Genomic DNA, 121,896 nt, shown 5'->3' on the forward strand with positions numbered 1-121,896 from the left:
ATCAACTTTTTGTTCTCGTCACTTGTTTTCAAAGCAATAAAGGAGATTATCATTGCAATTTTGCACTTAAATGAAACATACCAGCCAGGTGCATTTAAAGGAAGAATAACCATACATAACAAAAATATTATCCTTTAATTTCATTTATATTAATTAGTTGACACAATTTTCCCATGTACATGAAATATGTATTTAATGTTTATGAGCTTACTTTCGTTTTTTAAAAGAGAAATAACCGCAATCTTTCTCTGTATGACTTTTCCAAAATGTTTTTAGTCAACGTTTTTAAGTAAAATACACTCCACTGTTCACTGGGTTGTTCGCTAGATAACTAATTTACAACACATGAATAACATTGTTAAAAATATTTATCATAAGGTATTTACGTTATTCTACTAATTTTCGTTATTAGATGAAGAAATTTGTGAAGAGGACCTCACTGCATTTTAGTCCAACCAGGAAAATTTATAACATCCAAGATGTTCATTACGAGGAACAATCGACTGCTCAGACTCGTAACGAATTTAACTACTACGGATCGGCATTCGGGAAAAGAACGAGTGAAAACGGAACTCAGAAATCTAAGGAGCATTGTTTTTATAAAGGTGTTTGGCCATTAAAGGCATTATTGTATTTATATGGCTTTCTTTACACAAAAAAATTAAACGTTTATGGAGCATTTATGATTTTTTGTTATGCTTTTCGAGTGGCTTTTAAAATCGGCAATACTATAAACTACGCCATAAAATTTACATCTAATCTTGTAATTGCGAAACACTTATGGGATATTGCAGCAACATTTTGCATTCTTTGCTCGGTTTTGTACTGTTTTCGTAAACGAAACCGTATTCGAAAATTACTTCTGGATATTACAGTTCGGTATGCAGAGATTCCATCGAAAGAACTTCGCAGAATTAGACGATTAGCAAACGCATTCTCTGTGTTTGCGGTTCTCTTCGGTTGCTTATTAGATGCACTTCACGCCTTATTTCTTAACCCGTCAGGACTGAAGATACACATAAAAAGTTTTGTTTTCGGTATACAAATTGGAAATGGATCGATATCAGAAGAAACAGCATATAAAATATCGGTATTCGAGAACTCCATTTTTATCTGGTACCAGTTCATACCCTTTTTGATAGGAGCACTCAACATGTACTTCGTGTGCAGAATAGTACAAGCCATCTTCAAGCAATGGGTAGTTGGAATGATACAACAACAACAACGTCAGTCAGAATGTGATGAAAACTTACATTTCCAAGAGTGGGTTCAAGATTATTGTCGCTTATGCGATATTGTGACCGATATCGATAATGTGTACTCACCCTTACTATTTTGGTGGATTCTGTATGTTAGTCTAAATGCTATTTTCGATATGTACGAAATCCATAGTATCATCGGAACAGAAATATTTCCATATATTTTCCTGCGTATTATTTTATATCTTTTATCTTTTCTCTTTATAACTGTGTCAGCATCTAATGTGACTCTAAAGGCTCAAGAAGGGTTACCTGTAATATATCAATACATGTCAAAGACTGACTTGAATCCATGTGAGAAAGAATGCTGCCAATTTCTGATTTCACTCTTACAAAACGATCCACCATGTCTTACCGGATTGAAGACATTCACTTTGAGTCGTGGTTTTATCCTATCTGTGATTGGTGGACTGTGCACCTGTCTTCTGTTTTTGATACAGTTACCATCCCCTAAATAGAAAGAAATGCTAGATGCTCAATACTAATATTGAATTTCAGGCATCTTATTCATTCAGTTTATCATGAAACAGTTGTTGTTGTTGTTGTTGTTGTTGTTGTTCAAGCCATCTTCAAACAATATGTAGTTAGTTGGTTAGTTAGTTAATGACCCAAAATGCAACATCTTCAGCCCGAATCTAATGAAAACGTTCATTTCCAAGCAGGTTGAAGATTATTGTCGCTTATGCGATACTGCAGCTCATTTTTGTTGCTTATGAAATTCTTTTTGTTTTGGCTTGTTTCCATGTATAAAGAAATCGCTAGTTCAATTGTACTCTAACTGCAGTAATCTCGAAAATTAATAAACTACCCATGTGTTGTCATTTTCACTAGTTGTTACTATGTGTTCAAGGGGGAAATTGATTGAAGTAGGTAATGGCGTTATTAAAATCCTTCATTACAGAGATACTTGGTTGGTATTAGGATTTTAGCTTTTGTTCTCTCATCCCGGAATACCTCCCATTTTATATCACAGAGAGAGAAGAAAAAAAAATTCAGTAACTTGCAGTTATCGGCTAGTGGTAATGCGAGTGAGCCTACGTCATATATGCAAATTAGGGTATGGTGAGGATGAAATCATTAGCTGCATTTTACACAACTGTCTTTATATTTCTGCTCCGGAAGAAGAAACTAATTTCCTTCTTATAACAATAGTCTGAATCGTAATAAATACTGTGCTGAAATAGCACAGTGATCCTGAGTAGCAAAAGTGCTAAGATTAATTAATGTGTTATCTGCACTTTGCATGGTGGTTTTTTTACACGATCAGTTGTGGGTGATGAACTTCCAGAAACATTACCGCTTAATTGTTATATGCATAGCTTTGTACATGTGACTTGTGACCACTGATCTGCCTTTGTAATGTTCATTGCATTGTGTTTTATACTTCTGTGTTATTTTTTGAATATTCACTTCAATTTTAAGATAATTTTAGGAGCATTACTAGTTAGGTTCTTCACGTTATTGTTACGTAATGGGTGTTCTTAAATTATGCTTATACTGCCACTCAATGGCTCTTTGCAAAGACTAGCAAAAGTGTTACCACATTGTCAATATAAATGGATATTAATTCTCTAATACATGTAAAACCAATATATTTGTTATGCAAGCGTAAAAATAAAATGCAACCAAAATAGCACCAGGCTTTACTGTGCAGTATATCTTTTATAGAGTTAAATGTTGTGTGCAGAACAATAGCCTTTTCTTTCTGTCAGAAAACATTGGTTGTGTGTATGGTGTGAGTACAATAGTTGTCTGCATGGTGAACTTATTGTGAATTCAATGCTCATTTCCATTTTTTTTCTTGTATACAAGAAACAAAAAAAAAGTTGGTAGAGTTTCCTTTAGAAATCTTCATTTATCCAAATTGTGATTCCTATAATGTAATTTCACTGGCTACTTTATTCTAATATCTGAAGTCTGTCTTTAATTCGATAGCAAGTTTTTCATTATTTTGAAATTTAAAGTGATTTTGACATTTAATCCAGAGTTGTGCAGACAAATTGCTTCTTTATTAGTATTGTGAGTCCCTTGAGCTTATAGTAGTGAGTAGGATATTTTTTATTATATTTTAGTAGTGAAAATGAATGGAAGTTAAAAATAGATATAGTACATAGGTTACTCTTGCTTTAGCAGATGGAGTTTTCCAGCTATGGTTCATGCATAAAAATCTATAATGCAAAATAGGTCTTGTGTACACAGTTGCCAATTAAATACTATAGAAAGGAACAGTCGTTTTTATACATACATATTTGCAATAAAATGATTTTTTCTTATAAAAAACGTATACCTTTAATAATCCCTGTGGAAACTGTCCTGAAATTTACATTGCAGTTGTGATCGAAGTGCTGTTTTAATAAAAGAATCCTGTTCAGTAGCTGTAGGGTTCTCAAAAAAGCATGCAGTTTTTCCGATGCAACATCACTTGCATATGCCATGCGATTCATGATTCATATACACACAAGCGCTCCAGCGCACACGCACGCACGCACGCACACATACGCGCGCACACACACACACACACACACACACACACACACACACACACACACACACACACACACACACACACACACACACACACACACACACACACGGTGCGTGCGTTAATTCATAATAATAAGATACAGTATACTTAGACGAGATTCGAAGTGCCTTGTTCAAACCCAGCCAGAACAAATTTCATATCAATGCATCCATGATAATAAGTACATGATAATTTGCTTCTGATCTGTAATATGTAACATGAAGAGTGCTTTAGTCTATTAAAAAAAAGAACGAAAGAAAAAATAGATCAATATAAATGGATATTAATCCTCTAATACATGTAAAACCAACATATTTGTTACGCAAACGTAAAAATAAAATGCAACCGAAATAGCATCTGGCTTTATCTTTACTGTGCAGTATCTCTTTTATAGGGCTGAATGTTATGTGAATAGTACACAACATTATTATTGTTTTTGACTTCACTTCGTTATGTTTCTCTAATTATGAAGTCTAATTAAAATATAAATCAAATTAAAAGCATCTTATGAAACAGTGGTTTTGTACAAAAATATAAAAGAAGGTGTTGTAAACACAGAGATATGAATGAATATTTACTTTGAATTGTAAATATATAGAAGTCATAAATATTAATGTTGCTACTAATATTGCTTATATTGCACTTTTAAAATTATAGTTTTGATATATGCTCCAAATATTCAACAAAATATGATGTATTTTAAACAAAAAAGTAACAATATTATGTTAGATATGTGTAAATTCTTTCTGTTATATTAAAATATTTGTTTTAAACAATGAAGATTATTATAATTCGTATTGTTGTTGTTATATACAGCTCGATTTTGCTCAAATATAATTCAACAGCAGCTAATGCTCGTTACTACTACCACTTTACCTCGAGCCTTATAATATTTTAAGTGCAATTGGAAAACTTAAGCTAAATTGCCAATCTGGATAGCAATACAATAACGGATTCTCAGCTGCGATCAACGCGGAATTTATATACATCACTAAACCAAATTTATGGATGGTGAATTGCCACAATGTCACTATGAAACGCATTTTATTAAACGCTCGTTCTTACTGGTAGAAGTAAGAATAAGCCAACTACAAGAGATATAAGGGCATCAAACGGGAGGATGGCATGTATTATGTTCATTGAAAAATATGTAAATGGTACTCCCCAAAGGTTTGAAAACAACATATGAAAGAAAAATTGTTAACCGTTTGGAATGCAGCTTCGTACTGTATGTAATAAAACACTAGACAATGGAAATCTAGAAAAGATGAGGAAAGTGAAAAGATAATTCATTTCCTGCTTATTCTCTGGTACAAGACTTACCTACACGAAACAAATCAACAAAAAATCCAGTAACAGGAAGGGTAATTTCAGCCACTGATGGATGGTGATGAACAAAATACGCAGTCTCTCCCAGTCAAGTCAGCGTATCTTGCCATGATATAGACTATTACCACAAACTGATCTCAGTTGAGTATTGTTGCCACGCAAACATATATGCATATCTTTCATAATGGGAGTAAATATCAACGAGGGCTCTATATAGTGGTTGTCTTCTGCCTGTTGTGTAGGAAGTTGATATCTAGTAAGAAGAGAGCAAGCAAAAAAACTGAATCTTGTGAAACACCACCATTAGTTGCAAAGTCCAAGGATAAAGGTACATCTGTCATCGTATCTAATGACAACAAATAGGTAATCCATTTGAATGAGTCAAAAGATATACTGTATATCGGGAGCTTACATAATACGCCTATTTGGAAAATCCAATCAAATATTTTAGAAGTATCGAGAGCGACTACATCGTATTCCCCATCAATTTCTTGGCATTTGTCCAAAGACTGGTGACATAAGCAAGAAGATGCCTTGTTCATCCATTGTGGCAGACAAATAGTTGTTATAGTTCATTAGTTGAGACCAAGAAAATTCATTCGAAACGTTTTACTCCTCTTTACAGAAATATACAAAAAATGAAGAAAATAACTGAAGAAGACACAACAAACAAATGTTTAGAGTGATTCAGTTTCTGATATTATTGGAAAAAATAATATCAGAAAATTTGAAAAACAATCAAGGCAGAAACTAAAATGCACACACGAACTTCCTAATACATACATTATTCAAATATAGAAGAAACTAAATAATAGAATAATAGCATAATATTACATAATAAATTAAATTACCATCCCCAAAATTTTCAGCGGATAGGTAATATGAAACACATTTTATTAATACTCACTAATTGTTTATCCGAAAATGTTGATGCGCCACAATCTTCATGGAAAGATTTTTGATGTATTAGATGGAAACGGATATTTGTATTAGATGTTAGGATTTTGGAGTAGAGGAGTAACAGAATATAGTATATATTCTGTTATTCCTCATTCAGAGCCATAATATCAGAGTAGCTTACAAATTGTCAGTAAGCTTATTTAGATCTCCGAAAGATAGTACTTCATTCAACGAACATCTGATGCCTATAAAATTCCATTTTTGTGCTCTGTTTTGCACAGGTCAAATAAAGTAGAAGTTTAGAAATCCGAAAAGAAAAAAAAAAGAAAATCTCAGTGACGTAGCAAACAGACGGGCAGAAAAAACTGGGGCTGCCATCATTCATCTACCATAAATCCAACCACCAGTCATAAACGCAAATAACTATAATTACAATAAATAATTTTCTTTTTTTATTTTCTAATTTGAAGTTAGTCTCGACAATAAACCGTTGATTCCATAGAATTAATACAAATTCCTTGGTGTTACAGAGTAAAATTATATTTCTCTAAATGCTTCTTTCATGCATTTTATTGCTCATTTCACGGCACCTTCCTCTACCTGCGGGGGGGGGGGGGGGTGTTGAAAAGTAATGAAGAAAAGGAAAAAAAACTGAGAGTATTCAAAACTTATACGAATGTAGAAATGTAGAAGTTTCTTAAACTGACATTTTTTGGAAAACAGCACCAGAAAGGTGGTTCCGAGCACTTGATTTATTGTGATTAATTACGGTGATACATTCATTGTAGAGAAGACTCTACAGTGAATGACTGAGCGACCAAACTCTTCGTAGTTTTACTGACTTGAAGGAAGAAATAATTATTTCACCAGAACAGTATTGAGTAAATATCTCTATTTATAAGAGGAATATAAAAGCTCTCATAAAACTAGTTCCATAAAGAGAAAATGCATGAACAAAACTTTTATAAAAGTTTTGTTTATAGGACATTTGGATGAATTTTTGAGACAGGTACCACCAGTAAATAGAATTTCTCATTTCGAAATAGTGTCATGAATTTTAAAGAAGTTTCGGTGTCATCTGAAAAAGTGGGAATAGTATTTTAAAATCAAGTTTGGGAATTAAGGTCACCCTGTAGAGAGTTAGCATATGTATATACAGATACATATCTTGGAATAATGTTTTGCACAGGAATGTACCTAAGTTTATACAGACTGAAGAGTCTCTGAATGTGCTGAGTCTCTGAATAGCCAAAACTAGAGATGTAAGCAGCGTTCTCCCCCCCCCCACCTAAAAAAAGAAATCACATTCGTCTTTCGATCACTTCCATCCTTTCATCAAAGCGGAAAGGATAGGAAGTGATCTCTCTTTTTCATTATATTGTACTTGTTCTATGGGTTCTCCATTCACAATACAGTTGATAATTTCTTTATATTTTCATTGTCTTTTCTTGTTATTGCTGATTTTCGTACCAAATTTATTACAACAGTTATTCAGTTTAGTCCGGGAATCTTGCAGATTTGTAGCGGATTTATTTACAAGTATAACATCATTCGCAAGCAAAGAGGTGACATTAACATCTCAAATTAATTTTGATATCAGATTTAATACCAATTTCCTTCATTATGTGATCCATATAGATCATGAATAACAGAGGAGATAATGTACATCCTTGTCTGACACCAGATTTAACATTAAACCATCTTCCTCTACTTCCTTCAGTTCTAACTGCTGAGTTACAACTCAAATAAAGGCTAAGTGTTGCTTGATATAATGCCTCATTGACACCATACAACTGTAGTTTATTGAATAATATTTTCTTGGCGCTTTGTCATATGCTTTTTCCAGATTTACAAAATTTAAATACATATCTTTGTTATATTCCCATGATTTCTCAATAATTTGTCGTAAAAGTGAAAATTGATCCTGACAGCCTCAATTTGGCATGAATTCAGCTTGTTCTTCACCAAGCTTTTCTTCCACAATCCTTGTGTAATTCTCACATCCACTTTTATTTCTCTTTTTATATATGGGTACTATGAGAGCTCTATCCCAATCATGTGGAATTTGTCTCTTTGTCCAGGCCTTCTGAACTATGCAGTGCATGGATGTGTATTCTGATTGCATGCCTGTTGAGTGCTGTTTACCACTGTTCTGTCACTAATTGTTTCATTTAGAAATTTTTCGAAGTAATTACTCCATACATCAAGGATATCTTTTTCACCAGTTTTCATGTCACCTTTATCATCTCTAACTCCTTTTACAGCACTATTTCCTCCATTTTTGAGCTTTTTTCACAAGCTCCAGAATATCTTGCCACCTTCTTGATATTTATTTTCTATGTTCTTACCAAAGTATTCCATTACTTTTGTTTAGTTAGTTTCACACAGTGTTTAGCTTTCTCACATTTGTCTCTGTATTCTCTAAGAGCATAAGCTGACTTATTTTCCAGGAACATTTGATATGCTTTCTGCTTTTCTTCACTGCCTGTTTAACTTCCTGTGTCCACCATGGAGGTCTGAGTTTTCTATCTTTGCAGACAGCGTCACCACATGCCTCTCTGGCTGAATCAATCAATGTTTTCTTCAGGGCTTGCCACTGAATCTCCACGGTTCGGTTCCTGTTCTCAAACTCTTTCATTTTTTCTTCAATTATGTTTGTGTATTTTAGTCTACAGTTCACATCTGAGAGCTGCTCAACTTTTTGTCGCTTTGAAACTTTCTTACATGTTCTTCTTTTCAATATGAAATTCAATTTTATCCTGCTCAAAACTAAATGGTGATCAATTCCAATTTCACATCCTACTGTACACTCTGGTGTCCTGCACCAGGGAGAAAACATCACTATCAACAATAACATAGTCAATGAGACTTTTTTTTTATTCCTTGCCTCTTCTCTCCATGTAAATTTATGCACATTTTTATGTTGGAACATGGTGTTAATAATAACCAGTCCATGGCCTGAGCAGATAATGGCAAATCCAACAGGTATTTGCCATTATTATTAGCTTTACTCTTTTCTCCAAATTTCCCCAAAATATTTTTGTATGTCTGACAATCATTTCTTACTCTGCTATTTCGATCCCTAACAAGGACCAACTTTTTATTTTTCATTGTGTCAGTTACTTTCTCTAAAGCCTCAAAAAATTCATCTACTTCTACCTTAGTGGAACCTTCTGTGGGACCATTGGCACAAATAAGTCTCATTGTCCAGTTCGCCATTCTGATATTTGGCAACATCACTCTATATTAAATTGCCTGCCATTCAAGAAGATTAGCCTATATTTGGTGTTGAATACTATGGCTACTCCTTCGTTTTCTTGTTGTCATTGCCTGAATATAACAGGCAATGTTATTTGTTGCAAGTAAAACTTCATTAAACTAACTAACTACATATCTTTCCAAGTTAAATTACATATAGCTTCATTTTCGAAAATAAAAGTACAAAATATTTCATTTTGTTACAAATAAACTATATTAAGTACTAAATAGTACGTATTAACTATTAGGCCACATTTGGTTGCAAGTTAAACAATATTTATTTATTATATTAAGCTACATTTTGTTGCAAATTCAACCTAAACTACATTTGTTACAGATTAAAAGATTATTGCATTCCTAATGAAACTGGTTCATAATCATGAACCACAATGTAACCGCTGGATAGAAAAGCTTAGTTTATTTGTAATGTAATTACCGTATTGCCTTGTGAAAATTAGGGAAATGAAGCAAGTGTTATAATTAAGACCAAAATACATGAATACATTATTAGATGACATGAAATTATGGAACTAATTAAAAATAATAAAGAAAAGATAAAGAAAAAGACCTGAATAAATGTTGAAATTTAAAAAGAAATAACACGTTATTGTAACCATGCCCAGGATACTTACAGGCTGAATGATAAATGTGAAGAGACTGAAGACGTAGAGGCAATGACTAGAGCGATGCATAATGCATTACTATAAAATAATTTACAGGAAATAAGAGGAAGAAACAACTGAAACTGGCAAAAAATTAAAAACATGACTACTGTATTCAGACAGTAGATATCTTAGGTGGAAGAATATATTAAAGGCCTGTATAGTGAGAATAGCAAAGACGGAAACAAATGATGAGAATGCAATTAATGTGCCTTCAATTTTAAGCAAAGTGAGCAAATCACTAAAGAGGAAGTAGCAACTTCTGACCAATATCTCATCTCGGATCCAAATGCCAGTATTGGTATTTTGGATACTCTCATAAACTAACAACAATAACTGTATATATTTATAAATACAGAACAATATTAATAAAGATAATAAAATAATCAACTGATTAGTGATTATTCATATGATAAAGGAATAACTATGTAATCTAAATGCCAATTGAACATTGTCATATTCTTCTTCTTATTGTGCTATCTTCTATCGAAGGTCAGCGACCATCTTGGCGAACAAACTGCGCTCTTGTGTTAATCTGAGCAGTTGTGCACTGCTCTTTCCTGTCCACGTCTTGATGTTGTCAAACCATGATATTCTTTTTCTTCCTCTAGTTCCTTTGCCATCAATTCTTCCTACCAAAATAGTTTGTAGAAGTTGGTATTATTGTCATATTAGCCAAACAGTATAAGTAGTATACTGTCGCTTTGATATAAATAGTATATGAAGATGGAGTTTTTGAATGGAAGCCAATTATCATACATTTGACTCTTCTCTTGTACAACCTGGAAACACCTTTGGGAGATCGACAGCTTAGATGGGGGAGAAGGATTTAGGATGAAACCACTAATAAGAAGTATTTAAGTATTTCGGTGATACGTTCAGCGCATATGTTTGGGTTGAATGGTCACAAAGAATAACCCAACCAAGGAAATGGGGCATATATAAGTTGTGAAGATCATTCCACTTAGCTTTCTTATAATGTCATACAACACGTGAATGTGAATGGTTGTATAAAAGCTGTTCCAAGGGGAAAAGATCTGCACTAGAATGCCTGATGAATTTCCAAGAGAACAAAACACCATTCATAAGTTGATATCGACAAGCAAGCTAGAGAATAAAATGATGCAAGAATTTATGTTATAAAAATCCTAAACCACAGGCCACTAAAAACAGAATGTCTATTCTGATTATCTGACGCAAATGTTAGAGAAATAGTAGAAAATGAATATGTTCTGCTATTTAAGGTTGTGTAGCGAGAAAGTACTCGTTTCCTATTCTACAGAAAACAAAAAGAGGAGAAGGGATACTTACATACCTAAAATCAAATTATAGAAGACGGAAGATACAGTTCTATTTTCAGAAACTTAACATCTACTTTTAAAAACAGAACAGTAATAAGACCCAAGTCCCACACTGCTCGTATTATACAGCCTGCCAAACTCAAGCACAGCAGCATTCCTTTACAAAACGGCTCAACGAACTCACTTTAAATAATAAAATCGAGCTATTATGATTGACGACATAAAGTTCAATGCATCTGTCTCATTTTCCCTGTCATCAATGAATACTTAGATCTCCTATCAGCAAAAATATTGTTAATTTCATAGGAGGAAATTAAAGAACCTTGCCGATCATTAATTCACAGCTTTAAGCATGAAACTCACGAAGGAAGCAAAATCCCAAGTTAGGCTAGGCCAAGAAGACTAGAATTATGTTAGTACTATTATAATAGTATTAAATCAATTCAGAACACAAAACACAAATTTGGATAATTGAAATTATGGCAGAATCAATTAAGGGTATGAGTTTATTGCATTATGTCGATCTCGGTATGTTTTTCTGTCCAGTTTGATAGTTTGTGAAATGAAAATTTTTACCATCTGGGTACATGGTTACTTTCGGTTGAAACGCCCTTATAAAATTTGTTCGTTTCTTCGACGAGATTCGAATCTTTTAGGTTTTCCCAAGCAAAGAGCATCGTTAATAACGAATGAGCTAGCTACGAATTCTCTACCATGAAGAATATAACATTGTCGACAACAAATTCCATCCAGCAACTTAACTAGACAACGATTAAGCTAAGGCAAAGCATAGTTCATAACCTGAATCAACAACAAAAGCGTACCGTGGAAATTTCCTCTGAAAACCTAAATCTTAATGAAGAATATAATTGAATGAGAAAAGTAGAGAATCAAAAAAGCTTCCACTAACGACTATTATAATATTACTTATTCAATGTAAACTTTGTGAACAACATTGCAAAATTAAATAAAATAAAATAGCAAATCCAACATTATTTCAAAGCCGAATACAGAAACTATAAAAGTTTCCTGCCTAATATAGTTAGAAATTATAAAAGTTTCGACGAAGTTTGACCGGAGAGCTTACTGGAACACAGTCGCCTCCATACTACGAATAGCCCCAGTCAAACGATAGGAAGCACGGTCGCTAGTAAGAGTCCGTATATTCGCTTCCTATTGTTTGTTTGTTAACGTTTCACTAGCCTGACAGCTGTTTCAAACTCATTGGTTTTCGTCAGAGACTAGGCAGAAACCTAAGAGAGCAAAAACTCTCATTACTAAGGAACTCGAAGCGTGGGAGAGATGTATTTTCCGTAAGCGAACTCTCGGTCGGTGCGTAACCTATTCACTAAAGTATTTACTAAAATAAAGAGCCAAAAGGCTTCACTTTGTCGATGCAAAACTATATTCGGCACGAAACTTTTATAATTTCTGTATTCGGCTTTGAAATAATGTTGGATTTAATATCCGCTAAATTTATATAATTTTTTCATCAAAAGTGAAGCCTTTTGGCTCTTTATTTTAGTAAATAAAGTAGCAATATCTTCCACCAATTTACAATGAATATGTATAGAGTGAATGGAAATCAATCCATTTTTGACGTTATCAGATGCATTGAAATAATGAACAAATTCAGTTCCTAAAAAGTCTTCAATACGCTTATAAATATTTGAAACGGTAATTATCATTTATTTTTTATTAAAAAGGGCTTTTATACATCCCAATAACAAAAGTGGAAATAAGATCATAACCAGCTACTGTCCTATTTCAGTCTAAATGTACCAAAAAAATAACGGATAGAATCGTCCCCCGGAAACCATGCTCAATAGACCGCACATCTCACAACAGCCGATGAAATTCATCTTCTTCCTAAAGACATTCACAAATATCTATGCCCATTTGAATCCTTGCTGTTCCACCCAGCTAATCATGTTGGTAATGAACGCATAATTAAATGAAAAATATTCCCAAGATGGTCTTCTTCTTTGGTACATCAATCCGGAGATTGGTAAATATAGCAGCACATCACAACATCCTGTCTTGTGACCTTATTTTTATCTCTTCATAACTAGCGCCAGTTAGCATCATTGTGTTGTTTATATATGAAATTCTTGGTCTGCCTCATGGCCTCTTTCCTTCTACAGTCCCCTCCATTATTTCTGTAATCAGTCCCCCATGCCTCAAAAGGTCATTGACGTGTTTCATTAATGACCTCTCTTCATGAACTATATTTTGAACTTCATTACTTTTCCTTCCTGTCCCACTAATTTTCATCATCTTTCTCCAGCACCAAAGTTCAAATGCCTCCAACATTTTCACAGATATTGTGAAATATTTCATATTTCACATTATATCATATAATGATATAATGCAATGCTCCATAAATTTGCTCCCAAGATGGTATAGTTTCCATTTAGTTATGTGTTCATTGCCAACATGATTAGCTGGATACCTAACCTATCCATATATGTTTGATAAAAAAAAAAAACAAAAAAAAACGTCTTTTTACAGATGAGTTACTGAAAGAAACTTTTGTTGAAAAGATGCTTTTTTTTTTCATCCCAAAAAATAGACAAACCGTCGCAGAAGAACAAATGCAATTTTTAGAACATTATACCAGAATATTCTGATCACAAAGCGATCAGAATAGTCTTGTACAAACTGGATAGCAAAACGTCCTCTGATGCTGGATGATGATGATGATGATGATGTTTCCCCGATTGATCTGAAACTTTTGTGTCCTGGTATCGATCCTACATCACGGAAATTAGAGCATTTCTTAACATATTAGCAATTCTTCCTAAACTAACAGAGAAAATTATTACCATTCGCTTTCTTTGTTACCCAGAAACTTCTAAGCTAATAAACGATCACTTGTATTGATTCAGGGATTGTCGATCAATCATGATTTCTTGCTTATGTTAACTACTTTTTCAAATGCCATGGAACAATTACGGTTAAGAGAATCTCAGGTGGTTGTTCTTGATGTCTCTTGTTTCATCAGGTTTTCTTAAAAAATCTGTTAGGTAATCTACCGTCATACGATCTGTTTTCTAATGTCTTCGACAAAATTGCCAGTTTGCTATTTGGATAACTTTAAACAAGATTGTGGATGGATCTTTATCCTCATTCTTTGCAACTAACACTAAGGTACCTACAAGATTCTGTTGTTGTTTTTCAGCTACTCTCTTCCTTCTAGATGTCAGTGACGTTCTCCACTTTACTACGAATCTAATCCACACTTTTACTGATGATAGTTTCGTTACATTCCAATTTCTCATTGACAACACTTGCGCTACATAAATGACCAAAATATCAGAAAATCACCTCTGCAACCATCTTATACTGTACAGATTTTCCTCCACTCTGCTACGGTAATAAGTCTACAGCTATCCTTAAAACCATCAGCTTAGAATTTCTGCAAATCAGAAAAAAGCCAGCATCCATAAATATCAAGCATTTCTCCAATATCGTATCATTCATTTAAAAACTGACAATATCTGTTTCTACAATGTATTTTTGAAAACAACAATCAACCTCAAATCCATTACTTTTTTTACACCAAGCGCCTTCTCTCCTCAAATTAGTAAAATATTACAGGGCCACCTGAATCCCCTTCTTCAGTTTATGCTCAGTTTTGCAGAGTAAAGAATGTGATCCGCCTATTTCAGCCTAATTTGTCAGCTCTCCTCTCTTTCTCTCTCTCTCTCACACACACACACACACACACACACACACACACACACACACACACACACACACAGGCATCTCTGTTTAGTCCTCCCCATTTCCTGTAAAATCCGAAATTTATTTCATAAAGAGAATTTACAGGAAATGGCGAGAACTATTTCTCACTTTTTCAGCTTCCTGCTGTTGGATAACATCCACCACTAGCCTTCACATAATATATTCAGAACGTTTCGACAAATGTGTCTTCCACCCATTGTTACATAATAAGTGAATGTATAAATGAATAAAGAACACGTGTCCAGAGTAGAAAAAGTAGAATCGCTGTTTAATTAAACTAAACTAATCAACATATATAGTCATATACAGTATTTCGTTTGAGTATCACAACATGTGTATAAAACTAAATGAAGATTGAGAAATGTAAATCGTCAAGCAGCATGATATATCAATAATTATGTATTTAATGCAACCGCGCGCGCGCGCGCGCGTGTGTGTGTGTGTGTGTGTGTGTGTGTGTGTGTGTGTGTGTGTGTGTGTGTGTGTGTGTGTGTGTGTGTGTGTGTGTGTGTGTGTGTGTGTGTGTGTGTGTGTGTGTGTGTGTGTGTGTGTGTGTGTGTGTGTGTGTGCTACATTTAAAGTATAACACCTCTTATGAACCTAAGGGGAGAAACAGTTACTATTTACACACCTGGAAATTATAACTTCCCATATTGTGGGAATAAAAACTCCATCAATGCGATGAACATTTGGACGGTGTGTGTGTGCCTTTATATGGGGTTTCGTGTTTTTTTTTTTATTCTATTCAAAGATGCTTCGATGAAGCTTTATAGATTCATCTCAAAGATCCCAGGGCTAATGTCAGTTTCCAATGCTGGAACTGACATTAACCATGGAATCTTTGACGGCTGAGGCCTTATTAGAGGAATAGAGTGTTGGTGCCCATAGATTTGGTTCATGGCGAACCGCCTGTTTGACCAAGTTAGGATAAGTTACAAGATCACGAGACCTAATAAGCTCAGAGCTACGAAAGATGGCAAATTTGAAGATGAAAGCAGCAAATTTCTGTTAATTATTTAGTTAATTAAATATTCTTATCACTGTAATCACGTTTCTTCTTATAGTTTTGAACACCCGTAGGTTTATGTGTATGATAGAAATTCATTGACATATGATTTGTTTCATTAAAATCAATTACATTAATTAAACTGTTTATGTGCTGAGCTAAAATGAATTCAGCACAGATTTGTTATACCAGTTATAATAGAGAAACTAGAAAACGGTCGATTACATAAATATATCGCTAGAAAAAATAATTTATAGAATAAATAATTCATAGAAAACGGAAGAAAAACGGGAAAAAAAATTTCTTTTACATTACAACATCGCAGCTGCATTTTTTAAAAGTTCGTGCTTTGCTGAGAGCGTCACTGTTCTGTTTGCCGTTTTGATAAAAGTACATGCCGGTTTGTGCACGGCAGATTTAAAGCCATTCTTTTTTACAGTTAAAAGTAGCTTATGGTGCGAAAAAAGGTTGTTGACCCTACAGCAATAAATCTGCTGGGTATATACGAACGATTAGTTTTATCCTGCTTGTGGACGTATATACTCAATCACAGACATCGTATCAGTAATTATAGCGAAGTCCTGAAATAAAACTGAAACATCCCTAACATTTTAATTTTATGAGGTCTGCATGGTCAGCGAACACGCAAAAATGAGACTTTATAATCAGATAGATACTATAAAGGTAGGAGCTGAAGATATCCCCCTCTATACATTCCTTTAATATGACACCCTATTGAATCCCTGCATTATATGTTAAAAACAGCCTGTAAAATTCAGCTTTGTCATACAAGCAGATTTACTGATAAGAAATATATGGAAATTTCACGCCGTTTCCATGCCCACGTTCCCAACACCCTCAAACAAACGAAAATAAACGGTTTTTTTTTTTTGTGTGTGTGTGTGTGTGTGTGTGTGTGTGTGTGTGTGTGTGTGTGTGTGTGTGTGTGTGTGTGTGTGTGTGTGTGTGTGTGTGTGTGTGTGTGTGTGTGTGTGTGTGTGTGTGTGATCTCTTGAATATTTAGATTAGTGAATATTATATGAAGAAAGAATAAAGATAAGTGTTTTCATCTATGTACTGAGCATTAAATTTCTTATAGTGCATATTTACTATTGAATGCTGTGCTCACAAGAACGGGGTTTGAATGAGACTCGTATATCATGCATGAGATGCGTTATTTGATTAGAATAAAAAAAATCTAATAAAGTGGGATGAGATGGGATGGGAATACGTGAGATGCAATAGATGAATTTGTACTACAAAACTGGGTATACGCATAACATGTTCTTATTGCATAAGCTACTTTTGACAGTGTTTTAATCACCCGTGATTGGGATTGCATTTGCACCATATAATCATATGATGTTGTTTCTGCTGGTACAGACTCTGACTTTGAGTTATAATGCCTGGACGGATGCATTCGATGTATACGCGACATTTGATAATAGCATTTCTTATGGACCATTTCTTATGGAACTTTTACGGACCATTCTTCTCGAATAGTCCTTAAAAAATTCCGACCTCAACCAACAGAACACCATAGGGACAAACTAAAATGTTGATGTCGGTCAAAGAAGTGCATCCAACAACGCTACATAGAATGGGGTCATGTTGATTAGAATGATTCACAGTAGCAGACTCACATTATCACGAACTGGTCGAAAGGATAAATAACGAATTCTATAAGAAAGTTCACAGACAATCGAGGCGTATGCGATTTACTTTTCTATAACACCCAGTGCTGTCCATTTGCTTATTTAAACATTGGTTATGCTGAAATGGTTATACTTAAAGGTCAGTTATAATAATTAACGGGATCAGTATACCAGAACGTTATTATGTAATACAGTTTTCTATATCTGCAACTGTTTCACATCAAGACAGTAAATAACGCTAAATCTGATTATGAATATCACGTAGAGGAAACTTTGATCAGAAATTCCAAGAAGTTTTTTTTTAATATCAGAATTTTTAGAATATTTATGATAGGCTGCTTCGAAGGGTCATTTTTCTAGTTTCGTGGTTTCAAATGACTCGCGTATAAGGCATTTTTTCTCTAAATTTTTATGGTCTAAACTTCTACGGTTTTCATTCAGAGTATTTCTTTTCTTGCTTTGGTAGTTCTGCACCGTCATATGTGAAATATTTTGTTCCTGCCTGCATATTTATACCTCATTCTGTATTCTAGACTCGTGTGTCCATTCTTCGCTTGAGTTCGTGTTAGAAGAATTGCATGTGTGACAGTTATTTTTGAATATGTACTTCGTGCAGCTTGAAACACAGCTGCACGAAATATAATTCAGTTGAAGGCACTACTTGAAAAATAATAACTTTCTTTAATGATCACTTTCATTCTCTTTATTCAAGAAGTGGAAGATGATCTGTTTTAAGTTGTCATTAATTCACGTGATATTTTTGCAGCATATTTCCCGTTTCGCTGTGTATAATACTAATTTTTTGTACTAGATTTGGAAGATAGCCCCCCTCTCTAAAATGCAAAGAAATTGCACAAATACGTAGCACGTTAATTTCAGTCAGCTATAGTACGAGTACTTTGATAAAAATTTCTCTTGAGATTTGAAGTTAGATTTGTTTCTATTTCGTTTCTACAACTTCAAATTGACTGTCAAGCAATACCATTTATCGAACTACTGTAGCATTTTGACGTACCTACATTTTAAGTCTGAAATATCTAATAATTTCAGGAAGGGCTGAGAACCATTACTTGTATTCTTCGACCGAGCAGTTCCCCCAAACTTTCTAACAAAAGGTGACTCCATTCATTATTAATGTATATATCCCTAACAGAGTGATGACTAGCGCAATCAGAGCATATGTGTAATACAATCCTGTGTTATGGATGAACCACGTAAACAAAAACTGATTATAATGCACAAGCTGGGAAACAATTTACTCGAGATGATTACTATGAAAAGCATGTTACTCTCTTCCATTTTAGGGAGGGACTAACGACTATAAGGTTATACCATGTTTTCTGGAAGCGCTGTTAATTTAAGTATTACACAGAAATAGTGTATTGACAGCATATTCATTGTTTTTATGCTGTCAATGCTCTACACAACTTCTGTAACAAATACTTTGTATTAATATCAGAGAGTATAACGCCTATCGGAACTCTCAAATGAATATCATACTTGAAGAGAAAATATATAATAAATTTTAAAAATAATCAAAGTTAAGAAACTCATAATGTTTTCCTCCTGAAGGTACATATCAGTAAATGATGTCGTTGATGATGATGATGAGGAGGAGGAGGATTCCTCACTGAACAAGCCAAATTTATATAGTAATGATAATCTAACGCTAGACTCACTGAAAAATAACAAATTATTATTATTTTTTTTTATCTGAGAAGCAAATTAATGAGTTGAATTAATAGCGAATGATCTAGCTTTCGTAGCTCTGTTGTTTACAAAGGATAAAAAAGTCGAGGTTTCATATTAAAAATCTACAAATTTCATCCGAGACCAGTTTAAAAATAGCTAAGGTAAACCTGATATTCTTGAAGGGTTTTCCAATTGAGATATCAATCCCACAATAAGAAAAAAAAATTTAACTCCTCAACTTATCATATTCATCCCATATACAGTGTACCTTATGCTTATAGATATCCAAAATAAGAGATAAAGTGAATGGTATGCATTGGCTCTTTAGTATATATTTAATGTTAATATGTACGACCAACTTATGATGTGTTCATATTAAGAGTAGTTTATATTTTAACCATAACTTCCACATGTCAATATCCGGTATTTTGTCAAATCCCCACTCATGTGACATACGCAAGCAGAGTCTACTGTTGATTTCCATGGAAACATCTGAGTATTGACTAGTCAAACGATCAAAGAATGGAAATATGGTATTCCACTATGTAGAAAAGCGAGCAAGAACGAGTCATAAAAATGACGAATAAAATTAGAAAATATTGTAAATAAAATAAACAAACAAAAAATTGAAGTGATTAGTAGGACATATGATCATTAGAACCTTCTCTTTAAATCTAAATTTAAATATAATTAGCTTTTTTTGGTGTAGTTTTACTAGATAGTTAATAGTTAGACTTATTAAAAACGAAAGAACACGAGAAAAAGCCATTTGCAGAAATCGTTCTGCGAATAGGTTTAGTGACTGCTAAGAAATGGAAATGATTTCTGCAAATAGTTTTTGAGATGAGATAATTTAAAATACTTCCCATCAACGTGGAACGTGAATTATTAACAAGTTACATCTGACTATATACTACGTTCGCATTTATTCTAAACCATAACTTGAAATATTACTTGAATCAGATGTTGGAAATGTCTGCATCAATTAATCTTTCCTACATTTTTTTTCTTCCTTTGGCGATATCGTCCTTTATCTTCGTTCGAAGTTCAGAGTAAGCAGAATGATAGTTAATTACTTTAGAAACCGTTGTCATGCATGTTACCGATCACGCGAGTGATAGCGTCATCACGAACAATATCTGACGCACGTCAGTATTCCTTCAATGGTTACAATTGTCCCCCCCCCAACATAGAAATGAAACCGTTTCCTAAAAAAATTTTAACGATGTTTCAGATTGGTAAGCTGATTTTTAAAAAAGATGAGTTACTTATATTTACTCGAATAAATAAACATATAAACTACTAATCGAATAACATTTTTCCATCACAGATGTTTCGAGTAGGTGAAAACCTTAACTCTTAATTAGATTTCTGTGTCTATAAACCGAAATAAGCCCAGAGCAAATATATCCCAGTCAAATTATTATTATTGTTATTATTATTATTTTGAATCCCAAGCACAAAATGTTAGGAACTTGTCTTCCTGATCTAATGAATAGTAGACATGATTTTTTTATCAAACCAATTTGAGGATTCCAATAAGCAGGACGGTGATCTCACATCAGCCAATGGAAATCATAAGTATATAAAAATATATGGATTTTATAGAATTTTCATTCCCAGAAATTAAGTGTGGGGTTGGTTGTTTTGATGTGCTTGTCTGTCTGAGATCTACTATTAGTAATACATAATCATATCGTCTCATATGATATAACAAAGGCGTAATAACGTGGATGTGTTGATCTCTTCACACCTATAACTGAAAATCACTGCACTTTTATTGTTAATTTTTGCCTTATTGATTTCGTTACAAATTAAGATTAATACTGATCTAATCATAAAACTAACTGTTAACAAAAATTTAGTTCCAAGTCAAAATTTGTCAAGATAGTTTAAAATCATAAGTTTTGATTTTTAGATAGAGGTATACACCCTTGTTAAGTGAAGGCCCACTTTTTATAAACTGCTGTACGTAAACTGCTTTTGTAATATATGAAAAACAGTAATGTTGCTGTGAATTTATATGCAAAGCTGGGTGATATTTTCTAAAAATTTCTAAATAAATAATCCTAATTACATACAATTTGTATTTAAATTGAGCCATGTAAATAAACTAAAATTATATCCTGAGATTTTTATTTAATAAGATCAAAGCACCTTATGGTAACTTGTTTTGGTAAAATACTTATAAGCTCTGTATTACTTAACCTTGATATTTCTAGCCTGGCTCCCACTGATGAGACCTCAATAAAGGTCGAAACCGGTCTGGGTAGTGGCCCCTTGCCTTTAATGCATAGCATCATACATCTCCTCAAGGAGATGGGCTTTGCATTAAGAGTAAATATTAGGAATAGTGATCAGAGCTTATTCCAACTTTACCACGAGTTGCCTAGACTTGCACTACTTTGCGGGTCACCTAGACTTGTATTACGTGCAGGCGCAAACTTGACTTATTTGTCTGTTTGCTTACTTGGGAAATGGAGTAAAAACCAGGTTTAAAATAGCTTGGCATTTTTAACATATTATACCCAAGGTAAAAAACTTTCTACACACACACACACACACACACACACACACACACACACACACACACACACACACACACACACACACACACACACACGCGCGCACGCACATATATATATATATATGATATACTATGATATATATATATATATATATATAAATATATATCATAGCCTAGTTAGAAGGTCTTGGGCGTGGACAGAAGATTTTTGGCGTGGACAGAAGGTTTTTCCCATCAGTTCATCTGGGGTTTTTCATCCCGCAAGCAGGCAATCCGGCCCCTTGAACACACACACAGGCTATAGTCATAGGATAAAGTACGGCAAGGAGGGCAACAGGAAACCACCTTTGCTCATAATCATTTCCCTAGTACGGTAGCATATAGCTACCCCCCCGCATCAGCCGTATGGCTGAGGGAATAGAATACAATATATATATCGCTCTTTATGAGACCACCACCACCCTGCTTCTTGGAGGCCTGAAATAGATTGAAAAACTTCCATGGTTGGTATTTAGAGTAGGGTTTCTAGACTATATAAAAAATAAATAAATATAAAAATATATAAAATTAATAAAAACAGAAAAATTCTTAACTCACCCACGGTACAAATGTACAGTAAGTTAACAAGAACACCTTTCGTGAGTGAGAGCCACATACTTAGAGATGGGACTGATACCAAGTAAAATATTATTTATAACATTAAAGAAAGATTCAACTAAATGTATGTATCGTAAAACTTATTTTTGATGGTCATATTTTTTCTCCTTTTATGCTAAGGATGTTTCATATTTCAGTTCAGCTTTTTCTTCCTTTTAAACAAAAAGAAGTTAATATCGCTGTAGCTTTCTTTATTGATTCATTAGAATAATTAAAAGACATAAGCTTAAACTCGGAATTCATTCATTAAAAATTAATCAGAATTCCTGAAATTATTTAAAACTGATTTCCTTTTTTTAAAAAAAGTTATTAAACGAATTGATACTTGAAAGGTGAATGCGAGGATAACCAACAGAATATTATATTATATTATATTATATTCTTTTCGTTAGAATATTATATTATATTATATAATATTCAGTGGATTATTTAATTAGTATATTATATAGAATATTATAGAAAATTATAGAAAATATAATGTTTAACTATTACGCATTTTTTAGAAAAGAGTAATTAAAATAATATGAAATATCTAATAATTAATTGTTGTATTACTAAGAGTTACTTTTAATAAAAACAGCGTTTTAAGTGATACAAATTCTCTCTCTCTCTCTCTCTCTCTCTCTCTGTTGATGTTTTTATACGCCTTTTACACAGGAAGCTTTCTGACAATCATATTCGTGTCCAAAGCCAAGGCGACTTTCACATAGCATGCATGCGTAAACACGAAATCTAATTAATAAATACAACTCATTGCGTACCAAGCAGCATTAACTAATTGCTTAAATATTAATGTCGTTATTATTATCATGGAATTCATCTACACCATCAGTCGCACCATACATAAATTAAAGCACCGATCAATACTTCAGAAGTAATATTCTTCACTTAAAATTAACATCGGTTATTGTACCACTCCTATCGACTGAGAACATAATCAATAAGCACAGTATGTGTAACACAGTAGAGGTTCCCTATAAAGCAACAGGACATCACCAATCACTTTTCTTTTTTCTTTTTTTTCCTTTTTTTTTCGTGTCTGAGCTGCTCTTTTCATTCGTAGCCTTTCCAAGATGGAAGTCACAAGAGCAGTACCGCAAATACCAGATGGTCTAGCCGAAATGATGTATGACCTTTGTCGTAGTGTTATTTTAGTTCAGCCCGACGATATCGTGAAATTTGCGGCAGATTACTTCGAGAAGAAATACGAACAGAGAGAAACAGGAATGGAACAAGGTAAGAAAAGAAAAATTATTTAATGTGTTGTAATATTAAGAAAATTAATGTGATCAAAACTCGCCTTCATTTAAACTCGCTACCTGTTTAGTTAAGTGATTTATACTTTAACAATACGGTAAAAGTTATTTGAAAAGCAGCCTGAATGAATATCTAATGTACTGAAGTCTATATAGCCATTTGATGCCTTGTAAACCTGGCACGAACGTCATGTTAATATCATAGTGCGCCACTTTGGTTTGTTACGTCACGATATGCATACAAAGGTTGTAGTGACAGTCTTATCAGCATTGTGCCTGACATGTATTTGAGGGAAAAAAGCTGATAAACTAGCACGGATTTTCAGCACAGTATGGCTTTTCTGATTTTCAGTGGATTATTGAATTAGTATATTTGGAACATGAGTTTCTTTACCAAAGTGCACAGCCTATAAACGAATCAAAAGCAAGCATAATAGTTAATCTATATACAGATGTAATGCACAAAGTTGGCAGATGTTTCATAGTGCAAAATTACGATATTTGTTATGTGAAATTTGATATTATGTATTAAAACTGATAAAGGAAACCATTAAATATAGAGTTCGTTATATATAAAATCGTGAAGCATATGTATAGCGTATTGAAAGAGAGAGGAAGAAGAGAGTAGACTGTGGCTACTTTCTCAAAATTTCAAATAAATGTCACTGAAGAAGTGCAGAATCACGGAGTTTAAAAGAAAGCGTCGATTAAATAATAAAAAAAAACAGAATTAGCATTTTTTAATATGAAAAATAAAGCTAATGTACATGTGCTTTTTATATTTTAGATAGAGTATCTGTATTATCAAGAACGCCTTTTAAATGGCAAAAGCTAGGCCCCACAAATTTGGTATATAGCTTCCTTTTATCAAATGTTACAGTAACATAGAATTTTGGGGCTCTCCCTGAGATCTGAGTCCCATATTCTAGTTTCATATTACAGTAATAGTATTCATAAAGACACTGGCGTAGCAAGGTTTTATTTTATTTTTTCTTATCATTCCCGCACACACGAAAAACCTCGAAGCCTATAGCAAAACAAGGCCATGGGGGGGGGGATCTTACTTTTTATATTATTAATTATATAGTTATTAACTATGTTATGTTATTAGTTATATTATTAGCTTTTATTGGCTTTTTATGGTATTATGAATTCAATATTGAGTTTTTTATTTATATTTAGAAGATACAGCTACATTGCACTTTTAAATATATCTCTATATTATATACCAATATTATGTATAACGTTAATGTCATAAATATTATATATAACAATAAACCTTAGATAAAAATCAGAGATATTTAAAACTAACACGCAAATGATAAACATCAGTGATATACTCCTAATTAAATCCACTCTAATATTTTATGATTATTTTACACATGTTAATAAATAATGGAACAAATTTGGTATGAAAATCAGCGATAAAAAAAAAAAATCTATGAAAATTGGCAGAAACATTAAGAACATGAACTTCATTTTCAATCGAGTTCCTAGAGAACAAAGCCTCTGTAACAGTCTAAAACAGGGGTCGGGAACCGGCGGTTCTTGGCTGAACAAAGTGCGGCTCTTTTATATTGAATTAAAACATACATAATTAATACAAACAACTAAATATTGTTTTTGATACGGCCTGTTCGTGGCGCTAGATGCCATGCACGTGACGTGTGTTACGTATGAAATTTTATGACGTGCACAACTGACAACTACGTTACGTTTGAAATACCGCTAAATGTTAACCCTGCCTAAGGTAACTAGCGCCACGGCGAAAATTTGAACTAATTGATCAGCTGTCCTGTCAAGCACCACGGTTTTTAGATACATACGGATTTTAACTGTCAAAATAAATATTCTGTTAGTTAACTTATTTATTGTGATACGAAACTGGTGTTTAATTTAGTGTCAGGTAATGTTATGCAAAAATTAATTTTTATTATGTTATTATGCTAAATTTGTGTCTTTACTTGCAGGTAAATTTGTGATAATAACTTTTCTAATATGAGTTCAAGAAAAAGAAAAATAATCAAACAAAACAGAGGATTCAATAAAATGTGGATAGAGAAATTTGCATTTATAGAAGTAAATGGAAATCCGCAATGTTTAATTTGCCATCTACGACTTCAAAATAACAAATCAAGTAATGTCGAACGACATTTTCGAGGAGAACAGTTAGACTTCAGTAAAAAAATATCCTGAGGGTGATAATAGAAAAAAAGCTATTGAAGAATTGCTAAAGAAAACATTGCTTCGACAAAGAAATTTGTCAACTTGGACGAAATCTTCGTCGAATACTACTGAAGCAAGTTTTTGTTATCCCTTGAAATAGCAAAAGCGGGAAAACCTTTTACCGATGGTGAATTTCTAAAAAATTGCATGGATAATGTCTCTGAAATTCTATTTAAGGATGTGAAAAATAAAGACGAGATACGTAAAAAAATTAAAAATTTACCTCTTTCGGCTAGAACTGTCAAGGAACGGATTGTAACAATTTCTGTAGAAGTTCAAGTATGCAAATTATGGATATTAATGCTGCCCATTTTATATCTGTTACGGTTGATGAATCAAATGATATTTCCGATATGGCACAATGCTGCTTGATGGTTAAATATATCACATCTTCCGGTATTCGAGAAGAAATTCTTGATCTGCTAACACGTAGGACACACTACAGGTCAAGATATTTCAGAAAACCTTCTAACAAGTTTACAGAATAAAAATATAAATGGTAATAATATAGTATGTATTGCGACCGATGGCGCGCCTTCTATGATTGCGAAAAATAAGGGGCTTGTTAAATTATTCTCCACTCATATTCCACATGGAGTTATTTCATTTCATTGTATTTTGTATCAAGAAGCTTTAGTTGAAAATTCTTTGGTATTATTACCACAACTAAAAAGAGTGATGGATTTGTTGTGCCAATGATCAATTTCATCCGATTAAAGGCTTTGAATCACAGACCTTTTGACATATTTTTAGAGGAACTAGGTAGTCAACATAAAGATTTAGTGGCATTTACATCTGTTCGATGGTTATCAAGAGGAAAACATTAAAACGTTTTTTTCAGTGCTTAAAAGAAGTAATAGTTTTCTTAACCACTAAAAATTATAACGTAAATTATGTGGAACTTCTCAGCAATCCCAAATGGATACAAAATTTTTGTTTTTTTGTTTGATATGACAGAAGATTTTAATAAGCTAAATTTGAAGTTGCAAGGGAAGGAAAACACAGCCTTACAATTACTAGAGGAAGTCCTTACCTTTGAACAGAAACTAAGAGTGTTTTTCGAATATGTTACTTAAAAAAAATTATATTTTGAAAATCTAAAAATTATAGATTGAATTTAAATCAAGAAAAAGTTGATTGCAAAATATTCGCTGAAGTGATTACTGTAATTTTAGATTCATTTACAAGCAGATTTCAGGATTTTAGAAAACATCAGGAGATGATGAAATTTATATTACATCCATTAAATTGCAATTTAAAATTAATAGATATTGAAGCTTTTCCCGGAATATCAATTGCAGAACTACAAATGGAGCTTCTAGAAAATCAGAATAAAAGCATCTGGGAACAAAAACTTCAGGAAATGGTAGCACAAATTGAAGAAAATTAGGAAATTATGGAAGAAACATCACTGGAAATTATACTTAAATGTTGGAATTCTTTCTCAACTAATTATTCAAATGCTAGGCGACTTACTTTTGGAGTTTTGACTCTTTTCGGTTCAACGTACAATTGCGAACAATTTTTCCCTTCAATGAATTACATTAAAAATAAGTATAGGAAAAAATTGACTGATGAAAGTTTGAAAGCCAAATTACTATTAAATTGCACGACATGCAATCCAGATTTAAGTAAATTGGCTGAGAAGATGCAAAATCAAAAGTTTCATTAGTGAATTTTAAATTAAAACAATCAAATATCTACATAAAATATATAATGTCCGAACAAAAATATATTTTTGTTCGGACTAATTCGTTCGGCAATACAAATTCTGACTTTTTTGCAATATTATACTTGCTTAAACATGTTGTGTGATTAAAAACTTAATGAAACTTAATGTTGTTTTATTTATTGAACATATAAAAATTTAAATTCAAATATAAAAGTGGCATTTGATATCTGGAAGTACTCAATTAAAAACAAATTTATCTAAGTTTGAACTAACTGCAACTTTGCGTCACGAGGAAAAATCGAATTGAAGTTGCGGCTCCCAAAATTTTTTAGTTTTTTTTTTGGTGGAATGGCTCTTTGGTTCAAAAAGGTTCCCGACCCCTGGTATAGAACGATGTTATTTGACTGGAAACATGTGCGTTAGAATCCCCTGTGGGACTCGAAGAAATTTTAGAACATATCGGTCTCATACAGAGAGAGTGAAGGTTTTTTACTCTGGTAACTCCGGTTTTCATCCCACAAAACAAACGAAAGCCAGTACAATTAGAACCAGTTTATATATTTATTTATTTTTTTATTCCCTCCACACACACACACACACATTAACGAGACGTTACAAAGTTGTACAAACATATAGCAAATCATTGTCGTATGGAACAGAGGCAGGAGTTAACAGAAAAGTAATCTGCGAATATAGTCTTCAGGTAATGCTTCATTGGAAGGCTGTTTCAGAGAACAGAAGCAGCAGAGGGAATGAATCCTGAATGAGATTAGCAAGTGCGGTTTTCTAACAATTCAAATGTTAAACATCTGTTTGGTGTTATTGTAGGTTTTGCACACGCATGAAGGGAATGGTGGATGTAACATCCGCTGAACAGGAGCCATGGAAATATTTGTAGAAACGACAATGCGGAAACTGATCCTCTGGTCGTCTGAGACTGTGAGAGCTCATCAGTTAGCCGATCTGCTCTATGCTCTCTTCTGAACAGCATTAAGACTATTTAGAGGGATGTTTGGTGCACCAATCCCAGACGTGACAACAGTATTCCAAAGCTGGTGGATTTGAGATTTGTTCAGAGTTAGTACCTATACAGGAAAACTAACGTCATGAGCTTAAAGATGCAGTGTCTGGAGTACTGATTGCAGATCTTGAAGGTAGAGACTATTGAGCACTGCAAGGTGTACCCTATGAGTAGAAGAAATGGAATCTGCTATCGTATTCAAAACTATAAATAAGGTTCGCTTTATAATTCTGAAGTTTTTTTTTATTATTCATTTTCACATAACGATTTCAATTGCTTCTTTTTGATGTATTTTATGAAATATTTAATGTAGTAATTATGCAAATTGTGAAAAGTAATTTTTTTCTATTATTATTTTTGTATTAGGAGAAATTTTATTTATTTATTCCATCCAGTCTACTTCTGCGTGTTAGGCCTTATACTTACAATTATGTAATTTGGCTTTCGATAAATCTAATTTTGGTAGCGACAGGATGGTTTAGGTTGATTTTAAACAATGCGACGGTCTGTTTACAAGGAGAAACTCTAGTTTCAAGAATTAAAATTCAATCTTGATATACCTGTCGGAGACAGGCTAATTCTTTTAATACAGTAGAGAATCCAAAGAGAGTGTAAATATATCAAGAGTGTGGAATGTACACTGTGAGGAAATTATTTTTATAGAGGGTCAGAGGGCGAGTGGCACCCATGAAAATGGAGAATGAATACAGTCCAAAAAGAGGTGAAAGTCAAGAAAGAGAAACTCATCTAGCTCTTATCCATGCATTCATTCTCCACTTCCATGAATGCCCTCTCGTCCTCTGTCTCCCTCCATAATAAAAAAACTCTACCGACTTCCTAATGACCCTCTCAGAAGTTTATATAACTTCTAGTTATATAAATAACTACGAGTTATATATATAACTCGTACTTATTATTTGAATAGTTTGTTCTGTTTTGCTAAAGAAAAATCCTGCCGCCTGAGCTCAACCTTATTGTGATTGTATTTATGCTTCTTACAAATATGCCATCAATAGCATCAGCACAATTAATTGCATTAATTTATTATGACCAGGGACGTAGTGAGGAAGTTTGGCGCCTATGGCCAGGAAAGAAAATTGCGCCGTCGATCTAAAAAAAAAAAAAAACTGAGATATTTGTATACTTTATTTCAATATAATAACACCTTTTTACAATAATTTTATTTTCCTAGCTTTTATTTGAGCAAAATTATCAATTACATTGTCGAAATTTGCTTCGCAAAATATTTCAGATTCTATTGATAAAATACTTAAATTGGTCAGACTTTCCTGACTCATTTTCGATCTTAAATAATTTTTAATTTACTAAAACTCCATTCTCCTGAAGCAATTGTTACTGGTAAAGTAAGTATTAAACGTAATAATATTACTATGTTAGGGTAAGATTCACATAATTCGTAATTTACAATGCCCTGCAAAATTTCAAAGTGATACATATTTTCCAAATCAGTAAATAAAACTTGTGCTTGAATTTTAAAACACTCTAACTCATTTATTAAGCATAAAGCATCTAATTCATCATATTTAACGCAACAATCTTTGGCAACTTTTGTCAAGTCTTCTAAAGTTAATGATTCATTAACTTTGGAAGATTTTATTAATGAAACTTAACCTTTTTCCCGTTATGAAAGAAAAGAGCGACGATATTGTATGAATGCTCTTAAAGCGGTCGGTAAGTTGCAAAATAATTATGTCGACAACTTCAAAAAATACCCGATTTAGTTCTTGTTCAGCGGTAATAATTCGAATTACTTCATTCTCACGACAACAATTTTAACTTCTTTTTCCGTTTTTCAGTCATTTTATGTTCTATATGTAGCTCTTGACACTTTTGCTGGCATTCCATCGCTTGAAAAACATTCTTTCTGAAATCTTTAAAATAATTTATTAATTCGTTCAAAAGAACGGTTGTTCGACAAATATTTGGTCTCTTATTTGCAATTGTAATTTACTGTATTTATCTGTATCAATATTTTTTCCCACATAAACAGCATAAAAAAAATTTATAAGACTTAAGATGAAACAAAAGTCCTTTTGCACCACTAATACTATCTGCACCAAAAAATGGATCGTATGATATATCAGTAATAATATTTAATACCTCTTTAAATTGTGTTTTTAATGCGGATACACAATTTAATTTAGAACACTATCTTGTGTCACTATGACCTTTTAAAGTTATTTTTAATGTAGATGTTATTTTTTCCCATTTTCGAGTTGAAAAAACAAAAAAATTAAATACTTTTGGAATTATTCCAAAAAAAATTTATCATTTCTATTGCAGTTTGAACTCCAACAAGATTAAGCGAATGTGCAGCACAGGGTACAAATATAGCTGGATTATTAACTTTCATTACGAAAGTCTGCATACCATTGTATTTGCCTGACATATTTGCTGCATTATCATAACTTTGCCCCCGTAAATCTTTAACATCAAGTCCGTCATCATTTAATTTGTTTAAAATTTCATTAGCAAGTTTCTCTACGGTCTTTTCTATCAAAGAAATAAAATCTAAAAAATTTTCTTCAATAATAACAGTTTTGTTGGTAATTTTCATATAACGTATTATCTGGCAAATTTGTTCTTTATGTGCAACATCTGGTGTACTGTCTACTATTATACTGTAATACTTCGCAGTTATAACATCCCTTATAATATTATTTCTTAATTCGGTAGCTAGTAAAATTAAAAATTCATTTTGAATTTGAGGACTTATTTTTTGATACTTGATACTTGTTTTTTGGTTCTTTCACTTAGAGCAAGTTTTAAAGTAGAATCGTAATTACTGATAAGTTGCATTAGATTGAGAAAAAATTTTCGAATTTTCAACGCAGTTATCATCATTCACTATACTTCCTCTTAAAGACAAATTGTTAGTTGCGTAAAATATTAAACATTTAAAAATAATTCTAAGGATATGTCGCCATTTTTCTATTTCTTCAGATAATTGTTTTTCTAAATTGTTGTCAAGGCTGCCGGATTTACTTTTCAATTTTTTTTCAAAACTTTTCCAGGTCGTATAACTATTGATGTGATCTGTTGATGATTCATGATTTGGAATTCGTGGATTTAATTGTTTCCATTTTGAAAATCCTAATTCTGGTTTACTAAATAAAGATGATGAATTTTTAGAAAATAGTAAACATGGAAAGCAATATAAACTATTTTTAGCTTTGCAATAAAATAGCCACTATCTATATTGTTTCTCACCATATGGTACTTTTCTGTACATCCATTCATTATGAAATGAACGACCGTCTTCTGAAGTTGGATAAATGTTACAATTTTTATGTTCAGGGCCATGAAGTACAAGTAGCTTTCTAAAATTAGCAGAATTTACATTCCAATGCGTAGGATCATTGAAATCCAAATTGTCTTCGACAAATTCTGTACATGTTAGAACACTGGTTTGTGTGTTACTATAATTTGAATCTTTTTTGCTTGAAAGACAAGCAGATGTACTTTCGACTGTACTAACGCTGATATCATCCTCTTCTAGAATATCTTGCAATTTTTCTGTTTCCTCTTTGAACAAAACACTAACAGATGCATCTTCATTTGTTCTAACTTCGGCACGTTCATCGCCTGGACTGGCTTGCAACATTTCTGCTTCTTGATTTGAATTTTTAAACCATTGATTAAGTGCATTTGATTGTCTCCTTAGCTCTAATTGTTTCCTGTCTCGTTTCTTTCTTGAAATCCAAACCTAACTTTTTTTTTTCCTATGGAACATTTCGATATGGGTTGCCTAAAACTTTTAGGCTAAAAGATAGTTAAAATTAGAATGTACGTAATGCCATAAAATTTATTTAAAAAAATAAAAATTTTATTTTATCGTAATTTTAAAATGATATACATAGTTATTAAAATTATTAAGAGTTTATAATGGATATTAGAATTTAAACTCTAAAAATTATTTTCAATTTACAAAAGTTGAATTTTTTAAAACAAATTTTTGCTATGCATTTATTTTATTTTAAACCTTTTATTTTAAATTACCGCGTACACACCAATTTTATCACATGCAAATTCATCACATGCATTGATTTTTTAAAATAAAATAAATTAAATTAAAATAAAAAATAAAGATTTTTTTATTTTAAATTAATTTAAAATAAAAAATATCAATGAATATGATGAATTTTGTGTCTGTTGATATCGTGTTGTTACTGTATTTTTATACCAAGTCGGTATAAATTATAGTTTTATGATTTATTTATAATTTATTTAATTTATTATTTGGTATAATTAACAGTTATACAATACAACTAATAAAACTATAATGACATATATTATTATATTAAAAAATAACTTACCTGTATGTAAAAATTCACCAACAAAAAAAGTCACAAACAAAATAGTAATATTATTTTTAAAACAACTCTTCACTGTTTCGCGATTGAGTAACAAGCAGTAACAACTGAAGGGTTATCGCGACATTATATAATAGCAGCCAATTAAAAAACTATTGATATTTATCGACAATAAACAATAGGGTCATTTCCAAACATTTTTATTTTATATGTAAATAATGAAATGAGGATTTTTCAAAAGAAAACACTCGGTGCTTGTTCCACTAAATTTATTTATTGTCTGATATATTTCGGCTGTCAGGCCATTGTCAAAGACTGTACAAGAATGGTGTATTCGCAATTCGCATCTATTTAAACTAATTCTCAGGTAAACACAGATGTTGGGAAAGTAGCGGATTAGGAATTACCAGTTACGGTAACTGGTAGCTCCAGGAATGGATAGAATTATGACAGAATATCTAAAGGCTTTATATGATAAGACTATAAGATCACTGACTGACGTAAAATTGCTGGTAACTGAGTTACCAGCAATTTTACGAAGGGTGGGTCAAAGAGATCAAATTGTTCGTTGAGGACTGTTTTTGACGGAAATTTGCTGTTGAATTGTATTTTGTATTTCAAAGGCTTTTAAGAAATTCAATTTTACTGGATTATTTTCCACGTGCAGTATTTTTATTTTTTTATTTTTATTATAATTTTTATTTTAATGGAAACAATTTTAATCGATTAAAAATGTATATTTTTCAACTTAACATAAAAATTACTGTAAAAAAAGTAATGAAGCATTATTTTGAATTTATCACGTGACGAGAAACGCAGCGTGACTATCAGAGTAGCGCGGAGAAGCGGGGCATCGTTACTTGAAATAAAATTCTTCACAAGATACACGGAAAGGTGGGAGGTGTTTTACAAAGAGATAATTAATTACTGCCGTATTTTTGCAAATTATCAAAAATATAAAAATATGTCAAAAATATTGTTTATGCCTCGATCATTTTCAATTTTTTAAAAAATGTTTTTTAATAATATATTTCGCAGTTAAAAAATCTCAATTTTTGCGCCTATGTAAAATTAGCGCCTATGGTCGTGGTCACATTGGCCATAGCCTCACTGCACCTCTGATTGTGACTACAGCAATAAAAAAAAAAAATTCGTGTTATTTGACCATCGCTAAGCTCTTTGAGGTGCAAAGTAAAAATATTATTTTAATTATGCTTGCATGCTGAAGTGATAGTTTTGAATAATACTGTATATTTTGCTTGTTTAAATGTGTCTTCAGGAAATAATAAAAGTGAAGAAAGTATTTGAAACAGATTGCAAATAGCATTGACTTACTCTTCCATATTAATTAATGATGTATTTAAATATGAAATAAATTTTGTGCATAAATAGATATTTTTTCCCATGTCATAAATATTTCGTTCTTGTTATTTTAGCACCCATAAAATTTCAAGTCGGCTTTCGTGGCTTCAAGGAAAGGGAGAAATATAAACCGATAAAAGAAGAAACGACCATTTCCTGACTCCTGTATTTTACAAATAGTATTGCAGTGTATGCGAGAAAATATTTCCAGATTCTTAGTGAAGAAGTGTAATGAGAAAGAATCGATTTCTATCATCAAAAATAACGTAATAAATACTAAAGAAACCCGCGATGAGTGATCTCTTGTTCAAGCCAATGTTTCACAAAATTAATATGCTCTTATTAATAGATCTGAATCAGATTAGTTTCTTTTGTATAATCACAGTAATATGTGCTGTAATATTAGTCAGTATATTTCGAATTGTAACTCAGAAATAATAAATGAATTAGTTATGTTTTCCAAAAATCCTTTCACAGTTCATTATCTGAAACCAGAAGTGCCTAGTTTCGGATAAACCGTGAAAGTCAAATCAGCAGAATTGAGCGCTCACGACAAATACTCTGGCTTAATAACTCCGCAAATACTAATAACAAGGAGTCCCAAATTCATTTCTTTTTAGGCGATTTAAAACAGGATTCTGTAGATATAATCTAAATCTAAGCCAATAACTAAAGGAATCGTTTGTAGCCCAACTAAAGCAATAATTTTCAATGAATCAATTTCAGCCCTAAAAGAAAACTTATACTCTAAACCAGCGTTTCCCAATTGGTGGGTCACGACCCGACACCGGGTTACGAAAGCTAAATGCCGGGTCGAATAAAACCTAGGTGTTTCGTTTTTGGGTTTTCTTTTTTTCACGAAACTCTAAAATACAAGTAAATGGCGTTTAATCGAGACTAATGAATAAATAATTTAATTAATAGAGACGGAAAATGCGCTTCGTCCGTGTCCGCGTTGCCATTTCACAGCCTCTTTGTTCGCGGTAAAGTAGCTAAACTAATGGCGAGGCTGCACGGCGACAACTGCGCCTCCAGCCAAATCGTTTGGCGGTCTGTCTTTTGTTTTACTCTTCCGCCACGTACTCACTCTGCTTGTTCAGTTTGAGTTAAGCATCGAGAGAGAGCGTATTTTTTTGTATTTACTGATTATGTGTACCTTGCCCGGTGGGTTCGGCTGAACAACCGTAATTATTATAATTGTTTCTAAATAATTGATTTCATTCTTTCTTCATCTCGCTTTCCATTACCCATTGAACGATGGATAAATGGGTAATAAAACAACAAACAAACAAACAATGTGCTGGTTACAAACTCTTCGATTAGCACCAATGAACAATCGAGTGACGTGCAGCCGGCCTCGAGTTCTGAGAACAGCACTAACAAATGGCCGCACGATGTGTTGTCTACTACTCTTACAAAAAAGAAGAAGATGTACTGGACCCGACAGTATTCTCAGGATTACACACAATTCGGTTTCATCAAGGGTGCTGATGACAAACCATTATGCGTTATTTGTTGTGCAGCATTTTCAAACGAGTCCATGAGACCTTCAAAGTTGAAGCGACATTTTGAATTGAAACATCTGAACTACAGTAATAAGCCAATAGATTTCTTTACAAATAAAAAGAGAGAACTAATTTATGAAATATCAAAATGAATTGCTGAAACTAGTTATCCTCACACATTTGCCGAGAAATTAATGGTTCCAGCAATGAAAATGTTAGCATCTCGAATATGTGATAAAAAACAGGAAAGCCAAGTAAATATGCTGACGCTATCCAATAACACAGTGAAGCGTAGAATCATGGAGATGCCAAATAATATCGAAGAAACTGTCGTAGGTCACTTAAAAGAGTGCAAGTACAGACATATCGGACAATGCCAATTTAATGTGTTTTGTGAGATACGATTATGACAATACAACTCACACAGAATTTCTTTTTTGTAAACCTCTGACAATAAGAACAATAGCTGAAGAAATTTTTAATTTCATTGCAAATTACATCATTGAAACCAACTTCTACAAACTATTTTGATAGGAAGAAATGGTGGCAAAGGAACTAAAGGAAGAAAAAGAATATCATGGTTTGACAACATCAAGATGTGGACAGGAAAGAGCAGTGCACAACTGCTCAGATTAGCACAAGAGCGCAGTTTGTTCGCCAAGATGGTCGCTGACCTTCGATAGAAGATAGCACAATAAGAAGAAGAAGACATCATTGAAATGGAAAAGGGCATTGAATGGAAGAAATGTGTGGGACTGAGTATCTTGGAGCCCGCGCAATGTCAGGCGCACGTACTGGACTTTTTCCGAAGAACAAAGCCGTAGCACCAGACTCTGTATGGGTGCATTGTAGCATTCACAGAGATGCATTGGCCGTCAAAAGAATGACATTGCTTTTAAATGCAACTATGCAAGAGTGTGTACAATTTATAAACTTTATAAAATCTGGTCCATTGAATTCAAGAATATTCTCCGCGTTATGCAAAGAAATGTGGGAGTGAACATGAACATCTTCTTTTACACTGCGAGATGCGATGGCTGTCAAGAGGGAATATTTAAAGAAAACTTATTGAAATGAAGGATGAAGTTTTAATGTTCTTAGACCAACATCCTCTAACGGCTAGGGATGCAATATTTGAATTCAAAGACAGACCGTTTTCATGATGTCAATTGGTTAATCAAGGTTGCCCACCTTTGTGACGTTATTGCTTTTTTGAATAATTTAAATCTGACATTACAAGGTAGCAATGGAACTGTATTTAAAGTGCAACAGAAGGTGGAAGCTGCAACAAAAAAAAAACTCAATTTGTGGTTCCGTCGTGTGGAAGCAGGGAATTACAAATCTTTTATAAAGCTAACAGAATTACAAAAACAGTATAATATGAGTTCCATGCCGGATGAGATTTCAGCTGTTATCAAGGAACATGTGCTAGGACTGCATGCAAGTCTGAAGGAATATTTTCCCCAATCAACAGCAACAAAGCATAGATAAGGAACCCTTTTACAGTGAACGCAGAATCTTAGACAGAATTGCCGGATTCAGATATTGAATCTATAATTGAACTGTCGTGTGATACGGCACTCAAAGACATCTTCAACACAATACCACTGATGGATTTTTGGCTGTCTTGCCGTCAGGAGTACCTAGTTTTAGCAGAAAAACGATAAAATTTCTAATGCCTTTTGTCACAACCTATAAGTGTGAAACAGGCTTTTCAACACTGGTTTTTCTAAAAAATAAATGTAGAAACCGATTGGAAGTCGAACCGGATTTAAGAATAAAGTTATAATCTTTTCCTCCAAACCTGAAGTTTCTAGTTAACAAACAACAGCATCACACTTCTCATTAATAAATTACTTGGCTTTAGTTTAATTTCTTTATATTTTTGTAAGATTAAATGCTTCTTTATAATAATAATAATAAATGAAAACTTTATGAACTCTATAAAATCTGTTTTATTTTATCTATTGGCCATACAAATTTTAGTGGGTCACGATGATGAAGTATGAAAATAACCGGGCCACGGAAAAAAAAGTTTGGAAAACCTTGCTCTAAACGAATCAGTTGTATCACAATTAATTTAATTATATCAAAGAATCATTTGTAGTTCTATAACTTAGGCCAGGGGTCGCCAAAGTTATTTTCCCGTCGACCCCTTCAAGCGTTTCTTGACTTTTTATCGACCCCCTCTATTTTACTATTACGTAATTATAATAGGACAAGCAAAAAAAAGACGCTTATGTGAGTTTTTAGATTGTTTATTTTATAGTTACAGTGTTTATTGTATGTATAATATAGTACATATTATTATATTACTATTACTACTACTATTACTATCACTAGTAATATCACTGGTATTACTAGTGATATTAATAAACTACTGGTATTAATATCACTGGTATTACTACCAGCGCTGCTCAACTCTTCAACATACAGAAGTTTAGTTCGTGAATGAATAACGATTGAATTTTAATATGTATGTTGATGAATTTTAGAACATTAACGCTCACTTGTATGTCGATGCGCAAAAATGAGACTGGGATCGAATACTTGTAAGTATCAGTAAATAAGAACCACGCACGTGTTGCAATCCCGCTCCCACTGCGCCGGCCGGCAGGAACCGGACATCCGTTTATTGCTAAATACGTCATTTTGGCCTACTTGTAACTATTTTCATGTAACTTACTCCATCTTACAGGTCCTATTCATGGACCTGTAAGATGGAGGTACTGATCCCATTATTCACTCTTAATTGCGTTGTCATTACCTCCATGTCTTTTGTCATGGAGGTAATCCAAGTTAACCGAATTAAATATTACCCATACAATGATGTCTTATATTTTTCTGTCGACCCCTGAGCCCGAATCGACGCCTAACAATGTCATATCGACCCCTTTGGCGACCACTGGCAGTAATCTAAATGAGTCATGTCTATCAAAGTCTTTAAGATATACCAGCTGTTCTAATGATTTTTGTCACCAGTTTCCCAGTTCTGTTTGTCAGTCATTTCTAAATTTAAACAACAGTTATATCATAGTACGATTTTAATATGAAATTTTATATATTTTAAACAAATATATGATAACATCCTCTACACGATGCTAAACTGATCTAGGATTTAACAAACAATGTAATCCCAAATCAATTAAGTTAAACGATTTAAAGAAAATAGCGAAAGTTAGAGGAGCTCTATTCCTAAGTGTTCAAATCAAGAGAGACGTTTTTCATAGGATGGAACTTTTCTGTTAACTATTCTGATGGATGTTTCCCTGAAACAGTCATGCAGAATATACAAGGTAGCACAGGAGAACTAATCTGAAAAATTAAACTGAACTGTGCTATTGAATTGGATGCTACTATTCATTATATGGCTTGTGTTGGTTACATTAATGTTAATTTAAGATTAGACTTTATCTATGATGAGAAAAGAATATATATATATTTGTCTCCATATACTGTATGTCTGTATGTAGAGAACAACAATGACACACAGTTATCTCCTTCTTGACTCTTGACGAATAATTAGTTATCATCTCTTTCTCCTTGATGCACAACTTTGAGATGGTAAACTCATTTAAATACCTTCACTTGTTTCTAGGAATTTAATAAAACTCGGTCGGATCTTAAAGAGAGACAAACTATGGCAAATCGGTTTTAAGTGATTTCCAGCAGCTAAAATCCACAAAGTGTCAACAGAATGTAAACTAAAAGTTTATAAAATCATTTGAAGGCATTTCTTACATATGATTCTGAGATGTAATCTACTGCCTAAAGCAAAAATAAAAACAAGAAAGAAAGAAAAAGAAAGAAAGAGTGAAAATATTAGGAGAGGGAAAAGTATCACACAACGTATTACAAAAATCTTTCAAGCTAGAAATCCTAATGAAAGATAACGAATTACAATGACCCCCAGATATTAAAACGTTATAAGCGACTGCACATATTGAAAGAATGGAAAAGAATAAAATTATAAATAGGCTTTATTGGTTGAGAATAAGTGAGAAGACAGGAAGATCTGAAAAAAAAGTAATTAGACGATGTTGGGAATAACTTTTAACAGATAAGTGTTTGAGACTAGATACAAAAATGTTCACAGATTCAACTGGATAAGGAGATTAGAAAAATGGCCAAACATCATGGCCTTCTGAAATAATATCTGCCCGCTTTCCGGCACTATAAGAGTTTCAGCGGCATGGAGAGGACAAAAGAGGAGAAGACGAAGAAAATAGACAGACAGACAGAGAGAGAGAGAGAGAGAGAGAGAGAGAGAGAGAGAGAGAGAGAGAGAGAGAGAGAGAGATACATATAAGGGTCTAATAACTTCCATCTTCCTACAGTAATAGTCATAATGCATTTTTGTTGAAAAACAATGAAGATATAGTTGAATGAAACATATAATGCGAAGCCGTAGTTTTCAAAAGTGGTGAAAATTATAACTAATTCTAGAAATATTAATTTACTGAACTTTTTTCTAAACTGAGAAGCATCGCTTCATTCACTTTGAATTGACGTAAAAGCATTTATGCGAATCGGCATTAAGGTGGGAAATTTCATCAATTTTCCGTATAAATTACAGGTAAATAGTATCAAACGATCGATCTGATCCCCAATCTATTGCTCTGAAGTATAAATAATTTAGATTTCTAAAGATGGTTTATATATCCAATGCATTTTATCTCATGATAAGAGGATCTTAGTCTCCTATCTGATTTGTTGCATTTTAAAAGGTTGTAACCTTTCTAATTGTTTTATGTTCATCTGATATTCTTAATAGCTATTCTTGCTAAAGCATAACAAAAAACGGTAGGTCAAGCAATTGATAACACTGTAAAACACTGAAATTTCTCTTTAGTCAAAAGTAGCTGATTTTAAAAGAATTATATGTACTAAGTATAAAATTGATACTTAGCCTCCGTAGCTCAGTCGGTATAGATGAGCCCTTTGGTCGGAAAAACCTGGGTTCGATTTCTCTGCATGGACGTCAGGAACGTTATCTGGTCTCTTTCAACTAAAGGTGAGTTAGTCGGTCTCATACGGGGGTAGAGGGCTTTTTCACCGGCAAACTTGGGTTTTTCGTCCTTCAGACAGACAAACAGGCCCGTGAACATACACATACGGATCTACAGTCAAACAACATACTTAAAATCCCTCATTGGGAGGACTCAGCCAGTCCTAAGGGACCGGTGAGAAAAATTGGAGGAATCCCACACGACAACAACATAAAATTGATATCTGCAATGTTCGAACATTTACAAAAATGAATTTTGCATGGCAGAGGTCAATAGCATTGAGTTACTTCTAGCCAATAAGTCAACATTCACTGAGGAACGTGGATGGAGAAGAATTATTTAATCACATCATGTGACACATGAATATGCTGCCGTCTGTCCTATAAGTCAACATTGCTTTATGTACTGTGATCACTCTGCCATGAAGAACGAGAACAGGCACATATAGTTAACATTTGATTATGTTTTCTCTTAACTTGTCATGTGCATTTAAAGTAAACTTTGGGTAGTTAATTTGATCTTGCTGCTCATTTGTATTTTGTACAAAAATCTCGTGAACTGCATCATTTGATAGGCGTCTGTCATTGTAGTTTCCATTTCATTTTGATATCTCATATAGACAGTGCAGACTCGTCTTTTATGTATATGGTGAAGTCATAGCAAAATCTACTAAATAATTCAGATATTATAATTTTGTGAAAAGGTAAGAACTATCATGTCTGAAGTAGAAGCAAGAAGTAAAGTAAAAGTAGTTATATTTTATTTCTTTTGCTTTTAAAAATTTTCTTTTCAAAAGTTACTTAGAAAAACTCGTCGAAGGACAGGCGCTTACCGGAAGTGTTAAATTATTGCACGATTAAGCTTTTTTCTTTTTTTTCATCATTTCAGTGAAAACTGAACTGAATAATGCAAAGTAAACCACAGCTGAAACGGTATAAGATAAACGTATGTCGATCTCCCCCCTTCCACCGAGAAGATTTGAGCTGTGCACAGCCGTTTGCGTGCATTTTCTGTTGTCTTCCGTCACCCAATTTTACTCCATGTTGCCTATTGCCGATCATGTTAATTGCTTTAATTAAAATGACGTCAATTAACATAAAATATAAATACTAACAGAAAAATAAAAAAAAATAAGTAAGACAATAATGACAAAATAAGCTTTGAAAGGTATCACTGTTACTTAAGTTTCATTACACGAAATTCGTTACATATTTTAGCTACTGGTATGGCACGGACTTCAAGTTAATTAAACGTCATTTTGAAAGACTCTGTAGACCTGAAAGTAATGCTGGAAAAAGCATCTGGCCACAATACATGAGCCTTAATTATAACTGATTTCATGTCCTACAACTTTAAGAGATAATTTTTTTAGAATTTTTGTTTAGGAAAGTGAAATTCAGAGGCCGACTATTGCCCAATAAGTGTCCCAGGGACTAATCGTTCTCGAAGACACATTGAGACACAGTTTATTGTAACAAACGTTTTCATTAAATAATTAATAATTTACGGGACGTTTTTCTGAACACTTAAAAAAGGTAATTATTAAAAATCGTCGTAGGGTTATACAAATCAGTAAAATATTTTAGTATATATATATATATGTTTTTCAGAAAAAACCTATGTGCTCCAAAAAACACAGAAGCCAATGTTTCCAGCATGGCTGGCCGAGTGGTTAGCATATCTGCTCTCCCGCTGTGGGCATGGATGTTTGTGATAGTCTTTAGGTGGTAAATGTAAACTTCATCGCTCGGTGTAAGACCACCATCCTGCTTATTGGAGGCCTGAAGTGGCTAGAAAAAGTTCTATGTTTGGTCTTTAGAAATAGCGTTTCCGGACTATGTAAAAATACCTAAAAAATATATAAAATCAATGAAATGGGTTAAAAAAAATCCTTAATCTCCCTCTGTTCTCTCTATTTTGAGAAATTCAAAACCCGCAATTCCGTGAGAAAAAATCTTTGCCTCCCTCTTTTAAGCCGGCAGATTCAGTGCAGTTCGAAAAGCTCTTCTAAAGGTTCCTCTCATTCTAGACCGAATTCAAACAAAATTACAGGACATAACATTCATTCTAAAATTCAAGCCTGGTTATCAAACTTTTCCAAGTAATTCCTAAAGGATTGAAAATATTCTATTTAAGCTGAAAAGTGATTGTATATCTAACATTGTACCACTCTTGAATGAACTTGGAGAGGACATGTATGGTATATCTGCAGAATACAGTGGTGCTTTGGCAGGATAGTCATGTGGATATGTAACATGCAGCAGATGTCTCTACCAAATCTATGAAGTGCTTTTATTTCAAATTTGCCCATATTACCTCCAAGCTGTGCAGATTATTCTATCCACATTCATCTAACTGAGCCAGAAGTATCTTGTAATATTCAGGTGGAAGGGGAAAATAATTACTTCAATTCTTCAGAAGTATCAACTGCTGTCCCACAATGCACTGTAGTTCAGAACCATGCATAACCAAGTTTATGGCCCTAAAAGTGTGTGACATTGTCCTAAAGCATCCTGAAAAATCTCAAAAATTTCTTCAGCTTCCATTCTCCATTAATTTCACATTCCTAAAATTCTTTCTCTGCTAAACTGTAATATAACCCCTAAATTCAATATTTTCACAAATGAGAGAAACTATTCCAGGAAAATTCTGCAAAAGCTGAAGATCCATTGTTATCATGCATTTAGGAATTGAGTCTCTTATTGTCTGCATGGGCAGGCCTGGCCCAAGGTATTTTTGCGCTCCAAGCTCGGAGTCTTTGGGGTCCCTTTTAAAGGTTACAGAGATTTAATATTAAATTTACATACATTTTTACAGGGTGTTGTTCATGCTTTTACTGATGAAAAACCTTACATTTTGATTATTCTGAATTTTCATGTATTTAATAATCTAAAGATTTGATATAAAAATTAATATACATAATAATAAGATTAAAATGTTACTAATAATTAAAATAACAAAAATTGAATATGGTTATGTTGAATTCAATGTAAGAGTCACATATATATATTTACAAGAATTTCTGTTTTCGGGATTTTGCAGATGCAAAGCGCCATACTCTGACGCTTTTTTATTAGGAGATTTAAATTTTGGCTGACCTTCACCTTTTGATTCCCTACGAATTCTTTTAACAGTCGACCCCGATGCGCCCGCAATTGCACTTGCACGTTTTATGACTTGAGAAAGGGGAACAAGGCGACGATTCTTTTTCGCAGAATGTCAGCACATTATTCAATATTCTTTTGCAAGAGCTACTGAAATTACAGTCCACAAGTTCTGTTGTTAAACAACAACAGAACTTGTTGACTGTACTGGTTCCATCATACAAATTAATAATAAAAAAAAATGCAAAAAAAAATAGCATACAATATATCCAGAATGTCAATTAAAAGGAATGAAGAACTGCACTACCTAAGACAGTCAATGATTATTAAACAAAGACGATCAACAAGAAACACCACCTGCAGTTCTTTTACTTGAGCATGATTATTTTTATAATCTTGTTCAAGAGTATAATTTTTAAGAATGCATCAGGCTATCTGACATCAAAAATGTTACAAAGTGGCTACATTGTTTCGTGAGTACAACGTCAAAGTGGCTTTTTGACCGTTGCATGAAATCTCCAGATTCTTGTATCCACCGAAACTTCTTATATAACCCCTATCAAAAAAGCAAGCATTTATGAGATTCGTTGCTCTTGTGGTATTTGCTATCTAGGCCAGAGAGGAAGGTGAGGGGAGGAGAAGGAGATCTGCATCTCTGAACAGCTAAAAGAAGTTAAAAAAATAAGAAAGCATAAATCAGGCTTGGCATCCCATTCAACTACCCCCGGAATTGAAGTAGTTTGGCAACAACAAAAATGTCTTGATCATAATTGTTTTACAAGAAAGTTCAAGGAAGCCTCGCAAATCTTAAGGATCCTACACAATGCAACAAAATTCAAAGCTTAATCTTACACCATGTTTGGTCTACTTTCATTAAAAATCTAACTGCCACAGACCAAGGATACGATACCCGCGATGCACAGGATGTGACAGCAACAACTGATAGTGTTCCAACACGGATACAGTAATGAATTTAACATTTTTTATTCTGGTTACTTATTTGTATGTATCAATTGTGACGTTTTGATAATTTATTTAAAACATTAATTAAAACTATTAATGTGTGTAATTAATTGTTTCCAGTCTTTTGTGTATATTTATTTATTCGTATGGCATGAATATCAAAACATGCAGTACAATACACTTTAATAACATATAAAATTAAAAGTCAAAAGTCATTTTAAAAACCAATAAAATAAAAGGTTACATCCAAATTGGTCAGATAGTTCATAGCTTCGGGTGTAGCACTTAAAAAGTCCAATTTATCTCCTGAATATGCTCTGAGATAACACTGAGTCGCAATATGGTTCACGGTTTGTCTCTGAGCTCCACAATCACAATGTGGGGATGGTCGTTTACCCCATTTAAAAAGCATGTCCGCACATACACCATGACCAGTTCGTATTCTATTAAGCTGAGTCCAGGTTTTTCGTGGGAGGTGTGAGCAAGTATCAAAACTTTCTTGTAATTCATTGAGAGAAAATTTTGTGATGTCATCTGTATGGCTCTCCCACTGTTCTTGCCACTTTTGCTTCAAGTCAAAGTTAGAATGCAGTAGTAGTTGGGCTAATTGTAGTGGTGGATGTCTTGATCTCAATCGTCGTACACTTAAGTCTGGGAGATCTCAATGTATTGGTAGGGCTGTGTTCTCCAAGATTTTCTTATACTCATGTAAGAGAGCCTTAGTCCTGCGCAGATTCGGTTGAACAATGTTACTAAGAGCTGGAAGCCAGTGTGTGGGCGTTGATTTAATTGTGTCAGAAATCAGTCTCATTGTATTATTTAGTTGGCCATCAACAAGTTTAACATGTGTGCTATTTAGCCACACTGGTGAGCAATATTCGGCAACAGAGAACACTAGACCAAGAGCAGTAATCCGCAGATTATCGGCTGTTTCTCCCCATGTCGTGCCTATTAGTTTTTGTATTATGTTGTTACGGGTTCTTAACTTAGCAGAAACGTTTGTTAGGTGTTGCTTGTAAGAGAGCGTGCGGTGCAGGGTAATGCCCAAGTACTTTGGAAACTTATTTTATATATATAATTTTTTGCTTATTCACCTGACCACAAGTCTGACGACTTACGAAACTTGTGTGATTATAAGTGTTTATTTTTATTAAACTTTTTTTACCTTAAAATATGGTATCAACGCCAGAAACTTTCCACAAGGAAATAGCTATTCGCTGATACTGCTGGACTTTACAAAAGCATTGGACAGGATTCCATCTAGAACACTGTTGCATAAATTGGAACGAATTAGAATGGATATGAATCTGGTGACATGAATCTGAGTGTGACTGGTGGACATATATCATAGAGTGGTTTATGGAGGACTTGAGTTTAAGAGAAAGGAGGTGATTACCAGTGTACCACAGGGCTCAGTGATTAGTCCTCTGTTGTTTAATTTGTATATCAGTGATACAGGAAATGATTTTAAAAAAAATCAGCCACTGCCTTTTATTCCCGTATAGGGAGTAGGCGAGGCCTTTTAAGCCTTATCTAGCTTTTGTATTGTGGAGACTGAACGGGAAGTTCAATCTCCACTGTTAACCAATCAGAAATAGCTGGCCCAAGAATATCACTAATTATACATGGCGTCCAGTGAAGCGAGGCGACTCACAAGTGCCGCCATCTCGTGGTCTCTAATCCTAACACAATGTTTACTGTCTGCAAATAGTGTGCTTCTACGGTTGAGTTCTGTTCTTGGACCACTGCTGTTCAATTTGTTCATTAACGATATAGGGAAGGATCTAAGAGGAACAGTTCATTTGTTCGCTGATGATGCAATGTTGGGTAGGGCAATAGTGAATGCAGAAGATGTCATAATCTTGCATGATGATTTGGATAGATTGAAGGCCTCGGCTAAGGAGAGTGGATGTCAATTTAATGTGACAAAATGTAAGGTTATGCATTTTGGGACATTAAGAGAAAGGAGGTGATTACCAGTGTACCACAGGGCTCAGTGATTAGTCCTCTGTTGTTTAATTTGTATATCAGTGATACAGGAAATGATTTAAAAAAAAATCAGCCACTTCCTTTTATTCCCGTATAGGGAGTAGGCGAGGCCTTTTAAGCCTTATCTAGCTTTTGTATTATGGAGACTGAACAGGAAGTTCAATCTCCACTGTTAACCAATCAGAAATAGCTGGCCCAAGAATATCGCAGCAGTATACCACATTGGTGGAACTGTACTCCAGGAGATTGATGAGGCCAGGGACTTGGGAGTGTTGGGTAGATAAGGAGATGAAGTTCAGGGGAAATGTTGCAAAAGTGAATAAATCAGCTCATCAAATCACTTGGTTGTTGAAAAATACTTTGACTAGCAGAGACAAGCAAGTTATTGTTCCTCTGCACTGAGCCTTGATAAGACCTCATCTCGACTACTGTACCCAGATTTGGTCACCTAGGTTTTTTTCTTGATGGGGAGGAGGTGGATAGGATCCAGAGGCGAGTGACCAAGACGATAGCAGGTCTATGGAAGGAACCTTATGAGAACAGGTTGAAGATTTGTGGGTTGCAGAAATTGGTTGATAGGCAGAAGAGGGGAGATATGATTGAGACATTCAAATTGCTGAAGGGTTACTATCGGATTAATTCAGAGGATATATTTGAGATCAGGACTGGTGGTGGGAGAACTAGGGAACATCTATGGAACCTGGGCAAGAGTGTGGTTAGCAAGGGTGTTAGAGCTGGGTTCTTTACTTTTAGAGTGGTAAATGAGTGGAATAAGCTGCCAGAGTCTGTTGTGGATGCTATGACAGTGAATGAGTTCAAGGCAAGGTATGATAGATACTGTGAGAATGGGGAATAGTTGTGTGGACGTGATGTTCAGGGTTTCCCTCGATGAGTCTAAGTACTCCCAGGAGTCGCCCATAATAATAATAATAATAATAATAATAATAATAATAATAATAATAATAATAATAATAATAATAATAATAATAAAAACCCGAGTTTCCGGGAGAAATAACCTGCTTTCTTTTGCTAGAGTTCGATTAACTCAGGAACCAGTCGAAAAAAAAAAGGTTTGGTAAATGTTTCTCTAGTCGGTGACAAGAATCGAACTTTGGATGCTCTCTCTCTCTCTCTCTCTTCGTGAGATTTAGCACCTGGAAGGGAAATGCCACTCCACTGAGCTACAATGATTTCATGGGAAATATTCATTTATTAGAGGATGCGAATCATAATCACAGCGGAAAGAGGGACAGCAAATGAAGAACATGTAAAGATCCTGAGGATAACTTAAATATGTCTGGAAGCATGGAAAAATGTAACATATTGCCGGTTTCATGTAGCCAAGTGTAAGATGATTCATTTTGGTTAGCGACATCTTAAGTTGTGTACTGTGTAGTCATCAGCGGTGTAGGATGCATCATTCTTGTGTTATGCATCTTTCTTGTCTTCATGTGGGGGAAATTACAGGGCTGGTAAGCAAACAAACTCAGCAGACTGCTTGGAGAAATGCCATGAAGGCCATGAAGTAGTTTGTTTGAGACCAACCCTTGCATGACAAATTGCAACGGTTGGATGCTAAGGGGACTAATAATAATAATAATAATAATAATAATAATAATAATAATAATAATAATAATAATAACCGTGGTACATTGATCTATGTCTGTGTGCTTTTTAATGTTGTCAGTATTCTTATTGCAAGTACTAAGAGCTGTATTTCGAGATTTCTTGTGTCTTGCGACGCCTTTTGTCAGTTTTTATTTCTTGTAAAATATGCTTTGAAAGTCATGCTGTGTATTAGAATTTCATTCTGAGAATAGATAGGAGGAGGCATGAAAGTCTTATTGAAAATAGAAAAAGAATAGAATGAGAGAGTTAAAATAGCGAGTTATTTGCCATGGTATGACAAAGCGGAATTGAGAAGTAGCTCCAGGATAGCAAACGAGCCTATTATCAGATTATCAGGAGGAATGATGAGAAGCTTGTAGATTTCTGAACTGAGTTTGATGGACGACGGGACTTTCACAAGGCTGGTGGTTTACATTTGAAATGATTTTGAGTTGTTGTTCAATGGAATGAGATGGGATGTACCAAATCTGAAACTACAACTTTTTAGGCGGTTAGCTTATGAGGGAGTTCATAGGAACCAGTGAGGCAACTGAATGCAAGAAAATGCAAAAGTGCCTGATTTAGTACCGATAGTAATTTGGTACCTAGCGGGGGGCCTAGCAGACCATTACACTTTATGTACACTAAAGCCAGAACATGAAAGTTAGCAGAATATAATGTCACCGATATAGTATTTTCAAGCAGGATATGGAGAGAAGAAATGGAATGGTGTTGTTGATGACATCTGATGCACTACAACTAACGAGAGCAGGAGATCAATTGCATAGCACTGAAAATAAAGCATTTCAGGCCATCCAGTTTGAGATAGAGGCAAGTAGGACAAAATATACAGTTGTGTACTACTATAGATTAGGGAACCTGAAAAATGCTGTAGATAGTATGCAGGCAAATACGTTTAGTGAGTGAGAGCACTAATTATTATGGTGGACATGGGAGGAAGAAGGATATGGAAAGTCAGAGGATTTGCATGTAACCAGGAAGACAGCATTGCCAACTAGTGAGAGTGATCATGTGGTCTTAATATCTGAGGTGTGTAAATATATATATAATTTTCGGTTAAAAAAAAAATCAGCTAACGCCATTTTATTCCCGTATACGGGGAGCAGGCTAGGCCATTTATCCCTATCTAACTTTTGGAGACTGAGTGGGCAGTTCAATCTCCACTGGTACCAATCAGAGATAGATGGCCCAAGGCTATCACTAATTAAGCAGTACACAGTGAAGAGAGACGGCTCAAATGTGCCGCCATCTCGTGGTCCCTAACCCTAACACAATATATTTAATGTCTGCAATAATGTGAGTTCTACGGTCGATTTTCTTGAGTTTACGGGACAAAAAACCCGAGTTTCCGGGAGGGAGAACCCACTTGCCAGTGCCAGAGATCGACTAATTCGGGAACCAGTCGAAAAAAGGCTTAGAAAAATATCCTCTAGTCGGCGACTAGCCTCGAAACTAAGTCTTCCATCGTGCGGCCAAGTGCCGTGGATGTGTCGTTTGCCGTGGTGTGCAAACGACACATCCACTGATCTACACAGGCTCTATGAGGGGAATATATATACAAAATTACAGGGCTGGTAAATAGGCAAACTCAAGAGACTGCTTGGAGCAATGCCGGCATGAGAAATTACAAGAGTTGGATATTAATGGGGTATCGTAAAGAAAGGTCAGTTTGATTAAAGTAATAGTAGATTACATACCTAGAGTCAGGAAGATACATCAAGTACATGTTAAATGGATGATCAAATCAAATAATTAGTTAACGCCATTTATTCCTACACAGGGAGTAAGCGAGGCCGTTTTAGCCCTATCTAAATTTTGGAGACTGAGTGGGCAGTTCAATTTCCACTGGTAGCCAATCAGAGATAGCTGGCCCAAGGCTATCACTATTGCACATGGCATTCGGTACAGGGAGGCAGCTGGCAAGTGTTGCCATATCGTGTTCCCTAACCCTAACACTATTCATATGTTTATTGCTGAAAATAGTGTGGGTATTACGGTCGATTTTCTTGAGTTTATAGAACGAAAAACCCGAGTAACCAAGAGAAAACACTCTCTTGTCCATGCCAGAGACGACTCACTCGCTGGTCAAAAAGGGTTAGCAAAAGTTCCTCTGGTCGGCGTCTAGTATTGAGATGGGTGATTATCACCATTAAGCAAGAGCTACAATAAAGAATAACTTATGGATGCAATTCAAAGAGAAACGTGACCAGCAGGCACATGACAGTACAAAGGAGACATCGGAAAGGCGATCAATATGGTAATAAAATAAATAATAAGCTAATGCCTTTTATTCCCTTATAGGGAGCAGGGTTTGGAGACTGAGTGGGGAGTTCTATCTCTGATTAGCTACTGGCGGTAACTAATTATAGGCAACCACCGAAGAAGAGACCGGCAAACAAGTACTTGCATCTCTTCGTACCTAACCCTAACAAGATATATTACTGTTTGAAATAATGTGGGTTCAACGGTTGATTTTCTTGAATTTACGGGATGAATATCCCGAGTTTCCAGGATTATAAAAAACCTGATTGCCCGAGCCAGATAACTCTGGAACCGAACGAAGAAAGGCTTAGAAAAGTTCTCCAGTCAACGACTAGACTCGAACAATAAGTCTTTCTTCATGCATCCTAGCGAAGAAGATGCAAGCGCTACCTCCACTGCGATACACAGACCAATATGATAAGAAGGCAAAATTAGAGTATGAGAGGAAATTATCAGTGCAGGCAACAGGAAATTAGAAGTTCTTTCTCTTCGTTTATAGCAGAATAATTTAATGAATATCGATGGTTGGAAGGTAAATGAATCAGAAGAAATAGCGGAATTACTAAGCGAACACTCTGAGAGTATATAAGCCAACTGGATATGTTGTGATAAGAAGAGAGGCAAGGGCTTATATGGAAATCAAGGTAAACGAACTGAAGGTGCAAAAGGTATTACAGAAATCTGATGTAACTACAATTAGATCGTACACCAGCTTGAGTTTAACATAAAGGTACCAGGGAACAGTCAGTATCTTGATCGCATTGTTAAATTTAGTTTCTTCTCTGAGTTGATCCCAAGGGAGTGGATGGAGAGGAAATTAGTTCCTTTACTTCAAGGATACTGCACAACAGAGGTAGCAAATTACCTACCTGAGATCAGCATCTCAGGAGTCTTGGACCACAACTTAAACTGCCCTCTTCTGACAGAAACTGAAAGCAGTTTTCAGCGTTTTCCTTTCACGGTATTAGGCCTTACTTCTCTCTTTTGGTCTCAAATACCAGCTTTTTAAAGATTTTTCCTCTATTTCTAATGTAATTTTATACATAAAGTACAGATTGCATTAATTTTTACATTTCTTACTCTCAGTTGAATTGACCAATGCTTCTTATTCAATGAAAAGTAATTATTCATATATTTATTTACCTAAATCAATTATCATCATTATTAGTAGTAGTATACGGGGAAATTCAAAGTTCTTAGACTGATCGAGGGATCAGCTCCAAACAATATGCCAAGCATTATCGAACTTTTGCACAATATCTATCATACTTTGATTTGAACTTATTCACCATCAAGTCACTCATAGCAGACCCTGGCAACCTATTGCAATCATTCACTACTCTCCAAACAAAAAGTATAGTCCTCACACCCTTGTCAACTACTCTTGCTCAGTTGTCAAAGATCCCCTAGATCTCCCACCTTTAGTGGAGGTCATTAAGCATATTTCCCCTATATGAAACCGTGTATTCTTTCCTTATAGTGACCCATTCCTATCTACACATTCTTGTATTCGCTCTTAACCAACGTCTGCAACCTCTTGACAATGACGCGTGATCAAGTATCAGTAGCTTACCTTTTATACAGTGACAGTAGAGTTGGATAAAGACAATGGATTTACAATGATACTGCTGGGATTTACGAAGCTTTTGACATTATATTTCACGGATTCTGTTAATTTGTACACGACAATATAGGATGTTATCTAAGTAGAACTATTTAGTTGTTTACCAATGATTGAACTATTTAGTTGTTTACCAATTCTTATTGCCCATTGAAAACAATGGGCAATAAGAATAATGTTAAATTTTTGCAGGATGATTTAATTAGATTGGCAGTATGGACAAAGATGAATGGATATAAGTTTAATGTGGCAAATAATAATAAATTTAGTTTAATCCTTTATCCAAGTGTGAGCAAACAAAGTTTGCACCTGAAAGTATCTTCAGGACTGGGGTAAGGTGGTACAACACCAGGGCACTCCTTGCAAAGTGGAGCAAGCTACCAACACTCCTATCTCGGTATCTCCCATAATGCAAAACACATCTCCTTGCGGATATGTCTAATGTTATGCATAAAGGGAAGGGCCACAACCCAGACTAATTTCGACCTTTATTGAGGTCTCTTCAGTGGGAGCCAGGCACAAGTGGAGATACGAGGCAGAAGCAATAGCAGGTAATCTCTACCTATAGGAGTTGCCAAATGGTGTGCCACCCTTTTTTAATAAATTACTCTGGATTTAGAGAAAGATGCTGAAAGTTTATTTTTCACTTGGTTAGAGTATATTAAATTTAGTTTAATCCTTTATCCTCTAAATCCTCTAATTCTCTAAATCCAGAGTAATTTATTAAAAAAAGGTGGCACACCATTTGGCAACTCCTATAGGTAGAGATTACCTGCTAATGCTTCTGCCTGGTATCTCCACTTGGGCCTGGCTCCCACTGAAGAGACCTCAATAAAGGTCGAAATTAGTCTGGGTTGTGGCCCTTCCCTTAATGCATAACATTAGACATATCCGCAAGGAGATGTGTTTTGCATTATGGGAGATACTGAGATAGGAGTATTGGTAGCTTGCTCCACCTTTGCAAGGAGTGTCCTGGTGTTGTACCTTACCACAGTCCTGAATATACTTTCAGGTGCAAACTTTGTTTGCTCACACTTGGATAAAGGATTAAACTAAATTTATTATACTCTAACCAAGTGAAAAATAAACTTAATGTGGCAAAGTCCAGTGTTATGCATTTTGGGGCGAGAAGATTACCAGCTGTGTAAGACATTGATGGAACAGTGCATCCGAAAATTGATGAAGCCATGGATTTGGGGGATGTTAGTAAATAGGGAGTTAAATTTTAGGGTGTATGTTTCAAAAGTGCCTATAGCAGCTCATCGGATTGCTGGTTACGAAGAACACTCCCTCACAAGAAGAGATAAGCAAGTTATATCTCTTTATAGTGTAAGAGTCCATCTTGATTACTGCAAACAGATCTGGTCACCTGGGTTTCTTGGAGATGAGGACGATTTGGAGAGGTTCCAGAAGTCAATATGGTATCAGGTCTCGGGAGTGCACCTTATGAAAATGGTTGAAGATTTGTGGGTTGCTGAAATTGATTGACAGGCGGGAAAGGGAATGATATGATTGAGACGTTAATTAGTGAAGTGTTTTTAAGAAATTAATACAGAAGAAAAATTTCCGATCTGGTCTGTATGTGGGAGAACTTGAAGGATCTTTGACAATTGAGCAAGAGTTGTTAGTAAGCAAGTGTTAGCAATAGTGTGAGGCCTATATTTTTTGTTTGCAGAGTGGTGATTGATTGCAATAGGTTGCCAGAGTGTGCTATGAGTGCCTTGAGTGTGAATAAGTTCAAATCAAAGTATGATAGATATTGTGCAGAAAGTTTGATAACGCTTGGGATTTGATAATGCTCATATTGTTTGGGACTGATCCCTCGATCAGTCTAAGAACTTTTTGAAGTTCCCCCATATACTACTACTACTACCAGTGGTGCACTCAGTATTTAATCTTGGAGGGGGCCCGAGCACTCAAGATATAATCTTGGTGGAGGAGGGGAGTTGAGTAGACGATTTATGAATACATACTACGCATTGCATACCACCTATGACTCAGCATCTGCAGTGATCGCCAATACATGACAAATAGTATAAAAATAGAAGACACAACATGAATTTAAAAAAAAATCAATTTTAATTAGGAAAAGATTTTTTAAAAATTTTCTAGTGTTTATTTCCTTTTACTTTTTTTTACGCATCCAGGGAGGGGAGGAAGGGCTCCTTTCCCCCTCCCTGGGTGCGTCACTGACTACTGCTACTATTAATAATAGATTTAGGTAAATAAATATATGAATAATTACTTTTAATTAAATAAGAAGCCTTGGTCAATTCAACTTATGGCAAGAAATGTCAAAATTAATGGAATGTATACTTTATGTATAGAATTACGTTGGAAATAGAGGAAGTAAATCTTTAAAGAGATGGTATTTGAGACCGGAAGAAACAATTAAGGACTAATAACGTGAAGGGAAGACACTGAAAACTACTTTCAATTTCTGTCGGAAGAGGGCAGTTTATGCTTTTGAGTACAAACATGGAAGACACGGAAAGCACTACTACTTCTGTGGATGACAAGACTGATGACTTTGGTGATTGTCCAACAAGAGATGCTTTAGCTGAAGGTTTAAGTGGTTTGCTTAGACCTGCAGTCGAACAATTAGATGAAAGAGTGAAATCGACAAGGTAAGTAGTCATATGAACAAAAATGAAAAACTATCAGTTGTTTGTGGATATAATCAACTTTGCATTTAGTCTGCTATGATTTGTAGAAGGAATGCTTTAACTTGCAAATGTGAGGCTTGGATATGGAGATTGAAATTTTAATTTGTTGTATTAATCACAGTGAATAAGTGGTAAATAATGTGCAGGCCAAAATGTAAATATTTTAGCTAGTATTATTTTATATATAAAAATAGAAGGGGGCGTCTATAAAGTCCATGCGCAATTTGAATTTTTAATGATTTCAAAATGCAACAGAGGGAAAGTATATTCAGGATTTAGCATATCATATATATGTTAATGTAGAAATGTTAATTTTCAATATATTCGCCAGAATTCACAGTAAAATCACAATGTTCTTTTTTTTTCTGTTATTATTATTATATAGGGTGCTTCCATGGAGTCAAAAGACTCATCGTGGGATACACAACATTGACATACTAACCGTTATTCACACAGTAGTTGTCATACTTCAACTTCCCCTTAAACTCATTCACAAATGAAGCATTCCAACCACCTCTGGCAACGCATTCCACCCATTTACAACCCTCCAAGCAAAAAATCTAGTCCTAACACCCATGTTAACCACACTCTTACACAATCTCCAGGGATGATTCCTCTTTCTCTCCCTTCCTGCACTGGTCTTAAAAAGGTTATCAGTATCAATCCTATAAAACCCTTTTAATAACTTATATGCCTCTATCATATCTCCTTTCCTATGTCTATCAACTAGTTTTTGAAGCCCACAGACCTTCAATCTATCCTTGTAGGAGACATCCCACATACCTGCAACAATTTTCGTAAGTTGTAAACCAAAACGTATAAATAAAGAAAAGACACAATTTCCATACTTTAAAAATTGTATTCTTTTGTGTGTTCACTGGCCATGAAATCCTATAGAAGGTATGCAAAGTATAAATTTCCTGTTTAGCATTCGTGGAAGAACTGGAGCATGAAAATAAGTGTTTAAAAACATAGAACTAAACACATTTTCTAATTGCATATTACTTCTAAATTCCTACCCATATCCCCTTGAAAAAGAATATGGAATTAATTGTATGTTTACTAGTTACAGTTACTCCTAAATGCCTATCCTTATGCCCTTGTTAAAAATACAGACCTAATTGAACACTTTCTAGTTGCATTTACATCTAAATTCCTCTCCTTATGCCCTTGTAAAAATGTACAGAAATAATTGCACATTTTGTACTTGTGTTTACCTCCAAATGCCTATCCTTATCTCCCTTGTGAAAAAAAATGGAACTAATTGGACAATTTTTTATTGCATTAACCTCTCCACTTTTTCCATGAAGCTGATTTCAACCTCTGCACTGAACAATTCCCAGAGTCATGCTTGTAATCATTTACCAGTTTTATTTACAAAGTATAGCATGATTTCAAAGTGGCTTGAACACATTCTGTAGTCATTTGAATTGCATCGTTTATCACACTTTTTATCCTGCCACAGAGATCTTTTAGTGATCAAAGCTCTTTAAATGGCAGCTTTAATGTGTCCTCACAGGTAAAACATCTAATAGGGACAAGTCTACACGTGTGTAGAGCAAAGCATCCAGCATATTTATGGACTGAACTGTTAGATTCCCTTTAAACCATTTATATAGTTGCACAGCATAGACAATGTGTTTACCTCATGGTCTAAACACATTCATACACATCCAACATTGAAGAATGAATAAAAAAAAGCTTTTCATTTCATGGACAAGCCCTACCACTGTCACATGGCACTAAGTGTTTTTATCTACAGGAAGCTACTAAAACGAATAAATATCTAAAAACTTTCACCAATGGCATCATTAAAATTCTAACACATACACAGGAGCAGGATAATTTTCTCAAATGACTTTTAATAAAAAGCAAAAATAAAACATTAGAAATAGCCTTTATAATGTTGGCTACAACTCTCAAAACATTACTACCATAATAAACATCATCATCAAATTCCTGCCATGTACCCTCAAGGGATATAGAGGATATGATAGTACTACATGAAAAAAATTACATCATTATTAATTTCCTATCTACAATCTTCCTCCAAATCAGTCTGTTACTTGTCAAGACTCCAACATTATCAGATCTTATATTCCTATCGTCTAAGGCACTTTGTACCGTATCAATCCACCTATATCTTCGTCTTCCTCTGGGTCGTTTTGCTGCCAACCTGGCAGCGAACACTTGTTTTGCTAATCTTTCCTCGCGAATTCTATTTATGTAACCATACCACCTAAGATTAGCTCTGCTAACGCATTCCTGAATGCTGACAATGTCAAGTTCTTTCCTAATATCCTCGTTTTTAATATGATATTGCCATTGATGCCATCTGTTCACACCTATAATCTTTCTCAGGACTCTCATATCTGTGGTCTCTAGTCTTTGGTCAAGTGTTTTAATTCTGACCCAGCTCTCAGATCCATAAATTAAAACTGGTTTGAACACTGTCTTGTATACAGCAAATTTAGTGTTCCGACTAATTTCTCTCTTATTCCATATGAATTTATTCAATTGACTTCCCACTATACCAGCTTTGCTGATTCTGTTGTCTATTTCTATATTTAATTTACCATCTACAGTAAAAATCGTACCTAAGTAGCTGAAATGTTTTACTTGTTCCACAGGTTCTCCATTCACAACACAGTTGACATTTTCAATGATTCTGCCTATTTTCATTGTCTTTGTCTTTTTATTGCTGACCTTCATACCATATCTATTACAACAGCTATTCAATTTAGTCAGAGAATCTTGCAGACTTGTAGCGGATTTATTTAGAAGTATAACATCATCCGCATAAAGCAAAGAGCTGACATTAACATCTCCAATTTTGATATCATGTTTAATACCACTTTCGTTCATAATGTGATCCATATAGATAATGAATAACAGAGGGGATAATGTACATCCATGTCTCACACCAGATTTAACATTAAACCATCTTCCTGTACTTCCTTCAATTCTAACTGCTGACTTACAACTCAAATAAAGACAAAGTATTGCTTGATATAATGCTCCATTGACACCATATAACTGTAGCTTATTGAATAGCTTCTCTATTGGCACCTTGTCATATGCCTTTTCCAGATCGACAAAACTTAAATACTGATCTTTGTTATATTCCCATGCTTTCTCAACTATTTGTCTTAACGTGAAGATCTGATCCTGACAGCCTCTATTTGGCCTGAATCCAGCTTGTTCTTCATCAAGCTTTACTTCCACAATTCTTCTGAACTGTTTCTCAAGTATACTTGCATAGATCTTGCCAGGAACACTCAGTAGGGAAATACCTCTGTAATTGTCACGTTCAGTTTTATTTCCCTTTTTATATATGGGTACTATGAGAGCTGTACTCCAATCATCGGGAATTTGTCCCTCTCTCCAGGCTTTCTGAACTATGCAGTGCAGCCACTGTAAGACTCTTATACCACCATACTTCAGCATTTCTGGTCGAATATCATCTACTCATGCTGCCTTTCCACATTTCAAGCCTTTGATGGCTTTTTCTACTTCAAGTATGGATATGTATTCCTGACTGCATGCCTGGTCAGTGTTTTTTACCACTGTGCTGTCATCACTGCTTGTTTCATTTAGCAGTTTTTCAAAGTAATTACTCCATACTTCAAGGATATCTTTTTCTCCTGTTTTCATGTCACCTTTATCATCTCTAATTCCTTTTACAGCACTCTTTCCTCCATTCCTAAGCTTCTTCAACAACCTCCAGAATATTTTGTCACCTTCTTGATATTTATTTTCTATATTCTTGCCAAAGTCCTAACATGACTTTTGTTTAGCTAGTTTTACACAGTGCTTAGCATTCTTGCATTTGTCTCTATATTCTCTAAGAGCACTAGCTGACTTATTTGACAGGAACTTTTGATATGCTTTCTTCTTTTCCTTCACTGCCTCTTTAACTTCCTGTGTCCACCAGGAAGTTCTGATTTTTTTATCCTTACAGACAACCTCACCACATGCCTCTCTGGCAGAATCAATTAATGTTTTCTTCAGAGTTTGCCACTGAACCTCCAAGGTTTGATTCCTGTTCTCAAACTCTTTCATTTTTTCTTCAATAATCTTTGCGTATTTTAGCCTACAGTTCACATCTGAGAGCTGCTCAACTTTTATTCGCTTTAAAACTTTCTTACATGTTATTCTTTTCAATATGAAATTCAATTTTATCCTGCTCAAGACTAAATAGTGATCACTTCCAATTTCAAATCCTCTGTACACTCTGGTGTCCTGCACCAGGGAGAAAACGTCACTATCAACAATAACATAGTCAATGAGACCTTTCTTATTCCTTGCGTCTTCTCTCCATTTAAATTTGTGCACATTTTTATGTTGGAACATGGTGTTAGTAATAACCAGTCCATGTCCTGAGCAGAAATCCAACAGATATTTGCCATTATTATTAGCTTTGCTCTTTTCTCCAAATTTTCCCAAAATATTTTTGTATGTCTCACAATCATTTCCTACTCTGCTATTTAGATCCTCAACATGGACCAACTTTTCCTTTTTCATCGTGTCAGTTGCTTTTTCTAAAGCCTAAAAAAATTTCTCCAACTCTATCTTAGTAGAACCTTCTGTGGGACCATAGGCACAAATAAGTCTCATTGTCCAGTTCCTCATTCTCATATTTGCCCTCATTACTCTACTTGAGACTGACTGCCATTCAAGAAGATTAGCCACGTATTTTGTGTTGAATACTATGGCTACTTCTTCTTTTGCTCGATTGTCATTGCCTGAATATAACATTTTGTATTTATTGCTCAGAAAAACCTCACCAGTTTTGGTCTTTTTTGTTTCAGTCATCCCTATTATGTCAATCTGGTACTTATCTAATTCCTCAGCTAGCTCCATTTCTTTGCCATTCAGGCTTCTTATGTTGATAGTACCGATCTTTAACTCTGGTAATGTTGAGTTGGGGTTTGTTTTCAGATTTGTTCCAGTAGCTGACTTTTCGCTGTTCGCCCTGGTTCCCTGGCGAAAAGAACGGGGGGCCTTGTTTAATCGGGCGATGCCCTAGCAGGCATGAAATTTTGTCATGTTGTACCATCATTTTTTATTTTGGTTTAAGCAATAAGAATACAATTTGGTCGGCTAAATCCCAAATTGCCAGCCCATCTTCGTTCTTTCAGTATCCAAATAGATGCCCAACAGGGTGCACCACGAGAAGGTGAGGATTGGACATTAGGTCAGAACCCCTGGTTGGTTCTCTGCATTCCTTTAAAGGCTATGTGGAGGTCTCCTCTCAGTTATACAGCTTTGACCCTTAAACACCCCATAATAAATATGTAAATCATCAATATTGCCATAAGACTTAACTTCACTAAATCATTTTCATCCTTTATGCATAGGAAACTTTCAAAATAATTTTACAAATTCGTAAGAAATAAGAAATATATACTTATAGGTCAATTTTAAAATAGCCCAATTCATTTAATTTTCACAAGGCATTTAGTGTTTTATTTTATCCAAGAATAAACATTATTTCACTTATTTATTTTGTTGTTGGTGGTGGTCTGTGTTAGTCAATATAAACATATATTTTAGCCATTGTGAAAGATCAGCAAAAATAAACAACAAGCAGAGGAATGCATTACAAAACAATATAGAAAAAATCTTGTTGCTTACCACATCCTGATACATGATGTTAAATGAAGTAAACAATCCTTGTAGATAAACTTATAAATTGGTAATACATAACTGTCAAGATTTTAGGGAAAGACAACGTATACTAGAATATTAATTAAAAACTAATTAATACTTCCTATATTTCAGTAATGTTTATTACCATCTTGAGGGATCACAAAATAACGATATGTGCACTAACACTAGGCAAATATGACTGAAGAAAACAACTGAAATGTTTAGGACTCTAGGACTGACTTCAGTTGTTTTCTTCAGTCATGTTTGCCTAGTGTTAGCGTATGCGTGCACATATGATTATTTTGTGATCCCTGAAGATGGTAATGTAACATTACCAAAATATAGGAAGTATTAATTAGTTTTTAATTAATATTCTAGTATGCGTTGTCTTTCCCTAAAATCTAACGGTTATGTATTACCAATGTATATTGATAACACATAACAATAATATATTTATTGCAAGTGATGTCATTGAATACTATATAATATTTATATTGTTACTTAATTCCAGCTTAGTGTTACATAAATGTTAATTAATATGCATTCACTAAAATTAACATTTCATAATTAGAATATAGTAATCATTCTTCTGTTCATTTTAATAAGGTACCTTTTTCTAATTTCAGGAAGAGGAAGATGAAAAAATGAAAAACGTGTCATTAACACTGTTTTGTTAATGGGTTTCAAATGAATCAGATTTTTGTCCACTGATAAAAATTGAATCTTTCTTAAGAAAGTTTAATAAGGATCCTTAAAACGTCTTGCATCCAGATAGCAGGACATTTTCTCTTAGTCAGCAGAATGACATCTAAGTTCAAATCCTATCCTGCATAGGATTCAAATATTCAGAACAATCATCTGAACATGAGTTAGCTGGTTTCATATGGAGGTGGCTTGAGTTTTTCCCTCATAATAGAATTATGAGGGAAAATCTAATGAATGTATTTCCTTCATAATAGAATTGGTAGACATGATGCATTTAGATTATGGCTTTAGATTGGTACCGTACGGTTATCTTTATATCAGTTTTAACGACACCATTTTAAATTAAACAGTAAGAGTATATACTGTATGTTGAACTTGTTGACATAAGCTTGTGCCTTCTGCCATATGTGCTGTGAAGTAATTAAAGGACGTGTCAGATGGAGCTTCTCATCCCACTCCACACTGTTGATCAAGATTTCATTATAAAACATGGCAGGAAGGGTAATGAATGCTATGAAATTTGTTTTTCATTGTTTCTTCACATTTTAATCAAAATCTAAAGAAATCATTTTATACTGAACAGTTTTGTCGTGAATTCATGCCTCCAGAATACCTGTATTGTTGAAATCATCTCAGTTCTTGACACACTGTATTGATCATTCTGAGTTCTCTCCTCCTTTTCAACTTAAGGTGAATTAGCTGGTTCAGGGTTTTTCTTTGTGCAAAACAGGAAAAGTGGCTTGAAGGACACTGGCAATTTACAGATATAATACACTGACCTCATAGCCCGAGTTGCTTTATCCAAAATTGCAAAACATTTCTCTCTCTACCTTTTCTTTTTAAGGATCTATGATGTCATTACATGCATTTCACTTTTTTTCTTCCCATGCTGAAACAAATTTATAAATCTAATGAATGTATTCCCAGTGATTATGAAAACTTGCTTACAAAACTGTTTTAGCCATTTTCAACATGTTTAGTACAAATTATCAAGGTTAGCATATTATATTGATCAAATTTCATCTATTCTTTTCCAGATAAATATTATTTGTAATTCCAAGGTCTTATATAACCATATTTAGCCTTTCTCTAAATGCCAAAAGCATAACAAAGTGATAACGCTACAGTGACAGGGTCAATTGCACATGCAGTCCCAGAAATGTGAAGCCATAATACTGGATTAATTGCAGACATGATCCTCAAAAGAGCCAGTATAATTGCCTATTATTGGTTTAAGGTTTCACTACTAAATAACATTGTTTCAAGTTCACTAATATGTGATATTGGTAACTTACAATTTAAAGACTAAGTGCATACTAGCAAAGCAAGAAAGTGGTATTAATTAGTTATTCCTAGTAGGACAATAACCTCATGTTAGAAAACAAAAATGCAGATTTCATTTGAATGCCTAGGACGTTCATTAACACGTTCACTGCCACGCTCCTCGTGCATAGTTTGTTCCCACGTGCCAAGCGCTTTCGTATCTTGAAGGTCACTACGAGTAATCTCGTAGCTGGCTTATCAGACAGAATTTTGTTTCATACTCCAACTATGAGTAATCTCGTATCACCCACATCTTCAAGGTGACCACAAGTAATCTCGTAGCTGCTTATCAGACAGAATTTTGTTTCATACGCCGACTACGAGCTCGTATCACCCCACCTATATATTATGTGCGCTGATGACTGTGTTTATTGCGTCTGGTCTCTAAAAACTTTCAGTTTTGCCATGACCAGTAAAAGAAAACTTACTGATAAAGAATTAGAAGCTTACGCTAATATGAGTGATGATGAATTTAATGAATTCATCATCGCAAATGGAAGGATGAGGTAAGTTCTTTCCATTTCAAATATGCACAAATTTGAAATGGTTGAAGCGAAAAATCGGAATGGTAAAATTCAATTAAAACCAAATATCGTTAAGGACTATAATTTGGATATGTCAGGCATCGATCTTTCTGATCAAATGCTTTCTTACTATTCTGCCTTACGAAAAACAGTTAGATGGGCAAAGAAATTGGCAATATGCATTTTTGATATATACATTCAAAATGCGCATAAATTTTATAATATAATTACTGGAAATGCAGTGACTGCGTTAAAATTTAGAGATCAATTTATCTCAGATTTTGTTGGAATGGATGAGCTTACAGCATCACAGAATATCAGCAGGATTCAGGATCTTCATTATTTGAAAATTTTGCCACCTACAGAAAAAAAGAATCGCCTGACAAAGCCATGCCGAGTATGTACATGAAACAAACAATGCCGCGAAACACGTTATTATTGTCCTGTTTGCCAGGAAAAACCACCATGGTGTGTGGAAAATTGTTTTAAAGTGTATCATTCGTAATTTGAATAAATTGGTTTTTATTTTTATTGATTTTATTAGTTTTAATTTGATTTACAAATTACGGGTTAACTCATGCTTAGCATAGGAGATTGGTAATCAGCATACGAGTATATTCATAGTTGGCTTCTGAGGCACATATATAATATACTATATTTTAGCGGAAATTATTTCTCTTCTACCAAGCCCCCAGACCTGCTCTCCACTTTATTCACATGCAAAGGGTCCAAATTAAGGTACTTATACTAAGGGTTAACTCGTGCTTGGTATTGGAGGTCGGTAATCGACATGAGTATATCCAGAAGATTCAGGCTTTTTTAATATCACAGTAACTGATAGGAATCAGAGTAACCGACTTGCATTAGATGCAGGCACAAACTTGACTTTGTCTGTTTGCTTACTTTGGAAATGGATTAAAACCAGGTTTAAAATAGCTTGGCATCTTTAACATATATTATACCCAAGGTAAAAAACTGTCTACATCTATCCCTCATGGTAACTTGTTTTGGTAAAATATTTATAAGCTCTGTATTACTTAAACCTTGGTATTTCTAAGCCTGGATCCCACTGATGAGACTTCAATAAAGGTCGAAACCGGTCTGGGTAGTGGCCCCCTTGCCTTTAATGTATAGCATCATACATCTCCTCAAGGAGATGTGCTTTACATTAAGGGTAAATACCAAGAATAGTGATCAGAGCTTATTCCACCTTTACCACAAGTTGCCTAAGACTTGCAGTACATGCAGGGTCACCCAGACTTGCATTACATGCAGGGTCACCCAGACTTGCATTACATGCAGGGTCACCCAGACTGCATTACATGCAGGTGCAAACTTGACTTTGTTTGTTTACTTACTTGGGAAATGAATTAAAACCAGGTTTAAAATAGCTTGGCTTCTTTAAAATCATTGTCATGTTAAAAATAACTATTATTAATAGTGATAATCTTGTGGCATTACTTTCATGTAGTAAACATGCCTTCAATGATATGTTGACTTGTTTTCCTTCCTTCTCTTCTCATCCATCCTTTAGTGATAGAGTCCTGTAAATCTCTCATTAGGGGTGGAGTTCCCTAATGAGAGGTTTACGATGTATTAATGCAGCCAGCTCACTACTCCTCTGCTGCATCCCCTAAGAGCAAGTATGGATCTATAGTTGAACACACATGGATCTACAGTCCCTTAGGACTGTAGATCCATGTGTGTTCATGGGACCGGTTTGTCTGTTCTGAGGGATGAAAAACCTAAGTTTCTGGGTGAAAAAGCCCTCTATCTGTGTATGAGACTGACTAACTCGACTTTAGTCAAAAGAGACCAGATAAAGACCCCTGTCATGGATAAGCAGGGCCGTTGCCAGATTAGATCATTTCCTGAGGCAAACAATTAAACATTGCCTCTGATGGATTGTAAGACAAAAATATAAGAAATCTCCAATTGCTATTTTGTTTTTATTACAAGAGAAACATCAATGCAAAACAATGATATAATAATATTAATTAAATGTTTGCTCTACAGGGATATCGCACAATGAAACTGTTTATAAGCACTTCTAAATTTAAATTATAAGCTATGTTCACCTCTATCAATATAGTTGCTAGACCAACCAATCTTTCTTGGGTCACTGCTGTTCGCAAATAAATTTTAATCAGTTTAAGCTTGGAAAAACTTCTTTCCACACTTGCTACGCTAACAGGAATTGTTAACAATATCCTTAGGGCAGTGGTTACGTTGGGATAAATTTCTACAAGATTTTGGTTTTATATATATGATAAAATTTGGTGAGGACCACTTTTCTCTTGTATTATATTTGAGAGAATTTTTAATTTTTCAAATAAAGCTATTGCATCTACATCAGATGTTTTGCCACTGCTCAAAGTAATTTTCGAGTCTTTACAATGTTTTAATATTTCGTCCAAACTTCAGTTATGTAAATTGTTTATATTATTTAAAAATCCAAATAGATCATTATGTGATCTCAGCTGTTCAAATCTATTTTTTTAGCTTTTATAACTGTATCAATTAAGATATTAAGAACATTAACTTCAAAAAGTTTTTCTGGGGTCGCTTGCTACTCATCATGGCTCTCATAGGAAAGCATTTTTCTTTTTCTTATTATTCTTACATGAGGAAATTCCAGTAGTACATAAAGTTTTTCTGCAATTTCAGTTGTTTTCATTTGTTTAAATCTGTTTTTCCTATGATCGGTTAAACATTTCAGGATGGTGTCAAACTGCTCTGAGGCATGGCCAATATTTAAATTTACACTTTGCAACATTTTACTCACTAGGTTTATTAATGATAGAATGTCATAGCAAATAATTATGCTGCAAATAAATTTGAATTAAGTGATTTTTTCAACAAGGTCATTTCCGGTTGAAACTGTCAATTGAGGATTTTCGTATATTTCCACAAGTGCATCATAAATTTCACAGAATTGAATAGAATTGGTTTAATTGCTGCAATTCAAGGTTCTCATCGAGTATCAGACACACCTTTTATTGTCATGTTTAGTAGGTGTTTCAAAAGAACCTTCCACCTGTTCGTTGATCCAGAAAAAAAGTTGAATAATTGTCGAATTATTCCAAAAAAATGACACAGCTTAAAATGTACTTTCAGCTGCATCGTTAACATGATTGAGAGAATGAGCACTACAGGGGATGAAAATGTGCGGGCATTTATATTTAAAATGTGAGTTTGTACACCTTTTTCCTGTCCCTTCATGTTAGCGTCATTATCATAATGCGTCGCACATGTCTTCTATATTGATATTCAGTTGTTCTAATTCTTTTATAATTTTATCAATCAACCCAAGTCCTAACACCACAGGAACAAGGTGTATTATATACTCCAGAGTACTTGTAGAATGGATAAGGGTCTTTCGGTGATCTTAAAAATTTCCGAATAGTATTGACTGACTCGAAGCTACTCTAATATTGTGTGGTTTTAGAAGGATAGCCAATTTTTTGGAAATGCTACTGACAAATGGAATAGTTATAGTACTGATGTATTGGGTGTCATTACGTTGTCTTTGTGGTATATCAGAAAAGAATCTTGTTGCAGAGTCTTTTAGGATAACCATTTAAGGATAGCTCTCTGGATATTGTAGTTAATTCTTCTCGTACGTCATCATGATCTGTGGTGTACTGTATAGCTCTTTTCTTAAGCATATGGATAATGCTAAGTTCCTGTTATATATGATGGGATGAGTTGAAATGGAGGTAACGTCCAGTATTCGTAAGTTTTCTATACACAGACAAGTTGATACTGTTATTAGTTTTCTTTATTAGGATGTCTAGGAATGGAAGTTTTTCATCTTTTTCAATTTCTAATGTGAATTTGAGGTGGAAACTATTGATTTGGTTGAGATAATCCATTAGTTCTTCTTATGATTCCAAATGATAAAAATGTCATCTGCATATCTGTACCAAGTTTTTGGTTTTGGGATAATTTGAGATAAGATTTTATCTTCTAGGTCTTCCATGAATAAGTCACACAAGAAGGAGTGAGGGGGGGGGTACCCATGGTTAATCCGGTAAGTTGTTTATAGACTGTTTTTTGCCAAACGAAATAGTTCGTTTATACTAACAAGGCTTGTTAGTATATCATCTTCAGAGATAGAGATGTTTTTTAACTTCTCAATAAAATGTTGTGAGTTTGATATAAGTATCTGAGTTGTGAATGTGTTGTTGTAAAATTTTGGCTAGATATTTAGACAGTTGGTAAGTTGGAGAATAGATTCCATCAACTATTGGACGCAATGGTGTACCTTCTATTTCGTTTGGCAAAAAACAGTCAACAAACAACTTACTGGATTAGCCTTGGGTACCTCCTCTCTCCTTCTTGTGCTGACTTATTCATGGAAGACCTAGAAGATAAAATCTTATCTCAAGTTACCCCAAAACCAAAAACTTGGTACAGATATGTAGATGACATTTTTATCATTTGGAATCATAAGAAAGAAGAACTAATGGATTATCTCAACCAAATCAATAGTTTCCACTGTTGTGTTGGAAAAAGGGCTGACTAACTATTCGTAGGCCATTTTGTTTCTGACCCAACAACGAGACAATGAAGACCTGAGGATAAGGACATGCTTATACTTCCAAGGACAGGGCTAAGGGAGTAGTGTATATATTTTCACTCAAAGGTATATCAACTCGACTGAGATTATTAATACTAAATAAGCTAAGGAAATCTGTGTTTAAAACTAATGTTGTTCTCAAAAAATAAGCAAATGAAAACTGTATCTCAGGACTAGAATTGTTGTTATTTAATGTGCTTAAGAGATCTATGTTTTAGAACCACGTAAGAATAGTTTAGAGTTAAGGTGACCAATCGGCCGTAGCAAATAATATGACATAGTCAACGAGAGAGGGCGCTCGGAAGGCAAATATAAGGCACTGTGTGAGACTTAAACGCTCTCTTGTTTTCTGTTCCTTTGTTCCCGTCCAAGTCCTGGATAGCCGAAGAAGCTTGTCGCCGGTGCCCAGCAACAATCTCCTGGTTGCTGTTGTACCGAGTCAAATAAAGCCACCTAAGGAACGAAGTCAGAATTCCAGTAAAGAGCCGTTGGTGAGCCACGCCAATGTATAGTCAGTGAGGGGCAACCTTCGAAGAAAGTGTACGTAAGTCGCAGAGGCCACCATAGAAACACGTGGCTGAGAAATAAGGAAGTCTTGCCATATAGGAAATAAAGGCGGGGGAAGTCACGGAAACCCCAAGGACAATGACAAGATGGTAATGTACAACCTTTTCGTACATGTTATAGAATTGTAGACGTAAAAAGGAATAGGAGCCAAGGATTTGAGGAGCTCCACACATTAACTTACCCATAGTGCCTTAATGACTGTTTGGACTAATTGTCTATGTCAAGTAAGCTTGTGCTGAGAAGGGAACCTGATCTTTGAATTGTTTGTCAGGAAGAAGCTATTTGCTGTAGTATATTAGCCTGAGTTTTACTTAAATTGTGGGGGATAGGGATTTTGCAGAATTAGAGTTTGTTTTCCATGTTAAAATATAAGTTAGAATGAGTTTGATATGCCATGTATAAAGTTTATATCTAATTGTGCTTAGGAAGTGAGCAATGAGTAACCCTGTATGGATAAGTGGAGACTGAGTTTAATAATATGACAGAGATATAGGATTTGTATTACTTAAGCAAAGAGATTGTAATTTTGGATATCTTAATCTAAAAAAAAAAGGGGGGGGGAGTTCAGACTCTCAATTCAATTCAAGGAAGGTAATTTAGCATTGAAATTGTTATTACTTAAAGTGTATCTATATTAGTGGTTTAATAAATGTATTCTTTTATATCAAAGTTCATGAGTTCTGATTTTCTGAGACTGAATTACCACTTATAAAACTTTTTGGACCTGTGTGAGCGAAGGGGGAAGCAATTCATATAAGAAAGAAAAGGGGGGGAGCCACGACTGCACATCACATGATCCCTAATAAATTAATGTTATTTATTTAAGTATTAGAATTTAGTTGCCGACTGGCACAGTCATTCAAAATTATAAATTTGTCGGCAATAAAATAACATATGTATGAGGGATAAGTAAATCATAGAATATTAGTAAAAGATAGGAATCAAAGAAAAAGAGACATATATGGAGACATAACACCACCATACCATCAAATTCACATTAGAAATTGAAAAAGATGAAAAACTTCCATTCCTAGACATCCTAATAAAGAAAACTAATAACAGTATCAACTTGTCTGTGTATAGAAAACTTACGAATACTGGACGTTACCTCCATTTCAACTCATCCCATCATATATAACAGGAACTTAGCATTATCCATATGCTTAAGAAAAGAGCTATACAGTACACCACAGATCATGATGACGTACGAGAAGAATTAACTACAATATCCAGAGAGCTATCCTTAAATGGTTATCCTAAAAGACTCTGCAACAAGATTCTTTTCTGATATACCACAAAGACAACGTAATGACACCCAATACATCAGTACTATAACTATTCCATTTGTCAGTAGCATTTCCAAAAAATTGGCTATCCTTCTAAAACCACACAATATTAGAGTAGCATTCAAGCCAGTTAATACTATTCGGAAATTTTTAAGATCACCGAAAGACCCTTATCCATTCTACAAGTACTCTGGAGTATATAATATACTTTGTTCCTGTGGTGTTAGTTACATTGGTCAGACCTCTAGAAGCTTTGAAACGAGACAGAAGGAACACATAGGCTATGTTAGAAACAACAGACAAGATATTTCAGGTCTTTCTTCCCACTTTGCCACTACCAACCATCTGATTGAGTGGAATAAGAGTCATATGCCCTATATCGAAGAGAACTACCATTCCAGAACCTTCAAGGAAGCTGCTATAGTCACCCATTCAACAGGAAACCTAAATAAGAACCAAGGTCTAATCCTACCGGAAATTTGGAAAACTTTAATCAGATCACTAAACATCAAAGAAATGAGCTTTCACACCAATTACATTGTCTTAATTGGTACGAGACATAATGTATTTATGTCTCGCATAGTACTTATTTTGTATGAATTAGAACTGTCAGTTAAAACCTAATCAGTTACCTTCATATCGCTTACCAATTGTATCCCTGAAGATGCTGATAGCAAAAATCGGTGAAACTAGGAGTATAATAAATATTACTCACTTTACTAATATTCCTAAAATGTAATTAAAATGAAAAGCCAAAGGCTAGTTTTTTGGCAACTTAATAGAAATTAAGCGGATAAAAATCCTATGTTGTTATATAGCCAGTAAATGAAACTCAAGATGGAGAACTACGATCTATATGAGTTTCAATGCCGAAAAACTATCAGCGAAGGCAATTCGAAGCAAAGGTGGAGCAAGCTCCCTCACTATTCTTGATATTCTCTCATAATGTAAATTATGAGAGAATATCAATTTTAATTACAATTTTAATTACAAAATACAAGCACACCTTTATGGCATTCGTATAGTGAAGGTATGTAAGTTCTTTTCACTAAGCTTTGATATCTTCCAGGTCTACCTACTCACTGATGAGACCTCAAAAAAGGTTGAAACCGGTCTGGGTAGTGACCTCCCCTCATAATGTAATGACAGTATTACATCTCCTAGGAGTTTTACATTATGAGAGAATATCAAGAATAGTGAGGGAGCTTGCTCCAAATTTGCTTCTAATTGCCTTCGCCGATAGTTTTTCGGCATTGAAACTCATATAGATCGTAGTTCTCGATCTTGAGTTTCACTTACTGGCTATATAACAACATAGGATTTTTATCCGCTTAATTCCTAAAATGTGTTATAGTTTCCAATAAACAGCATCATTTTATCTGGAATATAGAATCCATGATCATTGATATTTTGTAAATTTTTAAGCATTTGTTGATAATAATTATTCAAACATTTTCTGCCTTGATCATTCATCATCAAATTCTTGACATGTACTCTCAAGTACAGGATATGATAGTAATGATGTAAATGAAAAATTTACATCATTACTAACTTCCTATCTAAAATTATCCTCCAAATCAGTCTGTTACTTGTCAAGACTCCAACATTATCAGATCTTATATTTCTATCATCTAAGGCACTTTGTACGGTATTAATCCACTTACACCTTGGTCTTCCTCTGGGTCGTTTTTCTGCCAACCTAGCAGAGAACATTTCTTTTGCTAATCGTTCTTCGCTCATTCTGTTTAAGTGACCATACCACCTGAGATTAGCTCTGCTAACGCATTCCTGGATGCTGACAATGTCAAGTTCTTTCCTAATATCCTCGTTTTTGATATTTCCAGTGATGACACCTGTTCACGCCTCTAATCTTTCTCAGGACTCTCATATCTGCAGTCTCCAGTCTTTGGTCAAGTATTTTACTTCTGACCCAGCTCTCAGATCCATAAGTTAAAACTGGTTTGAACACTGTCTTGTATACAGCTAATTTAGTGTTCCGACTAATTTCTCTCTTATTCCATATGAATTTATTCAATTGACTTCCTGCCATACCAGCTTTGTTGATTCTGTTGTCTATTTCCATATTTAATTTACCATCTTCACTAAAAATCATGCCTAAGTACAGGTTCTCCATTCAAAACACAGTTGATATTTTCAACGATTCTACCTATTTTCATTGTCTTTGTCTTTTTATTGCTGACCTTCATACCATATATATTACAACAGTTATTCAGTTTTGTCAGAGAATCTTGCAAAATTGTAGCTGATTTATTTAGAAGTATAACATCGTTCGCATAAAGCAAAGAGCTGACATTAACATCTCCAATTCTAATATCATGTTTAATACCACTTTCCTTCATGATGTGATCCATATAGATAATGAATAACAGAGGGGATAATATACATCCTTGTCTCACACCAGATTTAACATTAAACCATCTTCCTGTACTTTCTTCATTTCTAACTGCTGACTTGCCCCTCAAATAAAGACAAAGTATTGCTTGATGTAATGCCCTATTGACAACATATCACTGTAGCGTATTGAATAGCTTCTCTCTTGGCACCTTGTCATATGCCTTTTCCAGATTGACAAAACTTAAATACAGATCTTTGTTATATTCCCATGCTTTCTCAAGTCAAGCTTTCTCAAGTATTTGTCGTAAAGTGAAGATCTGATCCTGATAGCCTCTATTTGACTTGAATCCAACTTGTTCTTCACCAAGCTTTTCTTCCACAATTCTACTCAACTGTTTCTCAATTATATTGGCATAAACTTGGAACACTCAGTAGGGAAATACCTCTGTAATTCTCACATTCAGTTTTATTTCCCTTTTTATATATGGGTACTATTGGAGATCTACTCCAATCATCAGGAATTCTTCCCTCTATCCAGGCCTTCTGAACTATGCAGTGCAGCCACTGTAAGACTTTTATACCACCATACTTCAGCATTTCTGGTCGAATATCATCTACTCCTGCTGCGTTTTCACATTTCAAACCTTTGATGACTTTTTCTACCAAGTATGGATATGTATTCTTGACTGTAGGCCTCTTGAGTGTTTTATACCACTGTGCTATCACTACTTGTTTCATTTAACAATTTTTTGAAATAATTACTCCATACTTGAAGGATATCTTTTTCTCCAGTTTTCATGTCACCTTTATCATACCTAACTCCTTTTACAGCACTCTTTCCTCAATTTTTAAGCTACTTCAACAACTGCCAGAATATCTTACCACCTTCTTGATATTTATTTTCTATGTTCTTGCCAAAGTCCTCCCATGACTTTTGTTTAGCTAGTTTTATACAGTATTTAGCTTTCTTACATTTGTCTCTGTATTCTCTAAGAGCACAAGCTCACTTATTTGCCAGGAACATTTGATATGCTTTCTTCTTTTCCTTCACTGCCTCCCTAACTTCCTGTGTCCACCATGGAGGTCTGATTTTTCCATCCTTGCAGACAACTTCACCACATGCCTCTCTGGCTGAATCAATCAAGGTTTTCTGCAAGGTTTGTCACTGAATCTCCAAGCTATGGTTCTTGTTCTCAAACTCTTTCATTTTTTCTTCAATAATCTTTGTGTATTTTAGTCTACAGTTCATATATGAGAGCTGCTCAACTTTTATTCGTTTTAAGACTTTCTTACATGTCATTCTTTTCAGTATGAAATTAAATTTTATCCTGTTCAAGACTAAATAGTGATCACTTCCATCAAATTCTCTGTACACTGGTGTCCTGCAAAGAGAGAAAACATCGCTATCAACAATAACATAGTCAATGAGACTTTTCTTATTCCTTGCCTCCTCTCTCCTGTGAATTTGTGCACATTTTTATGTTGGAACATGGTGTTAGTAATAACCAGTCCATGTCCTGAGAAGAAAGCCAACAGGTATTTGCCATTATTTTTAGATATGCTCTTTTCTCCAAATTTTCCCAAAATATTTTTGTATGTCTGACAATCATTTCCTACTCTGCTATTCAGTTTCCCAACAAGGACCAACTTTTCCTTTTTCATTGTGTCAGTTGCTTTTTCTAAAGCATCAAAAAATTCCACCACTTCTACCTTAGTAGAACCTTTTGTGGGACCATAGGCACAAATAAGTCTCATTGTCTAGTTCCCTATTCTGATATTTGCCAACATCACTCTATTTGAGATAGCCTGTCATTCAAGAAGATTAGCCTCGTGTTTGGTGTTGAATACTGTGGCTACTCCATCTTTTCCTTGATTGTAATTGCCTGAATATAATATATTGTATTTATTGCTCAGAAAGATCTCACCAGTTTTTGTCTTTTTTGTTTGTCACCCCTATTATTTCGATCTGGTACTTATCTAATTCCTCAGCTAGCTCCATTTCTTTGCCATTCAGGCTTCTTATGTTGATAATACCGATCTTTAACTCTGGTGATGTTGAGTTGGTGTGTGTTTTCAGATTTGTTCCAGTAGCTGACTTTTCGCTGTTCGCCATTCCCTGGTGAAAACAATGGGAGCCTTGTTTAACCGGGCGACGCCCCAGTCAGCATGAAATTTTGTCATGTTGTATCGTCATTTTGTATATTGGTTTAAGCCAATAAGAATACAATTTGGTTGGCTAAATTCCAAATTGCCAGCCCATCCTTGTTCGGTCAGTATCCAGGTAGATACCCAACACAGTGCACCACGAGAAGGTGAGATTTGGACATTAGGTCAGAAGCCCTGTTCGTTTCTCCACATTCCTTTAAAGGCTATGTGGAGGTCTCCTCTCAGTTATACAGCTTTGACCCTTAAGCACCCCCCTTGATCATTCAAAGGATATTTAATTTATTTATTTTATTTTAGTTGAATAGGACTTTTTTTTTTATAAGTTCAATAGTTTTGCCATCAAATTTCTCTGCCCAATAGTGTAAATCAGTTTCAATAAAATAATATTGATTTTTAATTGGATCATCTGTTTGTAATTCCTGTTTACCTCATCATTTTTGGAATCACCGATGTTATGGAATTGCCAAAAATGTTTGTTACGTCACTATTAGTGGCTGATGTAGGAGAATCGTTGGTATTGGTGGATGAGGATGTAGAAGCTGCTTCAATGGCTGGGGCTGAAATTTTTACGACTTTTGGTGTCTTTAGTTAAAATTCCAAATCTCCTTATATCGTTTATTGCTTTCTTTACTTGCTCTTCCTTTTCTCTTTTTCTTTTGAGAAAAGTTACTCTCGATCACGTTTTCTCTTTCAAATTGCTCATCTAAATGACAAATTTCATATTGATAAATTTTTTTTTCTATTAATTCTTAATTGTGAGTTGATTATTTTTAAGACTTAAAACAATGAAATCTTCTTTTAAAAAATCAATTTAAAACAGTTGCCTTCTATGGATTTTTACTATAAATAATTAATTATTACAATCATTCGAAAATTTGATAATTAAAGGTAAACTATTATTATTCAGGATGAATGTAAGAAAGCATACCACCCAATTTGCACATTTCAGCAAAATTTGCTTCTGATTAATATGTTTATAATTTAGAAACTATTTAAAATTTTGTCTATCAAAAATCCAAAAATAAGTATACACAATTAAAATCAAAGTAAAACACGGTCCAAAGTCACTTAAACACAGAATACACAATACACCCAATATGTTTTGCATTCAAAATTGAAATGATGCTGAAAAAAATGTAGGAAATGCATATCATGCTGTTTCATTGAAATGCTAATTCTCTTCAACCGAATTCCATAATATCTGAAATACATTCACTATATTTCTTAGTTTTAACACGTTCATGATGGGATGGTATCAAACAATACCATATGTTGCCAGTGCAACATATATTTTTGCTTAAGTCTATACAACAATTTCTGTGGGAGGGGACATGTTACATGTGATTCATTAATTAGTGCAGTTTTTATCCCAGTTGTCTCTAATTCCACTATTTGTTGAGAAATATATTATACAGCCTGCAAATGTCTCTGTTGTTACACCTGATATCTTGAGAATATAGTATTCTCAGTTATCATGGTGTAACATGAAGAACAAATAACATAAATAAAAACCCCTGCATAAAAAGGATAATTTAATTAATAAAATATTCTTGCATCCAGTATAAAATGATTGAAATGTAAGGTTTATTGTTAAGTTAAAATAGCAAAAGAAAGAAAGTATTAACATTTATTATGACTAAACAATGAATTTGTATTAAATAAGTAGCTAACTAAGAATTAATATAGTAATGCGATTAAGAATGAAAGAGTTAAGTGCATAAGTAGAAAAGAATGAGTCATGAAATACGCTATGTGAGAGGCTACAGATTAAGCACTAAGTAGAATTCTGAGAAAAGGTTTGGAAAGGGGTTAAGATAGAGGCTAACAAGAGAAATAACGGAATATCGCTTAGGGCCTATACCCGGATAGAAACTTCGTAACGAGTTGCCGATCAAAATGACGTATGGCGGCAAAATGCTACCCAATTGGTAGACAGACGAAAAACAAGTAGGAGGCAGGAGAAAGAAGTAAGAAAGGGCGCCATTAGGGGAGCAGCTATAAAAGGGTTGGTAACTAACCCCCCCCCCCTTCATGGCATTATGGTCTTTTTTGGCTTGTGGCTTTTGGGAGAAAACGTTTAGATAGTCAAGGAGGCTTTTTGCCTTTTGCATCAGGAGAAGAAACGTTGGGGACAGTCGTGGTAGTTTCAGTTTGGTTTTCTAGTGGATTTTACGGTGTTCTTGAGTGGAGAGATATGGCTTATATCCTCATGCCACAACAAGGAAACGAAGGTGAGCGGGAAAGCTATTCCCGTATTCCTATGTAGAAAGCGAAATATGCCATAGAGTCATAGGAAGCTGTGAAGATATCGATGTCCTCGCTTCGGATAGTACAGCAGATCACGCAGATGTTTATGCAGCTCTGAATTGTAAGAAGTTATAGCAAGCAAGTTCGTTCAGTAGAAGGTAAAGGCCCGTAAGTGAAGCTAAAGAAAGGTATTGCGAATTTTATCTTATGTTAACTAGAAGTTGTTTGTGATAGGTACCATTGTCATAATACGGAACTTAAAGTGATTAGGGAGAAATTATAATAGGACTTTGGAATTTGATAGAGAGTGTTAAAAGCAAGCTAACTAGTGTTGATAATTTGTGAATAATTATTTGTCCTAAGAATCTTGAGTGCCTGCTATATTGTAAAAGGAAAGTTAATGATATAGTTGTGTGTTAATGAAGTGAATGGTTTTGTTAATATTGAGTTTGATTAGTGTGAATTGAGTAATTAAGTGGCCTGAGGAATTTGAATGCCTAATGTATTGTGTAGAAAATCGGAATTGTCATAAGTATGTGCTAGAGTAGTAAATGCTTTTGTTAGTGTATACTTGAAGTTGATTAATCTAATAGTGTGTAGTAATCTAATTTGTCCATGTTAAGTGATTCTATGTTTTGAATTGTTGTGGCGGCAGGATCGTAGTAATCTTTGTCGGATCATAGCCCAACTACTTGTCTTAAGCTGAATTTAGTGTGTAAGTAATTTGGTTGAGTATTTTGAAATGTACCATGTTTAGAGAAATAATAAACCTTTTGTTTAAATGATAAAAAAAAGTTGTCTGATATCGCTAATCCAATGCACCGCTTTGAAACATTCGAGCCTAATCACGCGGGGAATTAATGTTAAGAAACGGGAAGTTTAAGGAATTAATGTTGAGTAACAAGAAATAGTGTCACGACTGCAATAGTTACACTTTCAAATATTTGAGTTCTTTTTCTCTGTTTATGTATATAATATCCTAAACTAAATATCTCAAAAGGCGCAGTTAAAATATAAATATTAGGGATACTACGGGGAGCAATAACTCAGATATTAGTAGAAATTTTGGTGATGTTTCGAAAGTAGAAGTTAGAAGAATATAGACAAAAAGAAGTTATAAAAGACAAAACGGAATAAAAATAATAAGTTAGAAAAGAAATCGTAGAATGGGACATAACACTGTACCTTATTCAGTGATACAATAAAACTACTTGTTTGTCTTGCATCTGCAGTACAGTGGCTGTTGCAGAGAGCATGTTGTTTACTGCAGGGAGCAAGTTACTATCACCCTGACGTTCACGTCGGAGCGATAGTAACTCGCAATTTGAGTAGGGGTTTAAATTAATTTAAATTGATTAACATTTAAATTAATTCCTTTTTCTTAATAATGATTCCATCCATTAATGATGCATAGCTGAAAATTGCCAAGCATCCCCTGAAGACCTCCCGGAAGTACACTTGCCACACTTTGAGAAACGCTGATTTAATAAGCGAGTTCTAAAATGTATAGTTTTTGTATGTATGACTATAATTTTTTTATTATTAAAATATAATAAACACATAAACTAAACGTTGTATATTTGTAAAATATCTTGTTGCCATAATACACCGCCTACCGCAATACATCTGAACGAGCACTCTAATTAAGCAGCGCCGTGAGGTAGGCTCCCTCTATGCTACACCCTATCGACAGTACAGTGGATAGGAATCAAACCAGGTCTTTCTGACAGAGGGCTTTGTCTATATCGACTGAGCTACAGAGGCACAGACTTGTTTATACATTTCTTTATGAAATTGTTCCAATATTTTAAAAAACAGGCCATGCATATCTGTTGTTACAACGTTTATCTTTACTTTAATTTGCTCTCGTGTTTCTGATGTAACAGTATAGATAAGACCTTCTTTGAAAACATGTGACGGCCCAATATTACAAAAGAATTGGCTCTGGGAGGAGTCAATCCCGATGTCTTAGGGTCCTGAGATCAGTTCCTCAAGAAATCCTAAGATATTTATTTTTGAAACTGCACCTCCTAGGAGTAATAAATTTTGTAAGTTACATTAAGAGAGAGATGATCTCAGGAAAGAACACCCGTGTTATCCTAAGTTTGCAGACGTGGCCAAGGTCTTATTCCTTAACTTCCCACTGAGATTCTTATTAATCTTTTTATAAGCGGTGCATCAGATTCCAACACAGACAACTTGATTAGGTTAAAGAAAACAAAAATTTAATGAGCAATATATTATACATACAGATTAGGATATTAAACTCTAGCTAGACCCTGTCATTCCATATTAAACATTATCAATGATATTAAACAAACAATTCCTTCTGCACAGCTAGATATATATGGCTCAGTTCTGTACTGAAAGGTAACAAACTATCTTGTGCATCAGCACCATCATCAGCATTGTCATTGTCAATAACATTAATCAATAATTCCCTGCTACACAGCTAAATACATATGGTAATGCCAAGTTCTACGATGAATGCTAACAGACTGTCTTGTGCATCAGCAATGTTATCAGCATTATCGTTTATTGATCAATAACATTAATCAATAAATCCTTCTACACAGCTAGATACAGTACCGGATTTACGTATAAGCTAAAAAAGCTACAGCTTAGAGCCTCGCAATCTGCTAGGGCCTCAAATAAAAAAATAAAAAGACTAGCTGATGTAATTTAAAACAGTAGGGGGGGGGCCCTCTGGGTTTTGTATAGCTTAGGGCCTCAGCAAGTCTAAATCTGGCCCTGGCTAGATACATATGGTAATGCTCAGTTCTGCACTCAAAGCTAAAAGACTATCTTGTACATCAGCACTATCATCATCAATAACATTAATTGATAATTCCCTGCTACACAGCTAAATAAATATGGTAATGCTCAGCGGTATGCTGGATGCTAACGTACTATCTTGTGTATCAGCATTATCACTAAATTATTACAAATTCCCAGTAGCAGTATCATTTAATTCTCTAAGCTAATCTTCGGAATCATATTTTATTTATCTCAACATTCACCTAATCATTACAATAACTCAGCACTGCTAAGAAACTAGAACATTTTATTGTTCAGGGTCCTTATCATCTAATCGCCACAGTCCTGTCTTAAGATATCATTAATTCTTTCTCTTTAACTTAATCACTTAACAACGTTCCTTTCATCTACAGCTAGCAATGAAAATTTTCTACTTATCTATCTCCGTTGTCTTGTGGGGTGTGGCCCTGTTTACTGGGATGCCCCTTTTTCTTTCCTCAGCTGAGAACAGTGGCAAGTGGCTCTCCTGGCTGTCGATAGTCCTGAATCTTCGTACGACGGGTGCATGGCTCCTCCTTTTATGGATGACTGGCTCGGGTGCAGATCTACGGACTTCGGGTTACTGTCTCTGCTTATGCATCATCCAACCAGCTCCGGAGTGGAGGCTCTGCCACCTTTGTTCAATGTACGACCTCAGAAAATTCAGTGCGACTCGAACCAGGAACAAGAGAGCGAGTGGGGTGCTCCTGACCTTTTTATTTTCCGCTGGTCACGGAGATTCCCATACCCCACGATATTCACATAACGTTTACATCCTTACTCACGTGAGTCAAATGTCATAACGGCCACCTTCTCTCCTGCACCGTTGGTGTGCAATCGTCAAACTGTCCTTCTCATATTACTACTCCCGGACTTTGGGTGACACTCCGTTTCGAATTCCACGCAAGTTATGCTGTAACGGTCTGAAGGCTCGACCGATCCCACCCAATCAGAAGGGTGCGACAAAATTGCCATATGTAACTCATTGTGAACAAAGACGACAGGAGCCTGACCTTGATTGATACTGGTATTGGGCTGACAAAGGTATTTCACATAGATAACTTAATTATAACAAAATGCAATGCAAATCGTACAATTTTCGGACATTTACTCAGTTATAGATAGCTTGCTGATATCATAATATAATGTGAATTAAACAATGTCTGTTACACTTACTCAGTTATATGTTAACATAATTAATAAGGAAAACTGTACAGTATGGAACTTGGACATATTTACAAGATTGCACTACAGTATACTCGGAGACAAACACATATATCTACTCAATTTCTCTAGTTCTGATTGTTAAATTATGAATAGTTTGGAATTTATATACTTTCAATCAATCACAATTTAACATAGGTCCCCCCCCCCTTCAATTAAAAAAGTTTTTTAAAAAGTCTGTGTGTTCCTCTTTTCTGTTCAAGGGAAGAGAGTCTCATTTACTGACGCTTGGTTCCCTACACCTTTTCATGCTGTAAACGTTTTTTTTTTTTTTTTTATATATAAATGAGTTGCAGTGTTTTGTTGAGGTTGTTGAAGAACTGCGGTAAACTTGAGGCTTTGAAGTTTGTCATGATGGTGGTCCCTTGCTCCTGACTCCCCTTTCTTGTTTGCCCTACCTTCAACCTCTTTCATTCCTGACATAACATATCGAGTCTCATTCAGGCTTAGATCCCCTCTTCCAAAATTTCCTTTTTCAGAACCCTGTTCCTGTAAGGTGTAAATCTTTGTTCTGTGGTCCACCTTGGCATTTTGACGTGGCCTGAAGTTGTACCCAGTCTGCCTTGGTGCTCCTCTTTCATCTCCATTACTCCAATCTGCTGCTCTCTCCTTGGATGAGGTCCTTTCATCCTGGCACTCTCTGTGTTTGTAGTATCTGTGCAGGTGATCGCCTCCTATTTGATTTTCTCCATCTCTTTTGGTATTCATACTCATTCCTCTCTGCCTTGGACCGCTCACTGGTTCTCATTGTTCTTTGAAGGGTGCTCTTCTTCTCTTCATATACATTCTCCAGGGAATCACCTTGGCAGACCAGTCTTTCTGACAGAGTTTTATACAGTTTCAGTCGATCTGAGTGAATTGTCCAGGTTCCTTGCTCTCTTGGACACTTCTTCTATCTTAAACGTTACTGGGGATAATTTCTCCTTGATCACAAACGGCCCAGTAGCACTCCTACCAAACTTACCTCCCTTCTTGTTAATGGAACCTTGCTCTAGCAAGACGAGGTTTCCAGGGTTCGAGTCTTTATACCTCCTTATCCTGTTTGCATAATTCCTAGCCCACTGGGAACATGATTGACTGGATCTGGCAACCATTTCATACACTATTTTGTTATTCTCTATTAGATCCCTTAAGTAGGTGTCTATGTCTGGAAATCCCATGTCCACATGTGTGTTTCTGAAATCACTGGGGAATGCAGGCTCAAATCCATAAAGGAGGACAGCAGGAGCCTCCTTTATGGCAGTATGCAAGGCAGTCCTGCATGCAAACAGAGTGTGCTCCAGGAAGACATCCCAATTCGAGATGTGATCATCCGCCAATTTCGATAAGGTAAGTTTTAAAGTTCTATTTAACCGTTCACACATTCCATTTCTCTGAGGATGGTATGGTGTGGTGAACAGCTTTTTTATTTTCAATAATTTACACAACTGCAGCATGATTTCTGCTGTGAAGTTGGAACCCTGATCTGAGAGAAGTGTTTGTGGAGTTCTGTACCTAGATATTATCAACTTAAAGAACTTGTTGGCTACAGTCTGGGCTGTCTGATCCTTTAACGCCACTGCCTCTGGGTACCGGGAGAACATGTCCACAATCACCAGTATGAATCTATTTCCTTTCTTGGTGACAGGTCCCACAATATTCATGGCCACGGCCTGGAATGGACGAGAATGAACTGGGGTCATTTGAAGGGGGACCTTACCTGGGATGCTGGCCTTTTTTTGGCATAGGTGACAAGAGGACATGTAAGCTTCAATGTCACCTCTCATCCCCTTCCAAACATATTTATTACACACTCGGTTCCAAGTTCTATGTGCCCCTTGATGACCAGCTAAGTCGAAGTCGTGAAAGGTGTGGAGAACCCAGGGAATCATAAGGTCAGGAACTACAATTTTGTCTCTCGACTTTCCTGTAGGATCCTGTCTGGAGAGTAAAAGCCCATCCTGATCGAGGTGTAGGGTGTGATGAATAGAACTGTTACTAGGAGACTCTTCCCCTTTTTGGATCATATCATATATTCCTCCCCACACAGGGTCTTTCTTCTACTCCTCTATGATGTGGGGCTTGTCCCAAATCTGGTGCTATAAAGTCACATTTCCCTTATTGACTGGCTTATATGTCATGGATATGGAGAAAATCTTCTCACCCTTGGAACAAGGATTGTCCTTGGGTATTGAGTTGAGTGACCTTGACAAGTAATCCACGACGTTAGTAGAGCCTGGGATGTACTCTACTTCTGTGTTAAATTCTTGGATCTCTAGTGCCCACCAGATAATTCTCTGATTCTTATCTTTCATTGAAGACCTGAAAGATAGAGGCTTGTGATCAGAGCTTAGGACAACACGCTGACCCAGTAACATGTATTTGAATTTCCTCAGAGAGTAGATGATGGCCAGTACTTCCTTCACAATCACTGAGTAGTTAATTTCAGAAGAGGAGAGCTTACGGCTGACGAACGCTATAGGCTTAAATCCCTCTCCCTCCTTCTACTCCAAGACTGAGGCAATTGTGTCCTTAGAGGCATCTGCCGAGATGTAGAACACACGACCAAATCTTGGATAGGTCAATACAGGCAATCGGGTCAAGGCTAAATTCAGCAGGTAATGTGCCTTTTGCTGTTCTTTTCTCCATTCAAATTTCTTTCCTTTCTTGGTTAGTTTAACTAATGGCCCCATCAGGCTTGAGCACTCGGGTATGAATTTCCGGTAGAAATTTACCATACCCAAGTATCTCCTGACCTGTCTGATGCTGATGGGAATTTTTGCATCCAAAATAGCTGTTATATTCATCCTGGTGGGATTTATTCCACTCTCACTTACTACGTGACCCAGATAATCCACCTCCCTGAGAAAAACTGACACTTTGAGTACTTCAGGGAGAGTTCAGCTTGGTTTAATCTTTTTATCACCTCTGTCAATAATTTATAGTGTTCCCTAATGTCGGATGAATAGACCAGGAGATTATTTTGGAAGCAGATCACTCCCTCTCCCAGCATTTCAGATAGAACTGAATTCATTCAACACTGGAAACTCATTGCTGAGTTCCTGGCTCCCTGAGGGAGTCGGCACATCTGGTACTTTTGCCACCTTGTGGTGAAGGCAAAGTACTTTCTGTCCTCCTTCCTCAAGGGAATCTGAAAGTATCCAGAGTTTAAATCAAGCTTTGAGAAGAACTCCCCCCCCCCCCCCCAGATCCATCAGCAAGTCCTCTATTCTACACACAGGAAAATCTATTGGCATGGTGACTTTATTCACCTCTCTCAGATCTAGGACGAATCTCAAACCACCATTTTGTTTTTCAACCAAGATAAATGGATTGAATTAGATCTTTCTATGATGCCTGCATTTTCATATTCAACCAATAATTTCTTAAAACCTTCTGCGTGTTTAAGTGGCGTTTGGTATTGCTTCACGTATATAGGTGTGTCTGATGTGACCCGAACGGAGTGTTGGACTTTGTTGGTGCATGAGAGTGAGCTAATTTCTTCAGTGAATACTCTAGGGAAGTGGTGGAATATGGTTTCAAAGAAATTCTCAATGTGTTTTCTTTCTTGATCTGATCTGATATGTTTAGTGGCATTCTGGGTTAGTTTCTTTTTCCATTGACTAGGGTCCTTACATTCCTGCATTCCAATTTCCATGGTTTCATTTAGTTCACTAGTAATCCCCCCCCCCCCTCTCCCACAGCTAGGCTTGTAATTCACACCACACAGGGACAGTGTTTTGTTCTCAAAGTCACACGCGAACTTCTTTCTCTCCAGAAAATCAAGGCCTAGTAATACCTGATCACCCGTGTCTGCCCTTTTGGGAAAAACAAACATATCATGGGTTGTTAACTGGGAAACAAGGTAAGGAGATCAATACCTTGGCCTTCAGTGCCGATGAAAGTTCCACTTTTGCTATTCCCACGATCTATGTTGGTTCACGTAGGTCTGTAAAGATATAGGGGTGGTGGTCCTGAATGCCCTAACCAATTGTATGGGAATGACCGATATGTGTGTGTTCCGGTGTCGAACAGAAACTCGCAGGGAATTCCTTCGACATTACCCTTGACCAGGGGCAATAGCAGTCTCCTTCCTGCCTCTGCCAAGGCAACCGTTTGCATCTTATAATCTCTTGCTACTCTGGACTCCTTTCCTTCCATGCTTGGTATGGGAAGTGAGCTCTTAGTAGAACTGACCGACTGTTCATGATCAACAGGTATGGGAATTTTTGCACTTGATTCCCTTTGCAGTGTAGATCTTAAAAGGGAGACTTGGGTCATTTCTTTCTGTATTCTTTCCCGTTCTAAGGCTAGGTTAAAACACCCTTCCATCTCCTTGGCTCCCTTCTTAAATATCACCCCTTTTAAATTATCTTTCAATCCCATCTTGAACTGCTGAAAGGCCAGCTACTTTAAATGGGCACCCTCTTCTGGATTCAGTACTCTCACAGAATTTGATATGAACAGAGAATTTTGGTATCCAGTATCCTGTTAAAAAAAACTAGTTAATCCATCATCATCCCTTTGTGTCCAGTTGTATAGTTCCTTAAGTGCTTATCTCCTTATCATCCTTATCTTCTTATCACTACAGTCCTGTCTTAAGATATCATTAATTCTTTCTCTTTAACTTAATAACTTAACCATGTTCCTTTCATCCACAGCTAGCAATGAAAATTTTCTACTTATCTATCTGCATTGTCGTCTTGTTGGGGAGTAGCTCTCTTCAATGGGATGCCCCTTTTACTTTCCTCAGCTGAGAACAGCTGTGGCAAGTGGCTCTCCTGGCTGTCGACAGTCCCGAATCTTCATACGATGGGTGCATGGCTCCTCCATTTATGGATGACTGGCTCGGGTGCAGATCTACGGACTTCGGGTTACTGTCTCCGCTTATGCATCATCCAACCAGCTCCGGAGTGGAGGCTCTGCCACCTTTGTTCAATGTACGACCTCAGAAAATTCAATGTGACTCGAACCAGGAACAAGAGAGCGAGTGGGGTGCTCCTGACCTTTTTATTTTCTGCTGGTCACGGAGATTCCCATACCCCATGATATTCACATAATGTTCAAATCCTTACTCATGTGGGTCAAATGTCATAACGGCCACCTTCTCTTCTTACCCTCTCCTGCGCCGTTGGTGTTCAATCGCCGGGCAAACTGTCCTTCTCATATTACTACTCCCGGACTTTGGGTGACACTCCTTTTCGAATTCTACGCAAGTTATGCTGCAACGGTCTGAAAGCTTGACCGATCCCACCCAAGCAGAAGGATGTGACAAAATTGCCATATGTAACTCATTGTGAACAAAGACAACAGGAACCTGACCTTGATTGATACTGGTATTGGGCTGACAAAAGCATTTCACATAGATAACTTAATTATAACAAAATACAATGCAAATCATACAATTTTCGGACATTTACTCAGTTATAGATATCTTGCTGATATCATAATATAATGTGAATTAAACAATGTCTGTTACACTTACTCAGTTATATGTTAACATAATTAATAAGGAAACTGTACAGTATGGAACTTGGACATATTTACTAGGTTGCACTACAGTATTCTCAGAGACAAACACATATATCTACTCAATTTCTCTAGTTCTGATTGTTAAATTATGAATAGATTGGAATTTATATACTTTCAATCAATCACAATTTAACACTGTTTATCTGTGAACATACATACACTTTCATAAAGTATTCAAGGAAGATTTCCGTATCTAAATTTTTTTTTTTATTTTTTTAGAATGAAACGGTGAGCTCAGCACCTGACCAAGAAACATTCTTCTGTGGTGTGACATCTTAATGTCTATTATTAACTGATTCTTTGCAATATATAAATGATGGATATAAAGCAATGGACTCTCATGCTAAGGAGGGTAGGCATTACCTCTCACTGCTGAGCAGTGAGAAGTGACAACTAATAACACGTGTGGAAATAATAGTGTTGTTGAATATGAAGATAACAGTGCCTTCTCTATTCACATCAGAAGACCAGAATATTAGCTGCAAATATGTTCTGAAAATTCTTTTGAAAGTCATTTTTATATACTCATTAAATCACTGGTTAATAATACATAGAATGGAAATAGTGTTCTGTAATTAAAAGAATAATTACAGTGTACTTTAGTTAAAATAAACTCAACAAGAAATTATATTCTTGTTTAATCCTTTACCCAAAGTAAACAAACAGTTACAAAGCTGCATGTCTCTTCTTTCCAACTGACAGGTTGGGGACATGAATCTCACTGTAAAATAGCTACTTGTGAATCTCTTTATAAGCATAAATAATGTCCATTTCCTTCTGTCAGGTCCCTACACTGCATGTAAGCACAAAGGTGTCTTGAAAAAATACTATATTCCATCTCTAGAATAGCCTCCTGGAATAGAGTAAGTTTTCTAAAATAGGTTTCTTTCATAAAAATATAATGCTAATTATGGTGTTCTTTCTCTCTCTTCTGTTCCAGAAATTAGACATTATGGGGCATGATCATTTTGAGGATTGAAAGTTGATAAAGTGGCAATGAAATTTGAATGCAAATTTAATGACTTAAGGATGCTAGAAAGAAATAATCCTTTATGTTAGCTTTATTTAACATAAATATCTTTCTCTTTGTGCAGGATAACTCAGCTAGAATTAAGGCAGCAGATAGACAGCCTGGCTGAAGGTAAGACTTAATAAGTTCTAGTAGCTTAAGATTAATAACTTGATGGGAAGCTTAGTCATTAAATTTTTTGAGTGAACTGTTCAGATTGCTGTGTTCTCTTTAATTATCTTAATCTGAATATCCCAGGTTTGATTCCCGTCGAAGACGTGAGGAATTTGAGGATCTTCCTCAGTCATAGCCAAGTTAGCCAGTCTTGGGAACGGGCAGCAGGGTTTTTTCCGCCAGTTTATCTGGCATTTTTCATCCCACAAGCAGGCAAACTGGCCCCATGAACATACTCTACTACAGTGAAAAATATATCTACCCTAGCGGCAGGCTAGGCGACAGGTTGCTTGGGAGTGATACTAACAAGAAGTTGCATCTAAGTAATTTGAACTGATTTCAAGTTATATATATATATATATATATATACACACACACACACAGTTGATCCTTGAAGAATGTGGGTTTGAACTGCACAGTTCCACTTATACACTTTTTTTTTTTTTAAATAAATATACTAAACATTTGCCACCTTTTTTTTTTATTAAATTACTCTGAATTTAGAGAAAGATGTTGAATCATAACATTATACATATCTGCAAGGAGATGTGTTTTGCATTATGGGAGATATGGGGATTGGAGTGTTGGTAGCTTGCTCCACCTTTCCTACGAGTTGCCTGGTATTGTACTACTTACCCAGGTAAGATAATACAACACCATATTCAGTCCTGAAGATATTTTCAGGTGCAAACTTTGTTTGCTATCACTTGGATAAAGGATTAAACTAAATTTATTATAGTCTAACCAAGTGAAAAATAAGCTTTCAACATCTTTCTCTAAATCCAGAGTAATTTAATAAAAAAAATGGTGGCAAACCTTTTAGCATCTCCTATAGGTAAAGATGACCTTGCTATTGCTTCTGCCTGGTATCTCCACCTCTGGGCCTGGCTCCCACTGAAGAGACCTCAAGAAAGGTCGAAACTAGTGGGTAGTGGCCAATCCCTTAATGTATAACATTACCACAAGGAGATGTGTTTTGCATTATAGGAGATACTGGGATAGGAGTGTTGGTATCTTGCTCCACCTTTGCTACGAGTTGCCTGGTGTTGTACTACTACTCAGGTAAGATAGTACAACACTATATTCAGTCCTGAAGATATTTTCAGGCACGACTTTGTTTGCTCTCACTTGGATAAAGGATTAAACTAAATTTATTGTAGTCTAACCAAGTGAAAAATAAACTTTCAATAAGGATTCAGTATTAAGTTAAGGAGATAAAAATCCCTTATTGTTTTTCAGCCAGTAAGCGAAACTACGATCGAAAACTACAATCTGAACGTTTCATGCCGATGAACTGTCGGCGGATCCAAGCGTAAGTGACCACTTGGTAGTGCCACACCACGGCAACTCGTTGCAAAGGTGGAGCAAGATCCCTCACTATTCTTGATATTTTCTCATAATGTAAAAACACACAGTTCCTAGGAGATGTAGTACTGTTTTACATTATGAGGAGAGGTCACTACCCAGACCGGTTTCAACCTTTTTTTGAGGTCTCATCAGTGAGTAGCTAGACCTAGAATATCAGAGTTTAAGTGGAAAGAACTTGCATACTTTTGCTATACGATTGCCAGAAAGGTGTGTCACTATATTATATTATAACATATTATAACTAAGATGAAAAGCCAAAACATCTCCTAGGAGCTGTGTGTTTTTACATTATGAGAAAATATCAAGAATAGTGAGGGAGCTTGCTCCACCTTTGCAACGAGTTGCCGTGCTGTGGCACGGCAACTCATGCCGATCCAAGCGTAAGTGACTACCAAGTGGTCACTTACGCTTGGATCGGCATGAAACATTCAGATCGTAGTTTCGCTTACTGGCTGAAAAACAATAAGGGATTTTTATCCCCTTAACTTATCAACCTCGCCAGAAAAAAATAGTTGTTTTGGCTTTTCATCTTACGATTCAGTATTAAATCATAACTGCACAAAATTAACTTATTAATTAGTTAAATTAATTAATTAGCATTAAATGAATTTTATGATTTATTCAGTGTATATGCTAAACTACCTCGAAGTAATCGTATCGATTGTACTAAGTTACCATAAAGCAATCATATTGCTGATGCTTCATTATCAATGCATGAATTGTTATACAGGTAAACCTTGCTTAACGCTAATTCGATATGCACGATATCGAATTAGTGCGATTGAGTGAAATGATACTATTTCCCATGTTAAGCAAATGATTAATCAGTTAACATGATTTTTTTACATTATGCAAAATTTTTTGTCATCAATCTGCAGCGAGAGGGAAAAGCTGGAAGTCATTAAGAGACATGAAAGTAGGGCTAGTAATACAATGATTGTGCAACACCTGGGATATAGCGAGTCTACAGTTTGGGATATATTAAATAAGAGCAAAGAATACAAAGAACAAGGAAAAGTTGCAACTGCTTTTTTTAAGAAAGCAGATCATCCGAAATAGAAGCCATTTAATGATTGAGGTGGAGTGTCTTCTATCACTCTGGATTGAAAGAAGATCTGCTATTGCTGATAAAGATTCTGTAGCCAAGTTTCCTGAAGAATTGCAAAGGATAATTCAGTGGGGCGATTATGACGATTGGCAAATATTGAACGTCGACGAAATTGGTCTCTTTTGTAAGTGTATGCCAACAAAAAATTTCCTATTTATTAGTTAAAACTGAAGTTTCTCAACTGGGATACAAAGTATCTAAAGATTCTCTTACGCTTTCATTAGGAGGCAATGCAAAAGGTATTTTAAACTCAAGCCTATGTTAGTTTATCATGCGCAAAATCCAAGATCAATCATTATTGTAGAAATCAGCACAATTGGAAAAGAACTTGGATTTCATGAACTGGATAATTATTATTATTTCTGGCAACTTCAAGGAATCGACAGACTCATCTAGGGAGGCCCTAACATCATGGCAAGAACAACTATTCGATATTCACACAGTATCTATCATACCTCGCCTTGAACTCATTCACGGTCATAGCACCCACAACAGACTCTGGCAGCTTATTCCACTCATTCACCACTCTCCAAGTAAAAAACATAGCTCTAACACCCTTGCTAACCACATTCTTTCCCAGCTTCCATGTATGGCTCCTAGTCCTCCCATCACCAGTCCTATTCTCAAAAATATCTTCTGAATTAATCTTATAGAAACCCTTCAGTAATTTGAATATCTCAATCTTATCACCCCTTTTCTACCTATCAACCAATTTTTGCAACCCACAAATCTTCAACCTGTTCTCATAAGGTTCATTCTATAGACCTGCTATCATCTTGGTCACTTGCCTCTGGATCCTCTCCATCTCCTCCACATCAAGAAGAAACCCTGGCGCCCATATCTGGGCACAGTAGTCTAGATGGGGTCTTATCAAGGCTCGATACAGAGGAACAATAATTTGTTTGTCTCTGCTTGTTAAAGTATTTTTCAGCAACCAAGTGATTTGATGAGCTGATTTAGCTACTTTTGCAATGTGCCCCCTAAACTTCGACTCAGTATCCACCAACACTCCCAAATTCCTGGACTCATCAATCTCCTGGAGTTTTTGCAGATCTTACTGAGAACCACTACAGGGATGGGATAATGGTGCTGGAGCATCGCTGAAATAAATGTATTAGTCTTAAGGGAGATTATGTTGAAAAATAAAAATAATTTTAAAATGATAAATTCATTTTTTCATTGTTAGGTTGAGAACTTTTCAGACCATCCTTGTAGATATGAGACATGCAAGGGCAGAAGGTAAAAAATTGTTCAATGGCTTTGGCAAGGAACCAGAGCGTGACAAGTCCCTTGCCAAGGTGGAGCGAGTTTTTTGCATTTCGCATGGATGTATTGATAACTTAAGCTCTTACAAGCTTTATATGCTGAGTAACAAATTACTTTTTTTAAGCCACTTTCTTGCATTGTTGTATGTTCCTACACTTGTTTTATAACCAAGGTTTGCTCATAGGTAAGGTAAGGATTTGATGAACTAAGTATGTTTTTTTTTTTTTTTCATTTTGTGGGAGGTTTGAGTGTTGCCTTGATATTGTACTTATGCATTGTTCTGTTTTTTTTCTGATATTCCCCTAATGTCAAGTATGGCTATGGCATTTTTTTTTTAATTTATTAATTTATTATTTTTTTTAGCTGTTCTTTGTAAAGGTTTGACTTAATAATTTCATATTCGTTCTTCAGTAGCTGTCATCAGAGCAATTGGCAGGGCTCTGTGCAAGGGTGCTGATGACCCCTAGTTTTTATGTTGTATAGTGGTAAGAGTCTTTGTGCATGTATTGGCCTGTGTGTGTGTGTGTGGGGGGGGGGTTTATGGTAGACTATGAAGGAAAACAAACATGAGACACACTTTTAACATGTCTCTTCCTGAGGGAAGAGACATGTTAAAAGTGTGTCTAGAAACAGAGTTATTGCTTTCAATCTCAATGATAAATTGCATTTGTGTGGTTTGTTCAGGTGATCTAGGAATGCATTTAGCATTCGGTGACTGTGGATCCATATGACAATATATCATCGTTGTATCTAAGCCAAACTTTCAGACTAATTTAGAGCTTGCTCGAAGTCCTGTACATAAAAGTTAGCTTGTGTGTGTGTGGGGGGGGGGGGAATTGGTGAGTCCATGGCCATACCTCCCTTTGGTAGGTAGAAATTATTTTGCCACGTGAAATAACTGGAGCAAAGTATTGTAGGCAAAGAGGGCCATGATATTGGATTGAAAATTTTTCTGCAAGAGAATTGTCATTGATCAGGACAATATCAGTCAAAGATGACTAATAAATCTTCATTGTTGACTGTGATGTTTTTAATTTGGTTTATGAAGTATTGTGTATTTTTTATAGAAGTAGGGGTAATGACCTACCAAATTCTTGAGTGTTGACACTAGTTTCTTGACTGCAGTAGTGCATTTGTTTTGTATATTCTTGGTAGACCGTAAAATCTGGGAATACAGGCATAATGCAGTAACAGCTTTTTAACTATTTATGTTGGCCATTTGGTCACTGAGTTGATTCTGTTTTCTTTTTGGGGATTTCTTCAAAGTAAGCTCTTTGGTCAAAAAGAACAGTACCATTACTTTTTGTCAACCTTGGTAATAACATCCTTATTAGTTTTTAGAGATTTTAGGGCTAGTATTATAAGTTTATAATATAATATGTTTATCTGTATTTTATCAGCTATATTGGTGGAGAGGAATTTTAGACTTCTTTTGGTGTGGTAGATAAAATACAATTTGTTGACTGACCTTGGTGCAGTAGCTTAGTTTAGGCCTTTATTTTTTGAATGCTTGCTTTTTTTTTTTGAAAAAGTAAGCATTCTCCATTTTGATTGTAGCTGGAAATGTCAATAACTTAGCTATTGCCAGTTGATGGTTGGTTGCTCTTCACTTGTTTGTGATTAGTTGCTGCTCTGGGCATCACATCCGGGTTATCTGTTGCTGTTTGTCTTTGGAACTTGACTATTTTCTTTGGTTTTACACAATGTGCTTCACAGAGTTGTCTATAATCCTTTTGAGAATATCCCAAATATTGTGATTTACATAGCGCAATAGCTGTAATTTTAGTTAAAAAACATTGTTTTGGACAATTTCTAGAATTCTGTGTGAATTTGTTCTCTTAACATGGCATTTTCTCCATATAGGCATAAATGTGGAGTGCTTTGTCTGAAGTAAACTTCCTTTTAGACCTAATAGTTGGTTATCATATTACATTACTGTTCTCTACATCATTTCAAAAAGGCTAGCTGATCAATCAATACAGAAACATGTATTTTTAGCATACTGTAGTGACTGCATTGTTGTGGGTCAAATCTCCATGTATTGACAGTTTTCTCTCATGGTCATGGTGAAACATGGTAGGTGGTTGGTATTCACTGTGTAGAATTTATAGAGACAAAGATACATGTTAGAGCAATTACTGACGACTTATTTTTCCCAGTTGTATGTAAAGTGATTGCTCTAACATGTGTTTCTCTCCATAATTTATACAATATGTTTCTCTTCCTCCTATTCTCATAAAACTGTCCATTCCCTTCCCTAGGATTATTACCTAATTTTGAACAAATCCTTATGACTCCCATTTTTGAAAGGTCATGGATGATAGACCAGGGGTAAGATAATTCAGAACTCTATACAAACGAATAAATATGGTCTTTCCTGCATGACACTGTTAGGCCTTCATCAAATAGAGTAGCAAAATTTCACCAAGCACTGAACTTATCTCCCACCTAAAATTTTTCACATTTATTTATTTAGAGAATCATTTACATATTGAAAGTGATAAGAGAATAAACAGTGGAACTATTGTATAAAACTGAAAAGACATCATAGTTTAACAGTCAGATTTGGAATCAAAGCAGTCACTAACAGTATGGTTGATAGTCTGGGCTGCATTGTCACAATTACAGTATTGAGACTTGGTTCATTTCTATTTGTGGAACATCTGTTTGCATCTTGCATATTCCATTCTGATCCAAGTGCAAACCATAGATGTCTTGGAAGGTCAAAACCTTTTACTCTGGCAGTTGGATCAGGAATAGGATATGTAAGTTAGAGGTTTGTTTTTGCTGGTATACTTACCAGGCTGATATGATATCAAAGGCTTCATACAATATTTGCACAGCAGTTCTCCAGACAGGTTGTCTAGATTTCAGTTTCTGATTAGCTGCATAGGAGATTGATTGTATGATTTTGGATGAGAAAGTCATTGTTCTCAATTTTGTTCCATAGGCTACCTAAAGTTGTTTTCTCCATAAAGGAGGAGGAGCAATATTGCTAAGTGTTAGAAACCAGTAAGTTGGTGCATATCTTATAGTTTTAGAGATAAATTTCATGTCTTGGTCGAGATGGATAACAATCGCCAAGGTGTGAGCAGTCACTGAAGAACAGTATTATGCTGTTGTTTGTATGCCCTAGCGTCTGTGCCTCATGAAGAGCCTGCTAGTTTCTGCAAGATGTTATTGGGAGTTTTTAATTTTCCAGCAGTTTTTGTCAAGTAATCTTTGAAAGTCAAGGATTTGTCAAGAGTCACTTCAAGATGCTATGGAGTTCTGTTGTATTTTTATCATGCTATTCCTTAAGTAGACTTTTTAGGAGCATAATTCAATTGGTTTGTGATTGGTTTGCAACCCAATTAGCAGACAGTTTTCTGCAGATTGGGTTGTAAACTCCATCCTTTAAAGTAATTGTCAAGTTTTGATAAGTCCTGCCAGTGTATTTTCTGCAACTTGAAAGGAGATGTTCTGAGTTGCAGCTGCAATGTCATCTGCATACATAAATTTCTGTGAGACTGTAATGGGGATTATGAGATTAGCAATCCTGAGAGAAGGCATGACCTCAAGAAATTTCAGGATTAGAGATACTGCTGACAATGTTGATGATATAGCAGGAATCAAACCTTGATATGAAGCAAGATTTGAACATGCAGGTTCAAATCTTGTAAAAAGGCTGTGCACTAGGTTGGTACCATGAAATCTTTATTGCCTATGTTTCTTAATGAGTTGGACATTTTACATCTCTCCCTGTTAGAATCACCAAGTAAATTAACATCTAATATTTCATAGAAATATTAGGTTATCCATTCCTCTGAGAGATGTTGGCCACTTCTATGGAGCTCCTGCACACTTTGGTTTTGGTTTTTATTCAGGTGTAAATATTCCTTGGTTTATATTCAGAATTCTCTTCCAGCTTTTTTTTTTTTCCATGAGAGAGAACACTTCCACCTTCATATGAGACTAGTTAACTTGCCTTCATCTGAAGAGCCTCATAAACATTCGTTGCATTCCAGATGGGCAGACTTGTGTTCTGATCACAGAAAATGTAGTCACCAGAGTTAACCACTTGTTAAGTTTTGCATTTACAGAGCAGACTTAAGAAATGGTCTGAATATCAATCATCTGTATTTAAAATTTCTGAGTTGGAGACTAATTTATTATTATTATTATAACAGTGTCTCCATGGAGTCAAAAGACTCATCACGGGAGACCCTACATTGACACACTAATTATTCACACAATACTGTCATACTTTTCCTTAAATTCATTCACAGACAAAGCATTCACAACCACCTCTAGCAACACATTCCACTCATTCACAACCCCCCAATCAAAAAATCTAGTCCTAACACCCTTGTTAGCCACACTTTTACACAATCTCCAGGGATGGCCCCTCGTTCTCTCCCTTCCTGCACTGGTCTTAGTCATCAGTCATTTCTATAAAACTCCTTTAATAATTTATATGCCTCTATCATATCTCCTCTCCTACATCTATCAACTAGTTTCTGATCTTCTCTGAAGAATCCACATTTCTCTCAAGTGCATTGATAATTATTAGTTAAGTGTTATTTATTAAAATTTTTAAAATGCTTAGATGTTTATTGTTGCTTGTTTTTTCTTATAGACTTACGAAGGATCTCAGAAAATCAGCAAATGCCATTTGACCTTGATGCATATGTAAAGAAACTAATGAATGCAAAGAGACGGGTGATGCTTGTGAATAACATTCTTCAAAATGCTCAGGTTGAGTATATATAGGCTTTCTTCTTCCTTTTAGTCTACTGAAAAATAGAAAAGAAGCTCATGAAACTATTTTTACTATGTTCAAATAAACTATTTATTACCATGTATATGTATTAAACTGTATTATTATTGTTAAGCGACACCTCCAGGGAGTCCAAGCAGCCATTGTGAGAAGACACTTTTCTCAAACTGCTCAGTTTGTATGCTCCTTAATAATCCACTATCATCTAGAATACTATGTCATCATCCACACTGCACCACATACCACACTGATGGCATCTTTATATTAGTTGTGTCTTCTGGCTGATATTTGTATGTGTGTGTGTGTGGTGGTGGGGGGGGGGTGAAAATCCTGAGTTTCCAGGAGAATGAACCCTGCTACCTCCATATGAGATCATTTAACTTGCCTTCATTTAAAAAAAGTCCGTATAAAGTTTCCTCATATCATGACAAGAAAGAATTGGAATCGGGGCTTTTCTAGTTGAAAGGTGAATTTTTCCATCATTTTTCTGACTAAACATCTCAGTAGCACAGTCAAACTAGTTTAATAATCATCTGAACCCCATCAGTTCATTAAAAAATTGCTATTGAAGCTACTTTTTTTGTGATGTCATTCAAAGTCATCAATAGTCACTGATCGACTAAAGTTGGAGATTGACCACATCTGAGTCCAGAAGGGCTCAGCTTTACATAAAGTAGCTATATAATGTAGTATATTTCTGAATTTAAATTTTTAGTTTATTAATGTCAGAGAAAATGAAAGCTGGTTAAAAAAAATATTCTATAAGTTCAGATAGTCTAATTTATTTAACTTTATTGTAAAGAACTGTAAAATTATTACAATATATACTACAACAAACTAAAATCTAGTTTTTTATAATATATATTCACTTTAGGAGCGCTTGAACAGAATTCATCAAAATGTATCAAGAGAAACTGCTCGTAGAAAGGCACTGTTGGAACCAGGATCAGTAACAGCCTCCAGTACTACAACTGCTGCACTAATTGCTCCTTAGGAGTTGGTACCAGATGTAAATTTTTATTTCTCTCATATTGATATGATGGGTATAATTATAAATGGTGATATGTGTGATAAAAAATAATTGAAAATAATCTAAAAGAGAAAAATCAGAATTGGCTATTGAAATGATTTCATTAAAATTCATTAAATATTTTTTTAATATATTTTTCTTATTGTAGCAAATTTCTTGTAAACTACTTTGTATTATTTCACAGAAGTCTGGCAGGATCACAGAGCTATTGTATTTAAATGGTATGCTTACATTTCATACTATAAGACAATGTTTTCTTATAGGAGCACTATTATTGCAATCTTAATATTTGAATATCTGGATCGTATCCCAAATTCTAAGTAATTGTATTTTACTGGGAAGAGGGTGGGTGGGAGGGCAACCTATGCTTGCCTACCCAAGCTTCTCATTAACCTGCTTTGTGGTTCATCAAAAGACTGCACATTGGAATGATTAATATATGTTTAAAGAGAAACAAGGAAGTCAAAATAAAGCTTAATATTTGGTGTTCAAAATCCTAAATATACCACTAATAAAAGGCAAACATTCAGCCCTTAATGATATTTCTTTTAATACACACTTGTATCACAGTTACTCTATTTATTGCAAATGTATAAACAGTTGTAATTATAGCAGATATATATACTGTATTTACCAGCATATAAGATGCACCTGTTTTTTAGGGATATTTTATTGAAAAAAAAATTATACATTTTAAAATAATTATCTTATCACACATTGACTGAAAACAATTTCAGAGAATTTTGATATAAAACAATTATGTATCAAGGAAAAAAGTTACGATTACAATAACTGTTTTAATCTTCAGTACCATCAAGGATTACTAATGCCACACTTCTTAAATGACTTAATAATAATCTCGGGTTTTATTGCATTCCATGTGGTTTTAACCCATTCACGCACTTCTGAAATTGTAGATTTCTTTCTTCTTCTTCCAGTTGGTGTTAGTTCAGAACCTAAAGACTGCATCCAGTTATTCCACTTCTCCTTCACAAATCCTTTAAATGGCTTTTTAATGGAGACAGCTAAAGGTTTTAGCTGGCTGGTTATACCTCCTGGAATTAAGCTGACTGAGTTTGCAACTGGCTGAGTTTATTCTTAGTAGCTCAGTTCTGTGGCAACAAAATTGGTTGCCACAGAACTGACTAACAAAGCTGGTTTCTTTGACATTCCACCAGGATGCCTGGACCATACTTTTTCTGTCCACAATTCCATTCCTTCTTCATTCATTCACCTTTACGATGGGCATGAATATAAATTCAAGTAGGCAAGTTTTGCTTGGGTAATGTCTTCCTTTAAAAAATCAAAAAAAAAGATGGCAATTTTGTGCCATCAGCACATGACAAAACAACAGTGTATTATTTAAAGGCACATCAAATGTCATAGGTACCTTATCCACATTTGTTATTTGTGATAGTTCCCTTGTTTCCTAGCATTAATGACATACTTATATTGCCATTTGTTTTGATTGGTGATGAATCATTTTTGTGAATACTGAAATGCCAGATTTTCTGTTGTCTAATATCCACATTTTAAATTCTTCCTCAACTTCTGGCCATTTTACAATTTGTTAATGATGTATTGTATTTACTCTTTTAAATCCTGTTATTGTTTTCTCCAAGTTCATATCATTTTTGCGGTTGGCAGCAGTCCAAAATATCATGCTGCTGCTCTATTGCCATTTTCCTTTGCATATGCAATGATGCCAATTTTGAAAGCAATATTATGGCAATGTCTATGTTGTTTTTGAGCCATGGATTAATAATAAAAATAATCTTAAACACTAGAATATCACTAATTCTGTTGCACTTGAAAGACCATTAGACACATGACTTGACAACTGTCATGAAACTGCACAAGTGCAAGCTGTTGAGCACCAGATTGACAACTATTGAGTGCTCTGTGCTCGATAGTTGTCAATTAAAGCTGGTTGTTGCATTAAGTTCCATTTCACATACAGAATGTATCCATTGTCTTCTTTAATTAGTTCTCTATATTTTAAATTCTTTACAGAAGCATAAAATAACAAATTTTGACCTAAACAAAATTCTAACTGAAATTTCAATTTTTGTCATATAAGATGCATCCCAGTTTTGAGACATTTTTTAGAGGGAAAAAAGTTCATTTTATATGTTGGGCAAATACAGTGTGTGTGCTATTGTGGGAATGGCATAGATATATGTCATTCCCACAAGAGTGGATACGAAACCTATAACAACAGTGCCATGTGGACAAGTAGTTAAGGAGAGAAAGTAGGAATGTGTTGAGCTGTTCTTGAGCTGGATGTCATATTCCTTAGGAGGAAGGCTCTTTTAAAGAGTAGCTATTTTGAACATAGAAGCTGAAGTATGCTTGTTGATCAACAGTTGCTTGTGTTTTTAAATGCTTAGAGGAAAGGTATAAGGTAGAAAAATTAAGAAAATGACTTGCATGGATCTGTGAGAGAGAGAGTGGGGAGAGGGTATCTAGTATTGCCCTCGTTTGGATAACGGCATTTTTAGGGAGGATCATAATGACCATCTCAAATGTGAGAACATCAAGAATTCTAAGATTAGGCAAATTGGGGATTTTATATAATGCTAGGAATTGTACAGATGAAAAGTAATGTTTTTGAACAGAAGACACCAAGATTTTTGGAGGCTGTGATGTGCATGTACCAGGAAAGTTTTAGAGATGTAAATTTAGTTCACGAAGAGAATTGACTATAGATCTGATTATTATGAAAGGTAAGGGGAAGGAAGTGAAGTTAAATATTTCTTATGAAAATAAGCCAGGTTTATGCTTTGGTAGCATTGAAGTAGACTAGGTTGTCCTTATCCTACTGGAGAAAGCAAAGAGATCAGTGTTTAAGACATTGGTTGGAAGATCTAGAAGCATGAATGATTTAGAAGAGGAATGGACTGCGCTCATCAGCAAAAGTATGGGTAGGATTGGAAGTTAGAAGTTATTAATGAATAGTTTAGATAGGAACATATATATGCAAGAAAAACAAAGTTCCATCGATAATATGAAGTCATCGGATATTTCAGACAAATTATTCCTCATCAGTGACATAATAGTCAAAAGATAAAGCATATAACAGTTTCCATTCATAGTCAATGTTGCAAGCTAAAAGGGGTGACATTTGACTAGTTTAAACCTGAACAATAATATAACATTATTATTAAAATAAAAAAAAATAAAAATAAAAAAACATGTATCTACAGTTACTAAGAGCTACATTTTCTAAACTTCTGATAATGAAAGACAATCATTCTAATTTAAATTAAGTGAATCTGTTTCTATCAATAAAGCATAGAGCTTTCTTTAAACATATTTAAATTTGGTTTCTGCATGTATTATACCAAAGAATCCTGTCACCTCCATGTTGAGTGAGACGAGACTTATTTTCTTTTTAGTAACAGATCATCAACAGCTTTCTTCAGTCTACTGCTGGACAACTGCTTCTCTGTGCTTCTTCCAGAGCTGGTCATCTCTCTATCATAGATGTCCATGACATCTTGTTATCTCATCTCATCTTACCACTAGTCTTCTGGGCTTCCGATAACCAGCTCTTGGTGTCCATTCAGTTCAAGTTTGTGGTTGTTAGACATTCTCATTACACATCCTTCCCATTGCCATTTGTTGCTTTAATTACTAATGCAATGTCCATTACCTTTTGTTTCCTTATCTAAGTATCATTCTTTTTATCTAACCAGGTTATTTCTAAAATGGCTCTTTTCATGTTTCTTTATGTTGTTTTCAGTTTCTCTAGATGTTTTTTTAGTCACTCTAGGTTTCATTACTGGGAGTGCACACTGCTTCTAGATCTTTCTGTTTAGGCAGTTGTTAAAAACTTGCCATCCTGCTGTTATTCTAGCTGAAATTTCATTATCAACTTTATTGTTCTTTGTAATGATATTTGTATGTATGAAATAGTAATCCACAATTTGTATGAATTGTGGAGTGAATGTGATGGAATGGCAGGAATTTGATGATGATGTGATGGAATGGAGTTAGATAGGGTGGTTGATTTGCATCAAAATGGATTTGGTGTCAAGTGAGAGTTTGGAAATGACCTATGGAGGGGGATGCAAGTGAGCATGAGTTCAGGCAACCTAGAAGTTAGTGGAAGAGTGATCACATGATGCAAAATATAGCACCCCAGGTTAACTTTAGACATCTAAGTAGCTCAAAGTGAAAGGGATGTGGTGGAATCGGGGGGGGGGGGTATTGCAGTTTATGTATACATATTTAGTCCTGTTGGCCTCTGTCTCACATGATATGGCTTCTGTCTCATACCAGATATCCTCAAATGAATTGCCCTCTGTCAGAAGTATTTGAAGTAAGGTTAAGGAGCTTTTGACATTGGTTAGCATAACTGGAGCAAACATTATAAGCATTAGTTGAAATATGTTTGACCAAGGATGATATGGTTATAGGAATAGAATGCAAAGGATAATAGTTTTCAGAAAGAATGGAAGGCGAAGGTTGCTAATGATATCAGGAGTTAAAGTCAAAATGAGTAGAAGTACATTGGGGAACCTACAGTCAGAAAGCAGTTCATTTAAGGCCATCTGGTATGAGATAGAACCATATGGTGTGAAATAGAGGGCCAACTGGACTAAATATGTAATTGGCTGCTGCTATAATACAGGGAGGTATACAGGAGAATGTAGATGACATGAACTCTAAAATTAGCATGATGAGTACAGATCTAGTAATTATTATGAGGGATTCCTCCTCCCAATCTATGCCACCATTGCTATGGTGGCATAGATTGGGAGGAGGAATGGTCACAGGCAGGTAAGGAAATGGAATTTATACAGCTGCTGAGAGATATTGAGGCAACATGTAATAGAGAGGACATGAGGTTCAAGAGTGCTGGATCTGAAACAGCTGAGCTGATCTTGCAACAGAGAACTTAACATTAACCAATCTAGCTCTGCTTCTCCATGCAGAAAAAGTGATGATGTAATCTTGACCAAGGACATGCAGAATTTTCTATTAAGAAGGGATATATATGTCGAACTGCAAAGTAGATGATTATAAGTTGAAGAGACAGCTTTCAGCAGAGCAATAGCATAAAAATTTGAAGGGGAGAGATATTGGTGCATGGGAGGTGGTCAAGAGATGTTTGAAGAAAGCAGTACCTGAATGTATACCAGGAGTCAGAAGGATAAATCAGGTAGGTGTTAAATGGATGAATAGTTTCATTAAGCAGGAGTTGCACACAAAGAAAAGGTTGTGGAGGTGATTGCATGTCCATCAGCAGTATAAGGCACAGGCAAGAAGGGCTGACAAGTATGGTAAGGAAGGCCAAAGCTAATGAGAGAATGGTAGCTGATGATGTCAAAAGAAACTCTAAGGAGATCTTTTGCTATGTGACAAGTAAAAGGAAGAATTACCTATGGAAGGATGACTTTAAAAGTGTTGATGGTAGAGGTGATAGAACCAAGCCAAATAGTTGAACTACTGAGTGAGGATTTTTCAGGAATGTACCATCCAGGCTGTAACATTGACCGATAGAATGGAGGTGCTTAAGATATTGCAGAATCTCAATACAAACATAGCCATGGGATTAATGGCATATTGGCCCATTATTATGAGAAGATGCAAGGGAATTAGCAGTTCTTCTTACCAAGCTATTTAATTTAAGCCTCAATAGTGAGAAAGTGCCAATAGAGTGAAAAGAGGGCAGAATAGTCCCATTGCATAAAGGAGGCTCCAAGACAGAAGTGAAATTATAGGCCGATCAGCATCTTAGAAATGGTGGTGGTGGTAAGATATTGGAGAAATTGAAAGAATTCGGCAATTAAGCCTTAGTAATTTACTTACTTTTTATAATCAAGTGACAGTGGAGTTGAATAAGGGAAATGGCTACTCAGTGATATTGTTAGACTTTGCAAAAGCGTTTTACAAGATTTTACATAGAACTCTATTGCATAAATTGGAGCAAATGGGGGTGGATATGAATCATCTGGCGATTTGAATTAGAGGATGGCTGATGAACAGATATCAAAGAGAGGTTTATGGAGGAGTTGAATTCCAGGAGAAGGCAAGTAACCAGTGGTGTACCACAGGTACTTGGTCCTTTGTTGTTTAATTTGTATATCAATGATATAGGAAATGATTTGACAGGAAATATTCAGTTGTTTGCTAATGATGCTATGCCAAGAAGAGTAATGGTATCCTGCATGAAGACTTACACGGATTAGCAGTTTGGGCAAAGGTAAATGACTGTCAGTTTAATGTGGCCAAGTGTGAGGTTCATTTTGGGAAGAGATCAGAAGCTGTGCAATGTACTGATGGAACTGAACTGCAGGAGACTGATGAGGCCAGAGACTTGGATGTGATTCTGGACAGGAATTTGAAGTTTTAGAGGGCATATTTTGAAGGTAAAACCAAAACAACAGATTAAATGGTTGTTGAAGAACACACAAGCAGGGATAAAGATGTTACTGTTCCCTTATATAAAGCTTTAATAAGGCCACATCTGGACTCCTGGATTCCGTGGTATTGTAGTTGTGGGGAGGATCCAGAGGTGAGCGACAGATTGTGGCAGGTCTGTTGGAATGCTCTTTATGAGAAAGATTGATGGTCTGTAGTCTTCAAAAATTAGCTGACAGACAAAAAAGAAGACATGATAGAAGCATTTCAGTTATTAAAAGGGTTTTATAGGAAGACTTTTTTTCACTACATGGCAAGAAGTGAGAGAACAAGAGGTCGCCAGTGGAAGTTGTGTAAGAGTGTGGTTAACAAAGATGTTAGTACTATTTTTTTTTGCTTAGAGCATGGGGAATGGTTGTAGGTGCTTCATCAGTGAATGAGTTTAAGAAGTATGTTACATATTGTGTGAATGATGGCTTCAAATTAAAATTTAAAGCTTCAAGCATTTTATGCATCTATTGAATTGAAGGCTTTTTCATAATCTCTGAAAGTCAAAGAAATTGGTGTGTGTGTATTTTATTTTATTTTTTACCTTTATGATGAATGTGGTTTTTTTTTTTTTTTGACCACTATATATTATAAGATAAACTGGGTTTAATAGGTTGGAGATTTTGATACAGAATTAATACCCATTGATACAGAATGTATCAATTCTAGTAAAGCTAAACAGGAAAATGTCTTTAGCATTATTATGTGAAAGGATACAATATACAAGGTTTACCCTAAGCCAAGTTGATTCACCATGTCTTCATTTACATTACATTATTTCTAATAGCATAGAATCTAATCTATGATCCCTTATAGACAATATGATTAATGATACTTTTAGTAGCTAATTCGTTAATAGCAATAACAGACTTATCAAAAAATTTAACACACTATATGAAAAGAGTTGCAATTCAAGACCCAACCTTTCAGACCACAACCTAACATCTGCAGAAGTTAACATCCTAAAAAAAGGTTTCAATTTTGCAGTCTCTCTGGAGTTTATACCAAAAGTAGACATTATATGCAACGTCAAAGGCTCTTCATTTTTTATCTATACCTGTTGCAAATGATTTAAGGTTAAAGACTGTGATCATTCTCTCATCTTCCCGACCACCAAGAAAGAACATCACCCCTTTGGAAAAGAGAGCACTAACTAATTTAAAGAAAAACTAAGAGATAGTTATCCTCAAAGCAGACAAAGGCAACTCTACCGTCATTTTAAATACCAGAGATTATATATCAAAAATCTTGGTTTTACTTTCGGCCACATCCACTTACTGTCAATTAGACTCAGACCCTACTTGCATGAACCACATAGAAACCAACAACCTTTTACATAACATGGATACATGGCCAACAGATCTTAAAAAGAAACTGAAGTCAATGCATCTCTGTTAACTCCACATTTATATGGTTCACCAAAAGTGCATAAAACCGAGATACCTATTCGTCCAATTGTGGATAGAATAAACTCCCCAACCTATTTACTATCCAAATATTTCACTCGTCTTCTTAAAGCACACATTTGAAATACACACACATATATCAAAATTACACATTTCATTGAAAAGTTAAGAAATGTCTCAATATCAAGAACAGACATTCTTGCTAGCCTAGATGCTGTGTCTTTATTTACGAATGTTCCATTGAATGAAGTCATGACTCTCGTAGACAATCTATTTCCTCAAGACATCGCTCAGCTTCATAGACATTGCCTAAATTCCAATTTTTTCAAGCGGAATGGAAAGATCTATAAATAACTCTCGGGCCTTGCAATGGGAAGTCCTCCTCCTCCATGCACAGACTTATTTATGGAAAAACGGGAAAAAGATATCTTGTCACACATGGATCCCAAACCATCAATATGGTGGAGATATGTCGACAACATATTTATCATATGGAAACATAGTGAGGGAGAATTATGATTTCCTAACTTCCATTAATTCGTTTCACCAAAAAATCAAGTTCACCTTAGAACTTAAAAATAAAAGAAAATTACCTTTTTTTTAGACATATTAATAAAAAATAAACAAACGAATAATAGTGTAAAATAAGGTTAGCTGTGCCATTGTACAATATTATGTTAATTATTTACCATAACTTAACTTTGACTTAACTTTTTCCAATCTTCTTTCAACTTCACTAGGTTAGACCTATAAACTACTCTAACATAAACCTCCTAAGAGTTAATCTTTTCTAATGGTTACCAATTTCTATCCCTCCGTTCTCTGCTGTGATAGACCTCGTCTAGTAGGCCTATCTAACAAGCAGTTCCTAAACACTCATGCAATATCAATTAGAAAATTTATATTTTATTATTGACTGTGCCATCGAATTGAATCTCTATTGTTTACAAGTTAGGGTGAGAAGAAAACAGGAATGAATCAATACTTTTACACAAATTCTTTACATGCAAATCGTGGTTAGTCATATCTTACTATGCCCTTAGGTTCACTAATTTTTTTCGAGATAGTGTATTGGCTAAGGAATAAAACCAGGTAATTACAAAACATTTATTTTGATCTAGAGCAATAGGTACAGAGCACATAATTACTGAGAATTTATATCACTCAAAAGTTTTAACGCACTGAAAATGCAATTCTAGCAACAGAACGTACTGTGCATTCATTACAAAAGAAACTCATTATACATTAATATAAAGATGTCTCCTATGACATAACTACGCTCATATACGCTTACAAGCTAACATAATTCTTCCTATCACGTATAAGCTTACAAGTTAACGTTATTTTCTTCCTATAAGGATTGTAACAAAATTTTCTTCCAGTTACATACAATGCTTATTTAGCACTATTCTCGATGTTATCATATACACTCTCTTAAACTAAACATACTTCACAATACATAATCTTCCCTCAACTTATAACCAAGTTTCTGCCTGTTTACAAATGAAATCTAGCAATCACACACGATTTCGAGGTACATTCTCTTAGCAAAATACAATTAAATTATTGTTTACTTGCAACTACCACGATTGGAAAGTTCAATTAGCTCACAGCAAACTACATAGAGACTGGAGCGTTTTCCGTCTGGTCAGTCTTCGTGCTACTTGGACTGCATTGGTGGTTTCCCATAGAATTTTCCTCCATCGAACTTGCTGGGGTTCTGCCGTAGCTACCCAGAGCCTAAAGAGAGGCTGGCGGCAGGAAGAATAAGCCTCCTGGACGAAGGGAAGGAGCCCCAAGGAAGTCAGAAGTAAAAGGCCAAAAAAGTTCTGAGCCAAGTGCTGCATTTGCCTTTTATGCAGATTTTCAGCCCTTTGTTCTTAATGATGAACTTACCAGGATTAGCCAGCAGCAAAATGACATCATTGCTGACTGTTTGACCATACAATCTTTGGATGGTACTTATCAGCGCTAATCTGGCTTAATCCCTACTAAGCTTTACTAACAGGTCAAATGCGCATTCTTACAGCAAATTTTATAACATCTTATTTAGTACATTTTTCTTTCATAATTTCATATAAAAAAACTGGAAAATCTATAGCGAAAAACTTACGAAGTTTAATTTCTCATGAGAGATTTTACAATAGCATTGGTCTAAATGTATACTGCAAACCGACTCACACAGGCCGTTACCTGCGTTTTGCCTCTTCGCTCCATATTTCACAAAAGTTAAGCATTCCACATTTCCACATATGCTAAAAACCAGAGCAGTATGTATCATAAGAGATGACAGTTTTAACAGACAAATTAGATCTTATCCTCAAAACATTAACAATAATTACCCGAAAAAATTAATAAAAAGGATTCTTTTCTCCAGCCCCCCCCCCCCCCCATAACAGCAAACCCAAGAAACTGATTACAGGAATTCCATTTCCATTCCTTTTGCTGGCACAGCTTCACAAAGAACTGCCAATCTAAGGCCTCACAACATCCGAGTTGCTTTCAAACCAATAAAGACTGTTTGCAGATTGAATTACATAGGACAAACTTCTAGAAGTTTAGAAATAAAAAAGGAACATGCCAGAGATGTTAACATCAACAGAGAAGATAATTCTGGTTTAGCTTTCCATTTTTCCAACACAAACCACAATATTGAATGGGATAAAAGTACTATGCCATACATAGAAGATGACTACACTTCCTGCTCAATAAAAGAAGCTGCAGTAGTGATCAGTTCAAAAGGTAGCCTAAACAGAAATCAAGGGATGATCCTTGGTGAAATCTGGAAATCACGCATAAGATCGCTCAGCACATCAGAGTTCAACTTTGTAGTCAATTATAGGACTCACTTGCTAAACAATGACTGACCAACTGCCATACACGCTACATGCGTTTGTGTAACGGTTTATATGAATTTGATATTTTTCATCCTTCGGTATTAGTTGTAATTTAAGCTTGTTTTTGTTCTTTAAGCTGTTTTGTATAGAGTTATCTTGTCCAGATGAAGCCACCAGTTAGCTGGCACAACTTGTAGGCTAACATTCTGTATCAAAATCTTCAACCTGTTAAACCCAGTTTATAGCATTTTTCCCTTTACTTAATTTAAGTCTTGTAAAATGATCAAAGTTGAGAAGGATGTTCTGAAAGCATGTTCTTTTGGTTGATGAAAATTTAATATATTATTTATTCTGCTTACAAAAACCATGTATGATTTTTGTAAGCAGCTTATGAAGGACTGGTAGGTTATAGGCCTATAATTTCGTATGGCAATTTTATTACCTTTCTTATGTAGAAGGATGATTTTTCCACTATTCCAACTTTTAGGGTTCTTCCTGTTCTTAAACAAATATTGTGCAAGAGATTGCCTCCATTTTTAACATTTCTATTAGTATTCCATCAAGTTCAGGTGCCTTTTTCATTTTTGTAAGTGCATGTTTTACTTCATCTTTCACAGTATTAGTTCTATTACTTTCCCTTTATTTGTGTATAATTCTTGATAAAATTTAGCAATCTCCAACAGATTGTCCAAAATTATGAATTCACAAAGGACTTGCTTGATAAACTCTCATCACTATCTCCAACATTTATCTTTGCTGGTGGGTAATAAATTGGACAATTTGTATTACATTAATTATTTTCTTCAGATTTTATTATTGGATCTCTATGATGTGGTTTTTGTTTTCAAACTATAATTTAAAAAAAAATAATATTTGTATATTTGAGTCTAGTTTATTTCCGAAAACTGATCAACTTTGATTTTTTTACATATTTTTCTTTTCACTGAGATACCCACTTCCTATTTCACAACTATTATATCATTATAATTAATCGAAAGATATCAGTCTATAGTGATATAAGACTTATCTTACTTCTTATGTTTGTTTCTCCACATAAATTTATGTACCATTGTTGTGGTGTTAGTAAATCAACTAATCTACATTCTGAACAGAAATTCAGCAGAAATGTTTGGGGAAAAATTTTTTTTTCCCCAACATTTCCATATATAGAATCCATTTCCTGCCCTACTGTCTAGATCTCTCACAGAAACCAACTTTTCCTCACTTAATGACCCAAAATTCCTTTATTTTATGCTTGAACCTTCTATTGTGAAACATATACACAAATAAGTCTCTCTCTCCAATTTTCCATTTTGAAATTTACCTGCATTGCTCTACTTGAAATTGCATGCCATTCAAAAAGTTAATATTTGACTCACCTGTTGGTCTTTTTCTCAGTAACACCAGTTATATCAACATGCTAATTTTTGTAATTCTTTTGCTAGCTTTACTTTTTCCATTTGATGCCTTTTATGAGAAGGAAAAGAAGAGAGCCACTGTTAACATTGCCTCTCTTTGATTCCATGAAGTTTGTTCCCTAGTGAACTTCTTACTGTATGCACTGATCAGATGAGAACAATGACAATATTGTTTAACCAGGTACTGCCTCAGCCACAATATGACTGTCAACCTTTCCTACCTTGCCCACCCAGGGGTTTACAAAATTCAATGCATCTGCAACCTGGGAAAACAGGGTGTACCATCCCAAAAAGAAAAGAAGAACATAAACATCACATTAAATTTCTTCACTATGGTAAAACAGCCCTGTCGGACCATGCACTTCAAACATGTCAAAGAATCAATAGAAAAGGCACAAAGTCCCTACGCTGCACCAAAACCTCATTTGAAAAAAGTTCAAGGAAGCTTGTGGAGTGCTGAAACATCATCCAAATCTAAACAAGAATGGTGGATTAGTAATGCCAAGAATCTGGAGGACCCATCTGCAACCTATATAGCATCCAGAACATGGCAGAATCCCAATGCAAGAAAACAAGAGGACTGCAGAGATGTATTTAATGTAGTTTTGCTATAAAACTTTATTTATTTAGATTTTTTTTTCTATTGTCTGTATATTATTATATTGATATGTATAAAAAATTAATTTTATTTTGTATATTATTTCTGGGAAAACTCCCATGTTACTCCTCTTAATAAACTATTATAATTACGGCTATTTTGCCTGCTTCAGTTTAGGAGTGCTCCTGTTTAAATGTCATTGGCTATTTACTCATGGATTCTTAGGGCATTGTAGATGTAAATTTACCAAAAAGTATATGTAGCATAAGGAAGAGAAATTTACACATACCTTTTTCTGGGTGTTGCGGCTTTTCTTCTTTATGCGATGTCCGAAAACTACTGAGTGTGTGGAGGGGGGGGTAGGCAATTTGGGAGAATTAAATTAGAAAAACCCGGGTTTTTTCCCGTAATATATATATAAACATATATATTATATTACTATATCATATAGGGTGGGGGAAAGGTGAACACAACTGATTAACTTATATTATATTACTACATAATATATTACCATATACTACCATACACCCAAAACACATACAAAGCTTATAAATACATCTTCAAACATACTGACTACAAATTGGTATTCACCACAAACCAAAAACTGGCAAATCTCCTAAAATCCACCAAACCTCACACACAGAAAGAAATATTTGAACATCACAATGTAGTCTATAAATTTCCCTGCCAAAAAGACTGTGATATTACCTACACAGGTTCCACCATCAGGTCTTTATGGGCAAGACTACAAGAACACTACCGTGATTGTAACCTCCCTATTCGAACATCTGAACACTAAAAAACATAACATCAAAAAGAAAAATCGAATACAAAGCACAGGAAAAACAGAAATAGCTGTTCACACCCTTGAACAAAAACATACCCCGCAGATCGACAAGGCCATCATAGTAGACAGACAAGACAATGAAACAATGCTAAGAATATCGGAAACAATAGCCATAAAATGTGACACGAACTCTATCAACGTACACAGGCCCTACATAATCTCTGAGGTTTGGAAGCTTCACAACATAAAATTGAGGTCACAACCCTGACCAATAGGCGATAACACAAACACTTCAAAAACAGAAGCACCTACCCGACCTGACATAGCATCCACTTTCCCAATGTGTTCAGATGACAACCGAGAATAGTCGAAATGGACCGCGCCCTGTCAATCCCCTTCCCACCCTATATAATATAGTAATATAATATATATGTTTATATATATATATATATATATATATATATATATATTACGGGAAAAAACCCGGGTTTTTCTAATTTAATTCTCCCAAATTGCCTACCCCCCCCCCCACACACACTCAGTAGTTTTGGACATTGCATAAAGAAGAAAAGCTGCAACACCCAGAAAAAGGTATGTGTAAATTTCTCTTCCTTATGCTACATATACTTTTTGGTAAATTTACATCTACAACGCCCTAAGAATCCGTGAGTTTGTGAATGACATTTAAAAGGGGCGCTCCTAAACTGAAGCAGGCAAAATAGCCGTAATTATAATAATTTTATTTTGTTAATTTATGTTTTTGTATGTTATTTATTTTTTCACCAGAGGTCAGGCTAGGGTAAACAATTAACAAAACATTTAGATTTATCTTACTTTTGTGTATTGTCATGTAGCTTGTGTCCTGTGCATATGTATGTTTTCCTGATGACCTCGATACAGAGGTCGAAACGTTGAGTGTTATTTTCTTAATTTTAAGTAAAGTAATTACTCCAACACGTGTGTTTCTGTTTCCATAAATTCTTCACTATGAATACTTGCCCACCTTGCTTGTAACCTTAAAAAAAATTGTCAGACTGGTTAGCATTTCACAAATATCTGTCAGATTTCCACTGACAGATATTTGTGAAATGTTTTAGGCAGAATTTGAATTTCATCACCTGTTATGAGATCAAGTCCCTGTTTAATAGAAACTTGAAATGGCTTGTAAAAGTTCTATATTTAGTCTCTGTAGCAGAGTTCCTGGATTATATATTAAAAAAAAATACAAATATATAAAATAAATTTTAAAAAAATCCTTAGTCCACCCACAATACTTACATACTCCAGGTTTAGAACCTTTCATGGATGGAAGTCACATAGAAAAAGTTATACCATCATATTTGCATGTGGTACAATACAGAATTCAGTTTGGCTGTTCTCCAAACTGCTAGCCCATCCTTGTTTGTTCAAAATCATAAGTGGATACCTGGTAACAAAGTACATCACGGGATGGGTGAGGATTGGGAAAAAAGCCATGGTCTTTTGGAATGTATGTATTCCTTACAGGTTATGTATTCAAATATGAATTTAAAAAAATGCACGAGTTGGTTTCTTAATGTTGTTTCTAATAATGTTTGAAAAAAATTAATGAAAATAAATATAAAAAAGGTTGTTTAATAAATTATATATAAATTGTTTTATTAAAACAAAGAAAAAAAAATTAACAAGTCTAATAAATTAATCATGAAACTATTTCCTCTAGAAGAATAATTGCATATCAAGTAATTCTAATTCCTCTTTTGTGTGAGACGTTTTGATGTTATAATCCCTCTATATGGTTGTGAATCTCATCCGTAAAGGATTGCAAATGTTATGGGTGGCCTAAGGGTTAATCTAAAAACCCTGTTATAGGAACTAAACATATAACATTTTCAAGTCTCTCCAGGAAACAGGATGTCACACCAACCAAGGAAATTTTAAAGATCCTTTGGATTGGAGTGCAGAGATGCAACTTAAATTCATCTACTCCTAAATTTCAGACATTCACAAACATTTGTGCCTTAGTGGGAATGCAGACATTATCCAGTTGAAGAATTCAATTTTGCATATATGCTTATTTCAGATTAGACTTCATTACCGATTGCTGTTTTTTCCCTTGAGGTATGTTTCACATGGTAATACTTTTCCCGTCCTTTCTCTCTTAGGAGAAATGGTACTTCCTCACTTTTTTCCTCCCATATAGCACAATAAAAATAAAAGTCAAGAGTGGGGTGGGAAATACATGTGTGTGCATGCAGGGTTATATTTTATGAGAAAAGGTGCAAGGCAAATTTGTGTACTTCAGCATGGAATCTTTGTGGATCTACAACTGTTCAAAGAAAGGAAAGTTACAATAACATTGTGTCTGGTAAATAAAAACATGACTAAGGTAAAGGCAACTTGTTGAAATTCAGTAAGGAAGCTCTGTTTTATGAATATGCCTGAATGTGGTGTTCAGAATATATAGAAATCACCGAGTAATTTGCAGCAGAGCCTGATTGGGGGGGGGGGGGTTAATAGTGATTGTTTATTCACTGTATGTGTGATTATACCCTTTTAATTTTAAATGATCTTATAATTGTGGACAGTTTTTTTGTAATATTTGTTCATAGCAACAATTTAATTTGGATGTGTAATGTCTATCAATTTTTTTTATGTTGTTCCCACCCACAAAAGTTTATTTTGTAAACCTCTAGTATATTTTGTACCATGGGTGGGCTAAGGATTTTTTTTTTCTATTTTTATCAATTTTTATATATTTTTTGTATTTTTTATTTATTATTTTTTTTTTACATATTCTGGAAACCCTGCTCTAAACAAACATGGAACTTTTTCAAGTCACTTCAGGCCTCCAATAAGTGGGGCAGTGGTCTCACACCAGGCAATGACTTTCATTTTCCACCCAAAGACAATCACAGACATCCATCACAGCAGGATTCGAACCCACAGCTTCTTGGTTGGAAAGTGGGTATGCTAACTACTCGGCCAACCAGGCCATCACCTGAACCTTTAGCAAGACTTGTCCGACATTACATTAAAGAAACACCATAAGATGATATTTCCATACATAAATTCAGCTTCTGATGGGTTCACCATCACTGATGAAAATAATAGAAGCAAGTTAAGAAATAGGAACAGATAACATAAATGAAACATTGTTTCCCTTATAATGTCATGTGTTTCTAAAAATCATTATATTCTGATTTTAAACAATAAAAATAACAGGGCTTGTGGGAAAAAATGAGGTTGGGGCAAAACACTCAAAACCTGTATAGTCTCATAACTAATATTATATACACTTTTATAACTAATGTTGTATGCAAAAAATACATTTTAAACATCTTTAATTCCTAATAAATAATGAAATATAGAAAATACTATATTTCTTTAGGCCTTGTTCTAATTGGCTTATATGTCACTCAGTTATTCCTGCTAAATAAATTTCTTTTATTTTCACAATATTTACTATGATGGTGCACGATGCAGATTCCTTTGCCTATGACTGTGTTCTTTTGTTTCTTTTGAGAGAACTTAATACTGTGAGATGGCTTTCCTTTTTCACTCACTACTGATTCTTACAACCAGGACATTTACTTACATTTGGGATTTGGGATCAACACTCATAAAGAAAAGTACACAAACTTGGGAGAAAAGTGAGTTACATACACACTCATGTGGCGATGCACTTGAATATTTTGCGATGAGAGAGGGAAGATGAGATGTGTGTGTTTTGTTTATTCCTTTGTGGGTTACTACTCAGCTAGGTGGCAGTTCACATTCATCTGATGTCACTTGGTAGTGTAAAACATTTAGTCACCTTGTGAAAAATCGCATATGAGCTACCACAATTTCTCATTTTCATGATTTTATTCTTCTGCTTATCTATTGCACATGAACAGATTCATGTATTATAGATGAGTTATAGGAGAAACAATGGTATTAAAATGCAAAAGAGAAATAAGCTACATTACAGATATTTAATATATTTTATGTAAGATACAAAAAAATTAAGGAAAAAGTATTACCATGCCTATATACAAAAGGCAACAAAAAGAAAATCAAAACAGTACAGAGGAATTAATCTTTCAGTTATTTTTGTCCAATAGTAATGGTATATATTTAAATGCCATTGTGTAATGAAGAACAAAGTTTTTGTAATGGAGGATTTGCATACTGATGATGCATGCTATATTTGCCTTGAAACAAACATTTTATAAAATGTGACCCATAAGGAGAAGTCTGCTGTTAGAAGTTTTTTGAATATAGGAAATTTTTCATTTATAATGTGAGAGCATTATTTTGTTATAATAGTTAGTTTCTGGCATTGCTGATTAACAGTACAAGGGAAGTGAAAATGTTTATACCTTTACACAGTTACTAGCCAGTAACTGTGTAAAGTTACTGGCTAATCCTTATTCTATCCACACTTCTTGTATGTTGAAAATTTACTATCTTTCAAGCATTGGATTATCATCATTAAAGGGGGAAGTTAAATGTTGCACTTAAAGCAGAGTTATCTTAGGTGTGTTATAAAATGTTAAGAACTTTGCATAGGCAAAGAATAAATGCTGAGGACTAAATTACACCTGAGGGTTTTATGTCAAGAATTTTATGATAAGTAAACTAAGCTCAAAATCATACAGTATATAAAACAGCAAATGCTGATTTTAATAGCAAAATTAGTAACCACTAAAATTTAATCTCTTCAAATACTTAATGATCTGAAGAATCAAGCAAAGATTGAATTCATTGTTCTTAAGGATCATATGTTTTTATATATAAAATCAACTCTTCACAAAAATTTGCAAAACTTTCAAAACATCCATGCATGTACAAAAACAAAAAGTTGTTCATCCCAATAACTTAGAGTTAAAAACTGTGCTTCACAAGCAGCTCATTCAGAATTGGGTGTTAGAAATATCCACAGACAAATCTGCAGTTATGGAAAGAAACTGAATAACTGCTGTCCAGTTTTTGTGGCATTGCTTAAAAATTTGAGCCAAGAAGTATATAAAAGGGTGATGAGTTGGCATTACATTTGAAATACACATTCCAGTATTATTAAATTGTAAATGTCTTTCTTTTGTTAACTGATTGTCAATAAGATGAATATGTCATTTAATTAAATCTATATAGTATAGTGAACATTTGTTACAACATTTTCCCTATGTTATAGCAGTACACAAGGTGTGGTAATTAAATTGGTGGAATGCACACTTAAAAATTATATTTGCTTACCTGTAGACCAGTGGTTTCTATTATCTACAAAGTAATCCTCTCATGCAGCAGTGAACTTAGACCATGCTGGTATTGTTCAAAACATTTCTGTAATGCTTTTTAATACTGTCACAACATGACATATGTCAGAAAATCTGTATCCTTTTAAGGCATTCTTCAGTTTTGGGAAGAATGTTGCAAGGAACTGTCTGAATAGAGAATTTTTTTTAAGCCAAAAGTTCATAGATAGCTATTGCATCATGTGCCAGAGCATTGTCATGATGGATGATCCAACTGTTCAGCCAAAGTTCAGGCCTATGAACAGCTTCACATAGTCTTGCCATTATCTCTAAATAGCAATGCTGGTTCATTGTTTGTCCCCATTTAATGAATTTGAAGTGAACCATGTCTTTATGAAAAAAAAAACAAAAAAAAAAAAAAAAAACATTGACTTGATTTGCATCGTTTTCAGTCTTGGTGAACATGTTTTCCATTGCATGCTTTTGCATTTTGTTTCAGGGTCATGCCTGAAAGCGCATATCTGGAGTTTCAGTTGCAATTTTGCTTAACTTCGCACAAAACTTGTTAAAATATGCTGTTCTGAATTCTGTTTACTCATTTTGCCACATATGCATGCAAACTCGACCACACTTATCAAATACTGGCTTGATTGTTTTGATATGTTTCAAGGCAATAAGACACATATCCAAACATGCACAGTCACATGGTTCTGCCTGACTCCTCATACATGTGCTAGTATGAGACCATTCTGGGAATCTGTCACACTTAGCATGCTTAACTGATCTAAAAAAATCCAAGTAAATGACCTAACACACAATATAGTGCTAGGGAGAATAATTAGATCATTAAAGAAACACACTGTAGCCATTGTAATAAAAATTTAGAAGCAGTGGAAAAAACCTATAAAAAAAACATTACTTGTAATAAGATGTAGATAACATATTAGTAGAAGATGGATGACAAAAAAATTAATGTAAACTTTTCATGTAAGCAGAAAAACATTTCATGAATAATATATGGTGTACATTGTATATTTTAGTTGAACCCTGACAGAATGTAGAAAAGATATAAGCCAGCAAGTATTAAAAGTAAGGGGTATCAGGGTTGGCTGTTAAAATGAAATAGGAAAGGATATTTTATTTTTCAGTTATTACAACACTTATGGAGAGAGAGAGAGAGACAAGGTGGAAAATAGTGTGCAAAACTACTTTTCAAGAAGGCAAAGCCATCTGTTTGCATCAAGTTTAATATAAAATCAAAAGAAAGGACTGCAGTGAAAAGAATACAATATTTTTAAAAAAAAAAAATCACTCTCTTGAAGACAAGTAGAAAAAAAAGGGAACCTCACTACAAGAAAGAAAAATCATCAATTTACTTTTGTTAGAGGATCGTATTCACATTGTGCTTTAGAGAATCTTGTCTGTGAAATTTTTCCATTGGTGTATAATAAAACTCAGTATCACACGGTCTAACAAATATAGCAAAACCAGCTTTTATTTCAACCGGAGCATGAAGTAACACTTATTTGTACTTGCTATTATATATGATCATCAATAAACATGTTTGTACAATGTATTTTGACATACACACAAAATACAAATCAGTTTGGCCTAGCACATCAGTAAACATATATGAATATATACAACTGTGTATACTAACACATTATTTTGCTACAAGTTCTTAATGAAATCCAAATAGGAATTTGTATTAAAAAAATATTTCTGGTTGTTTGATTTCCTGCCTTGTTATGAACCTAAAGGATATGGTTTTCCATGAAGTAATATTATGAATCGGCAATAGCAGAGGTAGGATATTAAAAAAGCAGAAATATTTGCTTGATTTTGAGAAACATTTATCAACTTTAAAATCTCTAGCTCATTGAGCAGTATTTTTAATAGTGCTTAATGATAACTGTAAACATGGCATAAATATTCCGCTACTCGTAATTCTTTATTCCCATGTTACGTACAGCTAAACTATGCTGAGTGATTCAACGTTTGACTTTACAGCTTTGTTGTTCTCATTGCAACTAATTTCTTGTTATATTCTAAAGAGATAGTTAAAAAAAAAAAAAAAAATTCATTTATAATTTTTTAGATACCCATCTATTTTAGATACCCATTGATGATCAGTGGAATGCTTGTTTTTAATATAATACATCTAGTAGGTCCCCCCCCCCCTTAATCCTGTAAATTAAGTTTTCTAGGTAAGAATCTTGCAAAACCACTTAACTGAAACCTTAAGAAAAATATTTTAAAAGTACTTTTTCCCCCCAAGATTCTTTCATTATTTTCATTTCAAGTTTATAAATCTAAATTATTAAGAATGTAATTATTGAGATTACACACACACACACATAGCAATCTCCATAATTACTGGATGGTAGAAATACTTTCTGCCATCAGTATATATAAAAGGATCTCATGCAAAGCTTTGAAGAATTGGACAAAAATGAACTTCTTAGTATGTACCTATACAATTCCAAAAAGTTTAGAAGTCAAAGGAAGGTATATTTGTTGGAATAGAGAAATGTTAAAAAAAAAAAAGCAAGAAGTTCCATTTTAGTGAAACTAAAATTTCACTCCCAGTTCCACCAGGAGAAAATCATGGTAATGAAGCAACAATAACTGAGAAAATGAAATGCTAATAGAACAGGAAATAAACTGTTAGAAGTTGTTTTTTTTCCACTTGGTTAGACTATAATTAGTTTAATCCTTTATCCAAGTGCAAGCACACAAAGTTTGTGCCCGAAGTATCCTCAGGACTGGGTCAACTCGTGGCAAAGGTGGACTAAGTTCTCATCACTTTCCTTAGTATCCCATAATGCAAAGCACATCTCCTTGCAGACATGTATAATGTTATGCATTGTGTGAAGGATCACTACCCAGACCAGTTTCGACCTTTGAGGTCTCTTCAGTGGGAACCAGATCTAGAGGTGATACCAAGGTTGAAGAAATGCAGAACTCATATTTTTCATTATGCCAGTTGCCCAAGTCCTGAAGATAATTCAGGTGCAAACTTTGTTTGCTTACACTTGGATAATAAAGGATTAAGCTAAATATGTAATTTATAGTCGAACCAAGTGGAAAAAAAAATTTCCAACATCTTTCTCTAATCCAGAGTAATTTAATAAGGTGTGACACCTTTTGGCAACTGGCATGTGAAAAATGAGTTCTGCATTGCTTCAACCTTGGTATCACTTCTCGGTCCTCTCACTGAAGAGACCTCAATAAAGGTCAAAACTGGTCTGGGTAGTGACCCTTCCCATAATTCATAGCATTATACATGTCTGCAAGGAGATGTGCTTTGCATTATGGGATACTAAGGAAGCGATGAGAACTTAGTCCACCTTTGCCATGAGTTGCCTCAGTCCTGAAGATACTTCAGGTGCAAACTTTGTTTGCTTACACTTGGATAAAGGAAATAAACGGCTGCTGAAATTTCAAAGATATGCGAAGATTTATTACTAGATGTATGTACTTATAAGCACTTTCAAATTTTTGATTTTTTATTTTTACTTACTGGTGATTTAAATACACAAAAAGTGGAATGAGTTTTTCATCCCCCAAAATATAATTTTTTTTTTAGTGCTTGTGGGTAAGTCACAAGTATCTTTATATTAAACAAAAACTAATTTAAATGTATATTTTATAATACAAGTATAAACATTTTGGCTATTTATAATGCACTTTAGAATGATCATTGAACACTACTTAATTTAACTATTTTTATTGTTCTTAGAATGAATCTTGGATAAGTGGGGAAAATGTTCCATTTTGACCAGGCCTTAACACACACAAAATTTAACTTGTTTGATCCTAGTTACAAAATCCTTGTTGACCAAGTTAAGCCTTTACAATTTCACCACTGTCATAAAAACCTCATCTCAGCTTTGAATCTGTAGGCATATAGGCTACTTGCAATCTCTTGAGCATGTAGCTTGCATGAAAGGGAAAAAAAAACTTGCATTTTCAGCTGTGAAGTGTAATGATACAAAATTGCATTTTTCTTTTTATTTGAATATATCAAAATTGTCAGCTAAAGGACAGACGCAGTTTAAATATGAACCCATTCTAGTGTTTTATTTTTTGATACTTCTCTTATTCTGTATCTATATATCTATTAGTAAACTGTGATGAATCAAGCTCGTATGTGTGAAATATACTAATTTGCATCATGAAGATTGAATAAGAGCTATGTTTTACACCTTAAAGATTATTTCAATCTCATTTGATGCAGACAGAAATACACTAGTGTAATAAATGAGTGGCCACATTGCACAGCATACCATTCTTACCCAATAAAGTTGGTACATCTGGGTGACAAAAATATAGTGAATGAACTACTAGGGTTTTAAGATACTGTACATTACTGATTGTCCATTGCATACAAGTCAAGCATTTCCACTGACATTAAATCCTTGAATGTCAAGGCTGATCATTTAACTGCAGAATGCATAATACAAATGTTATCTTTTCCTACTTAAAGGAAAATGGCAAGGAAAGATTTTTTTTTTTTTAATGTGAATCCCATCCACAAAAGGTTGTAAACCTATCATACAGCAGGTGAGCTTAGGCATCAAACATAAGCATTGTCATTCTCACACTGGAGGATGAAAGTTCACACCTAAGGTAATCACAAACATCCATGACTGTAATGAGATTGAAACTGGCAGCCTATTGGTTTGAGTGTAGCCAACCAGGCTGGCAATCCATACCCATTGCTAACATAACTGTACAGGATCAAAAGCATGAACAGATTTCACATGTTTGCATTTAGATATAATGCAACAAAACTTTTTTTTTTTTTTTGATTATATATTATTTACCTTCTTTATTAAGCCAGAATTATGTAACAGATCCTGTGTCATTCAGAATAACACTATCTTGTCTGACGGCTGTGGATGATTTAGAATCAAAACATTGATAATGTTTAAACCTAAGTGCTGCTGTTATGGGGTTTAGGGGAGAGAGCATGGGGCTTGTATTTATGCTATACTTAATATTTTTAAAATTTATATTCTAGAAGAATGGTAATATAAAGCTGATTCTTCTTGACTCGAAATTTATAAGCAATTAAAAATAAATGATGGTTGAAACATCATGGTGGCTAGGAAGTTGCTTTGGTAAACAAGGCTGCTATTTTCATCAGGGAATGTGTCAGCATTAACAATAAATGATGGTTGAAACATCATGGTGGCTAGGAAGTTGCTTTGGTAAACAAGGCTGCTATTTTCATCAGGGAATGTGTCAGCATTAAAAATAAATGATGGTTGAAACATCATGGTGGCTAGGAAGTTGCTTTGGTAAACAAGGCTGCTATTTTCATCAGGGAATGTGTCAGCATTAAAAAGTCAACTACTGAAACTCAAAATCGCCATTAGCAAAACTAACGATAGGTGCCATCATAAAGAGTATTAATAAGAAAGATGTAAAATCCAACTGGTAGAAAAAGAGAAGTTACATGTAAAGATAATTGGTGTTTGGTAACACTAGTTAAAGAATACAACAGGTGAAATTCTGCTAAAAAATATTATGGTATATATATATTTATTTGGGTAGTAGTGATCAGGAAAGGAGGGATTAACTGTAGCATTCACTACTAAACATGAATTTCACCAACATTGGACAACTTCTAGGCAATGAATCTTATTTGTGCTTATGGTCCCATAAAAGGATATACCTGATGGAGAGAAATTTCAGTCATTAGAGAAGGCAGCTGACAAAAAGGAAAAGCTGATCCTTGGAAATTTAAACAGCAGAGTGGGAAATAAAGCCCAGACATAGAAATATTCTGAGAGAATTTGGAGAGAGAGAGGGGGGGGGGGATGAGAAAGCTAAATTCACATGAAAAGAAGAAATGGAGGAAATTTCTTCAAAGAAGAAAGCACAGAAAGTTCATAGCAAGTTAGCAGTTGTCCTGAAAGAATACAGAGAAAAATATAAGAATGCCAAGCTATGTGTAAAAATAGCTTAAAAGTTATAGTAATATTTTGATAAGAATATAGGAGATAAATATCATGAAGGCAGTAAAATATTCTAGAGGCTTGAAAGAGATTAGAAATGGAGGAAAGAGGAATAAGGTAAAAGGAATCTGATATAAGAACTAAAGATAAGGAAGAAGTAGTTATTTTGATTGTTAAATAAAATGAACAGTGGTACAATAAATATACAAGAACAAAATCAAAAGACATCAAAAGTGGAGATATTCAACTCAGCTCTTTTCTTTATACAGTTGATATTCTAAATAAATCCAGTGCAAGTCTTCAGAATTCTTTAACTAAAAAATGATGACCATTGTTATTCATTTTGGCATGAAAATCAGCAATTAAAAAGACAATCCATGAAAAATAGGCAAGAACATGAATAACATCAACTGGATTCTCAGAAACAAAATATTTCAGGCTATATTTATTTATATATATATAC

At 34.8% G+C, this 121,896-nt stretch overlaps 1 protein-coding gene across 1 annotated transcript; it reads left to right on the forward strand.

Moving 5' to 3' along the window:
* Window positions 1-54,933: 54,933 nt before the first annotated feature.
* Window positions 54,934-96,924, forward strand: Snapin (SNAP associated protein). The gene is made up of 4 exons (XM_090395443.1): window positions 54,934-55,097; window positions 87,169-87,215; window positions 95,618-95,736; window positions 96,633-96,924. The coding sequence occupies exons 1-4, from the start codon at window positions 54,949-54,951 to the stop codon at window positions 96,750-96,752; spliced, it is 435 nt and encodes a 144-aa protein (XP_090251569.1). The 5' UTR covers window positions 54,934-54,948; the 3' UTR covers window positions 96,753-96,924.
* The last annotated feature ends 24,972 nt before the right edge of the window (window positions 96,925-121,896 follow it).

The sequence above is a fragment of the Typopeltis vanoorti genome, chromosome 1 (assembly GCF_054136105.1).
Source record: "Typopeltis vanoorti isolate ZY-2024b chromosome 1, IOZ_Tvanoo_1.0, whole genome shotgun sequence".
Lineage (NCBI taxonomy): Eukaryota > Metazoa > Arthropoda > Arachnida > Uropygi > Thelyphonidae > Typopeltis > Typopeltis vanoorti.

Excerpts from the sequence above, each read along its gene's own strand:
- Snapin (XM_090395443.1), top strand. The coding sequence starts at position 54,949 with ATGGAAGACACGGAAAGCACTACTACTTCTGTGGATGACAAGACTGAT. Across the intron at positions 87,216-95,617 it reads GATAGACAGCCTGGCTGAAG|ACTTACGAAGGATCTCAGAA; the intron begins GTAAGACTTAAT and ends TTTTTCTTATAG. Across the intron at positions 95,737-96,632 it reads ACATTCTTCAAAATGCTCAG|GAGCGCTTGAACAGAATTCA; the intron begins GTTGAGTATATA and ends TATTCACTTTAG.